The sequence below is a fragment of the Coregonus lavaretus genome, assembly GCF_964263955.1.
Source record: "Coregonus lavaretus genome assembly, chromosome: 31".
Taxonomy (NCBI): domain Eukaryota; kingdom Metazoa; phylum Chordata; class Actinopteri; order Salmoniformes; family Salmonidae; genus Coregonus; species Coregonus lavaretus.
Window position 1 is genome coordinate 21,125,793 of NC_140018.1, and position 138,089 is coordinate 21,263,881.

At 44.9% G+C, this 138,089-nt stretch overlaps 4 protein-coding genes and 1 pseudogene across 6 annotated transcripts in view; 2 read left to right on the forward strand and 3 right to left on the reverse strand.

Moving 5' to 3' along the window:
• The window catches only part of LOC311106494 (polypeptide N-acetylgalactosaminyltransferase 14-like), a 126,464-nt gene extending 109,162 nt beyond the window's left edge, over positions 1–17,302 (forward strand). Inside the window, exons 11-15 of the mRNA XM_084148842.1 lie at positions 2,566–2,658; positions 3,054–3,137; positions 4,160–4,304; positions 11,288–11,407; positions 16,472–17,302. Coding sequence (XP_084004968.1) covers positions 2,566–2,658; positions 3,054–3,137; positions 4,160–4,304; positions 11,288–11,407; positions 16,472–16,630 — 601 coding nt within the window. The 3' untranslated portion in view covers positions 16,631–17,302. The remainder of the gene's footprint in view (positions 1–2,565; positions 2,659–3,053; positions 3,138–4,159; positions 4,305–11,287; positions 11,408–16,471) is intronic.
• Positions 17,303–17,971: 669 nt separating this feature from the next.
• Positions 17,972–34,989, forward strand: LOC311106799 (protein angel homolog 2-like; annotated as a pseudogene). Its single transcript has 9 exons — positions 17,972–17,976; positions 26,819–27,309; positions 27,438–27,504; positions 30,107–30,256; positions 30,502–30,571; positions 31,643–31,970; positions 33,674–33,729; positions 34,368–34,534; positions 34,868–34,989. The product of its transcript is annotated as a protein angel homolog 2-like (transcript).
• A 5,084-nt stretch (positions 34,990–40,073) lies between these two features.
• LOC311107098 (tubulinyl-Tyr carboxypeptidase 2-like) lies at positions 40,074–86,913 on the reverse strand. Its single transcript, XM_084149572.1, has 7 exons — positions 86,367–86,913; positions 74,932–75,020; positions 74,263–74,319; positions 73,737–73,811; positions 68,789–69,170; positions 66,815–66,933; positions 40,074–41,188 (listed from the first exon to the last, which is right to left on the reverse strand). The coding sequence occupies exons 1-7, from the start codon at positions 86,682–86,684 to the stop codon at positions 41,119–41,121; spliced, it is 1,110 nt and encodes a 369-aa protein (XP_084005698.1). The 5' UTR covers positions 86,685–86,913; the 3' UTR covers positions 40,074–41,118.
• Positions 86,914–88,404: 1,491 nt separating this feature from the next.
• On the reverse strand, positions 88,405–102,345 carry LOC311106663 (choline/ethanolamine transporter FLVCR1-like). Of its 2 annotated transcripts, none has more exons than XM_084149057.1 (10): positions 101,415–102,345; positions 101,091–101,235; positions 100,648–100,788; positions 99,787–99,854; positions 97,790–97,893; positions 95,411–95,521; positions 94,868–94,973; positions 94,393–94,474; positions 91,600–91,667; positions 88,405–90,788 (listed from the first exon to the last, which is right to left on the reverse strand). In XM_084149057.1, exons 1-10 carry the CDS (start codon positions 102,075–102,077, stop codon positions 90,702–90,704), a joined length of 1,575 nt encoding a protein of 524 aa, XP_084005183.1. In that variant the 5' UTR covers positions 102,078–102,345; the 3' UTR covers positions 88,405–90,701. The 2 variants fall into 2 exon arrangements, with proteins under 2 accessions (XP_084005183.1, XP_084005182.1); XM_084149056.1 differs by having other exon boundaries at positions 94,393–94,504; positions 101,415–102,294.
• Positions 102,346–118,411: 16,066 nt separating this feature from the next.
• Positions 118,412–131,283, reverse strand: LOC311106800 (putative deoxyribonuclease tatdn3; the record flags this gene model as incomplete). The annotated part of the gene is made up of 6 exons (XM_084149181.1): positions 118,412–118,417; positions 118,502–118,580; positions 128,400–128,439; positions 128,546–128,601; positions 129,004–129,095; positions 131,275–131,283. The coding sequence occupies 6 exons, from the start codon at positions 131,281–131,283 to the stop codon at positions 118,412–118,414; spliced, it is 282 nt and encodes a 93-aa protein (XP_084005307.1).
• Positions 131,284–138,089: the final 6,806 nt, after the last annotated feature.

The window sequence follows — 138,089 nt, forward strand, 5'->3', positions numbered from 1 at the left end:
GCCGAAAGTTTGTGTTGCTGCCTGTGAGGACCAAGGGGATAGGATAGGGCTGTAGACTAGTTTAATTAGCTGTACAGGACAGTGCATTCTGCTAGAGATGCACTGGAATGGACCCTTTAACGCTAGAATCTGCAGTTGCTTCATCAATTTTTGGACTTATTAATTAATTATATATACCCATTGATTCTTGAAGTATATAACTTTTAAATGCCTCATGAGCTTAGTTCAACTGTCGTACCCCATCAGAACCCAAAATATAAGCTTGTTTTACTCCAATGTTTGTAAACAACGTAAAACCATAATTTTGTTATAATGGATGAATAGTCCTTGCATCCATAGCTCGGTGTAGGAATTTGAGAGTGGTTACAGTGCCTTGCGAAAGTATTCACCCCCCTTGGCATTTTTCCTATTTTGTTGCCTTACAACCTGGAATTGGGGGTTTGTATCATTTGATTTACACAACATGCCTACGACTTTAGAGACTTTAGAGATAAGACAAAAAAACAGAACTATTCACCCCCCCCCCCCCCCCCCAAAGTCAATACTTTGTAGAGCCACCTTTTGCAGCAATTACAGCTGCAAGTCTCTTGGGGTATGTCTCTATAAGCTTGGCACATCTAGCCACTGGGAGTTTTGCCCATTCTTCAAGGCAAAACTGCTCCAGCTCCTTCAAGTTGGATGGGTTCCACTGGTGTACAGCAATCTTTAAGTCATACCACAGATTCTCAATTGGATTGAGGTCTGGGCTTTGACTAGGCCATTCCAAGACATTTAAATGTTTCCCCTTAAACCACTTGAGTGTTGCTTTAGCAGTATGCTTAGGGTCATTGTCCTGCTTGAAGGTGAACCTCCATCCCAGTCTCAAATCTCTGGAAGACTGAAACAGGTTTCCCTCAAGAATTTCCCTGTATGTAGCGCCACCCATCATTCCTTCAATTCTGACCAGTTTCCCAGTCCCTTCTGATGAAAAACATCCCCACAGCATGATGCTGCCACCACCATGCTTCACTGTGGGGATGGTGTTCTCGGGGTGATGAGAGGTGTTGGGTTTGCGCCAGACATAGCGTTTTCCATGATGGCCAAAAAGCTCAATTTTAGTCTCATCTGACCAGAGTACCTTCTTCCAAATGTTTGGGGAGTCTCCCACATGGCATTTGGTGAACACCAAACGTGTTTGCTTATTTTTTCCTTTAAGTAATGGTTTTTTTCTGGCCACTCTTCCGTAAAGCCCAGCTCTGTGGCGTATACGGCTTGAAGTGGTCCTATGGACAGATACTCCAATCTCCGCTGTGGAGCTTTGCAGCTCCTTCAGGGTTATCTTTGGTTTCTTTGTTGCCTCTCTGATTAATGCCCTCCCTGCCTGGTCTGTGAGTTTTGGTGGGCGGCCCTCTCTTGGCAGGTTTGTTGTGGTGCCATATTCTTTCAATTTTTTAATAATGGATTTAATGGTGCTCCGTGGGATGTTAAAAGTTTCAGATATATTTTTTTATAACCCAATCCTGATCTGTACTTCTACACAACTTTGTCCCTGACCTGTTTGGAGAGCTCCTTCATCTTCTAGGTGCCGCTTGCTTGGTGGTGCCCTTTGCTTAGTTGTGTTGCAGACTCTGGGGACTTTCAGAACAGCGCCCCAGAGTCTGAGACACTTAGATTGCACACAGGTGGACTTTATTTAACTAATTATGTGACTTCTGAAGGTAATTGGTTGCACCAGATCTTATTTAGGGGCTTCATAGCAAAGGGGGTGAATACATACTGTATGCACGCACCACTTGTATTTATTTTTTTGAATTTTTTGAAACAAGTTATTTTTTTCATTTCACTTCACCAATTTAATCTATTTTGTGTATGTCCATTACATGAAATCCAAATAAAAATCTATTTAAATTACAGGTTGTAATGCAACAAAATTGGAAAAACGCCAAGGGGGATGAATACATTTGCAAGGCGCTGTACATTTCTCCACACTCATCCCTCATCTCTATACTAAAACAGAGGCGGAAAGTCATCTAGCTTTAAAAGTGTACTAGAATGTTTATTTATCCACTTCAGTCGCTGTTCCATTGACCAATCCCATAATTTCATGAAACGCTTCACCTATGAATTTGTATTCAGGCCAGGGAGGCACTCAGACTTTAATGTCTGGGTGTAGCAGGTCCACGAGAGGAACCAGGATGGTGTGTTTGGGTCTGAGGATTATGGAATTCTCAATTACGTATTTGCCCTCATTTTAATATGCAAACTTTAATGAAATGGAACTAGGATGGTAATAAGGCCCACAACATTCAGTGAAAACTGTGAGCTAGACATAAGGAATATGATACAGTATACTTAACTCTCAGGAGTACATCTATTATTTTGCTGCTGATCTTTAGCAAGCGAGATAGTGAATTTTCTTGGAATGTGTTTGAGACCAATGTGCGAGGGCTGGCTTGGCTTCTGGTTATTTTGGTCACATACGCGCTAGGCCTTTTCACACCGGCAGTCTGGCCCACCCCGGAGTAAAGTGGTCTAATGTAAAACGCCTACTGAATCCTACTGTGTGATCTACTGGCTGTGTTGCAGGAACACCAGACGCACAGCGGAGGTGTGGATGGACGAGTTCAGACTCTTCTACTACTCTGCTCGCCCTGCAGCACGGGGCAAGTCCTATGGAGAGTGAGTGACACATCACCATACACTTCTACACAGCATACACTTCTACACAACATACACTTCTACACAACATACACTTCTACACAACATACACTTCTACATAACATACACTTCTACTGCTATATTTTCTATACTATAGAGGGCTGATAAAGATAAATATTAGAGAACACATACATTGCATCTGGTTTAGCAAGATTAACGAGGTAGACTGTTCAGTTCAAGCAATATCATTCAGGTTATTTAAAGAGAGTGTTTTTGGTTGCCCTGCATTACACATTGGAGCAATGTGCTTGCCTGTGTATAAGTGTGTAGCACTGACTTTTCTCTGATAAGAGCAGGGCAGTATTATAAAAAGGTTCCTCTCTCTAATATTAATTTCCATCTCTCTCTATTATCAGCATTCATGGCAGAGAAGAGCTCCGCAAGATTCTCAAGTGCAAATCCTTCAAGTGGTATCTGGACAACGTCTACCCAGAGCTCAAGTGAGTGTGTGCGGCTGGCCACTCACACACATCCCATTATGGTTCATTCAGAATAGATTAATTATTATTTTTTATATTCAGGCCTCTCTTTTTTTGTCCCCTGATTGCTCTGTCCCCCTGGCATTGGCTTCAAAAGCCAGGCTTGCAGCTCAATCTGACTGATACAACAACAGCCAGGCGTGATGGAGTTTAGGTTAATCCCATGGACTGAAATTAACAATGTGGACTCAGGGGAGAGAGGTCTGACCTTTAGATGACTTGGAACCACCGTTAATTGCATACTAAGAAAAAAAGACTGTAAAACGATCGTTGAAGAAAAAGGTGAATCGAGAGAAAGTTTATATAGGGAGAACAAGTCCCAGTGAAAGGACAGTAGTGAGGAAGAGTATAGACAGAGAATGTTAAAGAGACATACAAGAGATAGAGAGTGAGATACAGAGAGAAGTACAGTCGTAGGCTATTACAAAACACTTGCAGAGCACGCAGAGGATATAAGGGATATGAGTATCGTTAACTATGGTGGGGGGGGGGGGGGGGGGGGTGATGGATTCACTGCTGCTGGTTCCAGGTTCCTGTTTGCTGACTAAGTAAATGAGCTGGGCTGTAAAGCTTCCACAAACCCACACTGGCAGCAGACCACATTACTTACCTCACACACACACAAACACACACACACAGCCCCCCTCCCCAAAGCCGTAGGTTCTGCCTACCTCTGATAAATGGCTCTGTCATGTGAACAGCTATTTCTTCCTGTACATTTGATTATTTATTGTAATTCAGTTCAGACATTGTCTGACGAAGCGTTAATGCCAGGCCATGGAACATGACACACTAGCCTCAATTTTAATCACTATAATAAATAGTTATTTATGTGCATGTAAAAACGCCACCATGAATCTATCCCAGGCGTGAGTATCAACACATTACATTCAGAGATGATACATCTGCCTCGTATTCTGCATTGTGGAATATACTCTAAATCAAGAAAATACATTTATAAAATGTGTGTTGTGTATTTTCAGAGTGCCGGATGATTCGGACTCTAAGTCGGGGGTGATTCGTCAAAGACAGAATTGTCTGGAGTCACGGAAGCTGGAGGGACAGGACCTCCCATCTCTCACACTGGCACCCTGCATTGGGACCAAATCTGTGCCAGCACTCAACCAGGTACGGCCTACACTCAACATTCAAACAGCCAAGACTCAATAGGCAGAATCAACAGTCTATCTATGGCCCGCTCAAGACTCTAAACTGAGAGCTACGGGTCAATCCAGCTTCAGCACACACTGACAGAGAGCTATATCCCAGACCAGACTCAATACCCACAAATAATACAGAGAGCTAAAGTCTAGTCCAGAGTCATTACTACTCTATTACTAATGCCTGGTTAAAGGGCTGTTCTGCACACCAATCCAGCAGCTTCAACACTCACTGACAGAGAGGTACTATGTAACCCAGGCTGCTGTCTCCATGCCCTGTCAGAAAGTATCTGTCCTCATTAGCCTCTCCAGCACACACACTGTGTTAAAACAAACATGGGCTAAGCCTCTCTCCCCATCCATCCATACTGCTCCTGTCATGTTTTCTTTCCGTCTCTATACAATTCGAGCAGACAAGCATCATCTTGCACTTGTGGAATTCAGCCTGAGCTGCTCCCACTCTGACAGTCTCACACACTGGCTCGCTAACACACCTCGATCTCTCTCTACCTCTTTCTCTTTCTCTACCTTCCCCACCCCTCTCACTCTATCTTTTTCTACCTCTTCCTCTTTCCCCACTTCTCCTTTCCTTCTTCCTCCCTATCAATCTTTATTGTATTAGTTTTTCTCCCACTCTGTCTATATGCCTCTCCTTTCTCTCTCTCTCTCTCTCTCTCTCTCTCTCTCTCTCTCTCTCTCTCTCTCTCTCTCTCTCTCTCTCTCTCTCTCTCTCTCTCTCTCTCTCTCTCTCTCTCTCTCTCTCTCTCTCTCTCTCTCTCTCTCGTTCTACCTGATGTCAGTGCCACCAGCAAGCAGACCTGCCCGAGTGCTCAACGCCTCTCCGCCTCCACAGACAATTCCCAAGCACTTGTTCTGCAGATAGGATCATTCTCACCGCCGTGACCGGCTGTCACAGCACCTCCCTGTACACGTATCTCTGTCTCTCACGTACACACACATACACATACACACAAACACACACACACACACTTTGTCTAAGACCAAGTGTTAGCTGTTGATGGGTCATTAGTTTATGTAAATCAGATGATATCATAGAGATTTGTGTTATGCAGAAGGAAAGAAAGGCTGGTCAGACTTGTTTTGGTCGGGAGTAGTGTGTTTTTTTTTCTCTCCGAAATAATTTCCCTAGGAAGCACATGATGCTTTATTTGGCTTTAATTCAGCGCTGAAACATGCTAAAACAGGCTACTGTATAATTATTGTGTCAGCATTCATTTAGACTAGACCTATTATGCTTCTGCAGTATAGTAGCCCAACGGTTGTGTGTTATTATTCCAGTGTATAAGAATAGCAGAAGTGTCTAGGTCTAGGTAGGACACTCAAAGTAGATTCAGTATGAGACTGGCCACAGCTGTTCGTTATGGTCCGGGCTGGTGGTTCTCAGGTGTTCTGATAAAAGTAGACAGAGATTCAGCCAAAAACACAGCAGCTGCCAATATGGAAGACTGGATTCATGTTCTTACTCAGACTTTATCCAACCAGCCTGTCTGTGCTCTATTATATAGCCTCTATCAATCAATCAAATGTATTTATAGAGCCCTTTTTACATCAGCAGATGCCACAAAGTGCTTATACAGAAACCAAGCCTAAAACCCCAAAGAGCAGCAATGCAGATGTAGAAGCACAATGGCTAGGACAAACTCCCTAGAAAGGCAGAGAGGAACCAGGCTCTGAGGGGTGGCCAATCCTCTTCTGGCTGTGCCAGTGGAGATTATAAGAGTACATGGTCATTAAGGCTAGATGATTCTTCAAGATGTTCAAACGTTCATAGGTGACCAGCAGGGTCAAATAATAATCACAGTGGTTACAGAGGGTGCAACAGGTCAGCACTTCAGGAGTAAATGTCAGTTGGCTTTTCATAGCCGAGCATGTACAGTCGTGGTCAAAAGTTTTGAGAATGACATAATTATTGGTCTTCACAAAGTTTGCTGCTTCAGTGTTTTTAGATATTTTTGTGAGATGTTACTTTGGTATACTGAAGTATAATTACAAGCATTCCATAAGTGTAAAAGGCTTTTATTGACAATTACATTAAGTTTATGCAAAGAGTCAATATTTGCAGTGTTGACCCTTCTTTTTTAAGACCTCTGCAATCCACCCTGGCATGCTGTCAATTAACTTCTGGGCCACATCCTGACTGATGGCAGCCCATTCTTGCATAATCAATGCTTGGAGTTTGTCAGAATTTGTGGGTTTTTGTTTGTCTACCCGCCTCTTGAGGATTGACCACAAATTTTAAATGGGATTAAGGTCTCGGGAGTTTCCTGGCCATGGACCCAAAATGTCGATGTTTTGTTCCCCGAGCCACTTAGTTATCACTTTTGCCTTATGGCAAGGTGCTCCATCATGCTGGAAAAGGCATTGTTCGTCATCAAACTGTTCTTGGATGGTTGGGAGAAGTTGCTCTCGGAGGATGTGTTGGTACCATTCTTTGTTCATGGCTGTGTTCTTAGGCAAAATTGTGAGTGAGCCCACTCCCTTGGCTGAGAAGCAACCCCACACATGAATGGTCTCAGGATACTTTACTGTTGGCATGACACAGGACTGATGGTAGCGCTCACCTTGTCTTCTCCGGACAAGCTTTTTTCCGGATGCACCAAACAATCGGAAAGGGGATTCATCAGAGAAAATGACTTTACCCCAGTCCTCAGCAGTCCAAACCCCTTACCTTTTGCAGAATATCAGTCTGTCCCTGATGTTTTTCCTGTAGAGAAGTGGCTTCCTCGCTGCCCTTCTTGACACCAGGCCATCCTCCAAAAGTATTTGTCTCACTGTGCGTGCAGATGCACTCACAACTGCCTGCTGCCATTCCTAAGCAAGCTCTGCACTGGTGATGCCCCGATCCCGCAGCTGAATCAACTTTAGGAGACGGTCCTGGCGCTTGCTGGACTTTCTTGGGCGCCCTGACGCCTTCTTCTCAACAATTGAACCTCTCTCCTTGAAGTTCTTGATGATCCGATAAATGGTTGATTTAGGTGCAATCTTACTAGCAGCAATATCCTTGCCTGTGAAGCCCTTTTTGTGCAAAGCGATGATGACGGCACGGGTTTCCTTGCAGGTAACCATGGTTAACAGAGGAAGAACAATGATTTCAAGCACCACCCTCCTTTTAAAGCTTCCAGTCTGTTGTTCTAACTCAATCAGCATGACAGAGTGATCTCCAGCTTTGTCCTCGTCAACACTCTCACCTGTGTTAATGAGAGAATCACTGACATGATGGCAGCTGGTCCTTTTGTGGCAGGGCTGAAATGCAGTGGAAATGTTTTTTTTTGTGATTAAGTTCATTTTCATGGCAAAGAGGGACTTTGCAATTAATTGCAATTCATCTGATCACTCTTCATAACATTCTGGAGTATATGCAAATTGCCATCATAAAAACTGAGGCAGCAAACTCTGTGAAAATTAATATTTGTGTCATTCTCAAAACTTTTGACCACGACTGTAGAGGTAGAGGTAGAGGTAGAGGTAGAGGTAGAGAGAGAGAGTCGAAATGAAACGAAACAGCAGGCCCGGTAGAAGGTGAACAGGTCAGGGTTCCACAGCCGCAGGCAGAACAGCAGAAACTGGATCAGCAGCACGACCAGGTCGACTGGGGACAGACAGGAGTCGTCAGGCCAGGTAGTCCTGAGGCATGGTGCTAGGGCTCATGTCCTCCGGGAGGGGAGAGAGAGCGAGCGAGAGAGGTGGGAGAATTAGAGGGAGCATACTTAAGATCACATGGATGAATCTAGTTGTCTACCCCTGCTCTAAAAGCACACTGTCTGTCTCATAAAGCAGCACACAGCTCCCCTAGACTTGGAGCCACTTAGATTAACATTACAGTAAATGAACATTGGCGTGCCACAACGGACATCGTAAAAAGCTGTGCCATTACTGCAGGGTAATTAGATTTAATACAGAGCACATTTTCACAGTGCAGTTTATCCTATTAAGCAGTGATATGTGCATGCCCTCTGCCTTCCGACCTGTTAATCTGCTAGCAGGCCTCGTCTCCACCCACCTGCCTTTTAATACACAAAACCCATCTGGGCCTGGTTATTACAGCCCTCTGCTCTCAACCCAGAGACAGGCCTACTGTGCTGGCCTGGCCTCCTGGTGTCACTTCCAGATACACTGAGATACACATACCTCCCACACTGCCCTCTGACATGGCTGCTGTCACTTGTGCGCACATTGCCACAAATAATGTGCCCACACACACACACACACACACACACACACACACACACTGGGCCCTATCCTCTGTGATGTGTTTCCAGGTGATGTGATTCTTATTGCAGCAAGGTTGTAATGTAACTGCTGCAGGGTAAAAGGATGACTAATGATCCATGTGGACCAGCTCTTACGATGAACATGGCATATACACTACAATATTGGGCTGTATTCTCAAGGCAGAAGAGTGTTTTTCATATCAAATGGGGTGTAAAATAGCATGTCAACATTTCGTGCTAATGTAGGCCTATTTGCTATGCACCACATTTTCTTATTCAAGTTTAGGCTACAAAAAAGAGCCTTAAAAATCATGAAATCCTAGCTGTGATATTGTATTCTTGTTAGTATAGGCTACTGTAGAGCTTGTTATGGTGTGTTGCTGGGAGAATGGATGGGACTTGGTTTTTGTGTGACCTTTTTTGTGCCTGCCTATCCTTGGGGAATTAAAACCCTTGGAAATGTGTTTCACACAGACTGACTGAATGTAATGCTAACTCCTCTGACTGCTCCCATAGAGCTAGCTCCTTTTTTTCTAAGAGTGTATCTAGAACCTAAAGGGGTTCTTCGGCTGTCCCCATACGAGAACCCTTTGAATAACCCTTTTTGTTTCCACATAGAACCCTTTTGGCTTCCATGTAGAACCCTCTGTGGAAAGGGTCCTACATGGAAGCCAAAAGGGTTCTATGTGGAACCAAAAAGGGTTCTCCTATGGGGACAGCCAACCCTTTTTCTAAGAGTGTAGATAGAGGACTCTAGTGTCCAAAAGCCTGTTTTATCATGGGCAGTGCCATTGAGGACTTTCACAATTTTTAAGTAGTCAACTGGGTGGTGGGACGTCCTATGGGTTAGGGAAGGATCGCATAATTCCATCCAGGTCACCAGGAGGGATTAGCCAAGGAATTATACTCATGAGGAAACATTCCGTAACTGCAGGTAGCAGGAAATCGCCAACCTTGGCTTTATACCTGTTCAAACAACACACTTTACGTGGCAGTGTGCACCCTTTCAGTTTGTTTGCCAACTCATAGTAGTAGAATAAGAAAATGTACTACTTCAAAATGGAGAGGGACTCAATGGCGCTTCCCATGCTCTCACAGACGCCATAATGGAACAGATACAATGATGCGATGTCTATCTAAGTCTATGGCTGCTCCTCTCTAGGCATCTTCAAGTCAGTGTTACAGCTTGATGTTTGCCTGGGATGTCCTCCGGTACATTGATAATTGCTTGTAAAGAGAAAGAAACGCATGTTAGAACACAGATGAAAGGGTGCTAGTCGGAAACAAGTATTCAAATGTTTGTAGCTCCGCTAGTTTTACTCTATTAATCATACTTTTTTGTATTAATTGTTGTCCTTACTGCTACTGCTCACTACATATCTTCCTAATTGCCTCCAATTAAGTTGACAGAACCCTCTTCCTATCTTGGCATTGGCCCTCAGGTGTCGCTTGCTATCAACTCACTTCTTTAATGCCAAAAGAAACTAGACAGGATCTACCATTTCTACAGATAATTAAATGAATCTGAGGCACATGTGTGTGAATTCAGTAGTTCTCAATTTGCTCTGCTATATACATTCGTAGTTATAGCTTGAATTGGCGAAGACCGGTCCTATTTAGTCATGCTACATATTTTTTTCAAAACACATGGTTACACATTATGAAACCAAGGAAGTGCACAAAAGTTGAATCCAAGAACATCACAACGTCATGTTAGAAAAAACAAGCTTTCCAAAAATGCAGGGACCCAGACAAGGACCCAGATGCTTTATTGTTTGAGAGCAGGGGAAGGAGATATAATATAAATGAGACTACAGTTTATGTGTTGGAGTGCATCTCGCATGTCTAGGACATATCGGTACAGGGATGTCACCTGGTAGCTTGTACTCTGAGCGACTTTAACAAGATTTTCAGTCTTTCTGTCTGAAATTCTACAATAAAACACTAGAATCCATGACATAATATGTGTGAATAATTGGATCCTTGTGGGCCCACTCAATATCAAATTCTCTGTAAGCTAGCTAGACCATGAAAAGTGGCTGGATGTGCGTGCACCACCATACACAGACAGGTTTGGCAGCATCACTTCTACATACCAGTGATGAGTTCCAGTGATCAAAGTATTTACTGTTTTTCATCTGGGGGGTTTTCAATTCTCAAGACTTGACTGTGTGTTAATTGTATGTGTGTGTGTGTGTGTGTGTGTGTGTGTGTGTGTGTGTGTGTGTGTGTGTGTGTGTGTGTGTGTGTGTGTGTGTGTGTGTGTGTGTGTGTGTGCGTGTGTGTGTGTGTTTGTGTGTGTGCGTGTGTGTGCGTGCATGTGTGTGTCAATCTCCAGTATGCTAGCTCAGTAATATTCCCTGGTCTGGTTCCACAGAGACAGAGTCTTATTATTTCATGATGTATGGAATGTTCCTGAAGAGTGAACCCACTCCCAGAGACAGATGTTCTGGAGGTGTGGGTAGTGGTGTGTGCTGGACTGGAGACACACACTCTGCCTGGGTGGAGGAATTGGATTGCCTCACGATTGGATGTAGCATACACTCATACACGCCCAGTCTGTAGTAATCTGTGTGTTTTCAGTAGTATAACATGATTGTGTTCTGCTATTCATACATCTACTCTCACATACATTACACTATGTTGGTATGTAGACTGTTTTGTTAGTAAGTAATTATTGTGTTGTTGATGTGTTATCAGTGTATCTCTCTCTCCTCAGGAGTGGATCTACACCCATGGGCAGCAGATCCGCCAGCAGCAGCACTGCCTCTCCCTCTCCACCACCTTCCCTGCCTCCCAGGTCATGCTGATGCCCTGCAACATCAGCAACGGGAAACAAGTAAGAGCCCAGAGGGCACCCGTTCTCACCCATCGTGCCGGCCCGCCACCGACACCACAGCCCCCTGCCACAAACGAGCAAAGCAACTTCTGACAAGCCATAAATCAACTTTCACTTAGGCAGTCTGATAGTCTCCTGGAGAGTCTCCACTGCGCTGTGCCTGAGAGCTCTGGGTTATGCCTGTATCACTAGCCAGCTGCTGCTGCTGCTGCACCCTGAGACAGAGGCAAGGTCCTCCTTATCTAACAGTATGCTAGCGAGGCTGTTTACATGGTTTGAGGCTGTCCGAAAAGGTCGAACATGTTATGACATTTTGGGTAAACAATAAGGGGAAAAAAACAGGAGTTGGTTTGTGGAGAATGTGTGCAGATACTGTTTATGAGTGGGAGGGTGTTTTGAACAGCATGTATGACTGTATAGTGTGTTCACATTGTTTTGTTTGGGTGGTGACTGCAGGAACAGATGATTCATGAATATGTGGTGATAATGATGTAGTGTCTGGTGAAAACATAGGAAGTGAGAGAATGAAGGATCGTGAGGGGGATGGAGAGAGAAAGATGATAAATAGCACGCTTAAAACATTATACACAGCTCAGTTACAGTCAAGTGTTGCATTCAGTTGAAGTCAGAAGTTTACATACACTTAGGTTGGAGTCATTAAAACTTGTTTCTCAACCACTCAACACATTTCTTGTTAACAAACTATAGTTTTGGCAAGTCGGTTAGGACATCTACTTTGTGCATGACACAAGTAATTTTTCCAACAATTGTTTACAGACAGATTATTTCACTTATAATTCACTGTATCACAATTCCAGTGGGTCAGAAGTTTACATACACTAAGTTGACTGTGCCTTTAAACAGCTTGGAAAATTCCAGAAAATTATGTAATGGCTTTAGAAGCTTCTGATAGGCTAATTGACATAATTTGAGTCAATTGGAGGTGTACCTGTGGATGTATTTCAAGGCCTACCTTCAAACTCAGTGCCTCTTTGCTTGACATCATGGGAAAATCTAAAGAAATCAGCCAAGACCTCAGAAAAGAAATTGTAGACCTCCACAAGTCTGGCTCATCCTTGGGAGCAATTTCCAAACGCCTGAAGGTACCACGTTCATCTGTACAAACAATAGTACGCAAGTATAAACACCATGGGACCACGCAGCCGTCATACCGCTCAGGAAGGAGACGCGTTCTGTCTCCTAGAGATGAACATACATTGGTGCAAAAAGTGCAAATCAATCCCAGAACAACAGCAAAGGACCTTGTGAAGATGCTGGAGGAAACAGGTATAAAAGTATCTATAGCCACAGTTAAACGAGTCCTATATCGACGTAACCTGAAAGGCCGCTCAGCAAGGAAGAAGCCACTGCTCCAAAATCGCCATAAAAAAGCCAGACTACAGTTTGCAACTGCACATGGGGACAAAGACCGTACTTTTTGGATTAATGTCCTCTGGTCTGATGAAACAAAAATAGAACTGTTTGGCCATAATGACCATCATTATGTTTGGAGGAAAAAGGGGGATGCTTGCAAGCCGAAGAACACCATCCCAACCATGAAGCACGGGTGTGGCAGCATCATGCTGTGGGGGTGCTTTGCTGCAGGAGGGACTGGTGCACTTCACAAAATAGATGGCATCATGAGGAAGGAAAATTATGTGGGTATATTGAAGCAACATCTCAAGACATCAGTCAGGAAGTTAAAGCTTGGTCGCAAATGGGTCTTCCAAATGGACAACAACCCCAAGCTTACTTCCAAAGTTGTGGCAAAATGGCTTAAGGACAACAAAGTCAAGGTATTGGAGTGACCATCCCAAAGCCCTGACCTCAATCCTATAGAACATTTGTGGGCAGAACTGAAAAAGCGTGTGCGATCAAGGAGGCCTACAAACCTGACTCAGTTACACCAGTTCTGTCAGGAGGAATGGACCAAAATTCACCCAACTTATTGTGGGAAGCTTGTGGAAGCCTACCCGAAATGTTGACCCAAGTAAAAAATGTTTATGGCAATGCTACCAAATACTAATTGAGTGTATGTAAAGTGTATGTAAACTTCTGACCCACTGGGAATGTGATGAAAGAAATAAAAGCTTAAATAAATCATTCTCTCTACTATTATTCTGGCATTTAACATTCTTAAAATAAAGTGGTGATCCTAACTGACCTAAGACAGGGAATTTTTACTAGGATTAAATGTCAGGAATTGTGAAAACTGAGTTTAAATGTATTTGGCTAAGGTGTATGTAAACTTCTGACTTCAACTGTAGATCGATAAGTAAGTGCTACATACTAGAGCTCTATATCGGCAGGTAGATTTTAGCTCTCCCACTATCAGAAGTTACGCAGGTATATACTACTTCCTCCTGCTAAAAAGGCTCCCAAAGCAGCATGTTCCACCCCTGGCACATAGAAGGAAACTGTGCAATGATAGCTAATTAGAGCCGTGCTCATGTGTTCCCCTCAGGCCACTGTAGGCTACAGCAGAGAGAGGCTCTCAGGAGCCTACAAATGTGCTTAACTATCAATTGTGCATCAACAGCCAGTAACAAGAATAATGACTCAGAGGCACCACAGGCACTGAATACTAATTGATTTAGTTTTAATTATTTTTATTTTGTCAATTAAAAAGTGCAGTCTCACTTTGCTTCATAAAAAAAGGAAAAAAACATGTCATGGCAATTTTAGTCTTTCCTGCTTTGATCAGGGCCACAATGTAACAGAGCTTGTTAAGCGTTTTTTCATGTCGCTTTTCGGGATGGAAAAATGCTTTCAGTGTAAATTTTTAACTACTAAAACCAGATATAAAGTATGTCGAAAATATAATGGACCTATATCTTGTTTTTTTTATAATGTAATCTTTGAGAACTAACAATCACCAAAATAAAAGGTAGACAGTCAGGGAGAATTGAAAATTCCAAAAACAATGAATTTAGCAGTATTCATTATGTTATTATGTTTGAGAAAAAGAGCACAGCATTAGCCATGGCAAAATGCATAGAATTGCAGGAAATTAGCTTTAAAACGGCAACATGGCAATACATTTTTTGGAGTTTCAGGAAATTGGCTCAAAAATGCAAAAAATGTCTTTACACCATGGAGATGGGAGCCTGTACTCACACATGTAGCCACTCTCCTGCCATGCCCACAACCTAAGCCCTTTTTGATCCAGAAGATTCCCTTGATATCCGCTATATTGTTTCTACCACTGAAGAGACATGATCATGATATGCCCCACTAGTCTTGGCAACAGGCTTTGCCTGTCAGCCGTCACATTCTAACCAGTGATGGATGTGTGAGACAATGTCCAAATCCTTGCATGTTTGCTAATATCTTTTAGTTTTGTTAATGTATAAGTTTGACAATATCAAGAATAATAATAATTCCCTGCTCTGAATGATTATTGTGACTCACCAGAAATTGAGTAAAGAGGGACATCTAGTGGTGAATAGTGGGAAGAGTACTGTGACAGTGCCATGAACATGACATGCAAAAAGATCTTTAGCTACAGTGAGGGAAAAAAGTATTTGATCCCCCACAGAGGTCAGACGTTTCTTGTAGTTGGCCACCAGGTTTGCACACATCTCAGGAGGGATTTTGTCCCACTCCTCTTTGCAGATCTTCTCCAAGTCATTAAGGTTTCGAGGCTGACGTTTGGCAACTCGAACCTTCAGCTCCCTCCACACATTTTCTATGAGATTAAGGTCTGGAGACTGGCTAGGCCACTCCAGGACCTTAATGTGCTTCTTCTTGAGCCACTCCTTTGTTGCCTTGGCTGTGTGTTTTGGGTCATTGTCATGCTGGAATACCCATCCACGACCCATTTTCAATGCCCTGGCTGAGGGAAGGAGGTTCTCACCCAAGATTTGACAGTACATGGCCCCGTCCATCGTCCCTTTTGATGCGGTGAAGTTGTCCTGTCCCCTTAGCAGAAAAACAACCCCAAAGCATAATGTTTTCACCTCCATGTTTGACGGTGGGGATGGTGTTCTTGGGGTCATAAGCAGCATTCCTCCTCCTCCAAACACAGCGAGTTGAGTTGATGCAAAAGAGCTCGATTTTGGTCTCATCTGACCACAACACTTTCACCCAGTTCTCCTCTGAATCATTCAGATGTTCATTGGCAAACTTCAGACGGGCCTGTATATGTGCTTTCTTGAGCAGGGGGACCTTGCGGGCGCTGCAGGATTTCAGTCCTTCACGGCATAGTGTTTTACCAATTGTTTTCTTGGTGACTATGGTCCCAGCTGCCTTGAGATCATTGACAAGATCCTCCCGTGTAGTTCTGGGCTGATTCCTCACCGTTCTCATGATCATTGCAACTCCACGAGGTGAGATCTTGCATGGAGCCCCAGGCTGAGGGAGATTTACAGTTATTTTGTGTTTCTTCCATTTGCGAATAATCGCACCAACTGTTGTCACCTTCTCTCCAAGCTGCTTGGCGATGGCCTTGTAGCCCATTCCAGCCTTGTGTAGGTCTACAATCTTGTCCCTGACATACTTGGAGAGCTCTTTGGTCTTGGCCATGGTGGAGAGTTTGGAATCTGATTGATTGATTGCTTCTGTGGACAGGTGTCTTTTATACAGGTAACAAGCTGAGATTAGGAGCACTCCCCTTAAGAGTGTGCTCCTAATCTCAGCTCGTTACCTGTATAAAAGACACATGGGAGCCAGAAATCTTTCTGATTGAGAGGGGGTCAAATACTTATTTCCCTCATTAAAATGCAAATCAATTTATAACATTTTTGACATGCGTTTTTTTGTTGTTATTCTGTCTCCTTCTGTTCAAATAAACCTACCATTAAAATGATAGACTGATCATTTATTTGTCAATAGGCAAACGTACAAAATCAGCAGGGGATCAAATACTTTTTTCCCCTCACTGTAAATATGAAGTTGACAAAATTACGGGGTCAGTATTGGACAATAGTTGCCCAAACTTTTTCATTTATTTGAACCGATGGCATTCTGTAACAATTAATGGACAATAGCAGTTTAATAACATTAGAACGCATGTCTCTGTGTACAGTATAGTTATTGATCTTTGTATTGTCTGTTGTGTTCCAGCGATGGCAGAAGTCAGGCACCCACCTGGAGCACCTGGTCTCCCACTTCTGCCTGGACAGTGAGATGGCCCTGGACGGCATCGAGAGCAGCAAGATGCTGGTGATCAGCCCCTGTGAACTGACAGCTTACACCCAGAGATGGGAGATGCCCTTCTCCTGATCCACCCACAACACAATCCTTCCTGTAGAGGAGGTCTACCCTACGAGCATTCATGAACTTCTGCAGTGCTTACTATAGCCAAGTGCTTTTAGAAAGAGAGAGAGAGTGATGGAGGGAGGGAAAGGAGAGAGGAGGTGGATACCAGAGGAAAGGGTATTTTCGGTCACTGAGATAAGTCTTTATAAGATGGCAGCGACTTGGATTGATGTCAGCACATTCAAGTGTTCAACAAGACATTCAGCAGGGCTGAAGTCATTTATTATGGGCTAATATAGATCAAAATACAGGGGACACAATTTTTCATTGCTGTTTTCATTGAAACTCATGTGGTCTGTCACAACTATTCTTCGAACTGCTGCTTCAAGTGTATAAGTTCTGTCTTAGAATTCAACCTGTCTTCGTAATGACATTTCAATCATGATCTAATATGGGATGGGATGCAGCTATGCTGGAATTTGTGACAGCAGATTTAATGCACATGTCAAATTGCCATATTTCAATATCCTATTTTAGGATTTGTGAAAACAATTTCATGATTCCCATTTATTTTTAATTGAAATGGAGATTACCTTTACACAAAATGTCTATGATCCTTAAACACACACACACACACGTCTATGATGCTGAAACACAAACACACTGTAATAGCCAGTGCTGCAATGTCAAAACTGGAAATAAAAGAAATACAGAAATGTTTTGTTAATTCGTTTTGTGTTCAGCAGTGATAAGTAGCCTATGTAGCCTAAACTAGAATATATTGATAACATTTTATAATGGTGAAGGTTGGATGGCCCCTTCCCTGATTTAACTAAAATTGTGAATTAGTCTGTGTAATTAGTATACATTTTCTTAAATGATACAAAATCAACTATTTAAATTGTATTAGATGTGACTGGTACCAGCACAGCACTGGCACCTCGGTCAGCATTACCAGCATCTTACAGGGCGGTGCTGTGACACATCATGGGTTTACAAAGACAGATGAACGGCAAGAAGTATTGACTGCAAAAGGGTTAAGTTTTGAGAATAAATAGCATAATAACCGCTCACTCAAATGAATATGCCTGCCTGGCTAACTTCCATGGGAAAAGGATCATTCGCAGATATGATGTTATGTCACGCTATCAGAGATTAGTTAACAGAGGTTTAATGTTAGCTAGAGAGTGCCATTATTATTTATTATTTGGGTACAAAAGGATGTCAATGGACTAGGCTAGTCTTCGTCGAGCGCATGCAGATGTCAGCTAAACATTTGGCTAATTATGATTATTTGCTCTGAAATCAGAAGAATATAATGGTATTCCCGATGAAATTCAAGACAACAAAAAACGAGGTAAAATCATGACGTCAGTGATCTTTAAGTCAGAACTCTAGAAAGATGCCCGAGTTTCTGACTTGGAATTCCAAGTTGGATGATCATTCAAAACAATATTTCCCAGTCAGAGCTAGTTTTTTTCCGAGGTCCCAGTTATCTTGAACACACTGAAGTCAGAAGTCTGAGATTTCTGAGTTCCTAGTTGTTTCGAACGCCAATAGAGCCCCACAGTGGAGGTGTCATAATACCCATAAAACCTAGCGGTCAAACAGTGCTTCCCCTGGCGTGACATTTTGATAACCATGTAAATCTCTCTCGGACAAGGTGACTTTCATCAATATATTTGTCTCTATTTACTCTCAGATTAGAAAATGCTTTGCCTCGATTTGGCAGTCTCGTCCAGATCATCACGGCATTTGTAGTTCTTTATGATAGCCACATTAGCAGCTAATTAGTATTTCATTTTAGGGGGGTAAATACAGACAAATACATTGATAAAAGTCACTTTGTCCTAGAGAGATTTACAGTTATCAAAACATCACACCAGGGTAAGCCTACATGAAACACAGCCCTTATTTTAAGTGTTTCTTAAATACCCTATGGGAAAAACTAATGGTGGAAAAACGATTGGAACCATTTCCTTGTTTGACCGCTAGGTTTTATGGGTATTATGACTCATATTGTGGTATTCTATACTCCAAGTAGACATCATAATCATAAGGAATTCCCCTCGACCATGCCCACAAATTGGGGAAAACAAACATTCTTTCCCATTGACCCCCATTGTAACAGAGCCAACATTGTCATCAATTTATAGTTATACAGAAATAACAAAACATGCCGAATAGCTGCTGCGTTATTCAATGTACATCCTGTTCTACGGTTCGCAATCCTCCCACATAGGGAAATAGACCCTGCGAGAAGAGCCCTGTGGCTTCAGGCTATTCAGCATGGGAGAGTGGGAAATGTGGCGACCAGGTGTCCAAGTAGGCTACACGTAGCTACAGTACGTGTGTGGAAAACATTTAATCACAGGTAAGACATACATTTAACTTGGTTTGGTATAGTGTGTTTGTACACTACTTGTAGCTGTATAGTCAATTTGCTTGTGTTGTTGGTCTTGGCTAGCTTAATGTTCCAGACCGGTTGGTAGCTAGCTAGCACTCACTCACTCATGTGGCTGCTAGCACCATCATGAAAAGGGGCATGAGGAAGGCCCTACAGTCAATATTATGTTTTTGTAAGTAGACACTCAGTAGCAGGCAATGTTGAAAAGTAATCTTTTGTACTTTTCTTAAATTTAGTTTTGTAATTGACAAAAAAAAGAAGACAACAAGAAAATGGTGTTTGAAAAAGGTGAACTTTTTGCTATGGGATAACCTAGGTAACCACCGGTTGTTTTCCCCACAGACGGAAGGGGCCATGACGGTCCCTGTGGTCCCTCCCCTCTGATCATCTTCTTCGATTGGGTTTAACGGCGGTTGGCATCCAATATTAATGGTGCATTACCGCCACCAGCTGGATGAGGTATTGAATGAGAAAATAAAAAAACATTTTTGGGAAGGGGGGAAAAAACGACATCATACAAAATTAAACACGTCAACTAACAAAACCCATCCCACTCCTTCAATCACAGTCCACTCCAAAATACATCCCTACACGGCTCAGGGGCCTGTGATGACGGAACATTCACAGACAGGATTTCTTGCATGGCCTTGACTGTGAAATCACGAAGACCCAAAAAACATTCAGCTGCCTTCAATGACTTCAATTTTCTTAGACTTCTTCTCCGCTTGTGCTGTACAGTTTATGACCATTGCAATAAATAATACAAAGTCCACCTTTTTAACATGTAGCATTTCACTATCCCTAGGTTGATTGTTCAGTAGTCTTATGCCTTGGGGGTAGGAGCTGTTATGGAGCCTTTTGGACATAGACTTGGCGCTCCGGCACTGCTTGACGTGTGGTAGCAGAAAGAACAGTCTATGACTTTGGTGACTGGAGTCTTTGACAATTCTTTGGGCCTTCCTGTGACACTGCCTAGTATATAGGTCCTGGATGGCAGGAAGCTTGGCCCCAGTGATGTACTGGGCCGTACGCACTACCCTCTGTAGCGCCTTACGGTCAGATGCCGAGCAGTTGCCATACCAGGCGGTGATGCAACCGGGCAGGATGCTCTCGATGGTGCAGCTGTAGAACTTTTTGAGGATCTGGGGACCCATGCCAAATCTTTTCATTGAGGGGGAAAAGGTGTTGTCGTGCCCTCTTCACGGCTGTCTTGGTGTGTTTGGACCATGATAGTTGTTGTTGATGTGGACACCAAGGAACTTGAAACTCTCTACCCGCTCCACTACAGCCCTGTCGATGTTAATGGGGGCCTGTTCGGCCCTCCTTTTCCTGTAGTCCACGATCAGCTCCTTTGTCTTGCTCACATTGAGGGAGAGGATGTTGTCCTGGTACCACACTGCCAGGTCTTTGACCTCCTCCCTATAGGGTGTCTCATCTTTGTCGGTGATCAGACCTACCACTGTTGTGTCATCAGCAAACTTAATGATGGTGTTGGACTCGTGCTTGGCAACGCAGTCGTGGGTGAACAGGGCGTACAGGAGGAGACTAAGCACACACCCCTGAGGGGCCCCAGCGTGGCAGATGTGTTGTTGCCTAACCTTACCACCTGGGGGCGGCCCGTCAGGATGTCCACGATCCAGTTTCAGAGGGAGGTGTTTAGTCCCAGGGTCCTTAGCTTAGTGATGAGCTTTGTGGGCACTATGGTGTTGAACACTGAGCTGTAGTCAATGAACAGCATTCTTACGTAGGTGTTCCTTTTGTCCAGGTGGGAAAGGGCAGTGTGGAGTGCAATTGAGATTGCGTCATCTGTGGATCTGTTGGGGCGGTATGCGGATTGGAGTGGATCTAGGGTTTCCGGGATGATGGTGTTGATGTGAGTCATGACCAGCCTTTCAAAGCACTTCATGGCTACCGACGTGAGTGCTACGGGGCGGTAGTCATTTAGGCAGGTTACCTTCGCTTTCTTGGGCACAGGGACTATGGTGGTCTGCTTGAAACATGTAGGTATAACAGACTCGGTCAGGGAGAGGTTGAAAATGTCAGTAAAGACACTTGCCAGTTGGTCCGCGCATGCTCTGAGTACACGTCCTGGTAATCAGTGTCAAAAGAACCGATGTGGATGTGGTGGAGGAGTCAGGCGCAGGACACAGAGGATTCGTCCAAAAAGACTTTACTAGTCTAAAGTGCAACAAAAACAATACACGACCTCGAAAACAAACGGAGGCGAGGGAATTACGCAACATGCGTAAAACAATAAACAAAACTAACAGAGCACAAACACGCAGCTCCGCACGACAGGCAAACAACAACACACAATCTAACTAATACAAAACAGGGAACTTATAGGACACGTAATCAGAACACAAACAGACACAGGTGTACAAGACAGACTAAAGCAATCACACCACGAAACATACAACGGTGGCAGCTAGTACTCCGGGGACGGCGAACGCCGAAGCCTGCCCGAACCAGGAGGAGGAGCAGTCTCGGCCGAAACCGTGACAGTACCCCCCCCTTGACGCGCGGCTCCAGCCGTGCGCCGACCCCGGCCTCGGGGACGGCGGAACTCAGTCAGGAGGGATGGATCGAGGATGTCCCTCCTAGGCACCCAGCACCGTTCCTCCGGACCGTACCCCTCCCACTCCACGAGATACTGGAGACCACTCATCCGGCGCCTCGAGTCCAAGATGGTCCGGACCCTGTACGCCGGGGCCCTCTCGATGTCCAAAGGGGGCGGAGGGGTCTCTCCTATCTCATCTTCTTGGAGTGGGCCAGCTACCACCGGCCTGAGAAGAGACACATGGAACGAGGGGTTAATATTTTTGTATTCAATAGGCAGTTGTAACCTGTAACACACCTCATTCAATCTTCTCAGGACTTTGAAGGGCCCCACAAACCGCCAACCCAGCTTCCGGCAGGGCAGGCGGAGGGGCAGGTTTCGAGTCGAGAGCCAGACTCGATCTCCCGGTGCGTACACCGGTCCCTCACTGCGGTGGCGATCGGCGCTCGCCTTTTGTTGACGGATGGCCCGCTGCAGATGGACATGGGCAGCGTCCCACGTCTCCTCCGAGCGCCGAATCCACTCGTCCACCGCAGGGGCCTCGATCTGGCTCTCGTGCCACGGTGCCAGGACCGGCTGATACCCCAAAACACACTGGAAAGGTGTTAAACCGGTGGAGGAGTGGCGGAGAGAGTTCTGGGCCATCTCGGCCCAGGGGATATACCTGGACCACTCCTCCGGCCGGTCCCGGCAATAGGACCTCAAAAACCTACCCACATCCTGGTTGACTCGTTCAACCTGCCCATTGCTCTCTGGGTGGTACCCCGAGGTAAGGCTCACCGAGACCCCCAAGCGTTCCATGAACGCCCCCCAGACTCTGGAGGTAAACTGGGGACCTCGGTCAGACACAATATCCTCGGGGACCCCATAGTGCCGGAACACGTGGGTAAATAGGGCCTCGGCGGTCTGTAGGGCAGTAGGGAGACCCGGCATTGGGAGGAGACGACAGGCCTTGGAAAACCGATCCACAACGACCAAAATGGTGGTATTCCCCTGGGAAGGGGGTAGGTCGGTCACAAAATCCACCGAGAGGTGGGACCATGGTCGTTGTGGAACGGGCAGGGGATGTAACTTACCCCTGGGCAAATGTCTAGGCGCCTTACACTGGGCGCACACCGAGCAGGAGGAGACATAAACCCTCACATCCTTAGCTAACGTTGGCCACCAGTATTTCACGCTAAGGCAGTGCACTGTCCGGCCAATACCTGGATGTCCAGAGGAGGGTGATGTATGAGCCCAATAAATAAGACGATCACGAACCTCGAGCGGAACGTACTTCCGCCCCACAGGACACTCGGGGGGAGTAGGGTCGGCACGCAGTGCCCGCTCGATCTCCGTATCGACCTCCCATACTACCGGAGCCACCAGACAAGACTCCGGCAGTATGGAAGTGGGCTCAATGGACCTCTCCTCTGTGTCATACCGCCGGGACAGGGTGTCTGCCTTACCGTTCTGGGACCCTGGGATGTATGTGATCTTAAAAACAAACCGGGTCAGGAACATGTTCCACCTAGCCTGACGAGGGTTCAATCTCCTAGCTGCCCGGATGTACTCCAGGTTACGGTGATCGGTCAGAATGAGGAAAGGGTGTTGAGCCCCCTCAAGCCAATGCCTCCACACCTTTAGGGCCTGGACTACAGCTAACAGCTCCCTGTCCCCAACGTCATAATTGCGCTCCGCCGAGCTGAGTTTCTTAGAGTAGAACGCACAGGGGCGGAGCTTAGGTGGCGTGCCGGACCGTTGTGACAGGACTGCCCCAATACCGGTCTCGGACGCGTCTACCTCTACTTGGAATGGTAAAGAGGGATCCGGATGCGCCAGCACCGGGGCCGAGGTGAACAGGTTCTTCAGTTTGACAAATGCCCTGTCCGCCTCAGCTGACCACTGCAGACGAACCGGACCCCCCTTTAACAGGGACGTAATGGGCGCTGCAACCTGTCCAAAGCCCCGAATAAACCTCCGGTAGTAATTAGCAAAACCCAAGAACTGCTGCACCTCTTTTACAGTGGTTGGAGTTTGCCAATTACGCACGGCCGACACACGGTCTACCTCTATCTCCACACCAGACGCGGACAACCGATAACCCAAAAAGGAGACGGACTCCTGGAAGAACAGGCATTTCTCTGCCTTGACATACAAGTCATGCTCCAACAGTCTTCTCAACACTCGGCGCACCAGGGCTACATGCTCGGCTCGTGTAGAAGAGTACACTAGGATGTCGTCGATGTACACTACCACACCCTGCCCATGCATGTCCCGGAAAATCTCGTCAACAATGGATTGGAAGACTGAAGGAGCATTCATTAGCCCGTATGGCATGACGAGATACTCGTAATGACCCGAGGTGGTGCTAAATGCCGTTTTCCATTCATCCCCCTCCCTAATGCGCACCAGATTGTACGCGCTCCTGAGATCCAACTTTGTGAAGAACTGCGCTCCGCGTAATGACTCCGTCATAGTCGCAATCAGTGGAAGAGGGTAACTGTACTTAACCGTGATCTGATTGAGACTACGGTAATCAATACACGGGCGCAAACCCCCGTCCTTCTTCTTCACAAAGAAGAAACTCGAGGAAACCGGGGAAGTGGAGGACCGTATGTATCCCTGTGCCAAGGACTCGGCTATGTAAGTCTCCATAGCCGCTGTCTCCTCTTGAGACAGGGGATACACACGGCTCCGCGGAAGAGCCGCTCCTGTTTGGAGATTTATCGCACAGTCCCCCTGTCTATGAGGTGGTAGCCGTGTTGCCCTCGTCTTGCTGAACACGAGTGCTAAGTCCTCATACTGCGGGCACTTGGTTCGGACTCTCAACCGAGGTCGCCCCTAAGGAAACACCTAGACATCTCCCTACACACTGGGCAGACCACTCCATAAGAGCCCTCTGTTGCCACGCAATGGTAGGATCATGGGTGCTTAACCAGGGAAGCCCCAACACCACGGGGTACGCAGGAGAGTCAATCAGATAAAACGGAATGATCTCCTCATGACCCCCCTGCGTCGTCATAGTAAGTGGTGCTGTGACTTCTCTGATCAGCCCCGACCCCAACGGCCGGCTGTCTAAGGCGTGGACAGGAAAGGGGGCTTCTACCGGCCGAAGGGGAATTCCAAACCTATAACAAAATGCCCGATCAATAAAATTCCCAGCTGCGCCTGAATCTACTAGCGCCTTATGCTGGGAATGAGGTGCCACCTGTGGAAATCTCACAGGAATACTCATGTGACCAACAGAAAGCTCTGGGTAAGTGGGGCGCCTACTCACCTGAAATGACTCCCCAGTGCGTGACCTGTTGTCCCCTCTCCCAGGAGACCCTCCCCAGCACCTGGCCGCGGTGTGTCCTCCACGGCCACAGTTGGTGCAGGGGGTGGCCCCCCTCGGGTTCTCTCTCCTCCTCTCTCTAGCGCCAGCACCCCCGAGCTCCATGGGAATCGGCTCGGAGGTGCTGGAGGGTGGAATGGTCGGCCCCCACTCGGGACGTCCGCGGGTAGCCTTCAATGCTGCAGAAATGTTTTGGTACCCTTCCCCAGATCTGTGCCTCGACACAATCCTGTCTCGGAGCTATACGGACAATTCCTTCGACCTCGTGGCTTGGTTTTTGCTCTGACATGCACTGTCAACTGTGGGACCTTATATAGACAGGTGTGTGCCTTTCCAAATAATGTCCAATCAACTGAATTTACCACAGGTGGACTCCAATCAAGTTGTGTAAACTTCTCAAGGATGATCAATGGAAACAGGATGCACCTGAGCTCAATTTTGAGTCTCATAGCAAAGGGTTTGAAACTTATGTAAATAATATATTTCTGTTTTTTATTTTGTATAAATTTGCAAAGATTTCAAAAAACCTGTTTTCGCTTTGTCATTATGGGGTATTGTGTGTAGATTGATGAGGAAAATGTTTAATTTAATCCAGGGCTGTAACGTAACAAAATGTGGAAAAAGTCAAGGGGTCTGAATACTTCTGACTAGAACGTGAACGCAGCAAGAGTATGCGAAGAGTTTCGATGTTCTCCAGTTTTACATTTTCTATTCTGTATTTGTTGGGATATAATGGGAGATCATCTTTTTGCGCTTGATTATTGCATCATGTTTACATATTGTCACGATTTAAACTGAATATGAACCCAAATGCAGACAACTACACCGAGCCAGAGAAGGTTTAACAGGTTTATTTCAAAGTTAAATTGTCCAGGTTTCCAAAAATAGGGGAAGAGCAAGTCCAGGTCTACAGGGAGGGTAACAGATCCAGGGTTCTGAGCAAGAGTGGTACCGTAACGTCCTAGTGTCCGTGGTGAGTCCAAATGTGAGGTCCAGTAGTGGAAAGCAGGATGGTGGTGGCAGGAGTGAAGCGGAGGCAGGAGTCAGGTTCCAAAAATCTGTGGCACAGGAGAAATATAAATAGAACAGGCCAAAAACACAAAGAGCGAAAACAAGCAGGTTGCGTCAGCAGCGAGACTAACATGGTCGTCTTGACTATGATCTGACGATGAGTGGCAAGTTTGACCGGGTCTTTAAGGCTGAGGTGATTATGGTGAATGAGCTGCAGCTGGAACCCTGACTCCCGCACACCAGACTTCACTCCTGCAATTAAGAACAGACAGAGGGGAGGGGGAGAGCAGAGAGAGAGCTACCTAGCAGCAGTAGGCCTAACACATATGTAATAATTTGAGGACTCGAAAATGGCCTACTGAAATGCTATTAAAGATTCAGATTTGTTTTGGGCAGAAACATTTCCTCGCTGTGTTGTAGAAGTCACTGATGTTTGCAGATGTCTCGACATCAAAACCTAAACCATGGGGCGGCAGGTAGCTTAGTGGTTAAGAGCGTTGTGCCAGTAACCGAAAGGTCGCTGGTTCTAATCCCCGAGCCGACTAGGTGAAAAATCTGCCGATGTGTCCTTGAGCAAGGCACTTAACCCTAATTGCTCCTGTAAGTCGCTCTGGATAAGAGCGTCTGCTAAATGACAAAAAAATAAAAATGTCTATCGGAACGCTGACCAAAAGTATGTTAAAACACAAATTTCAGTCAATTTAACGGCTACTTATTGTGGTTATGCTAGTTACCTAACTTAGCCAGCTGTGGTAGTCATAATCACCAACAAAGTTAGTTAGCTTATGACATTCGCCTATGCAAATCGTGCTATTCAGTGACTGTATGCTTTTGTGAAGAACGCATCCACAGGAGCCCCAGCAATGCATTGCTGCTTAGGCCTACTTGAGCTGAGTGCATGTAATTTCTCTCCTGCAGTCAACCCATGTTTTCTCGACACCTGACCGCGTTTGGCTCACACTGGTTGCCCCCAACTCACACCCTGTTGGGCGGCTGGAGGGACGTACAATTACCCAACTATCCATGTCGGTCGGGTGTGCCCCCTTGGCCTCAACTCTCTCACCCCACCAAGCACCTCTCAGGGGCCTTCCGACCTCCAGATACCCACAACATCAACTGGACAAGACAACAGTCCAGACAACATCCCCCACCAGGGTTTCCTTTTCACTGCTTTTCTCATCGACCCTTCCACCTTGGACTGATGGAATGCTCAGACAAAGAGCCTCCACACAAGTGGAGGAGGAGTGCAGAAGAGAGGGGTCCAGGGGATAGGGACAGGTCCAAGGGCTCCCCCAAGTGACAGTACCCACCACGACAGGCTCGCAGTGCCACTACCAGCCCCAATTACTGGTTCAAAGATGGGAAACAACAACCACCACCTCCTGGGAGTCCATCAAGACTGGCATTAGGTAATACTTCAGTTTCAAGAGAGAAATTAAGAAATTAACCTGAAGTGTTTAAGGTTTGGTCCAATATGGATCCTGTCATGCAGTGTCATTCACATGCTAACCAAATTGTTTAGTTTGTGCATTTCCAGAGCTGAAGAGAAAATGGGAGGACTTTTCCCACTGCTATATGTCCAGACCCCAGTCTGGTGGTGGGAGGTGTCACGCCCTGACATATAGATCTCTAGTTGGTTTGGTCAGGGTGTGAATATCTATGTGTAGATCTATGTTATCTATATCTAGGTTGGCCAGGTGTGGTTCCCAATCAGAGGCAGCTGTCGATCGTTGTCTCTGATTGGGGATCATACTTAGGTAGCCATTTTGCCTACCTTTAGTTGTGGGATCTTGTTTCTGTTTGTGTGGCTTGTTTGATGTATAGCCTTTAGAACTTCACGTTCAGTTGCTTTGTTATTTTGTCAAGTGTTTATTATTAAACATGTACGCATACCACGCTGCACCTTGGTCCAATCCTTTACACGACGGACGTGACAGAAGATCCCACCACCAACGGACCAAGCAGCGTGGCCAGGAGGAGAAGACACCCTGGACACAGGTGGGGAAGACATTTTGGACATGGGAGGAGATATTAGCCGGTAAAGGACCCTGGGCAAAGGAAGAAGCCCAGGCAGGAGAGGACCAACGGCGACGCCGAAGTGCACAACGACGAAGGAGGCCTGAGAGGCAACCCCAAGAAAAAAATTTGGGGGGCACACGGGGTGGTCGACAAAGCAGCAGGAGGCCGTGAAAAGGCTGACTGTGGAGGAGGAGGAGGCTGCTATAGTAGAGGCCCTCCAAGACCTGCAGCTCAGCAGTCTGAGAGAGGAGACCACCACATTGCGGGGGCTGTTAGCTCAGAGGGAGCAGGAGTTCTCCCTTCAGAGGGAGGCGCTACAGGAGGCTCACAGGGAGAAGGAGTCAGTGGATGCCCTGAGAAAGGAGTTGGCCAGGCAACAGGAGGAGCTGAGAGAGGCGTTAACCCTTCAGCAGCAGAGAGCTCAGTACTTAGAGCAGAGGCTGGCGAAGCCAGGTTGCAGAGCAGAGCCAACTCCCTGCACTCGCTTTGAGGAGCGTGTGACCATGTAGGCACCAGGCTATGCGCCGGCGTTGCGCACTGTGCCGCCAGGGCGCTTTCACAGACCTGTGGTGCGTGTCTCCAGTCCGGCACGGCTCGTGCCTACTCCTCGCACCAAACCAGTGGTGCGTGTCTCCAGTCCGGTACGGCCCGTACCTGCTCCTCGCACCAAACCAGTGGTGCGTGTCGCCAGCCCGGTACGCCCCGTACCTGCTCCCCGCACCAAACCAGTGGTGCGTGTCTCCAGTCCTGTACGGCCCGTACCTGCTCCTCGCACCAAACCAGTGGTGCGTGTCCCCAGCCTGGTACGGCCCGTGCCTGCTCCTCGCACCAAACCAGTGGTGCGTGTCGCCAGCCCGGTGCGCCCCGTACCTGCTCCTCGCACCAAGCCAGTGGTGCGTGTCCCCAGCCCGGTACGGCCCGTGCCTGCTCCTCGCACCAAACCAGTGGTGCGTGTCGCCAGCCCGGTGCGCCCCTACCAGCTCCTCGCACCAAACCAGTGGTGCATGTCCCCAGCCCGGTACGGTCCAGTCTAGGGTCAGAGCAGTCCGCTCCACCGGTGCCTAGTCCAGCTCCGGTCAGCTGCTCCACTCCAGTGCCAGAGCAGTCCGCTCCACCGGTGCCTAGTCCAGCTCCGGTCAGCTGCTCCACTGCAGTGCCAGAGCAGTCCGCTCCACCGGTGCCCAGTCCAGCTCCGGTCAGCTGCTCCACTCCAGTGCCAGAGTAGTCCGCTCCACCGGTGCCCAATCCAGCTCCGGTTAGCTGCTCCAGTCCAATGCCAGAGCAGTCCACTACACCGGTGCCTAGTCCAGCCCCGGTCAGCTGCTCTTGTCCAGAGCCAGAGCAGTCCTCTCCACTGGGATCCAGTTCAGCTCCGGTCAGCGGCTCCACTCCAGTGCCAGAGCAGTCCACTCCACCGGTGCCCAGTCCGGGTCCGGTCGTCTACTCTCCCACACCAGGGTCCAGACAGGACTTGGTGCATCGCGGGAGGACTGCAGAGCCAGAACCAGACATCAACCCCTCTCCAGGGTCAGGGCCTCCCACACCAGGGTCCAGACAGGGCTTGGTGCATCACAGGAGGATTGCCGGTCCAGACGTCAGCCCCTCTCCAGGGTCGGGGCCTCCCACACCAGGGTCCAGACAGGGCTTGGTGCATCGTGGGAGGACTGAGAGGGGAAGCATCGCGCCGGGGTCCAGACCGGACCAGGTGTGCAACGGGGAGACAGAAAAGGAGAGGACAGTAAGGGTGACGTCGCACCCGGAGCCGGAGCCGCCACAGAGGGTAAAAGCCCACCCGGATCCTCCCCTAATGAGTCAGTTTTGCGGCCGGAGTCCGCACCTTTGGGGGGGGTACTGTCACGCCCTGACATAGAGATCTCTAGTTGGTTTGGTCAGGGTGTGAATATCTATGTGTAGATCTATGTTATCTATATCTATGTTGGCCGGGTGTGGTTCCCAATCAGAGGCAGCTGTCGATCGTTGTCTCTGATTGGGGATCATACTTAGGTAGCCATTTTGCTTACCTTTAGTTGTGGGATCTTGTTTCTGTGGCTTGTTTGATGTATAGCCTTTAGAACTTCACGTTCAGTTGCGTTGTTATTTTGTCAAGTGTTTATTATTATTATTAAACATGTACGCATACCACGCTGCACCTTGGTCCAATCCTTTACACGACGGACGTGACAGGAGGCGAGAATCACCCTTTGACTTCTCTGTGATGTCCTATAACACCCTCTCTCAGGACCTGCTCCACGACAATAACTACCTGTACAAACACCGTAGCTCCTCCATCCTAAACTGCCCAACATCCTTAAAGAGCTCAAAGAGCACAACACAGATGTAAGTGAATGGGTTATGAATCATTACTGATGGTACAACCATTTACATGATCTATTAGCTTGTGATAGATTCACAGACTTACCAACATATTGATCATCATCACAAGGAACAGTGAACACAATAGAGTGGCACTGTTTTGACTAGTTCAAGTCATTATCCCTTAGAGCTCATCAAAATGATGATGATACTGCATATTTTCATGTTAGATGTGTACTGCGGAATTATGTCAAACTTTGCCTCCTTAGATTATGTGTCTGCAGGAGGTCAAAGAGGACCACTATGAAAAACAGATCAAACCCTATCTAGAAGCTTTAGGTACTGCCCCCTGTTGGTCCCTTGCTGTTGTATACTCAGAATGTACAACCGGTAAAGTAAGTGTAAATATCATTGTATTGAACATTCTGCCATGTAGAGACTATTGCGTCTTTTTTACATCGACTTCTTTCAGATTCATATCATGGAGTAACCATGGTAACGGTATGATGTTTCGGCAAAGGACACCTTTCGGTCACAGGCCCAACTCTCTAAACCCCTAGGCTACCTGCCAACCCATGAGTTTTATCATATGGAAATGTGAAGTGCACATTTGGTCTCACGGGTGTTTGACTTGCTTGTATGACATCAAAGCGGTATTTATTATCATTTTAAACATCTCTTCTTTCAAAATACATTGAGTCATCTTAATTTAGAGCATTTCCCTCACTCAAACAACAACACATTTGCAAGAGTTGCCCAATTAGCGGGAGGGATGGGGGTAACTTCTTGTCGCGTGTGGTTCTCAAATTCAGAACGGCTGTCACTCAAAACCAATATCGGCTGTGATGCGCATAGCCTGAGCTCTGACATCATTTATAGTGTATACAGGTATGAGTGTAAAGGGTTAAGACTTAATCCCCCCTCCGCGATCTGTGTGGGCAAGTGCAAAGCACTTGTTTAGCCCAATCCTGATACATCCAAATAACCAGTGACGAAAACCGCTAAAACTGAACTAATGCTGCTTGTTCAGTCCACGCATCCCATTCACTCCCGGCAGATTCTTTGGTCTACACGCAGAATCTGCCCAGTGTGCCCACGGGAGATTAATTAAGACTAGGCCTATTCTCTTGAGCTGTAGCGCAGCCTATTTTAAATTGAAAAGCTTGTCAAAATGATACAATGGAAACTGCATAAAGAAGCAAGCGATATTGCCATTGGAGGTTACATTTAATATGACCACTAGAGGGAGCCACATGCATAGATAATTAATTTCTCAATCCACTTGGTTTTCCGGTTTCACTTGTTTCACTTTCAAAAATATTGAAATTGTGTACATTTTCAGCACAGTTTATGAGAAATGTCACATTTACTTTGATGTTGTGATGTTTTTTTCCCTATTTCCTTCCCCAGGTTACCAGTGTGAGTACAAGCAGAGGACAGGCAGGAAGCCTGATGGCTGTACGATGGTCAATAAGAAGGACCGCTTCTCCCTGCTGTCCAGACACCCAGTGGAGTACTTCCGCTGGGGCATCCCACTGCTAGACCGGGACAACGTGGGCTTGGTGCTGTTACTGCGTCCCACGAGACCCCTCAGCCCAGAGGCCTGTGTGTGTGTGTGGCCAACACACACCTCCTGTACAACCCCTGGCGTGGGGACATTAACTCTGTGCCCTGGTCCCCTCTGTACAGCTTAGTTAGGGAGAGCAGGCTGGAGTACGACGGCATTTCCATAGGCAAGGTGAGGTCTTCATCATCTACACGCCCATCTTTCTGCTGTGGGATAATAAGCGCTGGCTGAAGCTGATTACTACGGAGGGAACATAATGTTTACGTTTACGTTTACGTTTTACGTTTTAGTCATTTAGCAGACGCTCTTATCCAGAGCGACTTACAGTTAGTGTTCAGGGAGTGCTGCTATAAAATGTGGGCTGTTATAGAATGTTCGTTGAGCTCCTCCCTGTCAATCATCATCATTCTTTAGTATTTCTAGTTAATTTTCAATCTGTGTTGAATGCCCTTTCTTTGCCATTTTTATGCTTACCTCCAAATAATTGTACAGCAAGTTGGTTGGCTACAGTTGAAGTCGGAAGTTTACATACACTTAGGTTGGAGTCATTAAAACTCGTTTTCAACCACTCCACACATTTCCTGTTAACAAACTATAGTTTTGGTAAGTAGGTTAGGACATATACTTTGTGCATGACACAAGTAATTTTTCCAACAATTGTTTACAGACAGATTATTTCACTTATAATTCACTTTATCACAATTCCAGTGGTCAGAAGTTTACATACACTAAGTTGACTGTGCCTTTAAACAGCTTGGAAAATGATGTCATGGCTTTAGAAGCTTCTGATAGGCTAATTGACATCATTTGAGTCAATTGGAGGTGTACCTGTGGATGTATTTCAAGGCCTACCTTCAGACTCAGTGCCTCTTTGCTTGACATCATGGGAAAATCAAAAGAAATCAGCCAAGACCTCAGAAGAAAAATTGTAGACCTCCACAAGTCTGGTTCATACTTGGGAGCAATTTCCAAATGCCTGAAGGTACCACGTTCATCTGTACAAACAATAGTACGCAAGTATAAACACCATGGGACCACGCAGCCGTCATACCGCTCAGGAAGGAGACGCGTTCTGTCTCCTAGAGATGAACGTACTTTGGTGCGAAAAGTGCAAATCAATCCCAGTACAACAGCAAAGGACCTTGTGAAGATACTGGAGGAAACAGGTACAAAAGTATCTATATCCACAGGAAAACAAGTCTTATATCGACATAATCTGAAAGGCCTCTCAGCAAGGAAGAAGCCACTGCTCCAAAACCGCTATAAAAAGCCAGACTATGGTTTGCAACTGCACATTGGGACAAAGATCGTACTTTTTGGAGAAATGAAACAAAAATAGAACTGTTTGGTCATAATGACCATCGTTATGTTTGGAGTAAAAAGGTGGTTGCTTGCAAGTCGAAGAACACCATCCCAACCGTGAAGCACGGGGGTGGCAGCATCATGCTGTGGGGGTGCTTTGCTGCAGGAGGGACTGGTGCACTTCACAAAATAGTGTTCAGGCCTCAGGCCTTTACCAACACTGAGGAAATGCATGCTTCTTTCCTCTGATCTGAATGTGACGTTAATACTCTTCTCTCCTCCCAGATATTGACATGGGAATCTCCAACCTGTCTGTACAGGACTTTGAAGCACAAGCTATAGCAACTATGAACAGGTTGCATTTCAGTGTTAATAATCATTTAGTTGAGACAGACAGTGCCTGTGATCCCTACAGTCAGTTAGTTCTGTCAGGTAACTGTATGAGATCTGATGCTGTCAGGTAACTGTAGGAGATCTGATGCTGTCAGGTAACCGTAGGAGATCTGATGCTGTCAGGTAACCGTAGGAGATCTGATCCTGTCAGGTAACTGTATGAGATCTGATCCTGTCAGGTAACTGTAGGAGATCTGATGCTGTCAGGTAACTGTAGGAGATCTGATGCTGTCAGGTAACTGTAGGAGATCTGATGCTGTCAGGTAACTGTAGGAGATCTGATGCTGTCAGGTAACTGTAGGAGATCTGATCCTGTCAGGTAACTGTAGGAGATCTGATGCTGTCAGGTAACCGTAGGAGATCTGATGCTGTCAGGTAACCGTAGGAGATCTGATCCTGTCAGGTAACTGTAGGAGATCTGATCCTGTCAGGTAACTGTAGGAGATCTGATGCTGTCAGGTACTGTACCAGCTGTAGCTCCTCTGACTCACAACAGACCTTCAATATTAATGCTTTTCAAACAGTTGAGTGTCTGTGCTGCTCAACGCAGCTCTAATTTGTTTTGAACAGCGTCTGCAAATCGGATGCATCCACTCGTCCCTCTCTCGTCGTCTTGCTCACTCTGTTTGTATGCCTTGGAGAATTTAGGAGACGAGAGTTGACAAATCCTTCCCGTACAATATTAACGTGAAGCGAGTGGAACTGCTCATAGGGAGAAGTGACAAGTCTATCCCTGGATGATTTGTTGTTTGTCCAGTGCAGTCCGTGCAGTGCTCCAACTTCAAGGAGCAACTGTCTGTGTTAATTAGCAGTTGAAGTTAAGCCAGTGCCCTGTGTGACAGTGTGTCTCTCCCCCTCCCCATGTCCCACCAGTGAGTCCAGGCCCAGTATAGAGCACAGTCTGAGGCTGACGTCAGCCTACTTCCACTACCTGACAGAGGACGGCAGGCTTGAGATCACCACCTGTCACTCCAGAAAAGCCTTCACTGTGGACTACATCTTCTACTCCGCAGGAACTGGGGACATTTCCACACAGCCAGGTACACACAATATACTACATGTTGACATACACTACATACAACACAGGATTTGTTGATTGATTTGTATACTTTAAAGCAGAGTGGGATCTGACAATCAAAATATTATTTATGATGAGGTGGGTCTTGTAATGTGAACTCTGCAGATGCTGCAGTCTGCTTTACTGCAGTGCAGTGCAGTGAGATGTGGAGTTGATTAGTCTCCCAAGCTGCAATTATGTAACCATGATTAGGGCCCTGAGTTTTTCTTGACTAAGATCACATCATCAGGGAAAAGTCAGGGCCTTCACCATGCCTGTTGTATGTTCCTCCCAGAGGGTTCATTGCCCAGGTGAGGGCTGCTGGCCAGACTGTCCCTGGTGGGACAGACAGACCTGGAGGCTGTCAACGGGCTACCCAACGAGCACAACTCCTTGGACCATCTGCCCATACTGGCCCTCCTCCGCCTCTGCCCCTGAGACTGGTGGTCAAGGGTTAGGGGTCAGAGCCTCAAACAAACGTGGAGGTCAAAGAACTGGAGAGACCAGGGAATTCACCCATACCTCTCACCAGCGACCAATAGCTTCTGTCTCTGAGTCTCATATTATCATATCACCACGGAGATAGACTTTCATTTTAATGACATGTATTGATGATCTTGCAGCTTGGCAGTAGCCTATCTCTAGTGGATAGATGTAGGCTACTGCATCGAGATGTTTACACTTTTTTTTACTTTTGATGTTATTTTACATTGGTTGAAGATATTATGAAAATATACATTTTTATATTTGAATGGTTGTAATGTTGACATGAATTCATTTCAAAACATGCAGCTGATAAGGAATAACACTGAGATATTTACTTTTTCTATTCATTATGTCATGCACATGAGCACAAACTATTTGATAATATTGGTATTGAAAATGAAGGCTATGTTACAGCTATTGTACCTAATTTAACGCAATAGAATACCTGCAATTAAAGACACCCTGTACATGCATATAGTTCAGCTCTGTAATAATGTCACATTACATTGAATGAGTTCCAGGGATTGTTTGAACGGTACCGCTCAGCGATAACCAAAGGCACACAGGTGGACAGAGAAGCTGACACGAGCTGATCAGAGAAAAGAGAGGGAGTGTTTTCTCACCTGGAGAGGAATGAAAGTGAACCCAGGGTACATAACCTTGAGTGACGAACCTGCTAGTGCGTTAGGTGAAAAGCTCATTAATAAAAACAGAACAGTCATCTCTACCATTAGATGAAGAATCACTGGAGTCAGCCTCCTGATAGGCAATTTCTCTCAACATGTTGGAGTGTTTTTAATATTCTACACACTGCAGAATCCTCAAGTTTGTTTCCAATATTGCACATCAATCTTTTTTTTAGACCGAAACTAAGTGTCAGAATTTGAGGACATGGAATTTGACATTTCTGGTAGTTAAAGAAGCAACTCTCCAAAGTCTATTGTATTTGGTTGCCTTATATAACGGCCACATTAGTGCTATCAACCTCGCTGCTCAAGCACACAAACCTCTGCTTTACAGAAAATGTATTTTGATGTAGTACATATCAGGTGGTTAACCTTGTTTTACTATTTGGCCTTAATTCTGTTTTGACATTGCTCACATTCTAGACAAAATTTGATAAAGTCTGAGGCCAAATTGATTTAGTGATTCCTTGCCGGGGACATGCCGTGGTTTGTAAACAAAAGTAGGCACTTCATACCCAAATAAATAAATAAACACAACTTGCTTTGGTTGATTATTTTTGACTTTTTTTGTATCTCAAGTCCACATCACTCAAATGTTCTTCTTGTAAATGTGCTGTTCTTTGTCTTTCTGTATTTTTATCCATTTGAGGTCCTCACCACCTAACCCAGGCATGGTTGGTGGTGTGAACTGTGAATCAAAGCCATTAGGACTCAAGTCTCTGGTCTTAGAGTTCAGTGTGTTCTGCTGATATTGCAAAGCTGCTGCTGCTGCTTTGTGGGATTTCTGGGATGAAAGCATTCACAGGCTGATCGTTTGACGGTTGGTGAGATCCAGCCTCATTGAGGATGACTCAACTTCTTGCTTAGACATGGGATGAATCCCAATACTTTGAAGATGATTCCTTTCCTTAGCTCTTGTCCTTTACCCTCTGACGATTGCCTATTAGCTATTTCCTATTGTATAATTTAGATAAGTGGGAATGAGGGACAGAAAACAAGGTCAGAAAGTATTGGGATTTATCACATCGTTTCTTTTTTGAGTACTTGAGTAAAAGTAAAGATACCTTAATAGAAAATGACTCAAGTAAACGTAAAAGTAACGCAATAAAATACTACTTGAGTAAAAGTCAAAGTATTTTGTTTCAAATATACTTAAGTATCAAGGTAAATGTTATTGCTAAAATATACTTAAGTATCAAAAGTAAAAGAATAAATCATTTCAAATTCCTTAAGCAAAACAGATGGTTCTATTTGCATATATATTATTTTTACAGATAGCCAGGGGCACACTCTAACACTTAATTTACAAACGAAGCATGTGTTTAGTGAGTCCACAGAATCAGAGGCAGTAGGGATGACCAGAGATGTTCTCTTGATAAGTGTGTGAATTGGACAATTTTTCTGTCCTGCTAAGCATTCAAAATGTAAGGAGTACTTTTGGGTGTCAGGGAAAATGTATTGAGTAAAAAGTACATTATTTACTTTAGGAATGTAGTGAAGTAAAAGTAAAAGTTGTCAAAAATAGTAGATACCCCAAAAAACTACTTAAGTAGTACTTTAAAGTATTTTTACTTAAGTACTTTCCACCACTGAGTATACACTACAGACAGAGAGAGAGAGAGAGAGAGAGAGAGAGAGGTATAACGTTCCCCGTGTAGGGCCCCGTGTAGCTCAGTTGGTAGAGCATGGCAAGCAGGTTCGTTTCCCACAGGGGGCCAGTATGAAAATGTATGTACTCACTAACTGTAAGTCGCTCTGGATAAGAGCATCTGCTATATGACTAAAATGTTTTTAAAAAAATCCCCGGCATTCCATGAGCTGCTTCAGATATGAGAAATTAGGGATTCATTTTATAAATCATCTCTCTGCGTCGTTGCATGTCACACACAGCTGGTGTAAACATATTAATAGAGACCTGGAATGATTTGATTGAATTGAAATACAGTTTACATGATTTCATTACCTATCATTGCTCCTTCCTGTTGAGTAAAGAAATGACAGCAAAGACAGAATTAAAAAGATAAATCATTTTTTATTATAACATGCTACAATTGATAAAAACCATTGTCAACTGATCATTGTAACAGTAAGAGTTGGGAGGACATCATCTTCTGCCAGTGGTAATAATGCAAACAACACTTTGTCATCATCATACATGTAAAAACAACAGGGACAGATTCTGAAGGTTCATTTTAATAGAATATTGGGTTCTGTTAGCCACATCAGGGATTTTGAAGCCTCGTTTATACCTGGCGCTAAACATGCATACTTGGTCCTGATCTTGTCCACATTCTAATTGTGCCCACACAATTAGATCATAATGTGTGTTTTGATTGTATACACCGGTCTACAAATGTGGGCACAATCAGGATGTGGACACAATCAGGACAAAGGACGCATGTTAGAACCAGGTATAAACGGGGCATAAGAAATGCTTCCATTAGTTCTGCTGTTGATCTACCATCAATACTTATCCTCTTCCACTTCAGCCAATGGGACAAAGATCAGCTCTTTCCAGAAAGATATGACAACATTACCAGCCAACTGGTAGCTCTGGCGGCATTAGTATAGAGAGAACACTAACACCCAGAGTTCTAGTTACTTACATTCCCATTTATGAGAAGAGGCCAAGAGAACACTCCTCATGAAATGCAATTTAATACAGGTAAAGTAGTCTCATCTAAAAGCTGAGTTACAGTTGTAAACTCAAAGGTTAAGTAGAGTTCGACATCATGCTTAGAAAACAGCTAAATATTCAGTAACGCTTAGCCCCAACAACAAGCCATTGCCTTTCAAGTTATCAACCACTGAATGCCGTAGGTGGTGGTACATTACAGTGGTGGCAGCTGGTTTCAGGTTACTCATATTGGGCAGTTATTCAGATAACTTGATTCTTATATATTTTTTTAAAACCACCATTTGGTAAATACAAAATGGATAAAAAATCAATCTACAGTCATCATGAGGAGTGGTACTGTTGGATGGTACGTAATGTTTCAAGCCTATTCAGTGATCAACCTGTTAACAAAGCAAGGCCTTTGAAAATGTATACTGCTACAATATGGAGTGTGCTTCTTTAAAATCACACCTCGTCCAAAGAATACTACATCATCATCATCATCATCATCATCATCATCATCATCACAACAAAGTGTTTCCACCACATCATAAAAACAACAAACTGCATGATTAAACACTGCACTCAGTAACAGATTTGTTCAAGAAACAGCAAAGAATCACCAATGGAACTCATCAACAACATGATTTAGCTCAAAACTATACAGTTAAGAGTAAAAATCTATTTAAGCTACATCACTTTAGAGTATTATCTTTCAGTTCCCAGATATGCAGCAGTGAAAGCAGTCTTTTCTCCCAGTAAGTCTTTATTACGGAAGTTTTTAAGAATAAGAGTGTTAAACCTAGTCTATATAGATTAGACAAAGGATTGTATTGTGTAAAAAAGAAGCGTATTGTGCTTCTGTAGGATTGTAAAACCAAAGTCAAATATTAAGCTGGCTGTTTTGTGCTTACAGTAGTCTTTCAGACGGCTGGTACCAATGATGTTGGCCTTGGTTGTATACTGTCAGACTAGCAGCACCAATTCACACTAATCAAAAAGGATCATATGAAACATCACTGCACTGATATTGTTCTCAGTTCATTCAAAATTCAATATATCAAGACCGGATTTCAATTCTGCTGCAATCTAGAAACCATTTGGATTGAGGAAGACATACGGTTATTCATCATTATCTGTTTGATGTGCATAGCGTCTTTAACCAAATGCTATCAAATCTGATATTGTTCAGTTGGCACCCTCCTGCATATCTGATGCTGATTTTTGAATACAATAAAAAACATTCTAAACAATTTTGACAATGCATCCTGGCAGTTAAGATGGCAAATGTGGAGTCTTGATTTGATTGATATGTCTGTCTTGCGGTGTTTAGTTCAGTGTTTGCATTCTTAACCTCAAGATTCTGTCATATGATTCAGAAAGGCCTCTAGTTAGGAGCTACATAACATTATCAAACATGTTTTTGTATACAGCTGTATACTGAGGCATAAAGAGTTGACATTTGATTCAATCTAACTTAACGTAGCAGGTGTAGAAAGACGCCTGAGCGGAGACGGAAGTTAGGTTCAAAATACTGTATCCCTGAAAACTGGATGTTAGCGTTTTCGGGCAACTCCGCATAGGCTAGATTCAACCCAACGCCACAGTCAAATAATTTTTGGAATAAAAGGTAATGTTCTGGCTAAGCTCCAAAGTATCATTGTCACAAGCTTTTATCTCTTTACAAGAACAATTGCTTAAAACAAGAATTGATCTATACCAGGTATCTCCAACCCTGTTCCTGGAGAGCTACCATCCCGTAGGTTTTCACTCCAACCCTAATCTAGCACACCTGATTCTAATAATTAGCTGGTTGATAAGTTGAATCAGGTTAGTTACAACTGGGGTTGGAGCGATAACCTACAGGAGGGTAGCTCTCCAGGAACAGGGTTGGAAAGCCCTGGTCTATACTGTATCTGTGAGAGAGGAGGGTGGGCCGACAGAGACAGATGGATAATCTAACCCAGAGCTAACAGGGAGTCAGTGTCGACAGGGAGTCAGTGTCGAGGCTGGGGTTTGCCGCAGTACTCAGCAGGCTCTCTGCTTGACTGCTTTGGTCTTTGGCCCCTCTCGGTTCCCTTCGCCTCAGGCCTACCTCTCTCTCTCTCTCATTCATCACACTGAGCTACAGCTCAGCCCAGCAGATAACTACTCAACATTCTTTACAACTGTTCAATCTAAAGAATCTTTAGATTTTATGAAGGGCTTGAAAAAATAGATATGTCACACTATTTGATCTTTTTTACATGATGTCAGCATCAAATTCACAGCATTTAAAGATCAATCTTCACACTGTAAATGTGACTGAAGTGTAACTGTTGATCTCCTTTTTACATAAAACTATGTAAAGCACCCTCACATACAGTATGTACTTCCCTAAAGGCATGTGAGATCTTGATATGATGTCCGCAATTTAGGCATCACTCCTTTATTCAAAACATAATAGATGTGTATACAGAAGGCATACTGTCCTTCAGGAGTAGAGCAACGTTGAAATACCTATGATGTATGTGTTCGTACTGGATGTCAACCTCCAGTTTAGCACTGAGCATAATGTCATCATCTTCACCCTTTCAGAAGAGGCTGGTAGAACCCTATAAATACTTTATGAATATGATATACACAATGTCTGTTAAATAGATATCCCATTTGAGAGTTTGTGAGGCAGACTGGGGGGGTCAGAGTGCATGAAAGAAGCACCTTGGACAGGAGAGGGTGGGATGGGGGTAGGGGGTCGCAGAGACCAGGAGAATGAAGTCCAGTTCCTTCCATGGAGTCTCAGATGCGGATCTGGTAGCCGTCGTTCAAGGTACTGAGTTCTGCAGGCTTTCGATCCAGAGCTGCAGGTCTGAAAAAACTGACGAATTAGCTTTAGCATCATATATTTTAGAGCAGTAAAAGACAAATAGCCAATCAAACTAAGGCCCTATCACTTTAGCTGATGAACTGTATTGAACACCTCAGACACACTCAATAACTTCCTATTGAAGTGATTATCCTCTCTCACACACAGAACAGAGGTAAGATGGGGAATACTTGACTAAACCATTTGCTCATGTAGAGAGCCAGTTAGTCAGTCCCCCACTGTCAGTAAAGCCTGGGGCATCCTTTAGTGTCATGGCCTGAGTGTAATATTATTTTATTGAGTGTGGTCACGTAGACTGGCTCCCCATAGGTTCTCATCAGCATAGTGCAGTTGTCCTTGGACTGAGGAGAGCAGAGACGCAGCATTTTCTGACACACATGCACGCACACCGTCAGAAGCATCTGGTGCCCATTGTTGAGCTCAGAGAGTAAGAGTGAGTGATACCAGAATAGGTATTGGGTTTGTGCTGTAAAACAAACACACACATTTAGTTTGTCAGGGAAGTCAGGGAACTCAGAGGGAAATAGAGGAAGCGTGAGAGAAAGAGAGAGAGGTAGGGGGCAGACAGAAAGGGAGTAGAGAGTGAGAGAGAGGTAGGGGGCAGACAGAAAGGGAGTAGAGAGAGAGAAAGAGAGAGAGAGGTAGAGGGCAGACAGACAGAAAGGGAGTAGAGAGTGAGAGAAAGAGAGAGAGAGGTAGAGGGCAGACAGAAAGGGAGTAGAGAGTGAGAGAGAGGTAGGGGGCAGACAGAAAGGGCGTAGAGAGTGAGAGAGAGGTAGGGGGCAGACAGAAAGGGAGTAGAGAGTGAGAGAAAGAGAGAGAGTGAAGTGTGAAGTAGCAGCAGGACAGTCAGTCAGACAGTCAGTCATCACTTTATAATCCTGCGCTGTAATGGTGCCGTCCCGTCAGCTCAACCCTGCAGAGCTCTAACACACAACACTGGCACTGCTATCACAAACACACACACACACACACTATGCAACCAAACTAGGGTTCTCAGACCCAAAATATCAACACACACACACAGCACCTTCCCTCTGACAATGACAAAAATAAATTTCAGCCCAAAGAGAAGACTAAAAAGAGGCTTATGGGTTAGACGTTCATAAATAAGCTCTCTCCATAGTAACAAAGGTTTCCTATTTCTCCTCTAATGTTGTCTGTTTTCAATATTCTGCTTGGCTCGAAGCCCTGAAGGCACTCCTCCTGTCTGTGTTTTCTCATGCTCCATTTTTTATTTATTTTTATTTTATTTAACCTTTATTTAACCAGGTAAGCCAGTTGAGAACAAGTTCTCATTTACAATTGCGACCTGTCCAAGATAAAGCAAAGCAGTGCGATAAAAACAACAACACAGAGTTACATATGGGGTAAAACAAAACATAAAGTCAAAAATACCACAGAAAATATATATACAGTGTGTGCAAATGTAGCAAGTTATGGAGGTAAGGCAATAAATAGGCCATAGTGCAAAATAATTACAATTAGTATTAACACTGGAATGATAGATCTGCAAGAGATGATGTGCAAATATAGATACTGGGGTGCAAATGAGCAAAATAAATAACAATATGGGGATGAGGTAGTTGAGTGGGCTAATTTCAGAAGGGCTGTGTACAGGTGCAGTGATCGGTAAGGTGCTCTGACAACTGATGCTTAAAGTTAGTGAGGGAGATAAGAGTCTCCAGCTTCAGAGATTTTTGCAGTTCGTTCCAGTCATTGGCAGCAGAGAACTGGAAGGAATGGCGGCCAAAGGAGTTGTTGGCTTTGGGGATGACCAGTGAGATATACCTGCTGGAGCGCAAACTACGGGTGGGTGTTGCTATGGTGACCAATGAGCTAAGATAAGGTGGAGATTTGCCGAGCAGTGATTTATAGATGGCCTGGAGCCAGTGGGTTTGGCGACGAATATGTAGTGAGGACCAGCCAACAAGTGCGTATAGGTCACAGTGGTGGGTAGTATATGGGGCTTTGGTGACAAAACGGATGGCACTGTGATAGACTACATCCAATTTGCTGAGTAGAGTGTTGGAGGCTATTTTGTAAATGACATCGCCGAAGTCAAGGATCGGTAGGATAGTCAGTTTTACGAGAGCATGTTTGGCAGCATGAGTGAAGGAGGCTTTGTTGCGAAATAGGAAGCCGATTCTAGATTTAACTTTGGATTGGAGATGCTTAATATGAGTCTGGAAGGAGAGTTAACAATCTAACCAGACACCTAGGTATTTGTAGTTGTCCACATACTCTAGGTCAGACCCGTCGAGAGTAGTGATTCTACTCGGGTGGGCGGGTGCCAGCAGCGTTCGATTGAAGAGCATGCATTTAGTTTTACTAGTGTTTAAGAGCAGTTGGAGGCTACGGAAGGAGTGTTGTATGGCATTGAAGCTCGTTTGGAGGTTTGTTAACACAGTGTCCAATGAAGGGCCAGATGTATACAAAATGGTGTCGTCTGCGTAGAGGTGGATCTGAGAGTCACCAGCAGCAAGAGCGACATCCTTGATATACACAGAGAAAAGAGTCTCAGTCTCATTCCATCCCCCAGAGTATATTTCCTGCTCAGCAGGGTTGGGGTTATTCCACAAATTCAATTCTCTCTCCCTGTAAATTCCATTTAATTAAATTCAAATTCCAGATCAGTCTTTAATTCAATTATTCTAAATTCCAATGTTAGGTAAATTCCCAGAATTAAATTCCCAATTCAATATTATCCCCAACAATTCCACAACTTCCAATTAGATCTCAAGCTTTCAGGCTGTTCATGTCACTGTTTAAACAGCCTAGCTATCCTGGAAAAAAAGAAATACAAGTTGAAATGACTTAAAACAAAGCCTGCATTCAATGTTTGATAAATAATTGAAATTGACCCCAACCCTGCTGCTCAGTCTCTCCCATCCATCGATCCCCATCTCCCCAGCTCCCTCCGCCAGAAATAGTGAGAATAAGCACTCATCACAATCTCAAACCAGTCCATCAATGCAAGTTGTGTGTGCGTGTGCATGTTTGTGTGCATATGTGTATATGAGAGTATCGGAGACTACTTCTTTAGTACCCTGGACAGCACCCCAACTTTCTTCCCTGCTGCTCCGATCAATAGCAATCTGTCTTCCAGGGAGAGGGGGTGCACTTAGAGGCCAGGCTTTCAACACCCAAAGCACCTAGTCAGTCGATCAGTCAGTAAGACAGGCGTCAACTCTCTCTGAGCCACACCATTCTCACATTAAGGCTTCCCAGCAGCCCTTGTTAAAAGCTCATCTTTCACCACAAGCCTCGGAATTATCACCATTCCTCAACACAAAGAATCACCACTATGCTGACCATTCATCAGAATAAAGCCTGCAGATTTCACTAAGTCCTCAGGGAGAGGACAAATTACTTGAGGGTAGGTTTTTATGTTTTAGTGCTGATCAAAACAATTACAACTGTGATGATCCCCTGCAGGGATCACAGTCCAACATGTCACTGCATGGGTTTCAAAGCTGATTACACAACGTAGAACAAAGAGCTTTGTTGAACAATGATAACTCTGGTTTTGGGCAAAGTGAGGAGAGGCAAATCTATGCTCACTGATGCCAAAGCAAAAAGCAGCAGGGGTGATTGCAGTGACCTTTTCTGGTTAGGGAACTCAGTGGCCACAGGGGGCCACATTGGCTATGGGACACTCTGGCTGAGGTTACTTGTCTGGGTTGACCAGTATTGAGGAGAGTAGGCAGGGGGTGTGGAGGGGAAACACAAGGACAGAGGTCCTAGTAGGCAGAGGACTGTTAGCAGACTATGCCACATGTCTGAACTTGGATGACTGCCCAGAAGTGAGGGTACAGAGGGTAGAGGAGGTGGTCTGTGGTGGTTTGGGGACTCACAGGACATGGGAGGCCAGTGACCCAGAGGGCTCTGTGGTGTCTGAGACTCCATGTCTGGGCCCTAGGCTGGCAGGCTGAGAAGAGGAGAGGCTGCGGGCCTAGACTCCGAGCTCTGAGGAGGAGAATGTATTCTGACAGGCCAGAAGCTCAGAGCAGCACGACAAACATAGCAGTTAACATCCAGCAGCCAGCCCTTCCCAGCCCATTACAGAATAGACAACAGCCAGCCGAGCTGCAGTACAGGCTGCCTCTACAATGTACAGCTAAAGAGGAAAGACAGTGGAGATACGAACAGGAATGACAATGACAATTTTGTCTAAAGCACCGGGTCTGACCCTCTCTGACTTTCCTTGTCTCAACAACTTCATTGAATATTTCACTTTTCCAGAAAACAGGTGGTTTCCTTCCAAGCAGTAACATATTCCAGTATTATAAACTGGGTGGTTTGAGCCCTAAATGCTGATTGTCTGACAGCCGTGGTATATCAGACCGTATACCATGGCTATGACAAAACATTTATGTAATTACGTTGGTAACCAGTTTATAATAGTAATAAGGCACCTGGGGGGGGGGGGGGTTATTTGACACATTGTGTCGTAATAAGAACAGCCCTTAGTTGTGGTATATTGGCCATATAACCACACCCCCTCAGGCCTTATTGCTTAAATATAACCTTGCATTTGATATTGGGAAACTGGGCGGGTCTAGAAGGTTTCTTGGAGAGCAAACCTCTAATTGTTTAGTAGCGATGTGACTGTCTCCTATGATAAAGCCAGATGAAAGTGACACATCCAGAAGAGTGGTAGAGCAGAGAGTTGGCCTGGGGGTCTGTCAGCCTGTCTGACTGCTCTTCCCTACCTGAGAGGAAGATCCCATAGAGGAATACAATATTTATAATATTCAAAATTCATACCCCCTCATACACCTTCATCTCCAGTGTGACACTTCCCACTGGGCACCAATTCAATGTCTATTCCACGTTGGTTCAATGTAATTTCATTAAAATAACGTGGAAACGAGTATGTGCCCAGTGGGTTATGACTATTTCATCTCTGTCTCTAAAGTGCATCTGCTGCAAAGACTTTGTCTATAAAGTGAAATTAATGTCAGACTTTATCTCAGCTTCACATTTGAGTGTTAATGACAATGATCATGCTGTGCTGAAGCCCACTGCTGAGCAGAGTTCTGGATAACTGCCTGAAGTGCATTACCTCCGTATTCAGTCTTTTTAATGGCACTGCCAACACATCTATGGGTATCTACTGAACCATTCATCCACAACAGACGTGATTTTCCAAGCTATTCAGGGATACATTAAGCTCTCAAGTCTAGCTATCATTCTGCATTTAACCAATTAGATTTAATATGTTCATAAATCACTGTGGGGATAAAACTCCTGTCTTCGCCAATCAATGTTATTTGGCAGCACGCATTCGCGCCATTAAACAAACCCAATATCTACAAATCTCTGAGGCGGCTTTGCTCGATGAGCAGGCAATGGATGGAGAGAGAGCATTAGCAGGCTTACAGAGATCTGTAGGCCATTACGGAAAAGAACACATGAATTTCACGTGAACATGTGAAGTGTTCCAAAAACACATGATTTCAAGTGAAATTTCAGGTGAAATTATATGATTTTTCCACGTGAAATCCTGTGTTTTTCAGTAAAGAAATTTGACACATGACACGGAGGACGTATAAGGGGTTGGACAAGACTCTTCCTCAATAACTAAAATCTTACAGGAGGCGACAGGCAGAGAGGTGGGTGTCTAAGAACAGGTTCAAAATAAATCCCATCAGATTGGAAGGTGGTGCTGAACACATACAGTGCTGTGAAAAAGTATTTGCCCCCTTTCAAATTTTCTCTACTTTTGCATATTTTTGATACTGAATGTTATCAGATCTTCAACCAAAACCTAATATTAGATCAAGGGAACCTGAGTGGACAAATAACACAACAATCACATACTTATTTAATTTATTTAATAAACAAAGTTATGCAACACCCAATGCCCCTGTGTGAAAAAGTAATTGCCCCCTTACACTCAATAACTGGTTGTGCCACCTTTAGCTGCAATGGCTCCAACCAAACGCTTTCTGTAGTTGTTGATCAATCTCTCATGTCGCTGTGGAGGAATTTTGGCCCACTCTTGCATGCAGAACTGCTTTAACATTTATGGGTTTTCAAGCATGAACTGCTCGTTTCAAGTCCTGCCACAACATCTCAATTGTGATTAGGTCTGGATTTTGACTAGGCAATTCCAAAACTTCAAATGTGTTGCTTTTTAGCCATTTTCATGTAGACTTGATTGTGTGTTTTGGATCATTGTCTTGCTGCATGACCCAGCTGCGCTTCAGCTTCAGCTCACGACGGATGGCCTGATATTGATAGTTGATAGAGCATGGCGTTTGCAACGCCAGGGTTGTGGGTTCGATTCCCACGGGGGGCCAGTATAAAAAAAAATATATTCACTAACTGTAAGTCGCTCTGGATAAGAGCGTCTGCTAAATGACTAAAATGTAAATGTAAATGTAATATTCTCCTGTAGAATTATCTGATACAGAATTAATGGTTCCTTCTATTAAGGCAAGTCGTCCAGGTCTCATCTGTCCATAGAACATTCTTCCAAGAGTCTTGATGATCATACAGGTGCTTCCAGGTGCTTTTTGGCAAACTTCAGTCAACTATTTGGACGAGATAGGTCCATTATGTCTGGTGAAAACCAAACACTGCATTCCACAGTTAGAACCTCATACCAACGGTCAAGCATGATGCTTTGCAGCCTCAGGACCTGGACGACTTGCCATAATAGAAGGAACCATGAATTCTGCTCCGTATCAGAGAATTCTACAGGAGAATGTCAGGCCATCCGTCTGTGACCTGAAGCTGAAGCGCAGCTAGGTCATGCAGCAAGACAATGATCCAAAACACACAATCAAGTCTACATGAAAATGGTTAAAAAGCAAAAAATCTAGAATGAACTAGTCAAAGTCCAGACCTAATCCCAATTGAGATGTTGTGGCAGGACTTGAAATGAGCAGTTCATGCTTGAAAACCCACAAATGTCGCTGAGTTAAAGCAGTTCTGCATGCAAGAGTGGGCCAAAATTCCTCCACAGCGATGTGAGAAACTGATCAACAACTACGGGAAGCATTTGATTGCAGTCATTGCAGCTAAAGGTGGCACAACCAGTTATTGAGTGTTGGGTGTTGCATAACTTTGTTAATTAACTAAATAAAAGTAGTATAACTTTTTTTGTTATTTGTAAACTCAGGTTACCTTTATCTAATATTAGGTTATGATTGAAGATCTGATAACATTTAGTATAAAAAATATGCAAAAATAGAGAAAATCAGAAAGAGGGCAAATACTTTTCATGGCACTGTAGATCTCAGCCTGCAGGCCCTCTTTAAATGTCACTGTTGTTCACTTAGAAGAGCCTCTTCCCACTCCTTTGGTCTGTCAGGAAAGATAATGTACTTCATTAGTCTCAATTACTATGGTGTAGGGGGCTATTGTCAAGCCACTTCAAGTGGGGATTACGCACATGAAGAAACTCACATTCAGAATTGCATACCCACACACTCCCCTACATATTTATTTGGAAAGTGAAGCTAAAACTATTAATTTGGCTATATAATCCAGCATTTTGGATTTGAGATCAAATGCTTTTTATGAGGATCCAGTACAGAATGTACTTTTACTGTAAATATAAATAATAATAGAATATGTTTCTGAACACGTCTATATTAATGTGGATGCTACCATGATTACGGATAATCATGAATGAATCGTGAATAATGATGAGTGAGAAAGTTACAGACCCCTAAGACATGCTACCCTCTCACCATTACCAATAACAGGAGAGGTTAGCATTTTGGGGGGTATGATATTTATGCCTCTGTAACTTTCTCACTCATCATTAGTCACAATTCATTCATAATTACCCCTAATCATTGTCACATCCTGATCTGTTTCACCTGTCTTGTGCTTGTCTCCACCCCCCAGCAGGTGTCTCCCATTTGTCCCCATTATCCCCAGTGTATTTATACCAGTGTTTTCTGTTTGTCTGTTGCCAGTTCGTCTTGTCTCGTCAAGCCTACCAGCGTTTTTTCCGTGCTCCTGTTTTTCAAGACCCTGTTTTCTAGTCCTCCCAGTTCCAACCATTTCTGCCTGCCCTGACCCTGAGCCCGCCTGCCATACCATTCAGCCTGCCCTGACCTCGAGCCTGCCTGCCGTCCTGTACCTATCTGACTCTGACCTGGTTTACGAACATCTGCCTGTCCTCGACCTGCCTCTTGCCTGCCCCTTGTCTTTTAATAAATATCAGAGACTCAAACCATCTGCCTCCTGTGTCTGCATCTGGGTCTCATCCTGTGTCGTTATAATCATGGTAGCATCCACATTAATTGTAATCATTGCGTGCTAAGAATATGGGACCAAATACTAAACATTTGACTACTTTAATACACACAAGTGAATTTGTCCAAATACTTATGATACCTTCAAATGGGGACTAGATACATACATTTATTTCATTTCTAAAGGGTAAAGCAAATCATTAAAATACCCTCAAATAAAAGGTGACATTCTGTACTGTCGCCTCATATGAAACATTTAATCTCAAATCCAAAATGCTGGAGATTAGAGCCAAATGAAAAGTTTTATCTTCGCTTTCCAAATCCGTAGTGTATAAATGCACACACACACACGCACACACACACACGCGCACAGACACACACATACCAGATGTCAAAGAGGTTTCACCCCCAATGTCAAATCACAACACACACAAACATAACCCAGGTATGACAGAAATCCCCTGGTCATTCCCCTTTGGCCATTCCAGCAGAGGCTTGGGTTACATCATCATTAGGCTTTGGATTGCTGAGCTGAGCTATGACTTTAAAAAACGTATCTAGTCAGTCTGAGCTGGGCTGAGTAATGTTGTAGCTGCTGCACCCTGAGCCAGCCCCAGATCCTATTACAGCCTCAGCCTCAGCCTCAGCCTGCCCTCTGCCAGCTGAGAGGACACCAAACCAGGCCAGGAGGATGAGTAAGAAGGCTCTCATCTTACCAGACAGCAACAGGGCACTGTGGTGTTTGTGTGTGCATGCGTGTGTGTGTGTGTGTGTGAGTGCATTAGAGATGCGTGGGTTGAGTCATAACCCGCAGTCTCTGCGGTTATATCCGCGGGGCAGGCGGGTTGAATAAAGAGAAAACAATACATTTATGGATTTTTTTAAGGTATCATTCTTGTACAATTTATATCTATAGGCTACATTTATGTTTTTCTTTCATTGTGTTTAGGCTATCTGACATTAGTGCGTAAGCAGCTTTAGGGCCTAACTTTACGAGAGCCAAATAGCCTACACGCCAATCGCCAAATGCTTTTGGGAACGGGCAGAAAAAGTTAACGTCAATCCACTGAGGCAAAATGGACAATATCGGAGTTTAATTCAATAAGAGAAAAGCTGCGAAATGGAGAGTTGAAAATAAAGAGAAGGGAGGGCCAGAAAAGTAATGTTTGGGAAAGAGTTGGTGAAGTGGTAGAAGAGGATGATAGCAGTGCCTATGTTATGTATGATGATTGTGAGGCGCTATACAAATTTGACAGTCACTAGACGGGAACTTAAAATAAATCAAATAACATAAAATTGTATTGGTCGCGTACACATATTTTGCAGCTGTTATCGCGGGTGTAGCGAAATGCTTATGTTCCTAGCTCCAACAGTGCAGTGATCCCTAACAATACAAAACAATACACGCAAATCCCCCCCCAAAATTAAGAAAGGAATCAAGAAATATAGAAATATTAGAATGAGCATTGTCAGGAGTCCAGAATATAAATACATATGTATATGATGGTGTGTGTAGACATTATGGACAGAAAGGGTGTGTACAGCAGTAGTTTTATAGGATGAGCCTTGACTAGAAAACAGTATATACATTTGAAGTGGGTAAAACAGTATGTAAACATTATTAAAGTGACCAGTGTTCAATGACTATGTAAATAGGGCAGCAGTCTCTAAGGTGCAGGGTTAGAGTACCGGGTGGTAGCCAGCTAGTAAAAGTGACTGTGGTTACGGACCTGTGGTTACGGACGGCGCAATTGCCGTACCAGATGCACCATTGAGAGCAGTGCTCTCAATGGTGCATCTGTAGAAGTTCGTCTTGGGGGCCAAGCTGAATTTCTTCAGCCTCCTGAGGTTGAAGAGGCGCTGTTGCGCCTTCTTCACCACACTGTCTGTGTGGATGGACCATTTCAGGTTGTCAGTGATGTGCATGCCGGGGAACTTGAAGATTTTCACCCTCTCCACTGCGGCCCCATAGATGTGGATGGGGGCGTGCTCTCTCTGCTCTCTTCTGAAGTCTACAATTGGCTCCTTCGTTTTGTTGAGGAAGAGGTTATTTTCCCGGCACCACTCTGCCAGGGTCCTCTCCTCCTCCCTGTAGGCTGTCTCGTCATTGTTGGTAATCAGGCCTACAACTGTTGTGTCGTCTGCAAACTTGATGATTGAGTTGGAGATATGCGTGGCCACGCAGTCATGGGTGAACAGAGAATACAGGAGGGGGCTGAGCATGCACCCTTGTGGGGCCCCTGTGTTGAGGATCAGTGTAGCGGAGGTGTTGTTGCTTACCTTCACCACCTGGGGTGGCCCGGTCAGGAAGTCCAGGACCCATTTGCACAGGGCGGGGTTCAGACCCGGAGGGCACTATGGTGTTGAATGCTGAGCTGTAGTCATTGAACAGCATTCTTACATAGGTATTCCTCTTGTCCAGATGGGATAGGGCAGTGTGCAGTGCGATGGCGATTGCATCATCCGTGGATCTGTTGGGGCGGTATGTAAATTGTAGTAGGTCTAGGGTGTCGGGTATGGTGGAAGTGATATGATCCTTAACTAGCCTCTCAAAGCACTTCATGATGACAGAAGTGAGTGCTACAGGGTGATAGTCATTTAGTTCAGTTACCTTCGCTTTCTTGGGTACAGGAACAAGTGTGGACAACAGACTGGGATATGGAGAAATTAAATATGTCCGTAAACACTCCAGGCTTGGGATTCCTTGTGAGGGTTAACACACTTAAATGTCTTTCTCACGTCAGCCACGGAGAACGATGTGGCGGCACTGTGGCGGCGCTGTGTTTTCCTCTAAGCAGCAGAAGAGGGTGTTTAGCTTGTCCGGGAGCAAGGCGTCGGTGTCCGCAACGTGTTTGGCTTTCCCTTTATAGTCTGTGATTGTTTGGAGTCCCTGCCACATACGTCTCGTATCTGAGCCGTTGAATTGCGACTACACTTTGTTTCTGTACTGACGTTTTGCCTGTTTGATAACGTTACGGAGGTCATAGCTGGTCTGTTTGTACACGTCCATGTTCCCAGTCACCTTGCCGTGGTTAAATTAGGTGGTTCGCGCTTTCAGTTTTGCACGAATACTACCATCTATCCACAGTTTTGGTTTGGATAAGTCACAGTGGGAACAACATCCTCAATGCACTTCCTGATGAACTCAGTCACCGAGTCAGTGTATACGTCAATACTATTCTCAGAGGCAATCCGGAACATATCCCAGTCCACGTGATCGGCCAATGGCAAATAGGCCTATGGCACGTCAATGGAACGGTTTGTATTTGTATTTATTAAGGATCCCCATGGCAGCAGCTACTCTTCCTGGGGTCCAAATATTACATGACATTACATTTCATAACACTTTTCAAAAAACATTAAGTATGTGCCCTCAGGCCACTACTCTACATTTACATTTACATTTTTGTCATTTAGCAGACGCTCTTATCCAGAGCGACTTACAAATTGGTGCATTCACCTTATGATAGCCAGTGGGACAACCACTTTACAATACTTTACAATATATATTTATTTATTTTGGGGGGGGGATTGGGGGAGGGGGAGGGTAGAAGGATTACTTTATCCTATTCCAGGTATCCAGTGTCTCCGGAAGGTGGTCAGTGACTCCGCTGTCATGGCGTCGTGAGGGAGCTTGTTCCACCATTGGGGTGCCAGAGCAGCGAACAGTTTTGACTGGGCTGAGCGGGAACTGTGCTTCCGCAGAGGTAGCGGGGCCAGCAGGCCAGAGGTGGATGAACGCAATGCCCTCGTTTGGGTGTAGGGACTGATCAGAGCCTGAAGGTAAGGAGGTGCCGTTCCCCTCACAGCTCCGTAGGCAAGCACCATGGTCTTGTAGCAGATGCGGGCTTCAACTGGAAGCCAGTGGAGTGTGCGGAGGAGCGGTGTGACGTGAGAGAACTTGGGAAGGTTGAACACCAGACGAGCTGCAGCATTCTGGATGAGTTGTAGGGGTTTAATGGCACAGGCAGGGAGCCCAGCCAACAGCGAGTTGCAGAAATCCAGACGGGAGATGACAAGTGCCTGGATTAGGAAAATGTTATGTCTGATAGAGCAGTGATTATTATGCAATGATAGATTAGAATCATAGCTATCGATACAGCACTCTTACGTTGTTCTCAGACAAACAATGGCCCTTGTAGACTTCAATAAATGACTGCCGTTTATTTTTCAATATATTATTGAACACAATACACTCTACGGGCATATCAAAGTTCCAGACCGGGGCCTCTGCTACTTTTAGCGTTATAATCCAATTTGTAAGCGTTACCAACAGAGTGAATGTGAAAATGGATTCAAAATGGTCGCTCCTGCTGGTGATTTGCAGGATGTGCAATGATACAAGTAAAAGAAGGGCTGTGATTGGCTACATTGCCTACTATGACAATTTCTCGGAATAAAATGGGACATAACTTGAAAACTAGCAGAGAACCCACTCTGGAATTTTGATATGCCCGTAGACTAGAGTATATTATGTTCAACAATATATTGAAAAATGTGCCAAATCAAAAATGGTATATTTTCAATATTCAATTTATATTTGTCAATATTCATAAATTAATGTAAAAAACGTTTTATTGAAATTAAAATACTACTCATATTACAGAGCAAGAGGTAAAGCTTCCCATGACACCAATCCTTGCCCTAGCATCCACAGATGAAACATCACAGAGCCTCAAAAGGAGGCCTAGGTAAGGCCAGAATGTCATACATATGCCAACCTCGATTAATTATCTCTCAACTATACGCCAACAATCCTTCCTCCAAAGGACCACTCCATGGATTACACTCTACTACCACATACAGTATCTACAATACAAAATCCATGTGTACGTGTGTGCAGAGTGCGTGTGTTAGCATGTGTGTGTGTCTCTTCACAGACCCCGCTGTTCCATAAGGTGTATTTTTATCTGTTTTATAAATCTGATTCTACTGCTTGCATCAGTTACCTGATGTAGAATAGGGTTCCGTGTAGTCATGGCTCTATGTAGTACTGTGCACTTCTGGACATAAGGATTGTGAAGAGACCTCTGGTGGCATGTCTTGTGGGGTATGCATGGGTGTCCGAGCTGTGCACTGCTTTATTATGGACAGACTTCTCCCCATCTTAGCTACTGTTGCATCAACATGTTTTGACCATGACAGTTTACAATCCAGGGTTACCCCAAGCAGTTTAGTCACCTCAACTTGCTCAATTTCCACATTATTGATTACATTATTTAGTTGAGGTTTAGGGTTTAGTGAATGATTTGTCCCAAATACAATGCTTTTAGTTTTTGAAATATTCAGGACTAACTTATTTCTTGCCACCCATTCTGAAACTGCCTGCAGCTCTTTGTTAGTGTTGCAGTGATTTTATTCACTGTAGTAGCTGACGTGTATAGTGTTGAGTCATCCGCATACATATACAGTTGAAGTCGGAAGTTTACATACACCTTAGCCAAATACATTTAAACTCAGTTTTTCACAATTCCTGACATTTAATCCTAGTAAAAACTCCCTGTCTTAGGTCAATTAGGATCACCACTTTATTTTAAGAATGTGAAATGTCAGAATAATAGTAGAGAGAATGATTTATTTCAGCTTTTATTTATTTCATCACATTCCCAGTGGGTCAGAAGTTTACATACACTCAATTAGTATTTGGTAACACTGCCATTAAATTGTTTAACTTGGGTGAAACTTTTCGGGTAGCCTTCCACAAGCTTCCCACAATAGGTTGGGTGAATTTTGGCCCATTCCTCCTGACAGAACTGGTGTAACTGAATCAGGTTTGTAGGCCTCCTTGCTCGCACATGCTTTTTCAGTTCTGCCCACACATTTTCTATAGGATTGAGGTCAGGGCTTTGTGATGGCCACTCCAATACCTTGACTTTGTTGTCCTTAAGCCATTTTGCCTTTGGAAGTTGGGATCATTGTCCATTTGGAAGACCCATTTGCGACCAAGCTTTAACTTCCTGACTGATGACTTGAGATGTTGCTTCAATATATCCACATAATATATCCAATTTGTAAGTCGCTCTGGATAAGAGCGTCTGCTAAATTACGTAAATGTAATGTAAAATAATTTTCCTTCCTTGTGATGCCATCTATTTTGTGAATTGCACCAGTCCCTCCTGCTGCAAAGCACCACCACAGCATGATGCTGCCACCCCTGTTCTTCACGGTTGGGATGGTGTTCTTCGGATTGCAAGCCTGCCCCTTTTTCCTCCAAACATAACAATGGTCATTATGGCCAAACAGTTCTATTTTTGTTTCATTAGACCAGAGGACATTTCTCCAAAAAGTATGATCTTTGTCCCCATGTGCAGTTGCAAACCGTAGTCTGGCTTTTATTTGGCGGTTTTGGAGCAGTGGCTTCTTTCTTGCTGAGCGGCTTTTCAGGTTATATCGATATAGGACTTGTTTTACTATGGATATAGATACTTTTGTACCTGTTTCCTCCAGCATCTTCACAGGGTCCTTTGCTGTTGTTCTGGGATTGATTTGCACTTTTCGCACCAAAGTACGTTCATCTCTAGGAGACAGAACGCATCTCCTTCCTGAGCGGTATGACGGCTGCGTGGTCCCATGGTGTTTATACTTGCATACTATTGTTTGTACAGATGAACGTGGTACCTTCAGGCGTTTGGAAATTGCTCCCAAGGATGAACCAGACTTGTGGAGGTCTACCATTTTTTTCTGAGGTCTTGGCTGATTTCTTTTCATTTTCCCATGATGTCAAGCAAAGAGGCACTAAGTTTGAAGGTAGGCCTTGAAATACATCCACAGGTACACCTCCAATTGACTCAAATGATGTAAATTACCCTATCAGAAGCTTCTAAAGCCATGACATCATTTTCTGGAATTTTACAAGCTGTTTAAAGGCACAGACAACTTAGTGTATGTAAACTTCTGACCCACTGGAATTGTGATACAGTGAATTATAAGTGAAATAATCTGTTTGTAAACAATTGTTGGAAAAATTGCTTGTGTCATGCACAAAGTAGATGTCCTAACCAACTTGCCCAAACTATAGTTTGTTAACAATACATTTGTGGAGAGGTTGAAAAATGAGTTTTAATGACTCCAACCTAAGTGTTTGTAAACTTCCGACTTCAACTTACTCAAAGCCAGTGGCAGGTCATTAGTAAAGATTGAAAAAAGTAAGGGGCCTAGACAGCTGCCCTGAGGAATGTCTGATTCTACCTGGATTATGTTGGAGAGGCTTCCATTAAAAAACACCCTCTGTGTTCTGTTTGACAGGTAACTTATCCACAATATAACAGGGGGTGTAAAGCCATAACACATACGTTTTTCCAGCAGTAGACTATGATCGATAATATCAAAAGCCGCACTGAAGTCAAACAAAATAGCTCCCACAATCTTTTTATCATCAATTTCTCTCAGCCAATCATCAGTAATTTGAAGTGCTGTGCATGTTGAATGCCCTTCCCTATAAGCGTGCTGAAAGTCTGTTGTCAATTTGTTTACTGTAAAATAGCATTGTATCTGGTCAAACACCATTTTTTCCAAAAGGGTTGGTAACATGCTGATTGGTTGGCTATTTGAGACAGTAAATGGGACTTTACTATTCTTGGGTAGCGGAATGACTTTTGCTTCCCTCCAGGCCGGAGGGCACACATTTTCTTGTAGGATTGAAGATTGAAGATATGGCAAATAGGATTGGCAATATCGTCCGCTATTATCCTCAGTAATTTTCCATCCAAGTTGTCAGACCCAGGTGGCTTGTCATTGTTGATAGACAACAATACTGTTTTCACCCCTTCTACACTCACTTTACGGAATTCAAAATTACAATGCTTGGCTTTCATAATTTGGTCAGTTATACTTTGATGTGTACGGTCGGCATTTGTTGCTGGCATGTCATGCCTAAGTTTGCTAAGCTTGGCAATGAAAAAATCATTAAAGTAGTTGGCAATATCCGTGGGTTTGGTGATGAATTACCCATCTGATTCAATTAATGAGTTTGCCTTTTTGCCCATTTAAGGTGCTCCAAAGCTTATTAGTATCATTCTTTATATAATTTATCTTTATTTCATAGTATAGAGGGGTTAAATAGAAACTGAAATCTGAACTCTGACTGCAGGTCTATAACCTCTCACATAATCTAAATAATAACTTCTGCAGAATTAAGCATTTCTTGCAGTAAAATGATACACCGAATGTACATTTTGACTCGGGAACAGGAGTGGAGAGAATGTGAATGCGCAGTTAGGGACAGTGGCCGTGTCTGAATATCCATACTTGCGTCCTAAATAGTAGGCCGTTTGAGTATGGGAAAAAATAAAGTTTAATAGCATGCGACATTTTAATGCCCGGATGCCATACTTATTTCGGCTTTGACAACAGCTGCTCAATTTTATATGGGGATGCGCTGCCGAAATCAACGAATAGTGGGAAACAACGCAATCGCGCATGACACATTCTCAGTATGCGAAAATAGAATGTTTTATAGTGTGTGAATTTTAAATGAGTTTAAATGCCAGGATGTTATACTTAGAATTCGATGCACACTTTTCCAAAAGCATTGGAATAGGTGGCTGCGAGTGATAGGCCCTAGTTCTCTTCAAGTAGCCAAACAACCAAACTAGGCTACTTAATTGTGAAGATGCCGAATAGCGAAGCTTCTGCGGTGGTGTTCAAATGTAGGCTCAGTAGTTTTTGTTCTCCTTAAAATGATCACGAGTATTGCATCGTAGGCTACATCTTTGAAAACATATGTTTAAAATATATATATTTTACCCAAAGTGGATTTCTGTTTTCTCATAGAAAAGTGTTTCTTGTTCTCTTGGCCTTTGTCAGAGCTTTTAAACTAAATATTAAACCATCTTTTGATTTCTGAAAGTGTCGGCACCGGGAACTCGGGATGTGGCTGCGTTATTGATGTCATGTTAATCAGGCCTTTTGATTTGAACATATGGATTGTTTTACTTTTGTAGGTTAGGCTACCTATTAAATTATTACATTTATGTATCAAGCCTTAGCAGTCATTCTGATCTCATTCCCAATGATCAGTGCTTTAGTTTATCATGTTGCTGTCAAGCGGTTCTGATTTTGTGATGCCCGACTGTCCACGTTTTCGTGTGCAATAGCCTTTTGATCTGAACATTTGAAAAGTTTTGGTGTGTCTACTAGGCTATTTGATTTAATGTATATATGTGACAGCACTTTGGTTTCACTAATAAATATGTTGAAATGGAACCAAATTATCTGTTTCTGTCTTCAGTCCTTTTTAAAAAGGATAGATGGGCTATAGGCTGTGTTATAGGTCGAATGTGATAGTTTGCCTATAACCAGCCTGAGTAGGCCTATAACTCAATTTCTATTCTATTCAGAGTTTAGACAAATGTATAGAATTGGAAATGAGCTATTATCAGGCTGATTAATGCGATGCATGTCTGTTGAATTTGGGTATGTAGTACGCTAGCAATGTTCCCTCTAAGCTCCCCAGGGACTGCCGTGCAGAAGAAATATCAGCCAGCGCAGAGAAGCACGAGATTGAACTTCACTCAACTTTCTACTTTTCCGCATTAGTTAACACTACCAACTTTTCCCTTTACTGTGGGAATTGTGATCGAATCAACGCAATATCAGCCACTTTCAATGCAACATACCGAAACAAAACGAACTACGCAACACTTAGTATGCAAAACTAACTATGCAAGAGATTTTGTTGTAGGTAGAACGCATCGGAGTAGGATTCTATTGCATTGACAATCACAACTCAGCCCGTACTCTACACAGACTGGTGTGGCATAACCAATCAGAGCTGCAGTAGGCCTATATGCAAATAGACCATTGCCATTTATGGATCTGTGTAATTCACTTTGAACTGGACTGTGTTTACAGCATGAGCGGTCATAAGTAGATGCGCTTGTTTGAGATCAAATCGAGAGCTGCATGTAGTCACCTGTGCACATTTGTTCATAGCCTTTGCTAGTTAATGAGTTATTAGCCCAGTTATAGATAATTTGCAGTCAGCAATGGGGGAGTGATTGCTTCCTACAAGAGCACAAAACGTGTACATTTCTAGACACCTTTGAAAAGTGAGTCGGGTAAAGAGCTTTTTTTTGTCTTAAAGGGGCAGTGTTGTATTTTGAAACAGGCATGAATAAGCTAAGTAGCCAATAGGCAGATGTTACCCTTTCTTTGAGCTTATAATATAAACTCCAACACGAAAGGTACTGTTTACTTGAATTTTAATAATGTCAGCATGATGTAACAGCAGTTTTTTAAAATAGTTTTTTCTTCCTCTCCCCCAGTTCACTTAAACCTTTCTTCTACATTTCCAATGGACTACCCCCTAGTGGCTGGAATACAACTGTATTCTTATACAGAGGGTAGCATAATTTGTCTGATTCTCTGTAATAACGGTATGGGAATAATAATGCATTTTATTTTGTAAAGTGGTTTCTTGAATCAAACAACACAACAACATTTTCAGTCACCTCCTTGAAGGACATGTGGAAAAACAGGTTAATGTCAAGCACTGCATGTTTTTTTCAAAAGTCTAATGGAGTGTAGGCCTACATTGACACCACACATTGGCTGCTACTGTAGGCTGAATTATAGAACAGCTATTTCCATGTTAAAATGTTATGGGATGCATTTTATCCATTGCCACTCTGGTAGGCCTACATTATGATTAAATAGCCACAGTAGCCTACTTGACCACTGTCTGAAACTGTATATTAAAGCGGGTACAGCCTCAGTGTTCATAGTAAACGTGTGCTGGAAGTGGCACAGAATTTTCACAACGTTCAAGTTTGTGCTCAGCAGACCTGAAATTTGCTCTGTGCCGAAAAAAATTAGAGGCCAGTCTGTAGAGGTGCTATCTTTATCAGCATCATTAAAGCTGATAGTATTTCAACCACATAAAATATGCATCCAAGCCAAACTGAAATCTTATCAGAAACATGTTGGGTCGTTTTCACAGCTTTCTATTTCCTTACAACCGGTCAAACTGATCTCATTTGGAAACTTTCCCATACATTTTGTTGTTATTGCATTTTCACCCCGGTCTCTAAACCTCTTTGCTCCACGAAAGAAGCAGAGAGGAGAGAGAAAACTTTACCGATGTCAACTAGATTGAAGCATTCATTCTATAATTTATGACAATCTGGTGAGCAAGGGTTTATTTAGTCTTCTAGGGCAACATATAATGACTGAAGAGAAGCTGGCTGTATCTAATTATAGACAAGTTGACTAACAAATAGCCTACCAACATGTCAGAAATTATAAGCAGAAACATATCTAAATTAGGCAAAAAATCCTGCACCCCCTGTCAAAAAATCATTCCGCTCTCTCTGACTGTAGCCTACAGCACATTTTCTATATTTGCGGGTTAGGGTCGGGTGCACATATAGTCGGGCGGTTGCGGATGGGTTATTAGCAATTGTGGGTGGGTGCGGGTGAACAAACAGCTGACCCGGGCACCACTAGAGTGCGTGTGTGTGTGTTTGTGTGTGTTTATGTCACGCCCTGACCTATAGAACTCTTGTTTGTTGAGTCAGGGTGTGGAATCTATGTTATATATTCTATGTTTAGGTTCTAGTTATTCTATTTCTATGTCTGGCCGGGTATGATTCCCAATCAGAGGCAGCTGTCGCTCTTTGTCTCTGATTGGGGATCATACTTAGGTAGCCCATTGCCTACTGTGTATTGTGGGATCTTGTTCCTGTTAGGCTGGTATGTGTATAGCCCTTTGGACTTTTGTTGAATGTTTATTTAGTTAATAAACATGTACGCTTTTCACGCTGCACCTTGGTCCGACCCGTCTCTCAACGTTAGTGACAGAAGATCCCACCAAGAACGGACCAAGCAGCGTGCCCAGGAGCAGCAGACACCCTGGACATAGGTGGAGGAGCAGAGATCATGGACTTGGGGGGAGATAAGAGAGGATCTGGCCAAGCATATGGAGGGTGGAGAAGGAGAGAGTAGCCAATAGAGGACCCTGGGCGAAGGAGGAAACCCAGGCAGGAGAGAAGCAACGGCGACACCGCCAGCCGAGGAGGAAGCCCGAGAGGCAGCCCCAAGAAAAAAATGTTGGGGGGCTAAAGGGGTGGTCGGGGATCGAGAGAGAAGAGCCCCGACCACTGCACCCGGTGGGGCTCCCGGAGGAGTCCTCACTGGAGGAGGATTGGGCGCGGAGAGTAAAGGACTGGTACAGTCGTAGACCTCCAGTGTCGGTTTCCAGTCTGGTATGCCTCGTGCCTGCTTCTCGCACCAAGCCAGTGGTGCGTGCTCCCAGTCCGGCACGGCCCGTGCCTGCTCCTCGCACCAAGCCAGTGGTGCGTGCTCCCAGTCCGGTACGGCCCGTGCCTGCTCCCTGCACCAAACCAGTGGTGCATGTCTCCAGTCCGGCACGGCACGTGCCTGCTCCCGGCACCAAACCAGTGGTGCGTGTATCCAGTCCGGTACGGCCCGTACCTGTTCCTCGCACCAAAGCAGTGGTGCGTGCATCCAGCCCGGTACGGCCCGTACCTGCTCCTCGCACCAAACCAGTGGTGCGTGCATCCAGCCCGGTACGGCCCGTACCTGCTCCTCGCACCAAACCAGTGGTGCGTGTCGCCAGCCCGGTACGCCCCGCACCTGCTCCCCACACCAGGCCAGTGGTGCGTGTTCCCAGTCCGGTACAGCCCGTACCTGCTCCTCGCACCAAACCAGTAGTGCGTGTCGCCAGCCCGGTACGCCCCGTACCTGCTCCCCGCACCAGGCCAGTGGTGCGTGTTCCCAGTCCGGTAAGGCCCGTACCTGCTCCTCGCACCAGACCAGTGGTGCGTGTGCCCAGTCTAGCTCCGGTCAGCGGTTCCACTCCGGAGCCAGAGCAATCCGCTCCACCGGTGCCTGATCCAGCTCTGGCCGGTTGCTCCACTCCGGAGCCAGAGCAGTCCGCTCCACCGGGATCCAGTTCAGCTCCGGTCAGCGGCTCTACTCCGGGTCCAGATGTCAGCCCCTCTCCAGGTTCGGGGTCTCCCACACCAGGGTCCAGACAGGGATCGGTGCATCGTGGGAGGACTGAGAGGGGAAGCTCCGTGTTGAGGTCCAGACCGGTCCAGGCAGCAAGGGAAAAGACGTCACGTCCGGAGCCGCCACCGAAGCGGGAAGCCACCCGGACCCTCCCGTTATGTCAGGTTTGAGTCAGGGTGTGGAATCTGTTATATATTCTATGTTTAGGTTCTAGTTATTCTATTTCTATGTCTGGGCGGGTATGATTCCCAATCAGAGGCAGCTGTCGCTCTTTGTCTCTGATTGGGGTTCATACTTAGGTAGCCCATTGCCTACTGTGTATTGTGGGATCTTGTTCCTGTTAGGCTGGTATGTGTAAAGCCCTTTGGATTTCAGGTTACGTTGTTTCTTGTTTTGTTGAATGTTTATTTAGTTAATAAATATGTATGCTTTTCACGCTGCACCTTGGTCCGACCCGTCTCTCAACGTTCGTGACAGTTTATTTGTATCAACAATTTCAAATCTAGTTTGGTTTTAAATAAAGTATCAGTGAGAGTGGATGAGTCTCCCTTCCAGCCTCTATCTTGTCAGAACCACTCTAGCTTGACAACACTTCCAGTCCTGTTCCTCTGTCTGTGTCTCTGTGTGACAAACTCAGTCAACAGCAGACTTAAGCATAGCCCAGAGGAATTATGGTAGAGTCCATGTATAAATTATGAGAGTCCATGCATAAATCCCAGGATGCCTTCTGCACAGGCTTGAGGTAGAAGTTGCCCTTCACCAAAGATCTAGGATCAGATTACCCTAGCCCCATTCATAACCTTAACCAATAGAGGATAATACAAGATCTGACTCTGTATCAGTGGTTAGGGGGGGGGATGGGCAACATCTTCTACACTCCACGTATCCCAGCAGCCTCTCTGTCAGGGCAGGATCCTCCATCCTGAATCCTCCCACTGTGCTGGTGATTGATAATAGGAGTGGACACTTCCCTTCCATAAGAGACACTCCTCTGGGCTGACTGGGGCTTTCAGATGTCAGCAGAACTTCTTTCTCCCTCCCTCTGCTCAGCAGGCTGTCATAATACTGCTGTGCTGTCAGAATGGACCGTCAGCTCAGCCAAGCCACGGCGTTAGGTCCTCCATCACAACACATACTGTGGTGTACACTCACGCATAGGCTACATACCACAGGCATGCACATTGCACACATTCACTCCCTCACCCCCACACACACACTGAAACTAGTGTGCTTCCACATTAACTCCAACTTAACCATGAGCTGTTCACCCAGAGTATCTACTCTAGTGCTGCTGCTGCTCAGTCCTCTTCGTTTCCTCTAACTGGGCGCTGGAGCTGATAAGAATATGACAGACTGAACTCTTCCTGAACTGGGATCTTTAGCCAGGATGCAAGGCAGGAAAAGAGGGTTTAAGGATAAGAGAAGAGCAATCGTCTACAGTAACCATCTACAGTAATTCTCTTAACTCCTTAACCTCTTACACTCAGGGGAATTGGCCTATATGGATAGGGATAAACTGAAATGTTTCTTACAGACGAAATATTAAATGCATAACAATGGTAGCAATTGAAAGGGAACAGTTTGAAGATAATGGGAAAATTATTAGACCAAAGGTGAGTACACAACAGTTCACCTGACACAAGACTGATTCCAAACATTACATGGTTGATTTTATGTGCATTTTACATTTACTGTACATTTCACCGCATTTGTTGATAATACTCTGGATACATTCAGTAACATGATAAGACTATTCCTGGAAAATATACAGTAGGTGTAGCATAAGACAAAAAATGTACAAGGGTTTGGGTGAGGGAACTAACTGGTGTCTCCAAGTGGCCACACACCTCTCCAAAGTGTGCACTGTTCTTAAGCACTTTCAATGAACTTTTTTTTAGCTCTCCTAGCTGTGCCGTTGATGAACTAGAGCAAGCACACTTGTAGTTGTTCTGTTTGGAACACAACCCTGCATCCCTCCCATCAGACAATTACTGTTGATGTTTATGCAATCCAAAAACGGTCCATTATAAATCGTAATCTGGTTCAGATGGGCATGATTTGAAAGCTTGTTCTATTACCAACATGACTAGCTAAGTTATAAAATATGTGTTAGGAATTCACAAGGCAATTCAGAGAAACAGATTGTAATTTTGGTACGGGTAGAAAGGAGTCATGAGTGCATTCAGGTGAGTGTGCAGTGGCACATTTTCTTCACAATAAAGAAAAATAGGCTAATTCTGTTCAGAACAACCCAGGTCATGAATCCATGTCATCTTGTAACTGTACATCAAACATAGTGATCATAAACATTGACACTATATGACATGAGTTTTATGAAATGTGAAGTCCACATTTGGGCTCACGGGTGTATGGTTTGCTTGTATGACATTAAAGCGGTATTTTTTATAATCATGAATGTCTCATCTTTCAAAATACATTGAGTCATCTTAATTTACAGCATTTCCCTCACTCAGACAACAAAAAAAGTGCAAAAGTTGGCAACTTCTTGTCGCGTGTTGAAGTTCAGAATGTCTGTCAGTCAAAACCCATACAGCGCTGTGAAGCACAGAGCCAAAGCTCTGACGTCATGTATAGCATGTTACTGTACAGCTACTACGTTCCAATTTAGCTGCTTATTCGTGCCCAAATTTTCCATTTTCAACCCGTATACGGGTACTAATGTAAAGGGCTACAGTCAGCAACTTCAGTCAGTGTGTCAGGGTTCCATGCCCAGCTAGCACATAATGTTCTGAGAACCATATTTTTCTTATAGCTTGGTGAAAGCGTAGTTGTCCTAGGGTTATTTTGCATACAACCATCCCACAATGTTCTGGGAATGATGCAGGATAGTTGCTTGGCTTTGGAACATTCCGCACATTTAAGGAACTTGACAAAATAACGCAATTTTCTTGGTATTTCATTACTTTAACAGAAGGTTTCATAAAATTTCAAACATGTTACATTTAATTACATGTTTGGTATTGTTCTAGGAACGTTCTCCAACTGGTTTGACATTGGGAATGTTCTCAAATAATTCAGAGAACGTTAAGAAACAACGTTCTTCTGTGGGAATTTCAGTACTTCAGCATAACGTTTCCTACAGGCTTCCTCATGGTTCTATTTAAAGTAATGTTCTAAAAAAGTTCAGACAACGTTTAGAAACAACATTATTCTGTGGGAATTTCAGTACTTCAGCAAAATGTTTCTGCAGGTTTCTGCATGGTTCTATTTAAAGTCATGTTCTCGGAACATTAACAAAACATTCCATAAAAACCACAAGAAAACATTAGTAACGTTCAATCTTGTTAAGTGTGTTCAGGAATGTTGGTCACGCCCACTAATTGGCCACACCTGATCTTAACAAGTGCTTGCTTCCTTTGAAATGGGGTCTGTTTGAATAGACTAAAATTAACAGCTTTGTATTAGTTTAAAAAAACTTGGCATGCTAGCTCCATCCTGGTGGCGCAGTGGACTAATTCAATGGATAGAGAACAGTAGATCATAGGTTGAAATCTCACTGATGCCGTGCCACAATCAAAAAGAAATGTGTTTGAATGATTAATTTTCATTAGTCCTATCTGCACTTGGAGTTCAATACAATTAACCCAAATTAAGCTAGCAAGTTATTGAAAGTCTTATTGAAACATTCAGTGAACATTTTAAGGAAGTTCTTAAAAAACCTCAAAATAACCTATAATTTCAGTTCTCAGAACGTTAATAAAACCTCCCAGGTAAACTTTCAGGGAACCATAGTACAACGTTTTCAGAACCTCCCTGCAACCTCAAAATTAACATTCCCAGAACAGGCTACATTTTCACTTCCATTCTCAGAACGTTTAAAAAACGTTCTGTTTTACTGGTCAGGAAACAAATGGCTGCATTCCCAGAACCAATGGGAAACCAAAAACGTACGTTCCCACAACTTCCAAGGAACCAAATGTGCTAGCTGGGTGCCCTCATTGATATGAAAAGAGGATGAAAAACATAGTATAGACACACTGCCAATTCCTCTCTCTCTAACATTATAGCGTTTAGCCAAGTAATGAAGATGGGACATTGAGAGGTTTTATAGTTGTGATAATCAACAGTTGATTTGAATTATTCATCTCACTCATGCATATCCAATCTGATCTGCTTTAGATTCACTTACTTTTAATTAAAACCTGCCCAACTTTTAATTAAATCTCTAAGAAAATATTTTAATGAACTCTAACCTCAAGATTTGTGACTATAAAACATGAAACTAATGATTTCCAAGAAATTATATTTTCTTCAAAAGTAACCTGATGCGAACTCTTCCTAGTTGTTAGGGAGTGTTGAGATATCAATGTAAAACGATCTAAGAAAGGCCATTCCACCTTCCACCTTTTGTTTCAATGATGCTAATAACCTAAGATTGATTCCCAGGGATACTTACGACTTGTCTCTCCGGTGGATGTGGCATCTTTGGGGGCTGCTCTGTCGGCGGCGGGGGGAGAGAGACTTGCCTCTGGTCCGTTCTTTGATGGGAGACTGGGCACTCGATGACTTCAGGATCTGAGAGAAAACAACAGAATAAGACTTAGATATGGAATCTAATGGATAAGATCCAGTTTGAGCTGCAGTTTCTTTACCGCACTGATATTTAAGTGTTGTTTTGTTTAAAGCTGCAAGCTACAGGAGGCGTTGCAATAAAAAAAAAATATATATATTAGCAGACATGTTCACCATTCAGTGGGCCCATTTGCTGCAGGCCATTGGGCTGGGGAAATTAAAAGTTCCACTTCAATAAAAAGAGCAGTTGAAGAAGTTAACTTTTAATGACACAGTTGGATCTCAGAGACATAGTGAGTAAAGGAGCCGTCTGTGAATCAATGTAGGGAGAAGAGGAGAGGGGATGTCGACGCTGCGGGGAGTGGAGAGACGTTGGAGAGGAGAGCCGAGAATGTCTCTCTTCATTAGTAAAGACACTAACAGACAGTAATGAAGGCAACCTCCCAGGCAGTGCCCTCATTAACATGATGATACCCCATTAACCCAATCAGCCCACTAGTCAACTCCCTCTGCAAACTCAATTACCCATGGGCTCACACCGGCACATATAGGCAGTTTCTAGGCACACACAGAGGCAAAAACACATAGGCACCCATGCACACACGCACACAAGCACAAACACACACACTACAGGCACTGAAAGAGAGAATCAGGAGGAGTCACACTGACATATTACTAACATCCGCTGTTTGATTAGCAGAATTAGAGTTTCAGGGTCACCCCGTCCTGGTAGAAACCTAATGAGAGCTCACTCCAGACTGACAGTTCAGAGGAGACTGGAGAAAAATCATGAAACTTATTTCCTGGAATGAACATACAGGAAGCAGCTCATATTCCGTGCTCCAGAAACCACATGCAGCTGAGAGCACAGGCAGGATGTTAGTCATAAGATTGGTAATAGATATAAGGATGTGTGTGCTGTAGTGGGGGAGGGTTATAGGACAAACACTGATCTGCTATACTGTATGAAATGCAAGCTCTCTGTCTGTGTTGTGCATAGAAGACACACTAGATTAATTTCCCAAATGGCTTTTGAGTGTTTTTACACTAATGTCCCTATTACTAGTTCTAAAAAGAAAAAGGGTCGTGGTGAGTTCTTCAGCTTCCAGAAATACGGTAATATCGGTATGTATGTGAACTATGTACAGCTGACGAGAGGTCAAATACAAAGGTCAAGGCTGTATCTCCAGCGCAGGGCAGCTGGGAACACGACCTACATTTACTGTTGCTGTGATAGTCAGCCGCACCATCCTACTACCATCCCCCAACAACCAACACGATACAGCTGAGGCAGAGAAATCTGGGAGACGTGGTCCAACCATCCAGCTTCTCTGTCCTCTGTCTCTGTCTCTGTCTCTGTCTCTGTCTCTGTCTCTGTCTCTCTCTCTCTCTCTCTCTCTCTCACTCTCTCTTCCACTGAGGGGAACTCTGGCCTTAATTATCCCTGACATTTCATATTACACCCATCGCCCCTCCGTGGCAGCCGCCCTGGTTTCAGACAGGGAACTAAGGGGGAATTCCAGACGGAAGCCAAGCCAAAGCAACACTAACGAGTTGAACGTTCCCTCAGGAATGACCCCGGGACATTAGACTAGAGAGCTTATCTATTGTGGTGAACATTTTCACCCTAACAGAGTTCAAGTTGTATACTGTACCCTAAAATTCAGAGTATTTTTCAAAGACTTGTGAAATATAGTATTTGGGCATCCACAGCAGTACATACAGTGTTGTAGATACTAAACGGGCGAAATGTATGAAAAAAGGGCAGTGAGGTGTCAAGTAATCAAGTTTGACACATATGACCTCTCATGTCCGCCTACATGAGAAAATTTGAGAAAGTAGGACAACAACATGTCACCTTCATCCTCATGTCTCGGCCATGTTTCTCCAGCTCCTTCCTCATGTCTTCTCTCCCTAGGCGGGCGGCGTTGAGCACCAGGTACTTCCACTCGATGGGCTGGAAGACGTGCGGGTCGTGGGGCACGTACAGGCCGATCTTCACCTTCTTCAGTGTGTGCTGGTAGCGGCGGTACGAGTCCTCAAACTCCATCACCAGCTCGCTGAGCGTGCGGAAGGTCAGGGCCTTGTCCATGAGGTCTTGGCGGCGGCTCATGCCCAGCGTGCCATAGCGTCCGTTGCAGTAGACGCCCAGCACCACGTGGTGGAAGTGGTTCCCTGAAAACTGGGTCTTGAAGCTGATGGGGAAACGCTCCACCGACATCAGTCCGTTGGTCAAATATCTGGCATGACCATGGTCAAGGATGTTAACTGGCATCATTAGCAACAACAACAGTTTCAGGGAATTTAATGCTGTCTACTAAATGGCTATAATTTTATACACAGAAAGAGAGAGCGAGTGAAAGAAAGAAAGAAAGAAAGAAAGAAAGAAAGAAAGAAAGAAAGAAAGAAAGAAAGAAAGAAAGAAAGAAAGAAAGAAAGAAAGAAAGAAAGAAAGAAAGAGTGAAAGAAAAAAAGGGCATACATAGGTCAGAGCTAAAGCCCCATGGTTAAAGGGGTTAGCATCAATAGCATAATCAACAACAACTTACAACTTTTCAGAGATTTAATACTCCCTAATAATCTCCTGAATGGTAATCACTTGATGTTTACTGCTGTTTACCAGCAGTAGAGAGAGAGAGAGAGAGAGAGAGAGAGAGAGAGAGAGAGAGAGAGAGAGAGAGAGAGAGAGAGAGAGAGAGAGAGAGAGAGAGAGAGAGAGAGAGAGAGAGAGAGAGAGAGAGAGAGAGAGAGAGAGAGAGAGAGAGAGAGAGAGAGAGAGAGAGAGAGAGAGAGAGAGAGAGAGAGAGAGAGAGAAAGGAGCATATCCAGGCCAGTGTTAAGCCCCCTCACAAATTAATTATATTATTTCCATAAACTCATTAGCTAACTGGCATTGGCTGTTTGAATAATGGAGTAGCAGATTTAGTAAGACTGGCTTGTCTTCGAACCCAAACACGCCCACATTCACGCTCTCTCGAAATCAAATCAGCTAATGGAGGGAGTGAATGAGAGGGCTCGGAGCTGAGAGGTGTAACATTCATTATATCAGCTTCATTACAGCAGACAGACTGTAGTACATCTCTGCAGGAGCAGAATTTTTTTTACAAGACATTCATCATTCCAAATCAGCACATCATAGGATGGGATACTATCACAAAACAGATAAATGAACTTTCAAACAAAAGCGAGTATACAGTATATACATATTGCAATCGAAAGTAGCCAGACTCAACATCACACTCAGACTGTTATTCCTAAAAGTCCCAGGAATAAATAGCTGTGGTGTCCTAACGTGGCATCTAGTGTCTCACAGAGTGCACACCAGGCTAGCCTTGTCTCTCCCTGGGGCTTATACTCTGTATGTGCCGTGGCTCCCCAGAACTATTATGTAACTGGCCTGTGGATCCACTGCAGCGTGGCTGGGCTGCACACGATGCGGCAGATTGGACAAATATGTCCTTCCCAGGAGAGAGGGGGGCGGAGGGAGACATGGCAGACTTGGAGCTGGGTTATCTGGGACTGTCCAGGTCCTGAGGCAGTAGAGGCAATATAGTGACACACACAAGAATATGAAACTCCAATGTGTGTGTCAGTGACCTAATGACCAGTAAAAAGCAACTGGCAGCCCCACTGACTGACCTGAGAAAGGGTCAATCAGATCAGAGTTTGACCCACTACCAACCATTAGCCTCAGCAGTACTCTGTGATAATGACCTCATCATCATCCAGACATATATTATGCATGTATGAGCTATGATCCACTAATCTGTATCATCATCAGTAATGATGTTGTCTCATGTTTTCAACAAGCAGGCTGTTTTCGCTGCGCCCTCACTCTGCAGTGTTGTGCAGTAATAATAACACAAGCTGGCTGCTACTGTGGTTGAGATAATACATTGGATCTGAGAGAGGGAGCACATTTCAGCACAAACTGACTGGTTTGTGGCTTGGCTCTGTTTCCTCTCAGCTACCAGCAACCATCTTTTATAAAATTTTTATCTCTCCACACCAAGCCATCTCAATGGCCAGAACGTCTGTCCGTCATCTCTACAAGCCGCCCACCTCAGCACTGTACTTTCTTTAAATAATCATAGAGGCCAGCCGACAGAGCTTCACCACCAGTTTAACGGCTGCTTTGGGGATTCCCTTCCATAACATACATAATTAAAAGGTGTCTTTGTAGCGTTCGTGTATGGTCACGAGTCATGTTTCACAAGCAAGATGCCTGTAGAGCAATATTTACAGAGGAAGCCTCGACTAAATCAAGTGGGCATATCCCATTTGAAGATGAGAACTCTTGAGGTTTGAGAGAAGAGGGACAGGTATTATTTAAGATCACCACAGGACAGGAAGCATCATGAAAGGAGGTTATGGTAGTTCACACCAACACTTTGATCAGTCACACTCTGTTTTCGCATGAGAAACAAACCCAACGTTGGGAGAATCCAAACAGACAGCAGAAATAATCGCCCTCAGAAAGAATACTTTTTTTCTGACACCTTGTTTTTTCACAGAGTAGCGAGCGCAGTGCGGCATCGGTTGCAGAACGTTGGTGTGATTATTCATTGAGGCGGCAGTTAGAGCAACAGAAAAAAAGAAAGCCCCTCTGTCCTCCCCTGTGGTAGCTGGGTCTGTCTACACACACACACACACAGGGAGTCCCCCCATTGCTTCTCCATAATGAATGCTCCATTAACTAACTACACAAATAGCACATATTACCCATGATGCAAGGCATGTGATACACCGCAACCCCAATAGTAGCATACTTCTTCAAGTCCTCTTATCTGCCACCAGGCAAGAGCTCTTTCCGTCACCTGGGGAGGATTATTGTTGCCATAGAAACCAAGCCAAGAGAAGTATACTCTATAAGGCCTGTGTGTACTAGCTCTAGCAGCACTACCCCCCACACTCTCTGCTGCTTTGTCACCTGAGCTGGGCAAACCCCAGGGAGACTTTGCAAATATTAATTACACGCCTTTTAACTGCCCCCTAAACCCTTCTCCAACAGAACAGCATATCTCCAGTTATATGATAAACACTCTGTCAGTGTTTGGAAGATTAAGATACATGCATGCTCGGTCGCCATGATGCTCTGTGTGGGAGATGGCCCAGAGTAAATATGATCCATGATGCACCACTGTGGGGTCAAGAGGAGGGTCAGCACTTTAGTAAAACCATCTGCTGCCCCTCTTAAAATGGTTTTTAAAACCACATTTCAATCAGTAAGTGAAAGGAGAAACTTTCATTTTCCAACCCGCAATAAACATCTAAACATCCTGCTGGGACAAGACTGCCAGTGACCCCTGATCCAGTACATTCACTGTTTTCTAAAGTATTAAAATGATGTGCCCTCACTTACCCTAATTCTTTGATGTTCTATCAATCCTCGTAACAGGCAAAAACAAATGGTTTAAATGTGTGACAATAATAAGAGCATACATAGTTCCATTACAACTTGGATTTCAACTTGGAACTTTTTCATGTACTAAATCACATGATTTCATGCATTTGAAATCTAGGCTCTGGTTAATGGCCCTGGCTGATCAAAAGATTGAATGAAATATGTCCAAAACCTGATGAAACAGAGTTAGATTACCCTTCCTTAAAAAAACATAAACTCTGTTTCTCCTCTCTGCGATAAGCATCTTAGGCTATTGTGCTCAGAATCTCTTATCTGTAGTAGAGGAATCTGCCTTGGGAGGACCTACTAATGCACCAAGTTACCGATGGCTTCAGCTCAACACAAAGACAAGGCTGTAGTAGTTGATCTTGAGGGAAACAGGTTGTATCATAAGATAAACATGAGTATACAACACTCCATCTACTCAACCATTAACAGAACAGAACTAAGAGCCATGCTGTAACAACTGAGTCTCTATTTTTCTCCCTATTAATAATGCATGAACTGAGTGTAGTCAGTGAGTATCTGAACATATCAACTGGTTTTGTATCTTAGCATACAGCTTGGCTGTCTCTTTCATCTAGGAGATCAGAGAAAGTCTGTTGCAAGTCAAAGCATCATTAAGCTAATCATCTTTGTCAATGAGGGTTAACAGGTTTGGTCTCACCTGACAGACTTGGACTTAAGCCTATGACATCCCACTGGGCAAAAACTGGTTGAATCAACATTGTTTCCATGTCATTTCAACCCAATAATTCAATGTGATGATGTTGAATCAACATGTAAAACTGATTGGATTTGAATAAAAGTCAATAACGTAAGGGAATTTTGTATTTTTAACCTAAATCCAATGACATGATTACATTTATTTTATTATTTCACATTTAATTCAACTCAACCAAATGTAAATGAAAACCAGATGTTGCCCAGTGGGATAAACCAAGAGAAAAGCCTGTAAAGTCAACAGACACAACAGACACAGTCTCTTTATTCAAAAGTGAGACCAACCTGCAATTTTGACAGAGGATAAACCTGTGCCCTGAGAAAGATCAGGCTTGGACGTGACAGTAACCGTTTGTGAAAAGGCCCAGCAGCCAAACGGCTCTAAATGGCAATGTGTAAGGCGCTGCAGAAACTTTGCTCTGCCTGCCTATATGCAAGGAGGGAAGTTACATTTTGAACTTTCAGACTCTTGTTTCCTAGCAACAGGGAAATATGTGAGCCTTATTGGCCTAAGGGGGAACATTAAAGGGAAAGGGGATACCTAGTCAGTCGCACAACTGGATGCATCTAATTGATTTCAGGGGTTTCATCTGGCACCTCCTGACCTGAAACAGATCAGCTCTAACTCCCACTGGTTAATGTGTATCTATGACTGTGCCTACAGACAAAGAAAGGATACATTCCAAGGATGACAGCTTCAAGGCATTTGATTGGAAGAGATTCCCTGATCATTTCTCTCGCAGTCTCCATCAACCTGAAAGAGAACAAAGATGATAGTGAATATTCTTGTTTCATACAAGGTCCCCTTTGGTGCCTTATACTGACAATGACACAATTGTGTTATACAAACAGGATTACAACAAACCCCTGTTTGATTGACTTCAAATGTTTCAAGTACAAGCCAAGCACACTAATGAAAGCACCATCTTCTAAATACGAAATATTTTCGATCAAACGTTAAATGTCCTGGCTGTCTTTGCAGAGTACATGCACATAGCATGTGTACTCTGGGTAAAGGACACAGAAAGAGGCAGAGGACAGCTATTTTAAACATATGAACTGGCCTATTTTCTTCTACAGATAAATGATGTTGTCTCACAGAGTAGTGGGACCTCTCTCCTGGCTCGGTACAGTGGCAGACACAGTAAAGACACAAAGACAAACCAATGAAAATACCACAGAAATGACCTCATAGCCAAACTTACCCACACAATGGTCTGGTTTTCCTTATCTCAAAGAACTGAGTTCCTGTGTGATTGTATCTGACAGACAGTTAAGGGGCATTCAAAGGGGTCTGTAATCATTTACAAGGGTTGGGTGAGAGGAAAATGGTGATGTTTCTGATATCAAGTTTATGTAATGTATTGTAGGCTAGAGGTTTATGAATATTTGAGAGAAATTAAACTGTACCTTGAAGACCTAATTCATTAAAAAAATTCCCTAACTGCCGTGTGTCAAGTCTAACTGAAATTAATTTGAAAACTATGGCTCTCCATCTGAATGTGTCTCCTGCAGTTAACAGAGTGCAGACTATAAAGTACTGTGACATTATTTACAGACCCAAGCATCACCTGTTGCTATGGCAGTTGGTGCACCTGCACTCCCCTGGCTACAATCACAACAAATTAAGCCCACCTGAAAACCTTGACACAGTGTTAGCTAGCTAACACACTGCATACGTACTGTTCAACCCCCAGGGCTCCAGACTGAATTAAACAGTGTGAAATGTGTCACAGATCTGTAATGAGCTATAGCAGGACACTGTGTGCTAAAAGGAGCTGTGGTTTCTCTCTTCTCAGCGTGTTCTGTGAACGGGGGATGAGAGAGGAGGGGAAGGGAGGTGGCAGGTTGCGGGCTCGGCAGGGAAAGGATACTGCAGTGTCTTCATGTAGTTCTGGATGGCCAGCAGCCAGGCAGGGACAGACATGGAGGGCTTGAAGTTGGGGACCAATGGCACAGGGTGCTGTGGGATGACAAAAAAAGACTGTGTTAGAGTTTATCTTGGTGGTGGTGGAAACATAAACATGTGGCAATATTGAAGGTCTGAAAGAAACTCTGTAGAACAGCTGTATCAATGACTACGGCTGAGGCTAAAACTGTGCTTGTCTCATAAAATTTTTGGCTTCCATTTTATTGTACAGTCATTGACTCAGTCAGAACCAGAAAAACAAATATATTTCTGTGTGTGTGTGTGTGTGTGTGTGTGTGTGTGTGTGTGTGTGTGTGTGTGTGTGTGTGTGTGTGTGTGTGTGTGTGTGTGTGTGTGAAGGAAGGGGACCCAGTAGACTAAACGCCATGTAATTTCCTCAGGGTTGTTTCTCTTCTCAACAGAGCTGTAAAACAGAACTTATCTGAGGAGTCTGGTGTCATGCTCAAGACAAACAGTTTAGCCCTCTGGCTCAGTCACACAAACCCTACTATGCTCTATTTGGAAAGCCTGAGGTGATAGATCAAACTAATGACAGAGTACCATGCCCTAAACCCAGAGGAAAGACATTTCCTTTCCAGGATATCAGTCATTCTAGTTAGTCATTGTTTGGTCTGTTTCTGTGATGAATCAATGGCACACACACACACACACACACTCTGATCCTTTCAACCAGGTTTGTGTAGTATCTGACTCAACAGAGAACAATACAGCCACTGGATCAAAGGCCTGACAGGTACAGAGAAAGAGGGCGTGAGAGAGATAGCAAATGTGTTTATTTTGTGTGGGGAGGAAAAGAGAAACCCAAAGCAATCAAGGTGAGATGAAGAGGAAAATAAGGTTTGTCCTTCATCAGCCCTCTACCCCCTACAGATAGGGCTCATCAGCCCTCTACCCCCTACAGATAGGGCTCATCAGCCCTCTACCCCTACAGATAGGGCTCTAAGCTCTCTAACCCCTACAGATAGGTTCTCATCAGCCCTCTACCCCTACAGATAGGGCTCTAAGCTCTCTAACCCCTACAGATAGGGCTCTAAGCTCTCTACCCCCTACAGATAGGGCTCTAAGCTCTCTACCCCCTACAGATAGGGCTCTAAGCTCTCTACCCCCTACAGATAGGGCTCTAAGCCCTCTACCCCTACAGATAGGGCTCTAAGCTCTCTACCCCCTACAGATAGGGCTCTAAGCTCTCTACCCCCTACAGATAGGGCTCATCAGCCCTCTACCCCTACAGATAGGGCTCTAAGCGCTCTACCCCTACAGATAGGGCTCATCAGCCCTCTACCCCTACAGATAGGGCTCTAAGCTCTCTACCCCCTACAGATAGGGCTCTAAGCGCTCTACCCCCTACAGATAGGGCTCTAAGCGCTCTACCCCCTACAGATAGGGCTCTAAGCGCTCTACCCCCTACAGATAGGGCTCTAAGCTCTCTCTCATCACACAGGCTCATTTTAAAAGCATTAAATCAAACCTGTGCAAATGAAAATGCTGAAAAATAAGTGTAATATTCAGCAGTCAGTGGCACTGGGTCTTATTTCTCTATTATCCCTCACACATTATCCCCCTCTTGGGTATGACGCTACAAGCTTAGAGCACCTATATTTGGGGAGTTTCTCCCATTCTTCTCTGTAGATCCTCACAAGCTCTGTCAGGTTGAATTTAATTGAATTTATTTTGGGTAACAGACATATACAACAAAATGTACAATGTGGACCCAGAGGATATCACTTGATGTCAGGCGTGCGGTAGGTGTAAATGTTGAATCAAACGCAGGACTCAGAACGATAATCCCAAAGGCTTGTATTTAGGCCAAACCAAGGCACATAGAAACTTTACCCGGAGGCAACAATACGCACGAAGGCGAAAAGAAACTGCGCACAAAACAGGTGCGACAAAATAGTAACCGCGCACAAACAGGTGCGACCAAATAGTAACCACGCACAAACAGGTGCGGAAATACTCCAGTATAATGGAGAGAAGCTCAACCGAGCAACACACACAACTGACGGAAAATCAATTACACACAACACTGGACAAACACAACGAGAAACTTATAGGACACTCATTACGCCAAAACAGAAACAGGTGTGAAAACAAACAGACCAAAGCAAACGAACAAGAAACAAACAGCGGTGGCAGCAAGAATTCCGGAGACGACGAACGCCGAAACCTGCCCGAACAAGGGAGAGAGGCAGCCTCGGCCGAAACCGTGACAGTACCCCCCCAAGGGATGGGCAGGTTTCTGGTAGAGAGCCAGACTCGATCACCAGGTGCGTACACCGGTGCCTCACTGCGGTGGAGATCAGCGCTCGCCTTCTGACGTCGGAGGGCCCGCTGCAGGTGGACGTGTGCAGCGTTCCAAGTCTCCTCCGAGCGCCGCGCCCACTCATCCACCGCAGGAGCCTCGATCTGGCTCTGCTGCCAGGGTGCCAGAACCGGCTGGTAACCTAACACACATTGAAATGGAGTTAGGTTAGTGGAGGAATGGCGTAGGGAATTCTGGGCCATCTCGGCCCAGGGAACGTACCTCGACCACTCCTCCGGCCGGTCCCGGCAGTATGTTCGGAGAAACCTACCCACATCCTGGTTTACGCGTTCCACCTGCCCATTACTCTCCGGGTGGTAACCCGAGGTGAGGCTGACCGAGACCCCCAACCGCTCCATAAACGCTCTCCAGACTCTGGAGGTGAATTGGGGACCCCGATCAGCCACAATGTCCTCGGGTACCCCGTAGTGCCGGAACACATGGGTAAACAGTGCCTCGGCAGTTTGTAGGGCAGTAGGAAGACCCGGCATGGGAAGCAAACGACAGGCCTTAGAGAACCGATCCACCACGACCAGGATGGTAGTATTCCCTTGGGAGAGGGGAAGGTCTGTTATAAAGTCCACTGAGAGGTGGGACCATGGTCGTTGTGGAACGGGCAGGGGTAGCAACTTACCCCTAGGTAGATGTCTAGGCGCCTTACACTGGGCGCACACCGAGCAGGAGGAAACATAAACCCTCACATCCCTTGCCAACGTGGGCCACCAGTACTTGGCACTAAGACAGTGCACTGTCCGGCCGATACCCGGATGTCCAGAGGAGGGTGACGTGTGAGCCCAATAGATCAATCGATCCCGAACCTCGAGCGGAACGTACTTCCGACCCTCCGGGCACTGTGGTGGACTAGGGTCGGTGCGTAACGCCCGCTCGAATTCAGAATCGACCTCCCACACTACCGGTGCCACCAGACACGACTCAGGCAGTATGGGAGTGGGCTCCACGGACCTCTCCTCCGTGTCATACCGCCGAGACAGCGCATCTGCCTTGCCATTCTGGGACCCAGGGATGTACGTGATCTTAAAAGTAAACCTGGTCAAGAACATACTCCATCTTGCCTGGCGAGGGTTCAGCCTCCTCGCCGCCCGGATGTACTCCAGGTTACGGTGGTCCGTCAAAATGAGGAAAGGGTGTTGAGCCCCCTCAAGCCAGTGCCTCCACACCTTTAGAGCCTGTACCACGGCTAACAGCTCCCTGTCCCCTACGTCATAGTTCCGCTCCGCCGGACTGAGCTTCTTGGAATAAAAAGCACAGGGGCGGAGTTTAGGTGGCGCGCCAGACCGTTGTGAAAGCACGGCTCCTAAACCGGCCTCCGATGCGTCCACCTCTACCTGGAACGGCAAAGAGGGATCCGGATGCGCCAGCACCGGGGCCGAGGTAAACAGGTCCTTCAGCCTCCCAAACGCCCTGTCCGCCTCGGCCGACCACTGCAGACGCACCGGACCCCCCTTCAACAGAGACGTGATGGGAGCTGCCACCTGTCCAAAACCCCGGATAAACCTCCTGTAGTAATTTGCAAACCCCAAAAACTGCTGCACCTCCTTCACAGTAGTTGGTGTTTGCCAATTACGCACGGCCGACACCCGGTCTACCTCCATCTTCACCCCTGATGCAGACAACTGATAACCCAAAAAGGAGACCGACTCCTGGAAAAACAGACACTTCTCTGCCTTCGCATACAGGTCGTGCTCCACCAGCCTCCGCAACACTCTTCGCACCAGGGCCACATGCTCGACACGGGTAGGCGAGTACACGAGAATGTCATCAATGTACACCACCACTCCCTGCCCCTGCATGTCCCTGAAGATCTCATCTACGAATGATTGGAAAACTGACGGAGCGTTCATCAACCCGTATGGCATGACCAGATACTCGTAATGGCCCGAGGTGGTACTAAAAGCTGTTTTCCATTCATCACCCTCCCTGATGCGCACCAAGTTGTACGCGCTCCTGAGATCTAATTTCGTGAAGAAACGCGCCCCATGCAACGACTCAGTCATGGTCGCAATCAGCGGGAGTGGATAACTATACTTCACCGTAATCTGATTGAGACCACGGTAGTCGATGCACGGACGCAAACCACCATCTTTTTTCTTCACGAAAAAGAAACTCGAGGACGCTGGGGAAGTGGAAGGCCGTATGTATCCTTGTCTCAGAGATTCGTCTATGTAAATCTCCATAGCTTTCTTCTCCTCCTGAGACAGAGGATACACATGGCTCCGTGGGAGCGCAGCTCCTGCCTGGAGGTCTATCGCACAATCCCCCTGCCTATGGGGTGGCAACCGCGTCGCCCTCGCCTTACTAAACGCAATAGCCAAATCCCCATATTCAGGTGGAACGGGCAATGCGGGCACCTGGTTTGGACTCTCCACCGAGGTAGCCCCTACGGAAACGCCCAAACATCTACCCACACACTGAGCAGACCACTCCATCAGAGCCCTCTCCTGCCACGAAATAGCTGGGTTATGGGTACTCAACCAGGGCATGCCCAGCACCACCGGATACGCAGGAGAATCAATCAGGAACAGCTGAATCATCTCCTGATGATCCCCCTGCGCACACATCCTAAGTGGCGCCGTGACCTCCCTGATCAAGCCCGTACCCAACGGACGACTATCTAGGGCATGAACGGGGAAAGGAACATCAACAGGAGTAAGGGGAATCCCTAACGCTAAACAAAACTTTTTATCAATAAAATTCCCAGCCGCGCCTGAATCTACCAGCGCCTTATGCTGGGACTGAGGTGCTACCTGTGGAAAACTGACAGGTATACAAAAATGGGCAACAGTGAGCTCTGGGTGAGTGGGGCGCCTACTCACCTGGAGGGAATCCCCAGTGCGGGACCCGTCGTCATCTCCCCTAGGAGGCCATCCCCAGCACCTAGCCGCGGTGTGTCCTCCCCAACCACAGTTGGTGCAGTGGATGGACCCCCTAGCCTGCCGACTCCTCCTTTCTCTAGCGCCAGCGCCCCCGAGCTCCATAGGACACGGCTCGGAGACGCTGGAGGGCGAAATGGACGGACCCTCCGCAGGACGTCCGCGGGTAGCCAGCAGGTGATCCAGCCTGATGGACATGTCGACCAGCTGGTCGAAAGTGAGGCTGGTGTCCCTACAAGCAAGCTCCCGACGGACGTCCTCTCGTAGGCTACATCTGTATAAATCGATGAGGGCCCGATCATTCCACCCTGCATCTGCCGCTAGAGTACGGAATTCAAGAGCGAATTCCTGGGCACTCCTCCTCCCCTGCCGGAGGAAGACCAGACGCTCCCCCGCCGCCTTCCCCTCCGGGGGATGGTCAAACACCGCCCTGAAGCGGCGGGAGAACTCGTCGTATGTAATCGTCGTGGCGTCGATCTTCCTCCACTCCGCGTTGGCCCACTCCAACGCTTTACCGGCCAGGCAGGAGATCAGGGCGGACACGCTCTCATGCCCCGAAGGTGCCGGGTGCACTGTGGCCAGGTATAACTCCACCTGGAGTAGAAATCCCTGACACCCCGCCGCGGTCCCGTCGTAGGCCCTCGGGAGAGATAGTCGGACTCCTCGAGGTTCCGGCGCTGGAAGGAGCGGGCTGGCCGATGGTGCTGGCAGGGAGGGAGGTGGTGGAGGCGTACCCCAGCCTCGGATGGTGGAAATCACCTCCTGCAGGGCGGTCCCCATCTGTTGGATCTGCTCTCGTTGGTCCCGAACCTGGGCCTCCAGTCTCGTCTGAGCTGCTTCGGCTCCTGCTGATTCCATTGTAGGTGTGTAATTCTGTCAGGCGTGCGGTAGGTGTAAATGTGGAATCAAACGCAGGACTCAGAACGATAATCCCAAAGGCTTGTATTTAGGCCAAACCAAGGCACATAGAAACTTTACCCGGAGGCAACAATACGCACGAAGGCGAAAAGAAACTGCGCACAAAACAGGTGCGACAAAAAAGTAACCGCGCACAAACAGGTGCGACCAAATAGTAACCACGCACAAACAGGTGCGGAAATACTCCAGTATAATGGAGAGAAGCTCAACCGAGCAACACACACAACTGACGGAAAATCAATTACACACAACACTGGACAAACACAACGAGAAACTTATAGGACACTCATTACGCCAAAACAGAAACAGGTGTGAAAACAAACAGACCAAAGCAAACGAACAAGAAACAAACAGCGGTGGCAGCTAGAATTCCGGAGACGACGAACGCCGAAACCTGCCCGAACAAGGGAGAGAGGCAGCCTCGGCCGAAACCGTGACACTTGAAAGTATTAATTAAAATGCTTGTTTCCAAAGTAGTCCTCGATGGTAAAAACAGTAACACATATAATGATTAAAAGGCAAGAAAAAATTACAAACAACCATAAATACATTCATGTATATTGACATACTAAAAAGTGGCACTATTCACTGCACTTTTCCCTAACCTTAAAAATGAACCATATTAATTACACATTAAAACAATCTATTCATTGCACATCATACCTATCATTCAAATAAAAACACCTGACCAGCAGTAGGGGGCACAAAGGGCAGTAGATTGGTTTCTCTTACCTAGACAACCTTGTCCAAATGAAAACCTTTGCCTGCTTTTTAGCTATTTCTACTTTTTCTTTGCTTGATCTCCAAGGGAAGGCTATTCCATAGACAAATGCCTGTATAGAAAAATGTGCTCCTTGCAATACTGTTTACTCTTGGGATTTTACAAGACATAACACTAGCAAGACATAACAAAACCATATCAATGTGGTTTTTCATATAACCTGGGGCACGATCATTTAAGATGTCAAACATATGATTAAGTTTAAGTTGGTCCACTCTGGACTCCAAAGATAACAAGCCCACCTCCCGGAACTCCTGTACCCCTATGTGGGTCCTAGGGGGGACATTCAGCATATACCTGATAACATTATTTTGCATGACCTGCATTCTCTTTTTCAGCTTTTTTGATAGCCCGCTATACCAAGCAGAGCATGCATAATCAAAATGACACTGAATCAAGGTTGAGACAAGCAGTTTCTTAACTTTTATGTTAAAATATCAAGTGTTACGATATAAACATTTCAATTTGTTCGCCATTTTAGAAATAATTTGAGCAGCAATCAGGTCTCCAGTAAGGGATTGATCTAGGGACACACCAAGATAAATTTCACTTGTTTTAAATTCAATCTCCTTGCCTGCACAGTTTACCTGGTTGGATGAGGAGCGTCGCTGCACAGCTATTTTCAGGTCTCTCCAGAGATGTTCGATTGGGTTCAAGTTCGGGCTCGGGCTGGGCCACTCAAGGACATCCAGAGACTTGTCCTGAAGCCACTCCTGCGTTGTCTTGGCTGTGTGCTTAGGGTTGTTGTCCTGTTGGAAGGTGAACCTTCGCCCTAATCTGAGGTCATGAGCACTCTGGAGCAGGTTTTCATCAAGGAACTCTCTGTACTTTGCTCCCTTCATCTTTCCCTCGATCCTGACTAGTCTCCCAGTCCCTGTCGCTGAAAAACGTCCCCACAGCATGATGCTGCCAACACCATGCTTCACCGTAGGGATGGTGCCAGGTTTCCTCCAGACGTGACGCTTGGCATTCAGGCCAAAGAGTTCAATCTTGGTTTCATCAGACCAGAGAATCTTGTTTCTCATGGTCTGAGAGTCCTTCAAGTGCCTTTTGGCAAACTCCAAGTGGGCTGTCATGTGCCTTTTACTGAGGAGTGGCTTCCGTCTGGCCACTCTCCCATAAATGTCTAATTGGTGGAGTGCTGCAGAGATGGTTGTCCTTCTGGAAGGTGCTCTCATCTCCACAGAGGAACTCTGGAGCTCTGTCAGAGTGACCATCAGGTTCTTGGTCACCTCCCTGACCAAGGCCCTTCTCCCTCGATTGCTCAGTTTGGCCGGGCGGCCAGCTCTAGGAAGAGTCTTGGTGGTTCCAAACTTCTTCCATTTAAGAATGATGGAGACCACTGGGTTCTTGGGGACCTTCAATGCTGCAGAAATTTTTTGGTACCCTTCCCCATATCTGTGCATCCACACAATCCTGTCTCTGAGCTCTATGGACAATTCCTTCAACCTCATAGCTTGGTTTTTGCTCTGACATGCACTGTCAACTGTGAGACCTTATATAGACAGGTGTGTGCCTTTCCAAATCATGTCCAATCAATTGAATTTACCACAGGTGGACTCCAATCAAGTTGTAGAAACATCTCAAGGATGATCAATGGAAACAAGACGTACCTGGCTCAATTTTGAGTCTCATAGGAAAGGGTCTGAATACTTATGTAAATAAGGTATTTCTGTTCCTTGTTTCAAATACATTTGCTAACATTTCTAAAAACCTGTTTTTGCTTTGTCATTATGGGGTATTGTGTGTAGATTGATGAGTAAAATGTGTATTTAATCCATTTTAGATTAAGGCTGTAACGTAACAAATTGTGGAAAAAGTCAAGGGGTCTGAATACTTTCCGAATGCACTGTACACAGTATATATATTTGTCACAGTATGGAAATGTGTCTTCTGCTTTTCAAGGGGGGATAAGATAAAAGCAGAAGACACATTTCCTTCTCGTGTGGACTAATAAAGTGCATCTTATTTTAGTTATATTCTCATTTAGATGCAGTGTTAGTTTTTAGAGAGTGTACAAAGGAGTGTGACACACAGTGCTCCCAATTCACCCTGTGTAATTAGCTGTCTGCCTTCTCCTCTTTCTTCATCTTCTCCAATCTGGAGAAGAGGAGGGTGCCCTGCGGAGCTCAGAAAACTACTGGAGCTGAACGGAAGAGTGTGGGACTCACAACTTCATTCCTCATTATAAGGTGTGAAAGACAACTTATTATAAAAAAGAGGACAATTACACAGAGGGAAATGGAGAACTTGTGGCAGTGGTACAAGCTTTGAAATATAGATTGAATTTCAGCCTTAGCACTGCAGTAAGTGGGTTAGTATTAACACCTGGTGACCTCACTGAACAAGGCTGAGGCTGACAATGCATGGTCTGTCTGTCTGTAGCCGTACCATATGCTCCTCACAGGTGGACACGCGGGAATTAAAAGGTAGTTCAAAGTGGGACTTTCTCCTTTTCCATCCAGCTGTCCCCCACCCCGCCTGTCTGTTCCCCAGCTTTAGAGAGGTCGTGTGGGAGTCGAACAGGCTGCCCCCTGTGTGGTGACTCTAATCTAACTTTACTTCTCCAGGGGACATCAGTGAAACCTGAGAGAGAGAGACAGCCAAGATGTGATTGCAGCACCAAACACCCTGGACATTTGTCTCTCTCAAGAAGATAGTTGGGTATTGGACAGAGACTAGACCTATCTTTAGAGCATGATAGCTTGCGGTTTCCATGTGATGTGCATGTAAGCATAAAACATTAGATTGAACCTTCTCCCATTGGACTGCATGTGAAATAAAAACAAATACATAAATGATTCTTCACTCAGTAGCACCACGTTTGGAGATCAGTTCAGCCTAACCAAATCCTGTTGTGACGCAATGAGGTACGCATGAGGTAAGTTTGAAACAGAATGGAAGGCTTTGGGCTGAAAGCCTGTTTTGTTTCCTGTAAAAAGCTTTTTGGAAAGAATTATAGAGATTATCCTAGACTCAAATCTCAGATGGTGGATTAGTTCGCTCACAACCAACCCCTTCAAATAATCAGGGCAAAGTAAGGGCACAGAGCTCAAGAAGTGGTGTTATCATTCCTGACATGACATAGTAATGTTACCACAATATCAATAGAGCAGAACATAGAGAAATACAGTATTTCAGGAGACCGAGAGTCAAATCTGCTAACTTCTTACCAACATGCCATATGGGTGGGACAGTGGAACCATTAATCAAATTCCCAAAACAATGAATGTCTACAGGTAAATACATAAAATCCTAACCCTTTTCCTAATGCAAGATTGCAAAGACTGCAAAAAATGGATCACGAGGCGCATTTTAATCACACCTCCAACCCTCAGAGTGTGCTGAGACTTCACAGGTTTCTCTCTGTAGCCTATAGCTCTGTTTGAATACGCGTGAGTTCCACAGACAGCAGTGCAATGCTCATTCGTTCCTCCACACAGTCACCCAGACGCTGGCCCTGGCTTTGAGGTTATCCCTGAGCTGCCTGTAACATAGCCCAACGGCTGCACCTGGAGATCACAGACTGGTCAAGAAGGACTCAATATAGCTCACTGTTACTTCTGGGATATCCAAGACTCCATTCTCCTTTCAAACTTTTTCCACCATTTGTGTTTCTCAAAACAGTGTTAGGTTACCGCCTAGTATTGCGTAAGAATGCAGAACACAACTACTATTCGCCTATTCACAAAGGCATAGCCTATAGATAGTGTTTGTCTTGGTTTATTCTTGAGTGGAGAGGGTTAGATGATGGACAATGGTATATAATAGCATGAGTGAAATCCCACAGGACTGACCAGGCCTACAGGTTACTGTTATTGTGGACTGCCAAACGGTAGTTCATAAGACACTAAACATAAAAGCAAGTTTCACACTGTCCCTTGATGATGCAGCACCAAAGCAGCCCCTGGTCATAGCTATAACAACTAGTACAGACGCAGCACCAAGAATGGACACAGACCGTGGCAAATACAAAGATTCCTGTGTGCATTGTTGTCATATGCTCTGCTTTATATAGCTGACAGTGTGCTATGAGCTTGGGATTTGCCATCACATACACTGATTGTAATGCTCCATAGTCTCCTTTCTCAGCACAGCCCCACTCCCACCAGTGACAGAGAAAAAGGCTCTCAACACTGATCCCTGCTTGGTGACACTCAGTCCCAGTTATGTCTGGCCTCTGATGAAATTACTCAGACAATGTAGTGTCCTGTTGGAGGCCAGGGGCAGGCTGAAATAGTCTGCATGCCTTAATGCTTCATTCCTCCACAGCATAATCAGGAAAGACTTTCAGGAGGAAATGTTCAACTCATCCTGTTATGGTCCTGTGAACAGTTGTTGATGGATTCTTTGCATGGATGGAATTGCAAATTATATATGTTGAATTGCAATTTGAAGCATGTCAGTGTTGGTTATTACATGGTAATTGCACAGGATTTTTATGACAATATCACTGCTTATCTGTCTGGCTTTGAGGCTATACTTACTTTGTGAAGGTATGCAGCATTCCTTATCTTGCTGACCATGTCTTGTCCATCAGGGTGTACTTTGGCTACATGAGTCCACATCCTCTCCCAAGTGACACCCTCAATGGGAAAACCAGTTCTGTTCACGTAAAAGAGCACACCCCCATCTTTCTCATCTTCTTCTCCCGATGAACGTCCAGCGTTGTTGGGTGTGCTAAGGGTGGCAGATTCAGCACCCGGGCTCGAGTGGCAGTACGTACTGCCACTGGTACTTTTGGATCGGTGCCGCCCCATCTTAGCTGCAGATGAACAAGTGCTAGTGGCGTTGGGTCCAGTCATTGTTCAATTCAAAAGTGGGGGTCCTGGCAGATGGCAGCCCGTGATGATTCCACTTGCATTTGTCAATAACCCAGGCGTGCTATAACATGTTGCTGTACCAATATCCACTCCCGTAAATCCAGATAAGGGATACTGCGATTACTCAAATAAACGAAATTAAGGGGGGGGAAATCGCATATGCCAAGCTTTTTAGGTAGAAATGCACCAGAATAAAATATGCATTTCATATTCAGCTAAGCATAATCTGTAGCCATTAAAAAGGCTGAAAGATGCTAGCAAAACATCAAACCGCAAAGCATAGCCGACTAAAATACCGCATAGTATGTGGACCATTCATAATAATGTAGTTTGCTGGTTGCCAGCATTGGAATATTCACGGTTTGGCTCGCTCCGCTTTAACTTCATATTTTGCTCAGAACACTGCGGGGGCGTATGACTCCCACAGCTCGACATCACCTCTGCAATGCATTCCGATCCGTTCGTAGTCTACATATTTCCCCAATATCGAACAGGCTATTCGAAAGCTTTGTCCTCATGATGAAAACTCCTCTTTGGTAATTTAGTCATCCATCACATTGTTATACTTTTGCATAAATGATGTCACTATGTTGTTCTGTCTATCGTAACCCCGGCAGCCAACCGCGTTCTAAATTATTTCATTGGCTGTAGCAACAAAGAGAGACGGATTTAAGTAGCCTTCATACCAAATAAGGAACTAGTCCCTTGCTGTGATTGGTGGCGATTGCGGATGAGGGCGTCAACAAGTGACATTTGCAACAAATGGGATTTTTTTTCTCACCACTGGGAATTGTTATGGTCAACACGTTTGAAGTCATACTGTCATAAAGGGTGTTACAATGTAACAACTTTACCCCGATTCAATGTAACCAGCGGTGTAGGACGTGAAATGGTCAGTGGCTATTTAGAAAATGTTATTGCCTTCTTTCTGCAGTAAACTTATGGACATATTTACATATTGTCCAAGATGATCAAATGCTTGTTTGTTAATGCACAGAACCAATACATTTTGTTAAATGATAGGAGGACACTTTATTTATGTATCAAAATAGCCTACCCTAGCAGGATATCAAGGTTAGGTCTACTTGTTTAGAAATATGAAAATGTGCACTCCAGTAACAGGTTAGTTGGTCAAATATGCCCTATTCTGGACAATGTCAGCCAAACGCTCATTCTAACTAATTCTAATTGGGTTTTCTAACTTTCTCTACACGTTTTCCAGTATTGGGAAAACCTAGTGCTAGCATTTCAATCACTTAGGATACTGTCACAAAAACCATAACTTTTGGGACTATCAAGTTATTAGAATTATAATAATAATATAATATGCCATTTAGCAGACGCTTTTATCCAAAGCGATTTACAGTCATGCGTGCATACATTTTTGTGTATGGTTGGTCCCGGGGATCGAACCCACTACCTTGGCGTTACAAGCGCCGTGCACTACCAGCTGAGCTACAAAGGACCACGTTCTAAATTCAGTATGCAGTATACAGAGGACCACTGTATACTGCAGAGGACCACCAATACAGAGGACCACGCCAATTCAGTATGCTTATTAAATGTAGCTGCACATTGGTCACCACATGAGGAAACCATTGTTACAATGTCTAGGTCATTACTACAACTCTTCTGTAACCACCTCATTGACTCCAAGTAATAAAAAAGATGCTAAATAACAACAACTGACCATACTGAGCTGAAAATCATTTTATTGTATTGTCTTCACTCAGTGTTTTATGTTTTGATAGCCACTAAATTGACATTATCTGCTGATACGCAAGTAGCCATGTGGCCCTTTTCCAAACACAAAACCCAAAGGACAAAAAACATAAGCAATACAGACACCTTAGTTTTACAGTACACTCTGGGGCACCTTGAAGGGATTGTGCAACAGACACATTCTACAGCAGCTGCAGTGTAACAGTTTTGGCACTGACTATACTGTGGATTACTTTGCTAAATTATAATCAGGCTGTCACAGAGATTTTAGACAGTGGTGTGTCAAAGCCATACAATAATAGATGGTAATTGTCACATACACCAGATAGGTGCAGCAAAATGTGTGGTTTTACAAGGTCAGCCATAGTAGTACGGCACCCCTGGAGCAAAGGGTTAGGTTAAGTGCATTGCTCAAGGGCACATTGACAGATTTTCTACCTTGTCGGCTCGGGTATTTGAACCACCAACCTTTCGGTGTATTGCACATTCACTACATGACCAAAAGTATGTGGACACCACATTCTAGACGATTCTGTGCTTCCAACTTTGTGGCAACAGTTTGGGGAAGGTCCTTTCCTGTTTCAGCATGACAATGCCCCCGTGCACAAAGCGAGGTCCATACAGAAATGGTTTGCCAATATCGGTGTGGAAGAACTTTACTGGCCTGCACAGGGCCCTGACCTCAACCCCACCTTTGGGATGAATTGGAATGCCGACTGCGAGCCAGGCATAATCGCCCATCATCAGTGCCCAACCTCACTAATTCTACTGTGGCTGAATGGATGCAAGTCCCCGCAGCAATGTTCCAACATCTAGTGAAAAGCCTTCCCAGAAAAGTGGAGGCTGTTATAGCAGCAAAGGGGGGACCAACTCCATATTAATGCTCATGATTTTGTAATGAGATGTTCGACGAGCAGGTGTCTACAAACCTTTGGCCATGTAGTGTAAATACTGTATATAATTAGTTCAGTTTGGATGTACTCATTCTTAATTGGGGACAAATAAAAATGAGTGTCTATGCAATGATTACATTTAATAACATGATTCATTTCAGTGGTCTTTGAAATATCAAGTGCTTGGTAAATGGAATACATTTTAAGTAAGATACATAAATAATTGAGACATAACTACATTGCTATATAAAATGTAATAAGTTAATTATCAAAATTAGAAAAAAGCAATGAAATGTTATGACTGTCCATATAGAAATGTTACTTCTTCATTATTCAGAACTAAGTAAAATGCTAGAAAAGAGAGGGAAACATCTCATCTGTCAACCAAATAAATATTTTTTCTACAGTCATAAGAAGCTAAATAATAACATTCGCTCTGACATTCAAATATGAATAATTATAAGCACTAATTGTGACATATCCTGCAGGAAGCATGATAACATATAAACGCCTATGGATTGGATCTTCTGATTAATGCTTGGATGAGAGGAATTATTCCTGTTAAAACGAGGGAAATACAAGAGCCAATATAGTGGTTCAGAAATGTGCTGGGAGATGGCTACTGTGCATAGTCCTTAAAGACACAGGGTGAGCTATATAAGCCCTGGTGAAGATTTGGAGATGTTTGAATTGTGATGCTGCAGTCATTATGACTCCTGTTTGTGCTTCATCATCCACACAGCATTCTTAGTATTTCCACAATATCCCTCTAGATGGCGTTGCTATACCATTAGCTACCTATCTCGGCAGAACAATTATCTGTGCCATGTATTCAACAAACTTATCAATGTTTTAACATTTTCAAAAGAATGCATGTAAGTAATATACTGAAAAGTATATTGTGCATGATGCACATTTGCCATATGCCCTGTGAACCTTGTGTGTCATATTTGGTCCATATTTGTATAAATGGCTGAAATCTCAAGACAAGAAGTAACAATGTTTTTCTTCACAGGCCAAGGCAGGTCAGAGATCCTACATTCTATGCTCCTGTGTGGTTCTGTATAATGCCATAAATAGGTTTAAATAAGCACCACTTTATGAACCAGAGATGATGGTGATTGTAGAGACAGTAGTGGATCATCAAGCACAAGAAGCAGGGGACAATGGGAAGTCTGAAAGGTGTATTTGAGTGCTTATAGTTTACCTGTCTGTAAACAAATCATCGCTCAGCTAAAACCACTACAGTAAAAACATTATCATAATAACACATTACAAGATACAATCCAGAGAAAAGGGAGATTTCAAGTAACCTCAGGAAACTTTGTTGAATGCGTTGTAGGCCTCTGAAATGTTCAGTAGAGTGATGAGCGACCTATTTGGGTTACAGTGAGGTCTCATGGGAAAAGCTGACTGAAGTTTCCATCTTGACGCCATTGGTTGGCTTGTCTGATAGGCACTTAGTAGGGACCTAAGACAAGAGGAGAGGAAGATATCTTTAATTCAAGTCTTGCATTGTCCTTTCATGAAAAGATTATTCTCATCACTCAAGTGGCTAGTAACAGTGGCATTAAACCAACACAGTGGGGTACATAATCACAGTGCCAAATACTAACGTCATAGGGCGCCTCAACTGCCTGAAGACTATTTCAAATAATGCATTGAAAATACATTCATTAAAAGGTTTTATTTTCTTTCCCTATCACGCTGCTCTCTGCATGATACATGATATGTCTCCCGAGTGGCGCAGTGGTCTAAGGCACTGCATCGCAGTGCTAGCTGTGCTACTAGAGATCCTGGTCCAAATCCAGGCTCTGTCGTAGCCGGCCGCGACTGGGAGACCCATGGGGCGGCGCACAATTGGTCCAGGGTAGGGGAGGGAATGGCCAGCAGGGATGTAGCTCAGTTGGTAGAGCATGGCGTTTGCAACGCCAAGGTTGTGGGTTCGATTCCCACGGGGGGCCAGTATGAAAAATAATGTATGCACTCACTAACTGTAAGTCGCTCTGGATAAGAGCGTCTGCTAAATGACTTAAATGTATACAGATTCACATTAGATGAGCCCGGCAGAAAGACTGTTCTGTCTTTTGATGTGGGCAATCTCATGAGATATGAGACAGCTGTCAAGGTGAAAGAACAAGCAGACGAGTCACCTGACCTCTGCGTGTGATACATCATTCAAGGAAAAGGTCACAAGTGATTGAGAGGAGGGTGACCTTTCAGCAAAAAGAAAAAGAAGAGAGAAAATCTCTCTTGAGGGAAATGGAGAGAACGTGACTTACTGCTTGAAGAGTTTTGCTGTCAATGCCCATGTTGACGTTGTTTCTTTTCAGTTCTGATTTTATTAAGGCTGAAACAAACAAGGGAAAGTAATTAAGAGAGCCTCAAACAATATATAAACATACATTTGTGGTGTAGCCTTCATAGTATTGTTATGTATTTTATTTAGGTCTGTCAAACGATTCAAATAATTAATAGCGATTAATCACATTAAATTCTGTAGTTAATCGCGATTAATCGCAAATGTTTTATTTGCTCAAATTTGGTGCTAAGTATTTTTTTTTTTTAAAGCAGTGTATTGAGTTATAGGCACACACACACACACACACACACACACACACACACACATACACACACACACACACACACACAGTTAAAGCTTCAGCCATTCCAAATGATTGTTCTCCCAATTACTGATTGGAGGGTTGGCTATAAGAAAAAAAGTACTGGCTCTATGGATACAAAGAACAAAGAGTATAAACCTCTCCAACAATGTCATGAATTCCACAGAACATAAATCTGTGACCATACACTTCAGTCTTCCTCCTATTTATTTTCACTGAGCCAGTTGCAAATGCAAACAAGCCTGTTAACATTTTCAGATGATAAAGTTGCTCTCTTCTTTTGTACGATATGCCCAGAGAGTGAAAGCAACCTCTCACAAGGTCCTGATGTGGCAGGCGTTGCCAGGTACCTTTGTGCAATGAAGGCCAGCCTGGTATGTGCACCTGCATGCTGTGACCACCACTGTAGTGGACAGTCCTCCATGTTGATGCTGGGCTCTGCTTTGTAACGCTCCACACATTTCTCAATGGACTCCTCCTCTTCATCAGAGTCAGACTCAGAAGAACTTAACAAAAGAGCAGCTTTCTTCTTTGGTGGCTCTGACTCTGTTGCTTTATCAAGTTGCTGTGCAGGCCTCTCTTCCTTCAGCAAGTTGCTGACCAAAGACCACACCTTACCCCTCTCAGGTCTGGGAAGGTACTTCAGGTCCATAAACCTTGGGTTGAGTGATGTGGCAATCTTCAGCCATGTGAGGTTGGTGTTTTTCTTATCATGTAGGCAGGGTCATCATCGGAGCTCTCCATCACCCAAAGGAGATGACACAAATCAGGCAACACCACTGAGCCGGAAATGTACTTCTCTCCTCCCAGAAGTTCAGTCAAGTACCTGCAGTGAAAGATAATTTAAAATCACTTCAGTCAATTGTGAGAGACGTGTTATACACAGAATATCTCTCTCTCTCTCTCTCTCTCTCTCTCTCTCTCTCTCTCTCTCTCTCTCTCTCTCTCTCTCTCTCTCTCTCTCTCTCTCTCTCTCTCTCTCTCTCTCTCTCTCTCTCTCTCTCTCTCTCTCTCTCTCTCTCTCTCTCTCTCTCTCTCTCTCTCTCTCTCTCTCTCTCTCTCTCTCTCTCTCTCTCTCTCTCTCTCTCTCTCTCTCTCTCTCTCTCTCTCTCTCTCTCTCTCTCTCTCTCTCTCTCTCTCTCTCTCTCTCTCTCTCTCTCTCTCTCTCTCTCTCTCACACACACACACACACACACACACACACACACACACACACACACACACACACACACACACACACACACACACACACACACACACACACACACTCTTATTATAACATTAATAGTGAGATAGAGAATATTACCTGCAGGGCTCCAGTAGTGCCTTCAGCTTCTGCAGTTTCTCCAGTTCAGCTGTGGTTGGCATGGTGATGTTCGTTTTCTGTTGGGCCAGAGCATCTCTCAGTGGTTGTTGGTTTCTGTGGACAAGCTTACCATTTCCAGAGTGGAATTCTATCTTGTTGTGACATCTTGTGGGAGTGACTCCTTCTTTAGCCCATTTGCAACTTGCTGTTGTCCTAGCTCTGCAGCGTTTGGTGGGCTATGTTTGAAATGGCCCCCCAAAAAATGGCATTTGGCTAGGGCATTGTCGAACCCGCTGTTCTGTAGGGACACTGTGGTGGATCTTTGGAGACTGTGCACGGTGCAGGGCAGGTGTTCAAAAGGCAGATGTCTTGCAGCTGCAATCATGTTCCGTGCACTGTCTGTGCAAACTGTGGTAACTTTGTTTTCAATGTTCCACTGCTTTGCTAGATCCATGAAATGCCCGGCGTACGTTTCAGCATAGTGCCTCTCTTCTGCCTTCATCACGGCCAGAGCGTGTTAATGCAGTTTCCAGTTCATCGATGTGGTGCGCAGGCCTCCCAGCCTCCCGCGCGCACACTCTTCTAGCTTAGCCTGTCAAAGATGTCCTCCATTGCTACTAGTAACGTTACTTGTATTGCCGGTGTCAACAGTATGTTTCGCTTGTAAATGATAATGAAGACTTTATGTACTACGGTGATAAACAAATTCAGCCTTGCAGTAGATGCAAATTACTTTAGTTTTATCCAGAGAGCCTTCTGGGAGTGATTTTAAATCGAATTTGCCATTTAAAAGCCCCTTCCTAGCATTCTCCATCATTCAGTCATACAAGTAGCTAGCTTGTAAAGTGATTGTCAAACAAGCGCATTGGCTGCCAGGGCTTGAATTTGAACTATGGATGGTTCAGAGGGTCAAACTAAGAAAATGCGTTAATGGCGTGAAAAGAATCTACGACATTCAAAATGTAAGCATTAATGCGTTATTAACACGTTAACTTTGACAGCCCTAATTTTATTGTATTATATTGTATTCTCAGTCTGTATCAGTTTTTATAGCAGAAGGTGAATCATATGGAAGACAACCACACTCCACAGAACAGAGCAGAACAGATCAACGCAGAACAGATCAGAGCAGAGAGCCAACCGACCTGTGAGAAAGATGCCCAGGAAGATCCAGACACAGAGGAACAGGTTCCCAGCCAGGGGGTTGTATTCTGTTGTCAGTCTCCCCTGGATCAAAGTGAAAATAATCCCAAAGATCTCAGGGAAGAAGGAGATATGGGAGTGAGAAAAACATTATGCACCTGTATTGTTTCAAGGGTATACAAGCATTATACTGACTGAAAAAACAGATCGCCTTCCCACTTGGCAAAGAAGCTTAACCTGTTTGTACATACTATGAAGAATTAGATTAGAAAGTATATACTGTGCGGATATATACTTTTTTGAAAATGTGTGTGGTTAGGCTAAGGTTACACAATATCCTGGTAAGGGGAGGACACATTTTATGTTGTATGAGAATACACAAAAGTATTTGCCTGAAAATATCTCTGGAGGCAGTCACACATGGTTTTACAAACAATGAAAAATACTTGTGATTGTTAGCATGTGTCTGGGGCTTACCTGTGCAAAAGCATTAAGGAGACCAGAGGATGTCCCTTCCGATTCAGGATATGTTATTTCAACCCCAAATTCAAAGCCAAGCGGCAGGTAACCAGTCATGAAGAACCTACAGAATAACAAAATCATATCAGTGAACCATGGCTGCCCTCAGAGAAAACAGACTGCTTTATCTTGATGCCCTTGTTTTGGTTGAACATAGACTCTGACCACTACATAAATTATAAAGTGGCATTGTGTGTGTGACTGTATACCTTCAAAACATACAAGAGCATGAAGAACTGATGTCAAAATAAGCAACAACAAGAAAAGAAGGTGCCTGTCTTTTAACACCATACTGTTCACTACCTGTTCATGTAGACACAATGTGCAACATTGGCAATTATAACTATATTACTTCTTAATTATCATTTCAATAACTTATTTATAATTTTATAGCAAATCAGGTCGTCATTGTAAATAAGAATTTGTTCTTAATTGACTTACCTGTATAAATAAAGGTGAAGAAATACAAAAAATACAAAGAAGGGTTATCTCCAGCCTTACCCCAGCACCCCAGCAGTGAAGAACACCAGGTAGATACTGTTGAGGTTCAGAGTGAAGCTGAACAGCACCATACCAATGAAGGACAGAATGTACACTGTCAGAGTGGTCATTCTGAGGAACAAGCACAGGACAGAACATTGGTGGAAATAAAACTGGATGTTCTATACAGAGAGGCTCACAATTAAAGAGGAAATAGGCAGGTATCATGGGCAGGAAAAATGTACCTTCATCATTCTCTATGTTTCAGGGACTTACTGTACATAGCCTATATAAGTTGACTTTATTTTTAATTACTTTATAGCTTCTCCAGAGGATAATAAGTTAAGCAGAGGGTGAATTTCAGAGCAAATGAGAATGCTTAGCCATGTGAGAAATCTCCTTAATTTTGATTAGTCAAACTGACTTACATTAAGAGCATGTTACTACAAACCTGCGTTAATTGGATCTGAACTGGCAGGACCTAATTCTTGGAATGTACAGGAGGCTGCTTATCTAAAGGATGAGTTAAAACTCATAAACTTCTGAGTTTGTCTTTACAGCACTTGACACACCCTGATCTGTTTCACCTGTCTTTGTGATTGTCTCCACCCCCCTCCAGGTGTCGCCCATCTTTCCCATTATCCCCAGTGTATTTATACCTGTGTTCTCTGTTTGTCTGTTGCCAGTTCGTTTTGTTTCGTCAAGCCTACCAGCGGTTTTCCCCTTGCTCCTGTCTTTCTCAAGTTCCTGTTTTCTAGTTTTCCCGATTTTGACCATTCTACCTGTCCTGACCCTGAGCCTGCTTGCTGTTCTGTACCTTGTCACACCAACCTGGATTATTGACCTCTGCCTGCCCTGACCCTAGACTGCCAGCCGTTCTGTACCTTTTGGAATCTGATCTGGATTACTGACCTCTGCCTGCACTTGACTTGTCGTTTGCCTGCCCCCTGTTTTTGTAATAAACCTTTGTTACTTTGACACTGTCTGCATCTGGGTCTTCTCCTGAAACGTGATAGTACGAACTTGCCATGACTGCTTTATGGTCGATACCCTGGCGTCCGAGCTGTGTATCCCCACTCAGCCCCTCTCCATTCCCATGGACGTTAGTGTGCTGGAAGGGCGCTCTATAGGCCGGGTCACCCACAATACCACCCCCATCAACCACGAGTATCAGGGAACCACAGCGAGACGATCCAATTCCTGCTAATTAAGTCTCCTCAGGTTCCCGTGGTATTGGGTTTCTCTTGGCTCTAGCGACACAACCCCTTTATTGACTGGTCTACTGGTGCTATCATGGGCTGGAGCCCGTTCTGCCACGCTCATTGCCTGAAGTCAGCGTAGCCTGCCCTGGGACGTCTTCCTGGGGGCTCGGAACTTGCCTCGGACCTCTCCGCCATACCCGCAGAGTACCAGGACCTCCGGGAGGTGTTCAGTAAGGCCCGGGCCACTTCGCTTCCGCCGTACCGACCCTACGACTGAGGAATCAACCTTCTTCCAGGCACCACTCCACCCCGGGGACGACTGTACTTGCTGTCATGTCCGCAGACCAAGGCTTTGGAGACCTACATTGAGGACTCCGTAGCTGCCGGGTTCATCTGTCCTTCTGCCTCCCCCACCGGCGCAGGGTTCTTCTTTGTGGAGAAGAAGGACAAAACCCTGCGCCCGTGCATCGACTACTGGGGCCTCAACGACATCACGGTGAAGAACCGCTACCACTCATCTCCTCAGCCTTCGATCTGCTTCAGGGGGCTAACGTGTTCTCCAACCTGGACCTCCAGGAATCAACGACAAGCGGACCACCACCGGACCCCGGCTCCACGGTATTGTCTCGGGCAGAAGGTATGGCTGTTGACCCGAGATCTGCCCCCCTGGGTGGAGTCCCGCAAACTTTCCCCCCAGTTTATCAGCCCTTTCCCCATCTCTAAAATCATTAGCCCCTCTGCTGTTCGTCTTCTGTTGCCCCGTACCCTCCGTATAATCCCACTTTTCATGTGTTTAGGATCAAACCCATGTCTCACAGCCCTTTGTCTCCTGTTTCCTCTTCCTGCCCTGACCCTGAGACTGCCTGCCGTTCTGTACCTTTTGGACACTGATCTGGATTACTGACCTCTGCCTGCCCCGTTTTTGTAATAAACTTGTGTTACTTCGACACTGTCTGCATCTGGGTCTTCTCCTGAAACGTGATAGCACTTCCCTTTCTAGTAACCACAGAGTACTGTATGTCCATAAAACAGCCACCGCAGTGCACAAAGTTTCCAGAAATAACCGTAACGCTTTAGATAGTCATAACTGCCTTCTGCAAGTCACAATTGCATCATGGGCAACATAGTTTAATGACTGTATCACCAAAGAATGTAGTGATTTATGTCACTGGCAGTGGTGATTGGGGACGGTACCTACTTGTAGGTTTTGGTGTGATCCAGCCACAGTCCACAGATGATGGAGCCCACCATTCCAGCCACCACAAGGGTGAGACCAATCCTGCCTGCATTCAGCTCCTGGTTCTGGGGTGAAGAGGTTAATGTTAGTGTAGAGTAAAGCAGGCTTTTCCAGGGACATGTGTCACACTATCATATTCACATGAAGGCACATAGTCCAAGGGCTACACAACAAAAAAGGCTTCAGAAAAGCCATTCCGTGACCCAGGAAACAAAGCTGCAAAGTTTCAACATCATTACATAGATCATTTTATGAATATGAACACTGTGTGGTTCAAAACTTGTAAAAGTTGCACATTAATTGAATATTATGAATCAAAGGTACAATTTCGAAATCATAGCACATTTTGGGTAATTTCCCCTAGCAACATTATGAGGTTGCCATGTTACATCTTGGTTACAATTGTTACACACGACGTTGTCCATGCTTGCAGAAAAAAAATATGTATCGGACCAGAGGAATACCAAAATAATAAAATATTAGAAGTTGTTGAAACATGCTAAATGAACAGCGCTTTATGTACCTTAGTTTGGCTAGCAGGCAAAACAAAGCAATAATGGCCTTGTAGGCTAAATACATGTGCCAAAACTACTTGTATTAACTGAGAAAACCAATGCACATGGTTAAAACATATTTCCTAATTTTGGGGTTCATCTAGATCAGTGAAGGATGGGTAACGTGTTGCTTGAGCTTATGCAAGGGCGAACACTGAATGCACAAATAGTTATATGTTCTGTGTGCCTGTGTGCAACAAAAGTAACCCAGGTGAAACATGGCAACGTCGGAACGTTGCTAGGGAAATTACCCAAGATGCGCTGTGATTTCGATGCTAAATATAGTAACTTTGATTAAAGATTACAGTTTTTCCACGTTTTGAATCAGACAATGTTCCTGTTCATAACATTATCTACATGTTTGATGGGTGGCTCTTGGACTAACATGGCTAAAGCGAAAAACTCACCAGAAGCGGGTGTGTGGAACAAGCAGAGAAAGGCGGATGGAAAGGACGGGACAGTCAGAACAGTGACTGTATGCTAGCAGGATAGTCCATAACTCCAATCATCTTTGCTGATAGCGATGTTTGGTTTCCATAAGTGGATGAATTGGTCTAATTTAGCATGTATGGTAAAGCCTCAACCCTTAGCTACCTCTTCCAATTCAAATGAGCTCGATAAAAAAGTTAATAATGACAACATTTGTACTGTTTTTTTGTGACTACAGCTCCTGCGGTAAAACAGAAAAATAGAGACACTTTCTAATTGAGCAAGGCGTCAAATCGGACAACGCACCCGCCCGGCTTCAGTTGGGTCATTGTAATTCAAAAACATACACGTCTCGCACGCTCGCCTTTGGTGAGTTTAGGCCATAAGTGCACTTAGCTAAAACTTCAAGCTCAAAAGGACTCCAGACAAAATATGGCCTGGATGCATGTATACTTTAAAAAGAAAAGGAGAGCGACATACTCTAGGAGCTCAGATGCAATAATTTAATACCAAAGTTTCGACAGCCAATCTGGATGCATGTATAACCTTAAAGCTGGTCACCTGGTCTATCGGTTTAGGGGGTACAGTTCAGGGATTTATGGAAAGTCTGGTGGGAAAGTGATGTTTACATAATTTGACATTTTACAGTGAAAGAAGGCTGCTACTAGAGTTCACAGAACATTGCTTGTCTTTCAGTCTTTCAGCCAACCCTGACTGTCTCTCTCCTCCAAGGGTAGCAGGCATGCGTGAAAAGTGGTTAATGAACTACAAACTGGAGACAATGGATTCGTGCCCTGTCATGGTTTGAGCTCCCATTTAACTCCATCTGTTTACAGAGAAAACATTTTCCTTAAAGTGTTTTACTTTTGTCCCGTTCAAGAGCTTGTGTTTGATCTAGCTATGCATGTAGTAAATCAACCTATCAAATAATCTTAATTTTCAGTATTTGGAACACACATTTTGTACTCCACTTACCTCATAACAAGCCATAATCATCTGATTGAGAAGTGTTGATACAGAGTAGAAAGAACCAGTCATGATACCTAAAGGAAAATGGGAAACAAAATGTATTTATTTGAATGTTTTATCCCGACATAGTGATAAACTTCAAGAATATGTATAGTACACACAAAACAATGAAAAGAACTGAACACCAACAAAACAAACTCAAATTCAAGAAAGGATTAGCTAAACTGAGTGTACATTTTTATTTAACTAGGCAAGTCAGTTAAGAACAAATTCTTATTTACAATGACGGCCTACACCGGCCAAACCCGGACGACGCTGGGCCAATTGTGCGCCGCCTTACGGGACTCCCAATCACAGCCGGTTGTGATACAGCCTGGAATCGAACCAGGGGGTCTGTAGTGACGCCTCAAGCACTGAGATGCAGTGTTTAGACCGCTGCGCCACTCGGGAGCCCATAACCGGACTGAGCACTGACTGGGCAGTCAGACTACCTTGGAGTGTATGGGGTTAAAGACAGATGGATCTCATAATGAACAACTATCCCCAGGAAACAATCAGTGGAATGGACAGAATGCTATAACAAGAGACTTTGAAGGACAGCATCTGGCCCCAGATCTGTATATGCTTTGGGCAACTCCTCTAACTTCTATTGTCATGTCATAAACCTTTGGCATGACAACAAACACAACAGATGAGTTAGCTAAAGCACAGACCTGAGTCCAGGCTACTGGCAAGTAGTCAGGTGTCTCACCATAACTTTAAAGTAGCTTTAGGTTACTGCATGTAATACAGTAGTAATAACATAGTTATAGTGTAGTTACAAGATAAGGAGAAAGATAAGGGAATATTATGAGTCCGGTGTCTCACCATAACTGATGAGCAGTAGGATGAAAGGTTTGTTCTTGAACAGGTTGATGATGGACCGTCTGTAGGAGTAGTCTTCAGGAGCACAGTCAGGTAGGACAGCCTGAGCTTGGCTGGGAGGTAGTGGGGGTCTGTCTTTCATGACTAGGAGAGAAGTGACAGTCAACACTAACACACTGTATTTACAGCTTTACAACATCAGTGTTTCTCTCTGTTTCTTGCTTCAAAAGCACTCAGTAGCATATGACTGCAATGACTCCTATGTAATCCTGGTTTACAGTGGTATGTTTGAATGGTTGGTATGTTTGTATGGTGGAAAATAGAAGTGCAGTCGTCTGGACCTATGGAGTTAGTTGCTACAGTGACTATGATGTGCTATCCATCAGGTGTATTTCTGCAGAGTACCATTTCAGATGGTATGACAAGGCTTGTGTCAACTTACTTACCAATTACAGTCAAGATGAACAGAACAGTGGAGACTACAGCCGTCCCATAAAACATAATGCTGATGTTGTGTCCCATCAGCTCTCTGTCTTCCACAGTGTTGGGGACCAGGACAGGGGGAAGCAGGAAGCCAATAGCAGTGCCCAGCTAAAGAGGGATCAGACAAATACATCAATGTCACACATACTCCATCAAAATACAGAAATGTCATATTTTTATTCAGCAGCAAAACATGTACACAGCATTAGCCTGTAACGTTTACAATATGATTAGGCTAAAGGATTCATTAGGAGCCCCCCATAGCATGACTCAATAGGCCTACACACCTGGTTACCCAGCACGGCTGTGGCACATGCGGTAGACACCTCCTTCGGGCCAAACCACACTGATGCAATCATAGAGGGTAGCCCGAGGATGAAGACTTGGGCTATGGAACATATTATCTGTGCAGTCACTGTTACACCGAAAAGATCGGGCCGGACGCTGGCGCACTTCACCCACGCACCGACGCAGTTCAAACCCGCGCCCATAAGGGCTGTCAATTTCAGTCCTTTTTTATCCAGTAACCATGTTGCGGGGAAGATCAACGGCACATACGCCACCATGTATACAATTGACAGCCAATCGATCTTGTCGCTGGATACATTGTAGAAGTGGGCGAAAATGTTGGCGATGATGCTGTACTGGATCCATTGAAATGCGTTGACGAGGGAGTAGAGGCTGAACACAGCTAAAACGGCGAATCTTCTCCAATAGAGCTTAGTTTCGAGACATTTTTCCTCTCCAGGAAGCATAGCCTGTTTCTCATCTGGATGTATCTCCTGTTCCAACGCCTTCGAGTCCAGTTCTGTCAGATGTGCCGCTCCATTCGTTAGATCGGAGTACTGATCCCCGGTTGGGACTGCTCCGCTATGCACCGGCGTCTTGATGTCTATTTCAGGTGCGTTGTCACGCTGCAGATGTTGCTGTACCAACTCGCCAGCCACCATGATGCTGGGCCGACGTTGCCTATCTCTATACCCTGTAGTCAGGAAGTACGTTTACGCAAAATAGGGCAGAGCCAACATTCACTAAGTAGATAATACAACAACTATTCATACCGTTTATAAAAAGCCCTTTTAAAATGTTGTTGGCTATCTGTATTCTTCGCTCTCATAAAGCGCCTTTTTTCGTATGGTAGCCTATTTCGGTGCTGCTTTAGTGCATGGGGAGAGGGGCAGGGCGCATTTACATCAGACAACTCACACATGGAGGCCTTCCGATGATGACTCCGACCAATCAAAATGCAGGATTTGGAGGGCTCTCCAGAGGGACGGTGTTATAGTAGCCCTACCTCTATCTATAGGTATAATCCCCAACCAGTATGTGAATGAAACAAGTGCGCAACGGCCTCTATGCATGGTAGATGAAGAAAAAATATTGTTATAATAATTTTCTGTTATTCAAATAAACTGCATAATTTCCTAAATAGCATTGAGGTTGTTCAAATGTGTGTCGTTCGTTAGTGACACATGGTCTCCTCAATTATCTCTCCCTAATCCTAATCTTAGTTGAGCCCAGTCGGCCTGCCTATCCTATTGGACACTCGCACTAGAAAGCAAACGTTTGAAACAATGTGCAATAAAATCATCCACCTCAATGGCATAGGCCTAAAAAAATATATTTGCTCAGGTAATTGTAGGCCTTAATAACTACAATAGATTTATAGATGGGAAGTTACACTTTTATTAGGCCAGGGCCTTCTGATGCATTTGAAAACGTGGGTGTTCAACTCATCCTCAGATTTACCACTTTTAAATAGGCTACTTTTCAAGAGCCACTGGCACACGTAACTCACTTCCACCATATAATTAGGAATTATTTAATTGGATCTGACTTCCACGTTGTCACAGTTAGTATTGTTGCGCGAAATTCTGAGGTTTCTAGATCCATGGGAGCCGCAGCGGGGCTAGAAGGCACAAAGAAGCGCTCATTACAACACCTCATCATTTCGCTGCTATTTGCTATAGTGCAATGGCGACCCATCATTCAGGGCAGATGGGGCTGTTTTGAGCCCAATCTGTTTAGCTAAAAAAAAATTTTTTTTGCATGTAATTTTGGCATTCATTCGTGTCACATGTTAGTTTGCAAACAATGCAAAAAATAATATACAGTGCATTCGGAAAGTATTCAGACCCCTTTACTTTTCCCACATTTTGTTACATTACAGCTGTAGTGTATTAAGAATTATGACTTTGCTATTGTTTTCAAGTGGAACCTGAGAGGACGTTTATTCAGTTTCAGAGGGAGTTGTTTTAGGGTGACGCCCCATAGAACAGAGGGAGTGTGTGTTGTAGACAAGGGATTGGACAGTAGAGGGAGCCACCCATATTTTGGGGAATATTATAAGTACTGGGTTTGAACAAAGAACATTAGAGCGGACATTGTAATTTGGAAAACACTGCTCTCCGGGTGATCATGACATCTGTAAACTTATGCTGAAATCTTGTGATATGAATAAAACTTATGATCAAAGTTCAGTATAAGCGGACTCCTTTGTTTAACAGCATAATTAGCAACATTGACTCGACACTACAAATTTGGCGACGAGTGATGAGGCGGGTCTGCGTCTCTGCAGTGTTTCATTCATGAGCAACGACGTGACTCTCGCTCAAGACGCCGGCTTAAGGTGAGATTTCTCACGGTCTTGTGTGTGTTTCCTTCGTCTGCTTTTGGGTGTGTGCGCTGGGGAGATGTACCGTAGGGGACCGGTGTGTGCTTCTGTTGCTTTTATTGCTGTGGACTAGGGGTCTGGCCTAACCATTCTAAATTTCTTTGCACTGGTAAACAGCGCAAAAGGGGGGAGTGTCTATAGAGATATTTTGCTTGAATAAGAGTTCAAGAACAATCGATTGAGAGGAATAAGGCCTAGGCATATGTATGTAACTTAGAACCGCCGTGAATCAACGGAAACCCTCATGGAGGTGATCTCTAGGATGGGCCAAAAATCCTAATAACGCGTTAGGTGTAGTTACAGTGGGGAAAAAATGTATTTAGTCAGCCACCAATTGTGCAAGTTCTCCCACTTAAAAAGATGAGAGAGGCCTGTAATTTTCATCATAGGTACACGTCAACTATGACAGACAAATTGAGGAAAAAAAATCCAGAAAATTACATTGTAGGATTTTTAATGAATTTATTTGCAAATTATGGTGGAAAATAAGTATTTGGTCACCTACAAACAAGCAAGATTTCTGGCTCTCACAGACCTGTAACTTCTTCTTTAAGAGGCTCCTCTGTCCTCCACTCGTTACCTGTATTAATGGCACCTGTTTGAACTTGTTATCAGTATAAAAGACACCTGTCCACAACCTCAAACAGTCACACTCCAAACTCCACTATGGCCAAGACCAAAGAGCTGTCAAAGGACACCAGAAACAAAATTGTAGACCTGCACCAGGCTGGAAAGACTGAATCTGCAATAGGTAAGCAGCTTGGTTTGAAGAAATCAACTGTGGGAGCAATTATTAGGAAATGGAAGACATACAAGACCACTGATAATCTCCCTCGATCTGGGGCTCCATGCAAGATCTCACCCCGTGGGGTCAAAATGATCACAAGAACGGTGAGCAAAAATCCCAGAACCATACGGGGGGACCTAGTGAATGACCTGCAGAGAGCTGGGACCAAAGTAACAAAGCCTACCATCAGTAGCACACTATGCCGCCAGGGACTCAAATCCTGCAGTACAAGACGTGTCCCCCTGCTTAAGCCAGTACATGTCCAGGCCCATCTGAAGTTTGCTAGAGTGCATTTGGATGATCCAGAAGAGGATTGGGAGAATGTCATATGGTCAGATGAAAACAAAATATAACTTTTTGGTAAAAACTCAACTCGTCGTGTTTGGAGGACAAAGAATGCTTAGTTGCATCCAAAGAACACCATACCTACTGTGAAGCATGGGGGTGGAAACATCATGCTTTGGGGATGTTTTTCTGCAAAGGGACCAGGACGACTGATCCGTGTAAAGGAAAGAATGAATGGGGCCATGTATCGTGAGATTTTGAGTGAAAACCTCCTTCCATCAGCAAGGGCATTGAAGATGAAACATGGCTGGGTCTTTCAGCATGACAATGATCCCAAACACACCGCCCGGGCAACGAAGGAGTGGCTTCATAAGAAGCATTTCAAGGTCCTGGAGTGGCCTAGCCAGTCTCCAGATCTCAACCCCATAGAAAATCTTTGGAGGGAGTTGAAAGTCCGTGTTGCCCAGCGACAGCCCCAAAACATCACTGCTCTAGAGGGGATCTGCATGGAGGAATGGGCCAAAATACCAGCAACAGTGTGTGAAAACCTTGTGAAGACTTACAGAAAACGTTTGACCTGTGTCATTGCCAACAAAGGGTATATAACAAAGTATTGAGAAACTTTTGTTATTGACCAAATACTTATTTTCCACCATAATTTGCAAATAAATTCATTAAAAAACCTACAATGTGATTTTCTGGAATTTTTTTTCTCATTTTGTCTGTCAATAATGACGTGTACCTATGATGAAAATTACAGGCCTCTCTCATATTTTTAAGTGGGAGAACTTGCACAATTGGTGGCTGACTAAATACTTTTTTTCCCCACTGTAGGTGAGTCCTGGGAACTGGAGGCCGTGGTATATTGATATTGTATGTTACCGCTCAGCTGACAGTTGACGAATTGTTTGATTGATGTAACCACTCGTTTCAATTCCACAGGGATCTCGTGGTAGCACAAATTTAGCACTCATTAAGAATTTTACGGCACGGCGGAGGGAGAAATGCTAAACGTGGCCTGCTAATTATGCTTCATGCTACATGCTAATGCTAATGCTAATGCTAATGCTAAATGCTAATTCTTGCTACATGCCAATTTTGAAGCGGGTTATGTTCGGTATTTTTTCCTTGGTGGTCCATTGGAATGGGACGAGCCACCAAAAGGTGTGTTTAGATAGCGTGGGCTTGGTGCCTGATGTTTTGTGAGCTCTGTTAAGTGTTATTGTTTGTCTATAAGGGTAAAGGAGAGGAGCTATAGCAGACTGCTAACGTTCTGTTGTCTGGAGTGAAGAGAGCTGATAGAGAACTCCTTCCACTGTGAAATCGTAGTGATGAATGTACTGCGCATGCGTGTGATTTTACGACACTAGAGTGACGTAGGGGTAAATAGGTCACTCCTCTGCTACACTGTGCTGTGGGGAGGCGTAGACGAACGAAGGAACAAAATACAGACATTTAGAGTCTAATGGTGTATTCTGGTTGTTACATCGGCTGTTGTTTGAAGATGAAACTGTTTTCTTGAGACCTATTGAATTGATAAATGAGAGAGAGATGTTGACAGATTAAAAATAAAAATAATTAAATAAATAAATAAAATTGAGCTATTTATACGATTCTTGTGTTATTTCTTAGCGCGAATGTGACTGGAGGAATATGAATGGTTGAAATAACTCAGTGATTGCATAAACTACTAAATTCTTGTCTGTTTCTTTGTTCTTTTGTCATATGAGAGACGATAAGAGGAACGAGAGGAGAGAGAGAAAGAGAGGAAGTGCTGACGTGTACATCATGTGACAGGGTGTGACGCGACAAGAGGCTGCTGCGACAGGATCAAGTCAAAAGAAAATCAGGCTAGTGCTGTTCTGTTTACAAAGCCTTCCCCTACAGGATATTTGATGTTATGACAATTTGACAGGGACTTGGCAACAGACTGATCAATTGAAGTAATTGCGTATTGGAGTTTTTGTGCATGAGTGGGTTTGATTAGAGTTGTGTTGGGAATCGAGTACTGACATTATTCTGTAAAATTAAGATGATTGGATGCTTATTAAGCAATGGGGTTTATGAGTACTGTAGTGTTGCTGGATTATAGGTATTTTCTTTTTGGATTGCTCTGAAGTTGTCTACTTTCCTGTACTTTTCCTGATTGGAGGTGGTAAGATAGCCACTAATTGATAAATTAGTAAAATAAAATAAAAAATTATTTTTAATTATTCGTAAATGTATTGATTAATTGTTTAATAATAAAATAAAATAAAGTATTTAATTATTTTTGAATATTCATATTTTTATTGATTAATTTTTATTATTTAGAGAGAAAAAAAAATGTTTTAGTTTATATTAAAAATTAAAGGGAGGACACTATAAGCTATATATTCTAAAATAATAAAATAATTCACAATAAAGGAATATAAATGAGTTGTTACAATGGGGAAAAGGATATCAGGACTATGAAGGTAATTACACCTGTTGATATAGTACAAAATAGTAATCCTTTAGTTAATGGTATTGCTAGGTTATCCGGCAAATGGAACAAACGTTGGCCTGACATTGAACAACCATGGCCAGTGGAAGGGAATCTTAACCCTGATGTAATCAACATAATGAAAGTGCTTCTGTCAATTCATAAAGCAGATCAAAAGAAAGGGAAAAAAAGGGAACATCGTAAAGAAAAGAGACAAAGAGAGCTGGGTGTTCTTAAGCTGTTTGAGAATGAAGGACAAAAAATGGTAAAAGATGCCAGCGATAAAATAAACAAAGGTATAGAGAAAATGGTGAAACAAGGAAAGGCGACAGAAAAACTAATGGCAGAAGTCAGTACACCTTTCTCACATACGGATTCAGCAAAAAGACCCCCACCTTATGAGGAAGAAGTAGAGCTTAAGGACGTCTATCCTCAGCTTCCGGTGATCGTTCAGGAGGGTGATTATTGCATCAGAGATGAAGATGAACGAATAATAGAGAGAGGACAAGCAGAAACGACCATAAAAATGACTCCAAACTCCAGAAGTAAGAAAAAACCGAGATGTCTGGAAACTAAGGGTAGAATGAGGTTCAGGAGAATGGAACCTGATGAAGATGATGATGATGATGATGATCAGAGTGATTCAGAAGAGATCATGGGTGGATATGACCCTGTGATCAGACGGAGGTTGGCAAGAGAGGAAAGAAGGGGTGATGGATGTTTGAAGAAGAAGAATACAGGAGATTCGAGTTCTGATAAAAGTAAAGATGAAGACAGCGATAAAGAGTGGGAGAGCAAAGGTGCTTCATATTCAAGAGGATTTTATCCAGCAATGACTAGCAAAGAAGAAATAGAAAGAGATATAGACCGATGCGTATCATGCCTGGATAAAGCGAATGATTTAGGAGAAGTAAAAGAACTGGAGGAACAACTCAAGAAGCTGAAGATACAGAAGAAGAAACTGCTGAGAAAAGAATCCCAAGAATCTGAGAAAAAATATACATTGAGGCCAAGGAAAGAGGGCACTAGCAAGAAAATTATGCCGGTGATCATTCGAGGTCAAAACTTAGAATATAAGCCTTTGCAAAGTACCGATATGTCAGATATACTTGAGAAGCTGCCTACTCTTCAAGATGGAGCCTATCCTTGGATTTCAAAATTGGAAGAAATTACGGTGGGAACACAGTCTGCTATAGGAGACATTAAGAGACTTTTGGCTAATCTCCTTGGGATTCCAGGTATGGAAGAAATTTTTCAGAGAGCGGGACTCAATAGATATGTGGGGACTGCAGTGAACGACCCTGAATTGTTGGCTGCAAGTAGGAATCGTCTGTGGAGAGCGTTGAAAGATACATTTCCAACAAATGTACATCCTGATAACATTCTGATTGACCCACTAGGACAACAAGAAAATCCGAGAGCCTATGTGTCAAGAGTTCATCAAGTGTGGAGAAATATTACTGGAAATGATCCAGATGTGAGTCAAATTGAGCAGTCAATTTTGAGAGCTAAATTGCAGATGGGACTTGTCAAGATCGTCTAACAGAGTGGACCAATGCGCAGCGTTGAATGCAAACATATTTATTCTCACTGAAGGCAACACGAACAAAACAACGAACGATACGTGACAGTTCACGGTTACCATAAACAGACTCGAAACAAAAACCCACAAACACGAATGAAAACCCGACTGTTTAAATATGGCTCCCAATCAGAGACAACCAGCTGACACTCGTTGCCTCTGATTGGGAGTCACTCAGACCAACATAGAAATAAGTAACCTAGACCCACAACAAAAACATAGAAACTAACACCCTGGCTCAACATACGAGAGTCCCCCGAGCCAGGGCGTGACAGTACCCCCCCCTAAAGGCGCGGACTCCGACCGCGCCAACGAAACACAACAGGGGAGGGACCGGGTGGGCACTCCGCCTAGGCGGTGGATCCGGCTCCGGGCATGATCCCCACTCGCTCTCTAACCCCCCAAAGTACCCCTGGTCCGGTCTGGTCCTGCTGACCGGAGCTGGACTGCACACTGGTGGAGCGGATTGCTCTAGCTCCGGCGTAACGCATCTGACCGGCGCCGGACCAGGCACCAGTGGAACAGGCACGTGCCGTGCCGGACCGACGACGCACACCACTGGCTTGGTGTGGGGAACAGGCACGGGCCGTGCTGAACTGACGACGCACACCACTGGCTTGGTGTGGGGAGCAGGAGCGGGCCGGACAGGGCTGACGAAACGCACCACAGACTTGGTGCTGGGAGCAGGAATGGGCCGGACTGGGCTGGCGACGCGCACCCCAGACCTGGTGCGGGGAGCAGGAACGGGCAGAGCCGGGCTGACGAGACGCACCACAGGCTTGGTGCGGGGAGCAGGAATGGGCCGGACTGGGCTGGCGACGCGCACCCCAGACCTGGTGCGGGGAGCAGGAACGGGCAGAGCCGGGCTGACGAGACGCACCACAGACTTGATGCGGGGAGCAGGAATGGGCCGGACTGGGCTGGCGACGCGCACCACAGACCTGGTGCGGGGAGCAGGAACGGGCAGAGCCGGGCTGACGAGACGCACCACAGACTTGATGCGGGGAGCAGGAATGGGCCGGACTGGGCTGGCGACGCGCACCACAGACCTGGTGCGGAGAGCAGGAACGGGCAGAGCCGGGCTGACGAGACGCACCACAGACTTGGTGCGGGGAGCAGGAACAGACCGGACCGTACTAGGGACACACACCACTGGCCCTACACCGGGATCTGGAACGGGCCGGACCGGACTGGTAACACACCCCAGTACCTCTCGCCGTGCCTCTACACCTTCCATCCCCTCTTCTACCAGTGGCCCCCGTAACCTGGCGGCCTCCTCTGCAACCCCGCTGGACCGCTCCATAGCGGCCTCCTGCTGCCCCGACGTCGTGAGCCCCCCCCTAAAAATTTTCTGGGGGTCTCTCCTCCCCGTGGGCCAGGCCTCCATCGTTGTCGCCCACCTCTCGCTCCTCTGTCTCCAACCCTCGTCACTCAGCTCCTCAATGGGCTTGACCCAGTCGAAGCTGCCACGGAGATCTGCCAGCGATTTCCCTGGCGATGGCTCCTCGACTCGCTGCTTGGTCCAGTTGTGGTGGGTTTTTCTGTCAAGATCGTCTAACAGAGTGGACCAATGCGCAGCGTTGAATGCAAACATATTTATTCTCACTGAAGGCAACACGAACAAAACAACGAACGATACGTGACAGTTCACGGTTACCATAAACAGACTCGAAACAAAAACCCACAAACACGAATGAAAACCCGACTGTTTAAATATGGCTCCCAATCAGAGACAACCAGCTGACACTCGTTGCCTCTGATTGGGAGTCACTCAGACCAACATAGAAATAAGTAACCTAGACCCACAACAAAAACATAGAAACTAACACCCTGGCTCAACATACGAGAGTCCCCCGAGCCAGGGTGTGACAGGACTGCCCTCGCCAGTAAGGAGTAAACTGGCAGAGGTGGTTGGACTTGGAAGCATGACAAAAGGTGTCTATACAGATCATATAGCGCATCAAATGGATTTGTACAGAAAAAAGGAACACAACCAGAAAGAACAGGACCAAGAAACTCTCAGAAAACTCAATCAAATACAGCTGGGGGAGAAGAAGAAGAAGGAGAAGAGAAGCTTTGGTTATGAAGAATCAGAGTGAATCAAATCAACAATCACTGCTACAGCTTCAACTGAACAAGGTCAAATGCAATTGTATCAGCCACAACTAGAGGTAAAAGTTGTTATCATATCCATAGATAGTTTCTGGAAAGAGGGAATTTCAGAGGAAGATAAAGGAGCAAGTGAATATCATCTGTAGGACAGGTGAACCCTTAAAGGAGCAAGGATTCTAGAGTGCCTAGAAGATCCGAAGGGGGGTGTCAGCTGATAGCACCGATTAGGGAGAAAAAAATATCCAACAATTGAAGTGAAAATAAAAGGACTAGGAGAAGTGATAGTGGAAAAGCTTTTATCGGTGTTGAGCCTGATGAGGTTACACATCTCACTATGTAAAATTAACTAATTAGGATAGGGATTTGAGGGAGTAAAACAGCTGATTACTCTTAAGGAACCAATTGACCTCTGCTATAAAAAATCAAAGAGAAATTAAAATACACATACTGGTATCAGAACATATACCTATTGCATTGTTGGGAAGAGATGCATTGTGTAAATTGAACTGTACAATAAGATGTACACTAGACGGCTGTCTGGTAGAAGATTTTTAAAAAAGTAGGGTTTTTAGGAATCATATTTGCTTGAAAAGATAATATCATAGGAAGGAGGACAATCTATTAGACTGCCTATTAGACAATCTGTCTGAAAAATAAAGTTAAAAGGGGTGACTGTTATTCTTGGTTACATTCCTACACCAAGAGATTTCAAACTAGGCTAAAAGATGTACAATCGTTTGCCAAGTCTGTGTGTAAAGAAGTCAGAAGCAGGTGGGGATTACCCGATCACATATTCTAAAAATTGGTGGTAAAGGGATTTTGTGAATAAATCAGTGGAATGGTTTTTTAAAAGTTAGGAGAAAAGTTAGATTAAAAAAGTTAGGAAAACTAGGGTTGAAGGAACTCTAGGACAGTTAGCTAAGTTTCAATGTTAGTTAGTAGTAAGAGAGAGAGAACTAGTGGTGATAGATGGAAATACAAGTAAGGAGTTCAAAGTTTTAGGGAGAATGGATGAAGTAACAACAAGGACATCAACACTTCAGCCTATTATAACAACAGTGAGAAGCAATTTAACTCTTTCAACATTGATAGTTATTAAAGCCATAAATATATCGCATTTGATTACAAGGGAGCAGATAGATCCAGCATCAATTTTAGAGGAATTTCATAGTCTGGGAAGCCTATCATTGGAGGATAAGTCTAAGAGAGAAGTGGGGATTTTTCCATGGTATGGTGTAAAATGTTTGGCAGATCATATTGATAATATTACCTATACTTTGCAGGGTTTTGCAAATGAAACGATAAGAGGGTTTAACCTTCTGTCGAATACTCAAAGAAGTCACAGACTGACGCTGTTGAAACATGATATGGCTCTTGACTATATTCTAGCAAAACAAGGTGGCTTATGTTTGGCTATGAATTTGACAGGGGATGATTGTTATACTTTGATTCCAGATAGTTCAGATAATATCACTAGTGTTATAGATGCATTGAAGAATATAAGGGATGCATTTGGTAGATCTGAAGGAGCTGGATGGTCAGCGAAGACTTGGTTGCAAGATCAGTTAGGCCCAGTGGGAGCAGTGATGGTTCAGATTTTAGTAGCAGCTTTGATAGCACTGTGTGTGATGTTTTGCTTTTGTAATTTGTTACTGACCTTTGCGAAAGCTATGATATTGAGATGGGTTGGAGTTGTGATGCCTGGAGACAAAACTCAGATGCCGTTGTTGACTGTTCCTGATCTGGATGAAGAGGGACAAGTGGGACTGGATGGAGTATTGATGGATAAATATCCTTTTTGATTATTTGATTATTTTTCAAATGTTTTTCAATATTAGTGTGATTTTAATATTTTGTTATGAATCAAAGGGGGGAAATAGAATAATGTGATTCATTCATATATCATTTTTATATCATTTTTTATATTCTTAGTTGATATTGATGTTTTAATTTGAATGTGTTGTTTTGCAAAAGATACTGTTTGGTCTTTTCTTTTCTTCCAGAAGCATTTGGGGGAATATGTAGAGATTGAAATACTCAAACAAGGACAATATGAAAGGACAATATGAAAGGACACTATGAAAGGAGAATATGAAGGGAAAGGAGGAGATGGAACAAGGAAGGTGTGGAAATGTTCCAATTCCATCATCGAAGATGCATTAGAAGTCGACACTGCTGAGGAGATGAAGTGTAGTGGACTACATTCCAGTGTCTGCAATGAAATATAGACATATTTGCATGTGTAATACATAATTTGTGTCATATTCTTTCTGTATTAATTTTTGTAGAATGATATTTGATGTTATTGGATACATGTGGGGATCTTAGATGTTTTTGTTTATTTCGTGGAAGCTTAGGGACATGGAGTCTAGGCAGGGATAGAGATAATCCACAGTAGGGTCCGATGGGTCGACCAGCCTGAGAGTGGACATTTTTTGGATAGTATTTTGTTTGCTGGGGCTTTCATGTGTATTTAATGGCATCATAGTTTCAAATGCATTGATAAAGATTTATGAATTGATCTGGAGTACCTAGGTGGTTGCCTGGGGCATTGGGGCCGTGAGAGAATTTTACTGTCTTGATTGATGGATGGATATTTGGAAAGAAGGATGCCAGACAGGTTTTTCGCTCTCACACTTCATAAAGATTTGTTCATATTTCATAGTAATGTATTCACACTTCATAAAGATTTGTTCATATTTAATAGAAAGGTATTTACACTCCAGAGAAAAGTGTTTTGGGTTTATTGTTAAAGATACTCAATAAGAGAGATTGTTACTTGTCATAATCCTATTCTTTTTGTTTTCGAGACTTTTAGTTAGTCTCGAAGGGGGAAATATGTAGTGTATTAAGAATTATGACTTTGCTAATGTTTTCAAGTGGAGCCTGAGAGGATGTTTATTCAGTTTCAGAGGGAGTTGTTTTAGGGTGACGCCCCATAGAACAGCGGGAGTGTGTGTTGTAGACAGGGGATTGGACAGTAGAGGGAGCCACCCATATTTTGGGGAATATTATAAGTACTGGGTTTGAACAAAGAACATTAGAGCGGACATTGTAATTTGGAAAACACTGCTCTCCGGGTGATCATGACATCTGTAAACTTATGCTGAAATCTTGTGATATGAATAAAACTTATGATCAAAGTTCAGTATAAGCGGACTCCTTTGTTTAACAGCATAATTAGCAACATTGACTCGACACTACACAGCCTTATTCTAAAATGGATTAAATTGTTTTGTTTTTTCTCATCAATCTACACACAATACCCCATAATGACAAAGCAAAAACAGGTTTTTAGAAATTGTAGCAAATTTATAAAAAAAAAACGGAAATATTACATTTACATAAGTATTCAGACCCTTTACACAATACTTTGTTGATGCACCTTTGGCAGAGATTACAGCCTCGAATCTTCTTGGGTATGATGCTACAAGTTTAGCACAACTGTATTTGGGGAGTTTCTCCCATTCTTCTCTGCAGATCCTCTCAAGCTCTGTCAGGTTGGATGGGGAACGTCGCAGCACAGCTATTTTCAGGTCTCTCCACAGATGTTTGATCAGGTTCAAGTCCGGGCTCTGGCTGGGCCACTCAAGGACATTCAGAGGCTTGTCCCGAAGCCACTCCTGCGTTGTCTTGGCTGTATGCTTAGGGTCATTGTCCTGTTGGAAGGTGAACCTTCGCCCCAGTCTGAGGTCCTGAGCGCTACGGACAATTCCTTCGACCTCATGGCTTGGTTTTTGTTCTGACATGCACTGTCAACGGTGGGACCTTTTATACAGTTGCAAAAATTTGCTGAAACCTGTTTCGCTTTGTCATTATGGGGTATTGTGTGTGGATTGATGAGAAATAAATCATATGTAATCCATTTTAGAATAAGGCTGTAACGTTACAAAATGTGGAAAAGGTCAAGGGGTCTGAATACTTTCTGAATGCGCTATATATTGAGTTAAAAAAGCTGCATACAAACATGGTCTCTTTCGTGAGTAAGGCAGCTCCAAAATGCAGGTGTTTCAACCTAGCTCAGTGCTTTCTTTGGTGGAGGGGTAGCCAGCGGAAAATACAGAGCATATGCGTTGGTAATCTTCTCTAATTGCGCAGTGATTGGTTCAGTGTTCTGTCACTCATGGAGACACTACCTCACCGCAGAATCTACAGGGTGAGCTAGGCAATTCAAGCCCCCTTGGGTGCTGCCATAGATTTACATTCAAAGTCCCCATCCAAGAAGGCTCAAGGTCATTGGCCACAGATAAAATGAGGTCAAATCATGTTATATCTACCGTAGTGTTGATTGAACTGATCATGTCAACATAATACTTTCAAAATCTTAGCTAGCAAGCTAGACAAGCAGTCATCATCATGAATCACGTTGACAATCTACTGGCAAATCCTTTTCAATTATTTTTATATGAAGATAAATTATAGATAAAACGACAAATCGGAAAACGCAAATTCAACAATGAGTGGTTTGGAAGGAATCAGTGGCTAACTGCAAGCGTTGCAAAGCCATCACTATTTTTTTCCCCCTGCCTGCTATTCGGTGGAGAGGGTGTGTGGTCCAAGTCTGGGTTTAAGGATTTAAAACATCTTTCTCTTTTCCAGGCTTAAAAGGTTATAAACATTCACACACAACACCATGGGCCAGAAAAGGTTGGATACATTGGCCATGCTGTCAATTCAGCATGATTTCTGCCGCTTTCAAAACAACTGGAAACTCGTAATTGGGAAATCTCAGACTTCAGTGAGTTCAAGACAACTGGGAACTCCGAAAAATACGAGCTCCGACTGGGAAAATACGTTTTGAATGGTCATCCAAATCGGAATTCGAAGTCGGGAACTCTGGCCTCTTTCTAGAGCTGCGACTTAAAGATCACTGACATCATGATTTGACCTTGTTTTTTTCAGAGTTCCCAGATGTCATGAAAGCACCATAAATCCAGAGAATGACAGACTTTGATGAGAAAGTTTGATGACAAAATTTGCCCACAAGAAGGACCGCCGTGCCACCTTCCTGTTCAAGTGAGCACAACAATGGTGAATCCTAAAATGTGTTGAATGCTGCTCCATAAATGATTTAATATGCAAGGGATATTTGTATACTGTAGCTAAGAAAGTAATACTAAGTGTATGTTGTGTAGTAAGCTGTTAGTAGCCCATTTGCCTCACCCTAATAATTTGGTCCCTCTCCCCCTCAGAATTTAGCCTACTGTTCTGACTTAGAGGTGCACATGTAACCTATAGCCTGTTTTATAGAAATGTCATCATTGAATATTGTAAGAGCTTTCATTGCCTGCTTATTTGTCCTAGTTATTTATTATTCGGTTCTGACTTGGTGTACAGGGAGAAAACTGTAAGAATGGCTCATGTTCTGAATTCTGTCGCTGTACATTTAAAAAGTGCTGAACAAATAGTTATATAGACGACGTCCCTCATAACTCACTCATTATTGTTATTTTTTTTTAACAAGGCAAGTCAGTTAAGAACAAATGCTTATTTACAATGAAGGCCTACCCAAACCCGGACGACGCCATATGGGACTCCCAATCAAGGCCGGATTGTGATACAGCCTGGAATCAAACCAGGGTCTGTAGTGACGCCCCTAGCACTGAGATGCAGTGCCTTAGACTACTGCGCCACTCGGGAGCCCGATTATGCCTTAGACCGCTGCGCCACTCAGGAGCCCGATTATGTCATAATCGAAATTACTGCTTGCCTCTTATCCACTCATCGTCCCCTTATGCCATAGTTTGTACATTTCAATTGTTATAGGCCTATTGCTTATATAGGTCTATCTCATTAGTACTGTATCTTATTCATAATTTTAGGCAATGTTGTAATGATTTAATTGGTTTGCTTACTTTGTGTGTTTTAATTAGGTCATGTGATTTTCTTCATGAGGAGGGGATACTATATAATGTTGTTGGGTCTGTAACCATGTTTGCTAGTGACAGTCTCTTCCCATTCAAATATTTATTTTCAACAAAAAGTTCAGTAATTTAACCCATGTAATTCCAGTTAATATTGCGAGGATTGTTTTGTTTGCGCAATGCGCTGTCTGTGCGTCGGTAAATTGTCTATAAAAGTGGATCATATTTTCCTTCCCTTTTAGACCACATAGGCCTAATCAAATACTTCAAATGGTAGGCTAACTGCGACTCTCTATTTCTCTCTCTGTGGTGACTTAAAGAAGAGTAAAGTTAAGGCCTCAACATCTTGCTGAATTTTCTGTACTAACATCTTTCAGAATTTCTGTTGGTCCATTTTGAAAGTGCTGAACGAATAGGCCTACCTCGTCGCAGCACGTTTGCATGCACTTGCTTACACTTAGAGCTAAGTGTTAATGATATAAAAACAAAGATTATGAATTTACTCAACATAAATGTAATAATGTTAGTGTATGGTTCAAAACTCAAAACTCATGTTGGCGTTCATTATCATTGAAGGAGAATTCGGTTCTTATCGACTTACACAAATCCACAAGGAGTCAGTGGTTTTTAAAAAAGGCAGTAAATGAGTCTGAACTGTTTCGCTGCCAGACGAGGCTCCGCTGATAGCCAGGTGTAGCCATGGTAAGGATTCACTCCATGGTGCTGAAAGGAAAGCTCCGCTGTCTGGACAGCTTTATGTAGGCCTTAACAGTTTGTGGGCACCGTTTGTCACCGTTATAGTGCAATTAATGTATTGTTTAGTGTTATGTTGTGTAGTGGCTTTGCTGGGATGCATCTAAAACAAAGTTTGCCCCACCAAGATTTACATGTTAAAATCGCCACTGCTCTAGTGGTGTTAGAAAGCTTATCAAACATGTCAAAATCCAAAGTCGATGCCCTGTTCGAATTAAATTTGCGGTGAGAAAAGTGGTGTCAAGTAGAGATTGACAGCAAGTTATGGGAAAGAGCAGAGAATATACATTTTGACTGTCATTTGCAAAACACTTGCGACTTCCAAGTCGCTCCAGGCAGAGACTCCGGAGCAACGGTCCGTTTTGGACAGCAGGACATGTCACCAAATACCAGGAGCGAAAACGCTTAGAAGAAAACCGTAAGTATTGCCATCGTCATAGCCAATGGTTGCTGATTTTATGTGTGACTTTATACAATTATACATAGAAGTGTCCATCACCATGCACAAACACCTGTCTCTTGAGAATTTTATTTCACAATTCCATTTCATTTTCGGAGATACAGCATGAGATAACACAATATGAATTAATTTACAAAAAGACACGAATTAGACCTATACATTTAGTGTGATGTGTGTGACTTAAGGCTCCTAATTTCTAGGAACAACCGGAGGGCATTCTCTGTGGTGGCATGAATAACCATTTGAGGTGTGATTCCTTTGACTTGAGCAATGTACTCACAGACAAGCAGTATGTTCTTAGGTTCATTTCTTTGGAGAGGGGAGACATAAGTTTAATGATTCAAAACAACCAGGTTGCTACATAATGTTGCATTCCAAATGATGATAACCCACATGTTTTTCTGGTCCCAAGGCAAGAGAGTCTGTCTTCAGACAGATGAGTTCCAATGGAATCTGTTTGATCAGTTTGTCTCTTTGTTATAACACAGTAACAACACAGTCATTATGAGGGGACTCAACAGGAACTCTCTAAAATCATGTCTGGTTTTATCACACCATATGGCCGTTTCAGAGTTTTATGTTTAGCAGAAAATGCACACAGCATTTTTGGCCCAGTGAAAGTAGCTTTAACCAATCTTTAAAACTTGAAACAAAAGCTTAGTATGCATATTCAAAGATCAAGGTGTTAGAAAAGGTAAGGGATTTCTATAACAATGAGGACATATGGTACTGAGAGATTACTGGATGACTGCAGGTTAATGAACAACTCTATCGCTCACCTGTTAATTCCTGCAGAGACAGCTGGAGAGAAGAAGAATAAGTATCCTGCCTGCACTCCTTCCACTCTTTCCACTCCTTCCATGGCCAAACATGAAAATGCTCATTCAGAAGCGGCACTCCATGTGGCCGGGGACTTTAATGCAGGAAAACTTAAATCAGTTTTACCTCATTTCAACCTGCATGTCACATGTGCAACCAGAGGGAAAAAAAACTCTAGACCACCTTTACTCCACACACAGAGACGCATACAAAGCTCTCCGTCGCCCTCCATTTGGCAAATTTGACCATAATTCTATCATCTTGATTCCTGCTTACGAGCAGAAACTAAAGCAGGAAGTACCAGTGACTCGCTCATAACGGAAGTGGTCAGATGACACGGATGCTACGCTACAGGACTGTTTTGCTAGCACAGACTGGAATATGTTCCGGGATTCATCCGATGGCATTCAAGAGTATACCACCTCAATCATCGGCTTCATCAATAAGTGCATCAACGACGTCATCCCCACAGTGACCGTACGTACATATCCCAACCAGAAGCCATGGATTACAGGCAACATCCGCATCGAGCTAAAGGCTGGAACTGCCACTTTCAGGGAGCGGGACACTAATCCGGACGCTTATAAGAAATCCCGCTACGCCCTCAGACGAACTATCAAACAGGCAAAGCGTCAATACAGGATGAAGATTGAATCTTACTACACCGGCTCTGACACTCGTCGGATGTGGCCGGGCTTGAAAACTATTACGGACTACAAAGGGAAACCCAGCCGAGAGCTGCCCAGTGACGCAAGCCTACCAGAGGAGCTAAATGCCTTTTATGCTCACTTCAAGGCAAGCAACACTGAAGCATGCAAGAGAGCACCAGCTGTTCCGGACGCCTGTGTGATAATGCTCTCTGTACCTGATGTGAGCAAGACCTTTAAACAGGTTAACATTCACAAAGCCGCGGGGCCAGACGGATTAACAGGACGTGTACTCAAAGCATGCGCAGACCAACTGGCAAGTGTCTTCACTGACATTTTCAACCTCTCCCTGACTGTAATACCTACATGTTTCAAGCAGACCACCATAGTCCCTGTGCCCAAGAAAGCGAAGGTAACATGCCTAAATTATTACCGCCCCGTAGCACTCACATCGGTAGCCATGAAGTACTTTGAAAGGCTGGTCATGGCTCACATCAACAGCATCATCCTGGATACCCTTGACCCACTCCAATTCGCATACCGCCCCAACAGATCCACAGATGATGCAATCTCAATCGCACTCAACACTGCCCTTTCCCACCTGGACAAAAGGAACACCTATGTGAGAATGCTGTTCATTGACTACAGCTCAGTATTCAATACCATAGTGCCCAGAAATCTCATCACTAAGCTAACGACCCTGGGACTAAACACCTCCCTCTGCAACTGGATCCTGGACTTCCTGACGGGCCACCCCCAGGTAGTAAGGGTAGGCAACAACACGTCTGCCACACTGATTCTCAACACTGGGGCCCCTCAGGGGTGTGTGCTTAGTCCCCTCCTGTACTCCCTGTTCACCTACGACTGCGTGGCCAAACACGACTCCAACACCATCATTAAGTTTGCTGATGACACAACAGTGGTAGGCCTGATCACTGACAATGATGATACAGCCTATAGGGAGGAGGTCAGAGACCTGGCAGTGTGATGCCAGGACAACAACCTCTCCCTAAAAGTGAGCAAGACAAAGGAGCTGATCGTGGACTACAGGAAAAGGCGGTCAGAACAGGCCCCCATTAACATTGACAGGGCTGTAGTGGAGCGGGTCGAGAGTTTCACGTTCCTTGGTGTCCACATCACCAACGAACTATCATGGTCCAAACACACCAAGACAGTCGTGAAAAGGGCACGACAACACCTTTTCCCCCTCAGGAGACTGAAAAGATTTGGCGTGGGTCCCCAGATCCTCAAAAAGCTCTACAGCTGCACCATCGAGGGCATCCTGACCGGTTGCATCACCGCCTGGTATGACAACTGCTCGGCATCTGACCGTAAGGCGCTACAGAGGGTAGTGCGTACGACCCAGTACATCACTGGGGCCAAGCTTCCTGCCATCCAGGACCTACAGTGAGGGAAAAAAGTATTTGATCCCCTGCTGATTTTGTATGTTTGCCCACTGACAAAGACATGATCAGTCTATAATTTTAATGGTAGGTTTATTTGAACAGTGAGAGACAGAATAACAACAACAAATTCCAGAAAAACGCATGTCAAAAATGTTATACATTGATTTGCATTTTAATGAGGGAAAGAAGTATTTGACCCATCTGCAAAACATGACTTAGTACTTGGTGGCAAAACCCTTGTTGTCAATCACAGAGGTCAGTCCTTTCCTGTAGGTGGCCACCAGGTTTGCACACATCTCAGGAGGGATTTTGTCCCACTCCTCTTTGCCGATCTTCTCCAAGTCATTAAGGTTTCGAGCCTGATGTTTGGCAACTCGAACCTTCAGCTCCCTCCACAGATTTTCTATGGGATTAAGGTCTGGAGACTGGCTAGGCCACTCCAGGACCTTAATGTGCTTCTTCTTGAGCCACTCCTTTGTTGCCTTGGCCGTGTGTTTTGGGTCATTGTCATGCTGGAATACCCATCCACAACCCATTTTCAATGCCCTGGCTGAGGGAAGGAGGTTCTCACCCAAAATGTGTTGGTACATGGCGCCGTCCATCGTCCCTTTGATGCGGTGAAGTTGTCCTGTCCCCTTAGCAGAAAAACACCCCCAAAGCATACTGTTTCCACCTCCATGTTTGACGGTGGGGATGGTGTTCTTGGGGTCATAGGCAGCATTCCTCCTCCTCCAAACACGAGTTGAGTTGATGCCAAAGAGCTCCATTTTGGTCTCATCTGACCACAACACTTTCACCCAGTTCTCCTCTGAATCATTCTGATGTTCATTGGCAAACTTCAGACGGGCCTGTATATGTGCTTTCTTGAGCAGGGGGACCTTGCAGGTGCTGCAGGATTTCAGTCCTAGTGTGTTACCAATTGTTTTCTTGATGACTATGGTCCCAGCTGCCTTGATATCATTGACAAGATCCTCCCGTGTAGTTCTGGGCTGATTCCTCACCGTTTTCATGATCATTGCAACTCCACGAGTTGAGATCTTGCATGGAGCCCCAGGCCGAGGGAGATTGACAGGTCTTTTGTGTTTCTTCCATTTGCGAATAATCGCACCAACTGTTGTCACCTTCTCACCAAGCTGCTTGGCGATGGTCTTGTAGCCCATTCCAGCCTTGTGTAGGTCTACAATCTTGTCCCTGACATCCTTGGAGAGCTCTTTGGTCTTGGCCATGGTGGAGAGTTTGGAATCTGATTGATTGATTGCTTCTGTGGACAGGTGTCTTTTATACAGGTAACAAACTGAGATTAGGAGCACTCCCTTTAAGAGTGTGCTCCTAATCTCAGCTCATTACCTGTATAAAAGACACCTGGGAGCCAGAAATCTTTCTGATTGAGAGCGGGTCAAATACTTATTTCCCTCATTTAAAATGCAAATCAATTTATATATGTCACAAGCTGGGCTTGAACTCAGGTCTCAGATGTGGAGAGCTGGGGGTTCTACCCCTTAGCCACAGAGGAGGTATAGTTGGACCCAAATGAAACACCCAAGGCAATACTCCAGGCAAGTAGATTCAATGTAAAAAAAGGTTCTTTGCACTTCAAAAATAGTCCAACAAAAGTTCTTCTCAGAAAGAGGTATATTAACAGAGGTAGAGTAACAAAACAGGAGGCAAAACAAAATAACTCCACGAGGGGAGAAAAACAAACTAAAGATAACTTAGAAAAGCTTACTTGGAAAGACACTGTGGGACAAAGCAGGAGACACATAGCCAGGACTCAAAAACCAAGTGAGGAACAAGGGGAAAAAACACAGCTAAAATACTCTAGGGGAAACAAGGCACAGGTGACCTGGATCAAGCTAATGAGGACACACGAGGAAGAACTAAGGCATAGGGGAACACAGATGACCTCTAGAGGCCCGGAGACAAACAGGAGGCAGGAAGCTGACAGGACCCCCTCCTCTAGGAACGACTCCTGACGTTCCTTCCAGAACACCCTGGCCTCAGGGTGCGAAACTCTCGGATCAAACCTGGGTCCAGGATGTCCTTGGCTGGAACCCAGGAGCGCTCCTCTGGCCCGTAGCCCTCCCAGTCCACCAGATACTGCAGAGAGTTCTGGACCCTCCGGGAGTCCAGTATCCGGCGGACTGTGTAGGCTGGCTGGCCGTCAATAATCCTGGGAGGTGGCGGGGGTCTGCGTGGGGGGGCAAAGGGAGAAGACAAGACAGGTTTAAGTAGTGAAACATGGAAAGTGGGGTTAATTCTAAGGGAGCGAGGGAGAACCAAACGATAAGAAACAGGGTTAACTTTTCTTGCTATGCGGAAAGGGCCGATGTATTTCTGGGAAAGCTTCTTGGATTCGACCCGGAGGGGCAGGTTCTTAGTGGCCAACCAAACTCTCTGACCAGCTCGGAAACTAGGGGCCGTCCGGCGGCGGCGATTAGCCTGACTTTGGTATCTCTGGGAGGTCCGAAGGAGGGTACGCCTGGCCTTCTTCCAGGTCCGCCTACAGCGTTGGACAAAGCGCTGGGCCGAGGGAACACCAACTTGCGCCTCTTCCTCTGGAAATAATGGAGGGGTGTAACCGAACTGGCATTCGAAGGGGGACAATCCGGTGGCTGAGGACTGGAGGGTGTTGTGGGCATATTCAGCCCAAATGATATAGGTGGCCCAAGACGTGGGATTACTGGCCGCCATACACCGCAGGGTGGTCTCCAGATCCTGATTAATCCGTTCCGTTTGGCCATTAGACTCTGGATGGAACCCCGACGATAGGCTGGCTGTGGCCCCAATAAGCCTGCAGAAGGCCCCCCAAAACCGGGACGAGAATTGGGGACCTCGGTCGGAGACCACGTCCAGGGGAATTCCAAATATCCGGAAGACATGGTTCATGAGGAGCTCAGCAGTCTCCTTAGCCGAGGGCAGCTTGGGCAGGGGAATAAACCGGGCAGCCTTAGAGAACCGGTCTACCACCACTAGGATGACGGTGTTGCCCTGGGATGGAGGAAGTCCCGTAACAAAGTCCAGAGAAAGGTGTGACCATGGCCTTCGAGGAACAGGTAAGGGATGGAGCAGTCCCTGGGGTCGCTGGCGTGTCGACTTTCCCTGGTTGCACACAGGGCAGGCCTCAACATAGACCTGCACGTCCTTCTTGATGGACGGCCACCAAAACCGCCGTCGGAGGAATTCCAGTGTGCGAGCACTGCCTGGATGGCATGTCAAGGGCGACTCATGACCCCACTGCAAGACGCGGGCCCGAACAGAGAGAGGAACGTACAGGCGACCGGCAGGACCACCGCCTGGATCGGGCTCATGGACAAGGGCCTCTCGTACCCCTCTTTCTAGTTCCCACTGAAGAGGTGCGACGATCCTAGACCTCGGAATAATCGATGCCAAGGGCTTCTCTTGTACCTCGGGAGAATAGGCTCGAGACAGGGCATCCGGCTTGACGTTCTTGGTGCCAGGTCGGTAAGACAGGAGGAACTGGAATCGATTAAAGAAAAGGGACCATCGTGCTTGCCGAGGGTTCATCCGCTTAGCCTGTTGGAGATATTCCAGGTTCTTGTGGTCTGTGAGAACCTGGAAAGGATGCTGAGCCCCCTCAAGCCAATGGCGCCACTCTTCCAAGGCCAGTTTTACCGCAAGCAACTCTCGATCCCCCACGTGGTAGTTGCGCTCGGCCTCAGACAGGCGGCGAGACATGAAGGCACAAGGGTGTAATCTCCCATCCTCACCCCTCTGTGACAGGACGGCTCCCACCCCCACCTCTGAGGCATCCACCTCCACCACGAAAGGTCTTTCTGGGTCAGGGATCACCAGAATCGGAGCAGAAGTGAAGCGGCGCTTGAGATCCTCGAAGGCCCCTGCAGCTTCCGGACCCCAGTGAATCTTGGTCCCTCCTCCCTTGGTAAGCGTCGTCAAGGGGGCTACCACAGAGCTGAAATTCTTAATGAACTTCCGATAGAAGTTAGAAAAGCCAATGAACCGTTGAACCTCCTTGACCGTGGCAGGTGTGGGCCAGCAGTGGACCGCTTTGACCTTCTTGGGATCCATCTCTAGGTGGCCGGGAGTGACAATAAACCCGAGAAACTGAGTCTGGGAAACATGAAATTCACACTTCTCAGGTTTAACGTAGAGGTGATTGTCAAGGAGCCTCTGGAGAACCCTGCTAACATGCCCCTCATGCTCCTTCAGTGACCTCGAGAAGATGAGGATATCGTCCAGGTACACGAAGACGAACAGATTAAGCATATCCCGGAGAACATCATTAATCAGGGCTTGGAATACTGCGGGGGCATTGGTGAGCCCGAACGGCATCACCCGATATTCATAGTGCCCCGTGGGCGTGTTGAACGCCGTCTTCCATTCGTCTCCTTGCCGGATCCGCACGAGATGGTAAGCATTGCGGAGATCCAGTTTAGTAAAAATGGAAGCCCCTTGAAGCAGCTCAAAAGCAGTGGCCATGAGAGGAAGGGGGTATCGATTCCGAACCGTGATCTTGTTGAGTCCCCGGTAATCAATACAAGGCCTAAGACCCCCGTCTTTCTTTTCAACAAAAAAGAAGCCCGCCCCAGCCGGGGAAGTAGAGGCACAGATGAGGCCGGCTGCCAAGGACTCCTTAATGTAGGTGTCCATAGCTGCGTGCTCGGGGGAGGATAAGGAAAAGATCCGACCTCTAGGAGGGCAGCAACCAGGGAGTAGATCAATGGCACAGTCATACGTGCGATGAGGCGGTAAGGAAGTAGCCCGGCCTTGCTGAACACTGCCTTGAACCGATGGTAAACACTGGGGACTCGGGAGACGTCAACAGACTCTTGAAACTGGGTACTAGGGGCTGAGGGACTCTGAAGCATGCAGGTGAGTTGGCAAGTGGGACCCCAGCTTAGAATGGTGCCAGTAGGCCAGTCGATCTGGGGATTGTGTCTGCATAGCCAAGGGTGACCCAGGATAATAGGATACTCGGGAGAGTCAATGAGATAGAAGGTCTCCTCCTGCTGGTGTTGAGAGATGGTAAGTCGCAGGGACTGAGTCGCCTCTGTAACCTTTCCTGGTTCCAGAGGTCTGCCATCTAAGGCTGTAACTGCCTGGGGTTGAGGAAGTAGTTGGGTAGGGATCTTAAGTTCCTTAGCCAAGGTTAAATCCAGGAAATCACCTGCGGCACCGGAATCGATCATAGCCTGGACCCGATGCTGGTGGCCCTCCCAGGACAGAGTGGCTGGAATAGCTAGGACAGCGTTAGTAGGAGGAGCTCTAATTTTCCCCATCACAGCCCTCCTGTAGCTGGGCGGGGACAGGCGTTTCCCGAAAGCTCGGGGCAAGTGGAGCGGAAGTGGCCGGCAACCCCGCAGTAGAGGCACCGACGCTCCCTCATGCGACGTTCCCTTTCGTTGGGAGAAAGCCTGGAACGGCCTAACTGCATGCTCTCCGGGGAATCCTGGAGCAGTTCAGGAGCCGGGGAAGCTCTGAATGACGGAGTCCAAACAGGAGAAACAGAGCTGCTCAGAGGAACTTGGGACTGAGACACCTGGCGGCGAGCCGTTCTCCGCTCTCTTAGACGATTGTCCAGGCGGATGGCCAAGGCTATGAGGGACTCGAGATCTCCAGCTGGTTCTCGGGTGGCTAACTCATCTTGAAGGGGCTCAGATAACCCTCCCTGAAAACAGACCCTCAGCGCTTCATCATTCCATCCGCTCCTTGCTGCTATGGTCCGGAATTCAATGGCAAAATCTGCCGTGCTTCGGGGACCCTGACGGAGAGACAGTAGGCGCTTGGAAGCCTCCCGCCCACTGACAGGATGATCGAACACCCGCTTGAACTCTTCTACAAATGCAGCGTAGGAGTCACAACAGGCCTCCTGGGACTGCCACACCGCAGAGGCCCAGGCGAGCGCCTTGTCTGAAAGAAGGGTAATGATGTAGGCAATCTTGGAACGGTCTGTGGGAAAACTTGAGGGTTGGAGCTCGAAGGTGAGGGAGCATTGGGTGAGGAAACCCTGGCAAGAGCTTGGATCCCCAGAAAAGGGCTTGGGAGGTGGTAGTCGGGGCTCCGCCACTGGAGAAGGCCTGTCGTCACTGGGGGGTGACCTGGAGGAAGGGAGAGGACCAGGGAGGCGTTCAAAGAGCTGGCGGAGGGGACTCATCATTTCGGCCAGGAGTTGAGAATGACTAGCCATCAGCTCTTCTTGTCGGCTGAGAACGGCTTCATGGCGCTGGAAAGATGCCTCATGTCGAGTGATCACCGCCAACAGGTCCTGGGAACTGAGTGTTTCTGGGTCCATGATGGACTTGGTTTTTCTGTCACAAGCTGGGCTTGAACTCAGGTCTCAGATGTGGAGAGCTGGGGGTTCTACCCCTTAGCCACAGAGGAGGTATAGTTGGACCCAAATGAAACACCCAAGGCAATACTCCAGGCAAGTAGATTTAATGTAAAAAAAGGTTCTTTGCACTTCAAAAATAGTCCAACAAAAGTTCTTCTCAGAAAGAGGTATATTAACAGAGGTAGAGTAACAAAACAGGAGGCAAAACAAAATAACTCCACGAGGGGAGAAAAACAAACTAAAGATAACTTAGAAAAGCTTACTTGGAAAGACACTGTGGGACAAAGCAGGAGACACATAGCCAGGACTCAAAAACCAAGTGAGGAACAAGGGGAAAAAACACAGCTAAAATACTCTAGGGGAAACAAGGCACAGGTGACCTGGATCAAGCTAATAAGGACACACGAGGAAGAACTAAGGCAGAGGGGAACACAGATGACCTCTAGAGGCCCGGAGACAAACAGGAGGCAGGAAGCTGACAATATAACATTTTTGACATGCGTTTTTCTGGATTTTTTTGTTGTTATTCTGTCTCTCACTGTTCAAATAAACCTACCATTAAAATTATAGACTGATCATTTCTTTGTCAGTGGGCAAACGTACAAAATCAGCAGGGGATCAAATACTTTTTTCCCTCACTGTATATACTAGGCGGTGGCAGAGGAAAGCCCAAAACATTGTCAAAGACTCCAGTCTCCCAAGTCATAGACTCTTCTCTCTGCTACCGCACGGCAAGTGCCAAGTCTAGGACCAAAAGGCTGCTGAACAATTAATCAAATGGCCACCCGGACTATTTACATTGAGAACATTTTTACACTGCTGCTACCTTCTGTCTATTATCTATGTACAGTCACTTTACCCCTACCTACATGTACAAATTACCTCGACTAACCTGTACCCCCGCACATTGACTCGGTACCGGTACCACCTGTATATAGCCTCGTTATTGTTATTTTATTGTGTTACATTATTTGATTTTTTTACTTTAGTTTCTTAACTCTTTCTTGAACTGCATTGTTGGTTAAGGGCTTGTAAGTAACCATTTCACGGTAAGGTCTACACCTGTTGTATTCGGCGCATGTGACATATAAAGTTTGATTTGATTTTATGGTTTCCCTGCAAAGTTGTGCAGCAAAGCATCAGTGATACCTGATAGGATAGCCAAAATAGCACATATTAACGCCTTCTGAAAACACATTCATCACTTCAGCAATGAGGCTGTCCTCTTATGCAATCCTGATTATAATACACCAACCCTGTTCTTTCAGAGTAGCTATGGTAACCTTTGCAGCTGATCGGGAATGGATGTTCCTGCATCACAGAGGAAATGCACTCAACTTTGGTTACACAACAAGAAACGGTCAGGAGAAATATAGTAGTGACAAATAATAACACTCCCTAATATCCAGTTACAGTGAGACATTCCATGCAAAGCCTGTTCTTATCCCTGCCAAGGACACGGCTCATTGCTCTTGCCCACAGTCTGATAACATTCATGTAATGGTGTGTCTAGCACACATAGCAATAAGGACCAAGGCACTATCCACGATAATATAATAATAATAATATGCCATTTAGCAGACGCTTTTATCCAAAGCGACTTACAGTCGTGCGTGCATACATTTTTTTTGTGTATGGGTGGTCCCGGGGATCGAACCCACTACCTTGGCGTTACAAGCGCCGTGCTCTACCAGCTGAGCTACAGAGGACCACACTGGCAAATCCATCTCCTTGTATATTTGTAATTGCTTGTTGAAAACAGTCAACTGTTCTTCTCTCTCCTGAGAAGTGGGGGCAAGACCAATCTGTCATCAAAATAAGAAAAATAGACAGTTTAACGGATGAGGGGCAATAGAAAAATATAATTGTCAATGATTCAGTCTATTGGCAAAACATAACCTCAGCACAAATCTGAAATGGGCACTGGGCAGTGCAAAGTAGGACCCAGCTTATTGGAAACCAGTTGAACGGTGGTTAGTCAAACGTTTCCCAGACCAGGCCAATAGTCAGTCAGCCCCACAGAAAAACACATGCTGGGAATGTCCAGCTAGAGCGCCCTGTCCCCACCAGCTTACTCTGCGCTGTTATTGACGGGGAGACGTTGTTGACTTTGTCCTAATACTTGCTTCACTGGGCTCCACCAAATTAACTTTGTGAAAGAATGGTTTCTGACAGACATGAATTCCTTCCAAAGCTCATGCAAAGGGTATAGATAATTTAGGGTATTAGCAGACAGGGTGAATTGTTAGTGATTTAAGAAGTTATTCTTTCAGAGTTCACATGCAGCTTAGCAAGTGGGAGCTCAGGCTTAATAAGCCTAATCCTTTTGCTTTACAGAAGTCACATCATGTTACAGTTTTTACACCAGAATATGGCACGTACAGTACCAGTCAAAGGTTTGGACACACCTACTCATTCAAGGGGTTTTCGTTATTTTTTACTATTTTCTACATTGTAGAATAATAGTGAAGACATCAAAACTATGAAATAACACATACGGAATCATGTAGTAACCAAAAAGGTGTTAAACAAATCATGATGACAGCTTTGCACACTTTTGGCATTTGCTCAACCAGCTTCACCTGGAATGCTTTTCCAACAGTCTTGAAGGAGTTCCCACAAGTGCTGAGCACTTGTTGGCTGCTTTTCCTTCACTCTGCGATCTGACTCATCCCAAACCATCTCAATTGGGTTGAGGTCGGGTGATTGTGGAGGCCAGATCATCTGATGCAGCACCCCATCACTCTCCTTCTTGGTCAAATAGCCCTTACGACAGAGCCTGGATTCGAACCAGGATCTCTAGTGGCACAGCTGTGTAGGTGAGATCAGTCATATTAGAAGCGTGATCTGGGACAAAAGTACAACATTCATCGCCAATGATTGCACAAGTCCCCCCTTGACCTGCCGAAAGATAGTCAAGAGCCTCTCAGTTTTGCAGAGCCAATTTATGCAATTCTTTTAGCATTTCCAATTTTCTCTACGTCTCTAGAGATCTCCCGAATTTGGTCTAGGGCACATGCATATTGACTTTCCCAGGGAAGAGAGAGAACATGTCATAACAGTTTCACACCAACCTTGATAAGAACAAGATTGTGGCAAGGTTAGCCCAAGCTACAATCTAGTGTCTCTCCTCACAATATAGGGGCATAGCTCTGTCTCTAGAAGCTTCCCCTTTCCAAATCATAATTATAACTATTGATAAATTATCCAACCCAAATTCAGAATGACAGTCCTTAGTGCTTCACGTTGGTTCTATCACGTTTTAATTTAATTTAAGACCCTCAACTTAGCACACAAAATGTACATTTACATTGACATACAGTATATTCATCTTATTTTTCTTGCATTAACCTTTCTCATCACTTGTGGTAATGACAGATTGATATCTCAATGCATTCTTAGTCTAAATTACTATATATTTCGCAGTGTGCAGACCTCCACAATCAACCTGATATCCCAAATAAACAATTTTGGATAAGCCTAAATCAATTAAGGGCACGGTTGACCACCCCCCTCCCTCCCGGTACTCATCCTACTGGCGTTTCTTCATGTTCTTCTTCAGATAGTGTTTCAGTTCGTTCTTTTAATGGCACATGTTCAAAGTGGAGGGCCCTTTATAATGTCTCTCACCTGAGCTGCCACTGTCCTTTACAGTCCATTATGTCTTGTCCATTTTCCTACCAGTACACCAGTAGCATGAGAGTTTGGATGGGATCTCTCTCCATGCTCACTCCACGTGGACTCATGTCACACTCCTGAGAGAAAAGGCATGAGAGAAAAGGCAGTTGATAGCTTCGACTGGATGCTGTGTACAGGTTGCTGGCTAGGACTCAGGTCTCAAGGTAGAAGTGGTCCATATTGAACCATAAGGACCATATTGAACGCCATTTTCGCCATTACTTCAGCCGGTTAAGAGGGGTTGAGGTTCACACTGTTCTTGGTCAAATGATCCCTTCCATGCATCTAGATACTATCTGTGGTCACCTTCGCCATAACCTTGAGAAAGGACAGACCAGAACAACAGTTTAGTTTAGGGCATTTCTGATTCAGGAAATCCAGACAAATGATTTACTGTAAAACAAATTATTACTACTACCAATATTCTTAATACAGATTTCTAAAACAAATGTCAAAGAGAATAACAACACACAGTTGAAACCATTTGTTTCCTCCAAATTGGCTTATACTCCCCTATCATCTTGGCTATCTCACTGCAGAGTTACAGATCAGGGAGTTAGAGGGCCAATCCTTAGGGAGAAATCCCGACCATCCAGCAGACCCAATCTGGTGAGATTTGTTATTAAAGCAAGGCAAAAACAAAGAAAAGAAAACAACAACAGCAATACACATATCACTTGATGTGGGGAAAACTTCAATCCATTTGGAGTAACTGTCAACCAATACCAACATATATTTTTTCAACAACAGTAAGGCATATGAAGACAATAAATGTGCATATTTACCAAAGGGCCCCAGGGGACTGGTAATTCCCACTTTGGACACATGACTCACATCGTGAGCATGTTTGAGTTCAGTGTGCAAGTTGTATATTACTATTATTATTTATATTGTTAGTAACCCATCATACTCAATATGGCTCCCGAGTGGCGCAGCGGTCTAAGGCACTGCGTCTCAGTGCTAAAGGTGTCACTACAGACCCTGGTTCGATTCCAGGTTGTATCACAATCCAGCTGTGATTGGGAGTCCCATAGGGCGGTGCACAATTTTGCCGGGGTAGGCCGTCATTGTAAAGAAGAATTTGTTCTTAACTGACTTGCCAGGTTAAATAAAAATATTATGTTACTTTATACTTTTCTTCACCAATTCCTCCTTTAGACTTGTGTTCTATTCATACAGGGGTTTAGATATTTACACTATTTGTTCTATTTAACAGCATATTCGGAAATTACTCTCTTCTTTCATATCGCCATACAGAATCGCTTTCTAACATTATAAATCTTTAGGTTTTCACCTCCACACCGCAGAAACGACCACAGCACAGCAGCCCGAGAGATACACATATCATGTTCTAAAGGAAATCTCAGTGTCCTGGGGCATCAATGAACATTGTTACAGCCCTTACCCATCTCAACTGTTACCCTCTCTCGAGGAAAATCCATTAAGATTTCCCAATGCTGTTAGTTTGTGTATGTAGTGCAGACGACTGACTACTTGTATTACAAATGTATACAATATCAGAGCTTGCAATATTGGGTTACATGAGCTTATGATATTGTATACATTTGTAATACAAGTAGTCAGTCGTCTGCACTACATACACAAACTAACAGCATTGGGAAATTGGCCCATCCCCCCTCCAGACAGGCATGATTCTGCACTTTGAGTTTAATGGGTGAGTCACAATATCTATCAATCAATTTAACCACTTTTGCAGTAAAATATTTTTACCCAACCATCCATTTCATAAATGGGAGACATAAGAGATGTCAAAAAACATTGTTGTGTTTTGTTCTACCTCAGGTAGGGGTATCTCAAAAACAAAAGCCCTTTTTGAGGATTGGCCACTATTGTTATGTGGGCAGCTTGTCTCTCCCTTTTCTGTTTCCCTTCCTCCTTGTTTTGTCCCCTCTGTGTCTGTTGTATCTGTATGTGTGTTTGTCCCCTTTATGTGGGTGTGTCTGGAGTGGTTCAGGGGGCGTGCTCAGGATCTGCCTCTCCTGTGCAGCTGCGGGTTGTTTCCAGTGATTCCTGCCTACGCAGCTGCATCCTATTCTCTCATCAACCTGCACTACTAATTCCGGGGCATGGCTCTCCACCGGCGCCAGATCGTTGTTCTTACCAGAGCGGTAACTTGGCTCACCAGTAAAGTTATTTTGTCTTTGTCTTCAGCCTGGCTCTCCACTCTCCTTAACCTGTCGTTTGTTTTGTCTTCAGTTCAGACATACCTCCCAACCTGCCTGCCTTCCTGCCTGTCGGTCTGCCTGCCTGCCTGCCTGCCTGCCTGCCTGCCTCAGCCTCTCCTTCCTCCGGAGCCGACTAGCCCACTCTGTTCCTTTACTTCAGTTGTTTTTGGACTAAGACAATTTGAACTTTTATTAAAATATTTTTGTTTCTTCCACTCCCTTTGTTGTGTTGGTTTCTCTGAGTGCTGGGTTGAACCATAGCCTTAACAGAACGATCTGGCCATGGACCCAACAGAGAAACAGCACGGGGCAAACGAAGGCAGCTTCCAACAAGCTATCCAGGCTCAAGGAACGTTGCTAGGACAGCATGACCAATTGATTTGGACTCTTTTGGAAGATAATCATCAACTGCTGAACCAGGGGACTCAGTTAACTACACAAGTCTCTAAATTGTCTGTTATCAGCTCTCCATCTCTCTCTGACCCCCAGTTTGACGCACCCCAAGTTGTTTCCTCTGACATTATGCAGGCTTCGTTCCATCGGGAACCCCTTGTCACGTCGCCTGAACCGTTCAATGGAGAATTGGACAAGTGCCGGGGATTTTTGCTTCAGTGTGACTTGATTTTTCGGCAGAGACCACTGTCGTTTTCTACTGATTCCTCTAAGGTACATTATGTTCTGGGGCTGTTAAGAGGGAGAGCTCTGGTTTGGGCTGAGGCTGTATGCTCAAATCAAACTTTGACTGGATTGACTTTCGCTGATTTTTCTGCTAAATTGAAGACTGTTTTTGACCATCCTGACCATGTGGGTAATTCCTCCAAGATACTTTTTAAGTTGAGGCAGGGTTCTAACAGTGTGGCTGAGTACTCTATTGAGTTCTGGACTTTGGCAGCGGACTCCAAGTGGAACAATGTGGCACTTCAAGGAGCATTTCTAAACGGTTTGAATGAAGCCATTAAGGATGAGCTGGCTGCTCGTGACGAGCAACATGATTTACATTCTCTCGTTTCCCTGTCCATTAAGCTAGACAACCGGTTGCGGGAGAGGCGTCGGGAGAGAGGCGGTCGGCCGCATCCAGAAGGACGAGTTCCCCAGCCTTCAACCACTCGAGTCTCGTCTCCCCGGAGCCGGCAGCTTCTTGTTCCTGATTCCATCCCGAGCACAGAGGAGGAACCTATGCAAGTGGGTCGAGCTCGACTACCTCCAGCAGAGCGGCAACGGCGCCTCCAGGCGGGTGAGTGCCTGTACTGTGGAGACGCCACACACATTCTGGCTACATGCCCTAAGCGGCCAAAAGACAAGGCTCGCTCGTAACGGTGGGTCTACTTGCGAGCCCAGAGTTAGATCCTGAACCCATCATTCCCCGATTACAAGTACCTGTAACCTTACGTTTCCAGAGTCATTCCCTGCCACTCTCAGCTCTCATAGACTCAGGTGCAGAAGACAACTTTATTAGCCACCAGTTCGTTACACAAGCTCGTATCCCCATGGAGCCACTACCTACCCCCATTCGGGTCACAGCCCTTGATGGGCGCCTCCTCGCGGAGATAACTCATCAAACCACCCCCGTTTCCCTAGTGATTTCTGGCAATCATTGTGAAAGCATTCAGCTAAGAGTTATGTCTGGCTCAGCTACCTCCCTAATCCTTGGCTTCCCCTGGTTGGCTCTTCACAACCCACAAATTGATTGGACACGTCACACCATTCTCAGTTGGAGCACTAACTGCCATTCAGAGTGCCTGAGGTCAGCGGTTCCCCCCACTAAGTGTAACCCAACTCCTCCCTCAGCTCCTCTTGATCTGTCATCTGTCCCCAAAGAATACCATGACTTAGCGGAGGTTTTCAGTAAGGACAAGGCTCTGTCTCTACCACCACATAGGCCTTATGATTGCCCTATTGAACTGCTTCCTGGTGCTCCCTTGCCCTCTAGTCGCTTATACAATCTGTCCCGACCGGAAAGAGAGGCAATGGAGCAGTACATTGGTGATTCTCTGGTCTCGGGCATAATCCGTCCCTCGTCGTCTCCTTTGGGTGCAGGTTTCTTTTTCGTGGAAAAGAAGGACAAGTCGTTACGCCCCTGTATCGATTTCAGGGGTTTAAACAACATAACTGTTAAAAACAAGTGTCCCCTTCCACTCATCAACTCTGCTTTTGAACCTCTGCATGGCGCCACAGTTTTCTCCAAGCTCGACCTCAGGAACGCTTATCACCTTGTCCGGATCCGAAAGGGAGATGAGTGGAAAACCGCTTTCAACACTCCACTGGGACATTTTGAGTATTTGGTCATGCCCTTTGGGCTCTCAAACGCCCCTGCTGTTTTCCAAGCCATGGTGAACGATGTTCTTAGGGATTTTTTGAACCGTTTTGTCTTTGTATACCTGGATGATATTCTTGTTTTTTCCAAGTCACCCGAGGAGCATGAGTCACACGTCCGTCAAGTCCTTCAACGGCTCTTGGAGAACAAGCTGTACGTCAAAGCAGAGAAGTGTGAGTTCCACAAACAGTCTACATCGTTCCTTGGTTTCATCATTGAGAGCGGGCAGGTGAAGGCGGACCCCGAGAAGATCCGGGCAGTGACGGAATGGCCCATACCCACCACCCGTAAGCAACTTCAACGATTTTTGGGCTTTGCTAACTTCTACCGTAGGTTCATTAAGGGTTTTAGTAAAGTGGTGGCACCCCTTACTAGACTCACATCCCCAAAAGTCCCTTTTCTGTGGTCCCCTGAGGCGGAGCAGGCGGTAGGGGTTTTGAAGGAACTGTTTTCCACCTCCCCTGTGTTGATACACCCCAATACCTCTCTGCAGTTTGTTGTGGAGGTGGACGCGTCGGACTCAGGTGTGGGAGCAGTCCTCTCCCAGCGCTCCCCCACTGACCAAAAGCTTCACCCCTGTGCTTCTTTCTCAAAAAGATTGTCACCCACAGAACGGAATTACGACGTTGGAAACCGAGAACTGCTGGCGGTCAAGCTAGCGCTGGAAGAATGGCGGCACTGGCTGGATGGAGCTGAACTGCCGTTTGTGGTCTGGACAGACCACAAAAACTTGGCTTACATCCAAGCCACAAAGAGACTCAACTCACGCCAAGCCAGATGGGCCCTGTTTTTTAGTAGGTTTAACTTTATTCTTACATACAGACCGGGGTCAAGAAATGTTAAACCAGATGCTTTGTCCCGCCAGTTTGCTGACCCTTCAGAGACCAGCGAGCCTGAGGCAGTCCTGCCTTCCTCATGCGTCGTGGCGGCTGTTCAGTGGGAGATCGAGTCTCTTGTGAAGACTGCACTTGCCACGGACCCGGGACCGGGTGATGGACCTCCCAACCTACTCTTTGTTCCCGAGACGGTCCGGTCTCAGGTGTTGCAGTGGATTCACACCTCCCGTTTTACTGGTCACCCTGGGATGAGACGCACGTTGACGCTGCTTAGGAGACATTTTTGGTGGCCTTCAATGGAAACTGATGTTCGGGCTTTTGTGGCAGCCTGTTCAACCTGTGCTCGGGGCAAAGCCTCCCATCAGTCCCCTTCGGGGCTGCTGCTACCCCTCCCAGTTCCCAGCCGTCCCTGGTCCCACATAGCCATGGATTTTGTCACCGGCCTACCCAAGTCTGACGGTAATGATACTATACTTACCATTGTGGACAGATTCTCTAAATCTGTTCACTATATAGCATTACCAAAATTACCGTCTGCCAGTGAGACAGCGGACCTCCTAGTCCAACATGTATTCCGTCCCCATGGAATACCTGTGGACATCGTATCTGATAGAGGCCCACAGTTTACTTCCCGTGTTTGGAAGGTTTTCTGTTCTGCTTTGGGTGCTTCCGTTAGTCTGTCCTCAGGGTTTCATCCCCAGACCAACGGTCAAACAGAAAGAGCCAATCAAGACCTCGAAGCAACCCTTCGTTGTGTGGCTGCTCAACATCCATCATCCTGGGCCAAACATCTGCCTTGGATAGAGTACGCCCACAACTCCCTCACCACCTCTGCCACTGGTCTTTCACCCTTCGAAGTTACCATGGGTTATCAACCCCCTCTGTTTCCTGCTCAGGAGAAGGAATTGGCTGTTCCTTCGGTTCAGGAGAACCTCCGCCGCTGCCAGAGAGTGTGGCGCGACGCTCGGGAAGCGTTGCTTCGGACCACCGACAGGAACAAGATGACAGCGGATAGGAGCAGGACTCCCGCACCTGTGTTTCATCCTGGTCAAGAGGTTTGGCTGTCGTCTAAGAACGTACCTCTTCGTACCAAATCACGCAAGCTGTCTCCTCGGTACCTGGGTCCGTTTGTGGTGGAGTCCATCATTAACCCCGCTGCGGTTCGTTTGAAGTTGCCTTCAGCCATGAAGATACACCCTACTTTCCACGTCTCCCAACTGAAACCTGTGTCCTCCAGCCTTTTGTGTCCGCCGGCTGATCCACCTCCACCTGTTCGCCTCATTGACGACCATCCGGCCTACACCGTCAGTAGGCTCCTGGACTCTCGGAGGCGGGGTAGGGGTCTCCAATACCTAGTCGATTGGGAAGGTTATGGACCAGAGGAGAGGTCTTGGGTCCCTAAGCGTTTTGTGTTGGATCCTCAGCTGATCACGGACTTCCATCACGACAACCCTGACAGGCCTGGTGTGTCGCCAGGTGGCGACCATTGAGGGGGGGGTACTGTTATGTGGGCAGCTTGTCTCTCCCTTTTCTGTTTCCCTTCCTCCTTGTTTTGTCCCCTCTGTGTCTGTTGTATCTGTATGTGTGTTTGTCCCCTTTATGTGGGTGTGTCTGGAGTGGTTCAGGGGGCGTGCTCAGGATCTGCCTCTCCTGTGCAGCTGCGGGTTGTTTCCAGTGATTCCTGCCTACGCAGCTGCATCCTATTCTCTCATCAACCTGCACTACTAATTCCGGGGCATGGCTCTCCACCGGCGCCAGATCGTTGTTCTTACCAGAGCGGTAACT

What these genes read in the sequence shown, in the direction of transcription:
- LOC311107098 (XM_084149572.1), bottom strand. Translation starts at nt 86,684, where the DNA reads ATGACTGGACCCAACGCCACTAGCACTTGTTCATCTGCAGCTAAGATG. An exon ending in AACTACATGAAGACACTGCA is followed by an intron (nt 74,320 to 74,931) that starts GTATCCTTTCCC and finishes ACTGTCTGTCAG; the next exon opens with ATACAATCACACAGGAACTC. An exon ending in GAAGCTGTCATCCTTGGAAT is followed by an intron (nt 69,171 to 73,736) that starts GTATCCTTTCTT and finishes TGGTCATGCCAG; the next exon opens with ATATTTGACCAACGGACTGA.
- LOC311106663 (XM_084149056.1), bottom strand. Translation starts at nt 102,077, where the DNA reads ATGGTGGCTGGCGAGTTGGTACAGCAACATCTGCAGCGTGACAACGCA. An exon ending in TCCTTAATGCTTTTGCACAG is followed by an intron (nt 94,505 to 94,867) that starts GTAAGCCCCAGA and finishes TTCTTCCCTGAG; the next exon opens with ATCTTTGGGATTATTTTCAC. An exon ending in ACAGCAAAACTCTTCAAGCA is followed by an intron (nt 90,789 to 91,599) that starts GTAAGTCACGTT and finishes CTCTTGTCTTAG; the next exon opens with GTCCCTACTAAGTGCCTATC.